This window comes from Alnus glutinosa, chromosome 1, assembly GCF_958979055.1.
Source record: "Alnus glutinosa chromosome 1, dhAlnGlut1.1, whole genome shotgun sequence".
In the NCBI taxonomy this organism is placed as follows: domain Eukaryota; kingdom Viridiplantae; phylum Streptophyta; class Magnoliopsida; order Fagales; family Betulaceae; genus Alnus; species Alnus glutinosa.
This window is the reverse complement of record NC_084886.1, coordinates 21,030,197-21,174,375: the sequence shown is the minus strand read 5'-3', so window position 1 is coordinate 21,174,375 and position 144,179 is coordinate 21,030,197. Positions and strand designations below refer to the sequence as shown.

At 36.2% G+C, this 144,179-nt stretch overlaps 5 protein-coding genes and 1 pseudogene across 9 annotated transcripts; 3 read left to right on the top strand and 3 right to left on the bottom strand.

Annotated features, from left to right (window-relative positions):
• Positions 1 to 33,250: 33,250 nt before the first annotated feature.
• LOC133876793 (uncharacterized) lies at positions 33,251 to 70,116 on the top strand. 3 transcript variants are annotated; one of them, XM_062315044.1, is made up of 26 exons: positions 33,251 to 33,691; positions 34,295 to 34,407; positions 34,543 to 34,669; positions 35,224 to 35,322; positions 35,398 to 35,463; positions 35,580 to 35,714; positions 35,787 to 35,855; positions 36,605 to 36,660; positions 36,787 to 36,946; positions 44,152 to 44,316; positions 51,964 to 52,048; positions 52,991 to 53,221; positions 53,345 to 53,439; positions 53,566 to 53,608; positions 54,914 to 55,071; positions 59,929 to 60,039; positions 60,896 to 60,964; positions 61,092 to 61,235; positions 63,859 to 63,933; positions 64,028 to 64,204; positions 64,312 to 64,397; positions 66,480 to 66,534; positions 68,686 to 68,811; positions 68,957 to 69,070; positions 69,472 to 69,588; positions 69,711 to 70,116. In XM_062315044.1, exons 1-26 carry the CDS (start codon positions 33,569 to 33,571, stop codon positions 69,774 to 69,776), a joined length of 2,865 nt encoding a protein of 954 aa, XP_062171028.1. In that variant the 5' UTR covers positions 33,251 to 33,568; the 3' UTR covers positions 69,777 to 70,116. The 3 variants fall into 3 exon arrangements, with proteins under 3 accessions (XP_062171028.1, XP_062171024.1, XP_062171033.1); XM_062315040.1 differs by having other exon boundaries at positions 35,398 to 35,466; XM_062315049.1 differs by having other exon boundaries at positions 33,675 to 33,691; positions 34,551 to 34,669; positions 35,398 to 35,466.
• A 1,353-nt stretch (positions 70,117 to 71,469) lies between these two features.
• Positions 71,470 to 79,488, bottom strand: LOC133876785 (SEC12-like protein 2). The gene is made up of 10 exons (XM_062315034.1): positions 79,033 to 79,488; positions 78,547 to 78,641; positions 75,177 to 75,327; positions 74,446 to 74,537; positions 74,211 to 74,310; positions 73,772 to 73,847; positions 73,549 to 73,669; positions 72,728 to 72,844; positions 72,551 to 72,618; positions 71,470 to 71,736 (listed from the first exon to the last, which is right to left on the bottom strand). The coding sequence occupies exons 1-10, from the start codon at positions 79,321 to 79,323 to the stop codon at positions 71,651 to 71,653; spliced, it is 1,197 nt and encodes a 398-aa protein (XP_062171018.1). The 5' UTR covers positions 79,324 to 79,488; the 3' UTR covers positions 71,470 to 71,650.
• Positions 79,489 to 84,869: 5,381 nt separating this feature from the next.
• On the top strand, positions 84,870 to 91,235 carry LOC133876774 (mitogen-activated protein kinase 9). Of its 3 annotated transcripts, XR_009901619.1 has the most exons (12): positions 84,870 to 85,394; positions 87,328 to 87,736; positions 87,836 to 87,963; positions 88,090 to 88,149; positions 88,650 to 88,799; positions 88,951 to 89,106; positions 89,224 to 89,361; positions 89,468 to 89,541; positions 90,171 to 90,272; positions 90,376 to 90,419; positions 90,536 to 90,634; positions 91,014 to 91,112. XR_009901619.1 is itself a non-coding variant. In XM_062315029.1 (11 exons), exons 1-11 carry the CDS (start codon positions 85,098 to 85,100, stop codon positions 90,544 to 90,546), a joined length of 1,569 nt encoding a protein of 522 aa, XP_062171013.1. In that variant the 5' UTR covers positions 84,870 to 85,097; the 3' UTR covers positions 90,547 to 90,635. The 3 variants fall into 3 exon arrangements, 2 of the variants coding, with proteins under 2 accessions (XP_062171013.1, XP_062171005.1); XM_062315029.1 differs by lacking the exon at positions 91,014 to 91,112 and having other exon boundaries at positions 90,536 to 90,635; XM_062315021.1 differs by having other exon boundaries at positions 84,873 to 85,394; positions 90,376 to 90,634; positions 91,014 to 91,235.
• Positions 91,236 to 96,980: 5,745 nt separating this feature from the next.
• On the bottom strand, positions 96,981 to 99,921 carry LOC133858803 (uncharacterized). Its single transcript, XM_062294262.1, has 4 exons — positions 99,704 to 99,921; positions 99,488 to 99,569; positions 99,249 to 99,365; positions 96,981 to 97,111 (listed from the first exon to the last, which is right to left on the bottom strand). Exons 1-4 carry the CDS (start codon positions 99,913 to 99,915, stop codon positions 97,061 to 97,063), a joined length of 462 nt encoding a protein of 153 aa, XP_062150246.1. The 5' UTR covers positions 99,916 to 99,921; the 3' UTR covers positions 96,981 to 97,060.
• A 12,903-nt stretch (positions 99,922 to 112,824) lies between these two features.
• Positions 112,825 to 113,708, top strand: LOC133852774 (serine carboxypeptidase-like 50; annotated as a pseudogene).
• A 13,271-nt stretch (positions 113,709 to 126,979) lies between these two features.
• On the bottom strand, positions 126,980 to 129,594 carry LOC133852685 (uncharacterized). The gene is made up of 7 exons (XM_062289465.1): positions 129,401 to 129,594; positions 128,710 to 129,295; positions 128,307 to 128,364; positions 128,041 to 128,147; positions 127,610 to 127,857; positions 127,185 to 127,494; positions 126,980 to 127,095 (listed from the first exon to the last, which is right to left on the bottom strand). Exons 1-7 carry the CDS (start codon positions 129,428 to 129,430, stop codon positions 126,980 to 126,982), a joined length of 1,455 nt encoding a protein of 484 aa, XP_062145449.1. The 5' UTR covers positions 129,431 to 129,594.
• Between the last annotated feature and the right edge of the window lie 14,585 nt (positions 129,595 to 144,179).

Here is a 144,179-nt window from a genome sequence, read left to right as displayed (position 1 = left end):
TGTATTGTGGGAGACTTTCTAATCCTAGAATCCTCATCAAACTCCCATATACCACTCTAAAACTCTCTAACAACAAACGCACACACAAACACACACACAAAAAAAAAAAAAACAAGTTTGGGTGTAGGTTTACCTCTCTCAAAGGTAGAGACCCCTAAACCTTCATTCTCCTCCTTCTCTCTCTCTCTCTCTCTCTCTCTCTCTCTAGGGTTTGGCGGCTAAAGGGAGAACACAATGGGGTCCAGGGTTCAACCTAGACCATTAAATTGACTCACTCCTACAAGTCCATGTTGAAATGGCCAATTTTTATTCGCATGCCGCATTATCACCGATCAATCATTAAAAGCACTGATCAATAGTTCTTCTCAGTGTCGTACTGATCGATCATTCAAAAGCAACAATCAATCCTTAGGGTCTAAGCAGCACCGTTCAATTATTCCAAGAGGCCGATCAATCGTTTTGCATATGAATTCTTTTTAATTGTCCAAAAATATCATTTTCTCCCAATTTGGGACCTAGGACAACTCCAAACATACTTAAGCCAAAATAGAGCACCCTTAACTCTAATATTAGAACAAGGTGTTATATGTTAGAACAATATCGTTCAGTCGATTTTCAAGTATCGTTTTGATGGTGTTGACCTATCAAACTTTGTTCAGGTACCATCATAACGGTGCCTACCGTTCAAATGGTACATAGGTACTTTTAGAACAGTATTAGACATATTGGAGAAAAACTAAAGTTTAAGTGCTATATTAAGGTTACGATCTAGAAAACCTAACTAATGATAGGATATCTTGCAGACAAAGGTGCCTGAATGTTTGGGGAGGAGTTTGTGGAGGACTTTTTCTACCAAGGACAGTAAACTCATGTGAAACTATAATTGTAATTCTTAAGCATGTCTATTTTAATATAAAATGTGCATTTCTGTATTGTCACTAAATACTTTGCTATTTAATGTTATGAACTCTAAGTTTTAGTAAAGATGAAATTATTTGCAAAATGAATACTTGTGTAGGTCATATTTACATACATAATTAACGGAATAAATGATTGTATGACATGGCCACCATGGGAAAAAAAAAAAAGTGAAGAACATGGGGCATGTACATACTAGTTTATGCAGATTTGATCCTATGGCCCAATTGTGTGATGAAAGAGTTTTCCCTCGATCCAAGGACTATTGTGACTGGTGCAATCACACACGGTGGGGTCACCACAGTAGGTGTATCACTAGTTGGGTGGATCACCTAGGGTTGGACCCAGTCGGGCAACTAGTGATAGCTCACTATGTGTAACGCTCGGGGCACTAGAGTTGTACTACATGTCCTTCGGGACACGCAGACGTCACCATAAGAGGGTTATGGGGTACAAATAGGCCATATGGAGGTTGTAACTATAGAACACATGTAATATTTTATGTTTATGTAATGCATCAACATGATTTTATGTCTTATTTACCTAATGGAAACTTTTGTTGCATGATGATGTGTGTTATTGTCATATGTTTAATAAAAGATTGAGTTCGTTGCATACTAACATGTTTCACGCGTGACTACTCACAATGTTCTGGACTTCCATTATATTTTTCTACTTGTAAAACTAGCCCATTTTTAGATAATGGTGCGGAAGGACCTGAACCTGAGGATGACATTCATGGGGCTCATGGAGTCGTTACCCCTAGAGATAGTGACCCTTGACACGCATATCACGGAGATAGACAACCTTTTTTTTTTTTACTTTTCCTAGTGTTATGCTACAAGATCCGCGAATAGTCCTAGATGATTTACCTTGGATGATTTTATGTTATCTGCAAATAATTATGTATTTGATGATGAGTTAATTCAACATTGACATGTGATTATGCTATCATAATAATTTTGTGGTAAATCTATATTTCAATGATCCACTACTTTGCTCTGGTTTATTATTATGATGTTTATGATGGTTTTCCCTTGAGGAAAAAAAAATACTTAAGAATTTTCTGCTGCTCTACTGACCCATGAGGACCATTAGTAGCTCCAGACTTAATTACCAATTAATTAAGGTCGAAGGCGCTACACAATCTAACACTTGATGTTAAAATGCGCGTCCCATCAGTCATTTCGGCATGTGACCAAATCGTGATTGTTGACTTCTGCTACCACTTGATCGAGGGTTGACACGTGAAGATGCTTTTCCGTTCGAACGACACATTCTTCCGTTTGAACGCGAGCAACTCATATTTGATCTCGATTTTTTGTTTTCTCATGCTCGCCTCTAGTTGCTATGTGGCATTGTGCTCTGTTCGAATGGGACCACCTTCCATCCTAATGGGACGTTTTGTTCTTCTAAAATGTTTCTACGTTTCGAGCCTAAGTTCTAACTTCAATCAATTTGAAACCTTTAGATCTAACCTCATGTCATTTTAACATGAATGAGACTAGGGTCGTACAAGTGGTTACGGTTAACAGTTATGCTTTAATCGCAACCGATTTAGGCGGTTATCAAATTTTAGTAACCGCAAATGCACCACCTTAGGCGATTAGCGGTTTTGAAATAACTGTTGGTTAATGGTTATTAAAACCCAAAACTGTACCACATAACCACTTTTTAAGTATGAGCATTTTGGGCCTACCTTGAGCCTCTTTTGAGGGCTTTAGGCCTACCTTTACCCTTGTTAGTTTGTGTTGGCTGCATTTTGTTTGACAAAATCACTATTATGTAATGTTGCTACATAATTAGGGATGCCGTTTATTTCAGAGTCTTCATTTCAGAAAAGTGGTTCAAGATGTTCAAAGAATGTTCTGTGCAAATTCCAACTCAGAGAAGTCGGATCCCAAGATTCCGTCCGGATGCCCATCAGTGTCTAGAAGATTCAAACAGTTCAAGGTTGCATCCGTTCGAATGTCATGGCAACACGTCTGGACGCTCATCAGAGTTCGACAAGTAATCAAATTTCCTTCATAGACACGTATATGGGAAGATAGCTGCATCCGTCCAGACGGTGTTGCCTTGTTGTCTGGACGAGATCCTTGATAAGGCAAGATATGAAGAAGAATTGCAACCGTTCGGACGTCAGGGCAACACCATCCAGACACAGTCTTGATATGGAAAGCTGGTTGTACAGTTCACCGTCTAGACGCCGCTTAGAGAAATCCGTTTCAGACTTGTTTTAGGTTTGCTGAGTCTACAAATAGAGGCCTCTAGGTATGTATTATTTACAGAATTCGGTATTGAATTCTTTATAGCTTAGATAGTATATTTTAGGGAGAAATTGTGAAGATCCGCTAGCTCTCAAGCTGTTGCCGTTATGCTGCTGTTGTGCTCTTAATTGAAGTCTATCTTAGGAAGAGGCCCTAAGATAAAGAAATCCATAGAAGACCCCTTCAAGTAGGAGACTTAGTTGGGAGACATTCACATTGGGCTACGTGTCAGAGTGCAAGATATGAGCACTGCATCAGGTATGTGAGTGTTACTATCTTTGTACTAGCTTTGTCTTTTAATAGTGGATTTCTTGGATTTGGCTGCCTCGAAGTGGTTTTTCTTTTAATTGAGTTTTCACTTCTTTAACAAAATATTTATGTTCTTTAAATTCCTCATTTACAATATTTTGTTACACATTGAGCACACACACAGTAAATTAGAAGTAATTTATTTTTTTAATTGGTATGAGAGCTTGGTACACTCTGTTTAGATTAATTTCTGAAGTGTATTTCTTTTTACTTATATTTTTATTACTATGTCTCAAAATCTTAATATTGTTCTTGCTTTTAATGGCTCGAACTACGACTATTGGAAAGCTCGCATGCGTTTCTTTTTAAAATCCATTGATGTTTGGCAGATTGTTGAATCTGGTTGGACTAAGCCAAAGGATACAATTATCGAACTAGTTCATCAAAACAATGCACGACTTGCTAACGATAAAGCCCTCCATGCTCTATGTAAAGCTCTTTCACCATCTGAATTCGCAAGAATTTCAAACTGTGAAACCGCTCTAGAAGCATGGCAAATCTTAGAAACAACATATGAGGGCACAAAACTTGTTAAATTTGCCAAGCTCCAAATGTTGATTTCTAGATTTGAAGAAATTAAGATGCTTGAAAAAGAGACATTTGGGGAGTTTTACACTAAGATTAGCGACCTGAGAAACTCGATGGTGAGTCTTGGGAAGTCAATCTCTGATGTAAAACTCATCCAAAAAATTCTAAGATCTTTGCCTGAGCGTTTCAGAATAAAGGTGACCACCATTGAAGAAAGCAAGAATCTAGAAGATTGAAGAGTTGGTGGGATCTCTTCAAACCTATGAGTATTCCCTGCCTCTAGTCAAGAAGGCAAAGACTATTACCCTCAAGGCATCAAAGAAGAAGACCAGAGTCTCATCTGAGGAAGACTCTAATAACGAAGAAGATGCAGTGGCAATGGTGGCCAAGAACTTCGGGAGACTAATGAAGAATGATGTTTGTTTGTGATTGGTTGTATTCTATTGGACAAAATCACTTCTTTGTAATGATGCTTTTTGAAAGTAAATAATGACTTCTAAATTAACCAAGTGTGTGTTCGTGTGTAACAAAATATCTTAAATGCGGATAATAAAAAAGACAAGATATTTGTTGACGAAGTGAAAACTCTGTGAAGAGAAAAACCACTTCGGGGCAGCCAAACCCAGGAATTCCACTATCCAAAGACAGAGCAAGTTACAAAGCACTCGTACTCACAAAACCTATTGCAGTAGTCATACCTTTAACTGTAACACGAAGCCAATCGTCAACGCTTCCCAACCAAGTCTCCTACTTGAAGGGATCTTTCATGGATTCCTTTACCTTAGGGCCGACCCCTAAGATAGACTTCACACGAACTGTTAAGCACACACAGCAATGGCCTAAGAGTTAGAGAATCTTCAATTCTCCCTAAACACCCTCTCTAAGCACTATGGAATTCTATGTTGAATTCTTACAATTAACAATCCTAGAGCCCTCTGTATATAGGCTTAAAGAAAACCTAATTTTGCTCAGAATCGGACTCTGGCTATGTAGCGTCCGGACAAAAGATTGCCCCGTCCGGACGGTCTTCTGTGACCGCCTTCTAGATTAGCGCAATTTCTTCCCATATCAGGTCCACATCCAGATAGCTTGGCCGAGCATCTGGACGTTCTTCGCTGTAACTCCTTTCCACGCTTGTAAAGGAAACATGGAATATTTTAGAATGCTGGACAGCGTCCGGACGTGTTGCCACGTCATCCGGATGTATTGCAGAAACTTCCCAAATAGTGTCAACTGAAATCCAACTCCGTGTAGAAATTGGAGAAGCTTGACCTAGTGTCCAAACAGTGTTGCCCTGACGTCTGGACGTATTCAATGCTGAAGCTTCTAGACACTACGGGGCGTCCGGACGCCTTCAAAGGCCCATTCGGACGATTGCACAAGAACCGGCTTCAACAGACTTAAAAAATGCAAGGGATCTTCATGGACATCTTCTAGAAATTTATGACATGGCTCGAATTAAAAACTTGTCTATAATACATGAAGATTTTTTATAAGACCGATAATCATGTTTAAATAGCAACCTTAAATAAAGTGTTTTTGTCATCCAAAATGTAGCCAACATAAAATACTAACACTTTTTATCAAGGATTCAGTTATTTTCAGAGTCTTCATTTCAGAACTATGTTTCTAGAAGATTCTGCACAGATTCCAAGTCAGAAAAATCGGATCCCTTGCATCTGTCCAGACGTTCAACTATCAAAGCATCATCAGTCCAAACGACGAGAACTTTCTGTCCGGACCTTCCTCTGTGTCCAGAAGCTTCGAACTGATCCAGGTTGCATCCGTCTGGACGTCTCAGCAACACGGCCGGACGCCCTTCAGTGTTCGACAAGTAAACGAATTTCTTTTCAAAACACAGATATGGGAAGACAGTTGCACCCGTCCGGACGACGTGGCCATTTTACTTGGATGCTATCCTTGATAAGGCAAGTCGTGCAGAAGATGTTCAACCGTTCGGACAACATACTCCATGGTCCAGACGCTCAAGCCTTAATATGGAAATTGTGTGTAGCTAAAGTGCAACTATCCAGACGCTAGGGCAACACCGTCCAGACGCGGCTCTATTCAGGAAAGAATTTCAAGCGAATTTAGAAAGCCGATTGCACAGTTGTCCGTCTGGGTGCCCTCAGCTACCGTCTGGACGCCGTTTAGAAAAATCGCATCAAAAGCGATTTAGGTTTATGTAGCCTATAAATAGAGACCCCTAAGCATGTATTTTGTAAGAATTCAGTAGTGAATTCCATAGTGCTTAGAGAAAATATTTTAGGAGTTATTGTGCTAATCCGCTTTCTCAAGCCGTTGTCAAGTGTTGTGGCTGTGCTGAAACTGAAGTCTATCTTAGGAGTTGGCCCTAACGTAAAGGATTCCATTGATGACCCCTTCAAGTAGGTGACTTGGTTGGGAAATGTTCGTGTTGGGTTGCACGTCAGAGTTCAAGGTTCTACCACTGCATAAGGGTATGTGAGTGCTACTGCTTTGTAACTAGTTTTGTCTTTTGAATATTGGATATCCTGGGTTTCGCTGTCCCAGAGTGGTTTTTCTCTAAATTGAGTTTCCACTTCGTTAAAAAAATATTTATTTTTTTAATTTCTGCATTTTGATATTTTGTTGCACATTATTGCACACACTTGGTAAATTAGAAGTCATTTTTAATTTTCAAATGACAAATTCAAGAAAAAGTTCATCGAAAGACTCAATAAGGCCCCTAGAGAATCTGAGCCAGAAAAAGCTGAGAAGAAGGACCCGAGAGGTCCTAGATGTTTTGAATGCTTAGGCTTTGGGCATATTCGGGCTGACTATGGGAATCTCAAGCAAGGAAAAGGGATGGCCTATAATGCGACTCTCAGTGACGAGTCAGAAGAAGAAGAAGAAGAAGAAACTCGGGTATGTAGCTTCTTCCTCTGATATCCCATCTACTTCTAAGACTGTATTTGTCAAGCCCACAGTTTCCGAGCCTCCATCCGTCTACTTGGATAAAGGAAAGGAAGTTATTGGAGAAAATATTCCGGCAAGTGCTAAGGCCACTCAGAAGCCTCCTATCCGAAGGCCTCCTATATGCCACCACTGTGAGTTAAGTGGTCACATCCGACTCTAGTGCTCCCTTCTCAAAGCTCAGAGATCAAAGGTAAAGAAAGAGTTGCCAAGACAAGCTACATTCGGCATTAGACCTCTGGCCTGGCATCAAGCTCCACCGCATCAGCGGCAACAACAAGGCTTTGTTACTGCCAATCATAATGACAAATTCAAGACAAACAAATTAAGGCACTACATGAAGAAGCCACAGAAGCTTGAGAGCGACCAATTCTATAAAGGGCTGCCCATATAGATGCAAAGCATGTTAAAATGGATGGACGACCAGATGAAGGCCTGTCAACCACCACCACCAAGAAGGCAGGTATGGGTCAGAAAGGCTGAAAACATTCACCTCTTGAAGGGAAATGGACTCACGTAGATGGTGAAGGTACACATGTCTAGGATTCGGTTCCTCATCCTAGAGCACCAGGTTTGATTGTATTGCATTATTATTTTCTCCCTAACATATTTCTGTTTGCTTTGCAATCTAGGAACCAGTATTGTTTTACTCCCTTTGTACTCTCGTGCTTTCTTGAGAAACTTCTGCAGGTACTACTTGGGGTTGACATAAAAGCACGTCGGGTGGCTGCTTTTCTGTCTTGGTAATTTGGAACCTCTTTCCTTGAGGACAGGTTTGATTTTACCACATATGATAGATTTAGTTTTTGTTTCTTTACCGTTGAAGCATTTTTTTAAAAAAAAATAAAAAATAAAAAATGAGGGAGAAGATGCAGATTTTTTATTTTATTTTATTTTTTTTATAGCTTTTCAGATATTGCATGTATTTTTGCCTGATATCTCAGCTCATTATGCATTGACTGACTATACCTATATATGATTGAGAGTTTATGCCTGATATCTACTATGTTTTCCTGTGCATCTTAATGCTAGATGGTTACTTTTCTTATGTGATGGTAATTTGTGCACTATCCAAGGCTCCCATAAGGTGCATTTTTTTTTTCTCTCTGACTTTTAGCTTCTGGAAATTCTTATAAAAGACAATTTGTTTTGCTAAGATGGTCAAATTGACCAACTTGTTAGTTGAACCTAGAACCTATAAATTCTGACATTCTTTCAAGATTGCAGCACCAAGTGATAAAAAGCATTTAAATTTCAGTTGTCTAGATAATAAAAAGATCCACTGCTTATTGTGCTATAAATCTGTTCTTAAACATCCCTAAAGAAACAGTCAGTGACCAAATCATTGTGAAAATATACGATCACTAAAGGACTAAGTAAAAGAAAAGTGTTGCAGGTCAAGGGGAGTGTATTAGATGAGGGTGGATAGGCCCTAGTAAAATACGGTTTGACTTTTGACTGATCTATCTTTGATTTTCTCTCTTGCTTAGAAAATTTAGTTGCTTTAAGTCATATCAATGAACTTCATACCTTATTGAGAAAGCTTTCACATACACACGCATTGTATAAGTTGAGTAATCTATTTAAAATTTCTATCTGCAGGGAAATTTGTACTGATCAATTAATTATACATGTGTGTTCTGAAGCTAACTTTAGGGAACAATATTTTTCTGCAAATTTTCCTTCAATTTCATATTTCAGTGTGAAGCGTCTGGACGGACCTCCTTTTGGATCCGTATGCGTGTGGCTCAGTAGTCCAGACGATTAAGTGACACATCTGGACGCATGCAGTTCTACCGAGTACTAATATGGCAATGGCCATTTGGACGGGTAAGTTGCTATTCCGGATGAATACCCTACAGGTTTTAAAGCCGCATTCTTTTCCCTATACCGCATAGTCCACTTCTTTCTCTTGCGATTTTGCTTGTTTTTCTCACGTCTTCTCACGAGTTCTCATCCTCTTTTGTCTTTTTTTTTGTTGCATATTATCTCCATTCTAGGTATTTTACTCTATCTTTTATATTCTTTTCAATTTATTTGAACTGTTAGAATTTTTGGACTCTTTTTGGAATATTTTGTTGAGATAAACAATGTATGGATTTGCTTATATTTTCTGTTGCTGGGGTTGGTTTAATTTTATTTATGTTGTGGGACTGCTATTTTTCATGTGTAAATTTTTTGGGCATCCAGTTTACTACCGTTATAATGCCAAAAAATTTCTGGGACTAATAAAATTTCATTGGTGTTATTTTCTTTGGCAACTTTTTGGATTTTTTTTTTTCTTCAGAACTATGTCTGCTAGCAGTTCTCAGCGCAGTGTCCGTCAAAGGACAGAAGAAGGCATAGCAGCTACCAAGGTCAGAATTGAGAATAGACAAGCTATCCCAGAGAGGAATGTAGTCCAAGCAGATGTCATGGTGGCACCTCTAGACATTATTGCTAATATTATCCAGACATATCACTGGGGATATCTCTACAATTGTGCATGCATAATGCTTCCCAGGTTGGTAAGAGAATTTTATGGGATTCTAGAGATGTTACAGGATGATGACAGTGGCATTATTCTTCAGTATACTATTCAAGGGCATGTTTTTCAGGTTGATCCACAGGCTATTAGCAGGATTATTGGTGTACCTGTGCTTTCTATATCACCAAATCCCTTCAATGAGATTTTGGAGCCTCCTAGTGATCTGGTCTTTTGTTTTCCAAAATATATCAATAATAAATAATCACTCACAATAGAACGAATCCTTGTAAGATATGACTATATTGAAGGTGTCGAACCTCAAGGACTGCGTAGGTATTGTTATCAAGTTTTTCAAGATTAAATATAACTTAATTTAAAAGATGTTTGAGTTTTGTTTTCTAAAGATAAATACAAAAAAGTAAAAGACATAAATGTAAATAGAGTAGGGATGAGAGAAAGAATAGGGGATTGATTTCACCACTCACCGCATAACAATGGTCAATCATAAATTAATAAGGAAAATTCATACTATATGCATGATATAGGGATCGTCTCACTCGAGTAGTCAAGAAATTACCTCTAAAGAATAAGGGGTAATTACCTTTTCCCCCCATGAACAACAAAAAAATGCGCAATGCCCCCATGAACTACCAACTCGACCAAAATAGAGCATTCAACGACCAAAGACAACAATTTTCCTCCCTTCCATCAGTTAGAGGGGTTAAAAGAAATAGTCAATGGGTCATGTGTCGTTTTACATGGGGGCATGTTGGGAGATGGTGGTAGTTCATGGGGGGAAAAGAGGAAGATGGTGGTAGTTCATGGGGGGGAAAGGAGAAGAAAATGAGGGTAAAACAACGTGTGACGGTCACGTGACCCGTTGACCGTTTGTTTTAACCCCTTTGACTGACGGAATGGGGGAAAAGGGTTGTCTTTGGTAGTTGAATGCTCTATTTTGGTCGAGTTGGTAGTTCATGGGGGCATCGCGCATTTTTTGGTAGTTCATGGGAGAAAAAGGTAATTACCCCAAAGAATAAGTATAATCCATCTTCTGTTGGCACAGACCGTCCACCTAACCACTAAAATGCGGTACGACCCGTCTTTCCTATGTAAAGATTAGCTACGTCTTTAATAGGATACATACAATCAATGGAATAGTATAACCCATCTTCGGTTGGTTCGGACTGTCTACCTAAATTACATTAAACTAGGGTGTAGTACAATCCGTCTTCCCTAGGCATGGCCTATCTAACCCTCTTGTTCATATATCAATTAAAACCGTTGTATAATAATCATTCACATAATCACAAAAAATATGAATGATTGAGTTCAATCAATATAAAAGACTTTCTAAGACAAGATAAGAAATTCATAATGATTGAATATACACATTAAGATCAATTCTCACAGTTATACAACCACCATGCATATAGAAAATCCCAAATTAAAATACAATTAAACCATTGTTACTTGGAAAGGGTTACATCAATACCCTATTAGGAATTTAGCTGCTCATCGTGGTGCTGGGATGGCCTCCTGCCATGTTCTTCTCTTCTTCAACTTGTCAAGCCTCCAAGAAGAATTTTCTGTCTAAAGCTAAGTACAACTACACATTCTCTTGAAGCTTAGAGGTCTATTTATAGAGACTAGGAGAGGCTTAGAAGCTCTTGGAATTCCAGAAAAATCGTCTCTTGAGTCTTCTTGTCAAAGTAGGAGATTGAAACTTCAATCCAAGTAGGAAAATGATTCCAAATTCGTCCAAAATTGCGATCTTTTATTATGGGGCGATTTTGGCATAGTAAAATTTCGAATTAGGAAAAATCTATTTCTGACATATTTGTTTTATGTTTTATTAGCTTTCCAACGCCACTAATTTCATTATAATCCAATACTTGAGCCAAAAGTTATGATCAAAACACTGAGACATGTGCAAAATCCAAATTTGAATCCAATCCGATTTTGACTCTTAGTGGAGAAATTCCGATTTAATCCTTCACTTGATTTGATTAAACTTAATCACATCATGTAGGTCTTCTATTATGATTGGTTAAGCTTAAACATATCTTCTAGGTCTTCTCAAAGTGTGCTTTAAGCCTAAAATTAATAGAATTAATTGCATCTTTATTTAAAACCTGAAAACAATAAAACAACATAAATCAAACAAATAACAATGCTAAGGAATTAACATATATAAGTTAAGGAGCTTGAATGTGCAACATTCAACACTTATCCCACCCCAAAACTTACATATTGCTAGTCCCTTAGCAATACAAAATAAGAAATAAAACTAAAAAACAACAAGATAAATCCTTCTTTCGTAGGCTGTACGATTGCATTTAGCGTATGCAACAAGCCTTTTAAACGTCTAGGACTCCCTAGTGGACGAGTAAAGTTTCGTGAGGGTTTGCCAGGAATGATACCCACAAACATTGTTCCTACCATGTTATCCCCAAGAATGCAGCATCATAAAAATAATGGTTCTCATTGGCAACCGTAACAAAATAAACTCCATCTTCACAATTTCAGGGAATTAAAAATTAGGCTACTAACATGGCATTATGAGATATCACAAGATTCAATTAGTGTAAAATGAACTTAACACATGGTCATAGGGTTTGAAAAATTAATCTCGATCATGAATGGTTCAACACTCAAAATTCGTTGGACTCCTCTTTAGATAAAACAACCAAGGCATATATATTTATTATTATTATTATTTTTATATATGCAGGCTGTGCAATGCTTAGCTCCCTTAAACTTTCTAATTGACCCATGTAACAAGTGTTAGGTAAATAACTCCCAAACCAGATGGTTTCAGGGCACTAGGTGTAAAATACCCTACAGATTTACTAATTCGAGTCAAAAAGGATACGAAGCTAAACTTAGCCATTTTATCAATCAAAGAAAACTTCCACTTTTTGACGTGAATACTCAATGCTTAATGAGGCAAGCGATCCAATTACTCAGTGAAAAGCTCAAAGTGATTAATATTATTCACTTTTTTTTTCTTTTTTTTTCAATTTTTTTTCTTTATGCCAAAGTTATTCCTCTAATAAGTTACCTAGTTGCATCCAAGATATTGATAACTGATATAACTGATTTCAAATTTCATAGCCCACAGACTACGTGCTAGTGTGCTTGTGAGAATCAAATTAAAACAAGTAATATCTCATACTGTCAAAGAAATAACAAAACTTCTTAATTCCCTAGTCAAGTGATCACGTGTTCATCATGTTAAACTCACCAATGAAATACGAATCAGAATTCAAAATCAACAGCATGCTCAAGAATAACATAGCAAAATATTGGAAAGTGCTTCGTTCTTCCATACCCCTAAACTTGAATCACATATTGTCCCCAATGTGTGTATAGAACTGGACATAACAATAAGAGGATAGGAATACCTGAATGAGCATATGCGGGGCATATCATACCCCTAAACTTGATTGCAAAAACACATGTCCTGAAAAAGAGAGTGATACTCCAACCAAATACTAGTCAAGTGCAACACATTGTTGTAAAAATATAAACTAAGAATAAAGCAACAATGGAGAAGATAAACCTGGAAGGAGATCATGTACCCTGGCTTGATAGAGGACTCGAGCGTACAGGGTTTGTGCTCAAACCAATGAAGCTGACTCATTTAGTCAAAATATGTGGGATCCGCCAAGCCAACAGAATCTACATCCTTGATGTGCTTAATGCTCTCTGACCCTTAAATTTAAATTTGAAGTACCAATCTTTTCTTCTCTTGGACCAAAGAGAATAAATTTTACCTACAGAAAGGTAATTTCGAATGGCCGCATATCGAGGTAGATTCTTCTGAGTATTCTCAAACAGTTTTTCATCCGGAAGGGAATCATGAACTGGAATAAAATGAGGAGAATACAAAAGGAAGTTTGTTACCTTGATGGTCTCTTTTTGCTCTTTTAATGCCTTAACAAACTACTCTCCTGACCTCTTGGTAAGTCATAAGCAATAGAGGCTCGGGGTTTATATGGTGGCTCGAGAATAAGAGTGGATGATGAAGGAGCCTCAGTGCTTATTTCCTCGCCTTTTGCCTGATGTAGAGCTTGTGGGGCCTCAATTTGCTCCTCATTCATCTCTTCCACTTGATTTTCAACCACTTTTTCATTCTTCATTGTGGTGATGGCTTTCTCATGATAAGAAGTACTCTCATCCACCATGTAGTGTCCATCAAGATTGGCCACCGACTGTCTTTGAAGCTCTTCTTCTTCTCTATTGAGGTGGTTCATGATTTGTTCAAAGTGAGCATCCATCATGTCTTCCATCTCGGGGAAGAATTGAAGGGTATATTTTTCCTGGTGAGATTGTTGTTGTGGAGGCCAGTAGATGGGAGATGGCTCCTCTTCTTGAGCTTCTATCTTGGCAATGGATTCAGAGTGAAAGTTCAATGTCTGGCTGAGAGAGGTCACTGTCTGAGTGAGTTTCTAATTGATCTCACCCATAAGTTTCAATATCTGAGCTTGAACGTCAAAATCTGACTGAGGAGATGGTGTAGCCTGAGAAGAAGACTGCCAGTTATCCTCAAAGTCAACACAATATGGAGATGATTGCCATTGCTGGTGGGGAGGATGGAAGTTAGATGGTGGATAGACCGCTTGATCATTGAATTGCGGATATGTCTGATGGTATAGTTCATTAAATTGTGGAGTATAATTTTCAGGAGCTTGAGCTTGCCACGAGATATTAGACTGGTTGCTCCATCCCAGGTTATAGGAATCACAGTAAGGCTCATTCCTCGATCTAGAGAACCGTGTGTTCATATGCTCATAAGAATAGTTAGAAATTGTCCTGCATTAGGACAATCTTTAACATGGTGATAAGGACTATGGTAATATGAACATGGTCCATGGGGTGTTAGAATGCCTCCCCATATAAACTAAATTAACAAAAATAAAATAAAATAAAGGAAAATAAAAACAAAAATTGAAAAAATAAAATAAAATTAAAGAAACCAAAATAAAAAATAAATAAAAACAGAAAAGAATCAAGTTAAATTCAATCTTTAAAACTTAATAACATAACCGTTTGTAGTCCCCGGCAACGGCACCAAAAATTGATGTGGTCTTTTGTTTACCCAAATATATCAATAATAAATAATCACTCGCAATAGAACGAATCCTTATAGGATATGGCTATATTGAGGGTGTCGAACCTCAAGGACTGCGTAGGTATTGCTATCAAGTTTTTCAAGATTAAATATAACTTAATTTAAAAGATGTTTGGGTTTTGTTTTCTAAAGATAAATACATAAAAGTAAAAGACATAAATGTAAATAGAGTAGGGATGAGAGAAAGAATAGGGTATTGATTTCACTACTCACCGCATAACAATGGTCAATCATAAATTAACAAGGAAAATTTATACTATGCATGATATAAGGCTTGTCTCACTCAAGTAGTCAAGAAATTACCTCTAAAGAATAGTATAATCCATTTTCGGTTGGCACGGACCGTCCACCTAACCACTAAGATGCGGTACAATCCGTTTTTCCTATGTATGGATTAGCAAAGTCTTTAATAGAATACATACAATCAATGGAATAGTATAACCCATCTTCGGTTGGTACAGACTATCTACCTAAATTACACTAAACTAGGGTGTAGTACAATCCGTCTTCCCTAGGCATGGCCTATCTAACCCTCTTGATCATATATCAATTAAAACTGTTGTATAACAATTATTCACATAATCACAGAAAATATGAAGGATTGAGTCCAATCAATATAAAAGACTTTTTAAGACAAGATAAGAAATTCATAATGATTGAATATAAAAATTAAGATCAATTCTCACAGTTATACAATCATCATACATATAGAAAATCCCAAATTAAAATACAATTAAACCATAGTAACTTGGAAAGGGCTACATCAACACCCTATTAAGAATTTAGCCGCTCATCGTGGTGCTGGGATGGCCTCCTACCATGTTCTTCTCCTCTTCAACTTGTCAAGCATCCAAGAAGAATTTTCTATATAAAGCTAAGCACAAGCACACCTTTCTCTTGAAGCTTAGGGGTCTATTTATAGAGACTAGGAGAGGCCAAGAAGCTCTTGGAATTTCAGAAAAATCAGCTCTTAAGTCTTCTTGTCCAAGTAGGAGATTGAAACTTCAATCCAAGTAGGAAAAGGATTCCAAATTCATCCAGGATTGCGGTCTTTTATTTCGGGGCGATTTTGGCATAGTAAATTTCCGAATTGGGAAAAATATACTTTTGACATATTTGTTTTGTTTTTTATTAGCTTTCCAACTCCACCAATTTCATTGCAATCCAATATCTGAGCCAAAAGTTATGATCAAAACACTGAGACATATGCAAAATCCAAATTTGAATACAATCCGGTTTTGACTCTTAGTGGAGAAATTCCGATTTAATCCTTCACTTGATTTGATTAAACTTAACCACATCATGTAGGTCTTCTATTATGATTTGTTAAGCTTAAACATATCTTCTAGGTCTTCTCAAAGTGTGCTTTAAGCCTAAAATTGATGGAATTAATTGCATCTTTATTTAAAACCTGAAAACAATAAAACAACATAAAATCAAACGAATAACAATGCTAAGGAATTAACATATATAAGTTAAGGAGCTTGAATGTGCAACATTCAACACTTATCACCTACCTTGGAGCAACTTAGGGATTTCTTTCATGTTGATCCACAGGGCGAGGAGCAAGCACATGCTCACATCAGAATCGGTTTCTTTTTTTCCCCTCACCGCCTACTCATGAAGATTGTTCTACACAATCTTTGGCCCACTGTTCACAGGAGTGAACTTATATTGAAGAAGGCTTAGTTTTTATATGCCATAGTTTTAAGGATGCCTTTTTGTTTATGCAAGCACATCATCAATCGTATGTTGGAGATGAGAGATGATCACTCTATAGGGCTTCCTTTTGAGTGCTTGGTCACGAAGATTATTCTTCAGTCTGAGCTAGATGTCTTTGTAGAGCCCAAGATGAGAGTACAGGACCCTCTTGGCAATCAGACTCTCATGAAGTCAAATGCCCAACTGAGGCATGAAGGTCAAGATGAAGCTTCTCAGCCTCCTCTTGTTCAGTTTAAGCTGCCTACTAGAGCTTCCTCTTCTTAGACTGCTCATTTGCCTTCACAGTATGATGCAGGATTTGCTCAGATTCTGGTTGCTTTGGATTCTATTCAAAGGGATATGAGTTCTATTCAGCGGGATGTCTGCTCTATTAACCTCTGAGTAGAGCAGTGCCAACTTGACATCTAGGAGTATCTTAAGCACCATCATCCATCCCTTGATGATGATGATTGTTTTTTTCTTTTTGGTGTTTTGTTGATTTATTTTGAGACAATATATATATATATTTCTGTAATTCCTGTTTTGGATATTTGTAAACTTTTATATCTCTGGATTTTATTTACTCTATTTAACTCTGTCCTGCTTAGACATTAATGGGGAGTAATTTTTGTTTTGGACCGAGAATGTATTTTTAAACCGGTCAAGTGATTTTTGTCTCATAATGGCCAAATGGAGAGTTTGTTAGTTTGTGTTGGCTGCATTCTGTTTGAAAAAATCACTATCATGTAATGTTGGTACATAATCAGGGATGCTGTTTATTTCAGAGTCTTCATTTCAGAAGAGTGGTTCAAGATGTTCAAAGAAGATTTTGTGCAGATTCCAACTCAGAGAAGTCGAATCCCAAGATTCCGTCTGGACGGCCCAGTCATGCGTCCGGGCACCCATCAGTGTCTAGAAGATTTGAACAGTTCAAGGTTGCATCCGTCCAGATGTCATGGCAACACGTTCGGACACTCATCAGAGTTCGACAAGTAATCAGATTTCCTTCACAGACACACGTATATGGGAAGACAACTGCATATGTCCAGACGAAATGGCAACACCATCCGAACGAGGTCATTGATAAGGCAAGACTTGGAGAAGAATTGCAACTGTCCGGATGTCAGGGCAACACCGTCCGAATGCGGTCCTTATTATGAAAGTTACTATAGTAGAAGTGCAACCATCCGGACACTAGGGCAACACCGTCAGGACGTGGCCCTGATATGGAATTGCGTGGAGAGCGTTATGGAAAGCCGGTTGCACAGTTCACCGTCTGGACACTCTCAGCTACCGTCTGGACGCCGCCTAGAGAAATCCTTTTCAGACTTGTTTTAGGTCTGCTGAACCTATAAATAAAGGCTTCTAGGCATGTATTATTTACAGAATTCGGTATTAAATTCTTTATAGCTTAGAGAGTATATTTTAGGGAGAAATTGTGAAGATCTGCTAGCTCTCAAGCCATTTCCGTTGTGCTGCTGTTGTGTTCTTAATTGAAATCTATATTAGGGAAGAATCCTAAGGTAAAGGAATCCATAGAAGACCCCTTCAAGTAGGAGACTTGGTTGGGAGGCGTTCACGTTGGGTTATGTGGAAGAGTGTAAGATATGATCGCTGCATCGGGTATGTGAGTGTTACTATCTTTGTACTAGCTTTGTCTTCTGATAGTGGATTTCCTGGGTTTGGCTGCCCCGGAGTGGCTTTTCTCTTAATTGAGTTTCCACTTCGTTAACAAAATATTTGTGTTCTTTAAATTCCGCATTTACAATATTTTGTTACACATTGAGCACACACACGGTAAATTATAAGTCATTTATTTTTCAACCCTTTTTTTAGGGCCTAATTTTAAGGATTTTGAGCCTTTTTTGAATATTTTTTATTATTTTGTAGAAAACCCAAAGCCTGCGTTGTTTTTTCAATGAAAATTAATGGAGTGTAGGAAATTAACAGAAAATGAAAATTAACAAAGTGCACTCAATGCAAAAAACGTAAAGCATGCGTCGTTTTTTAGCAAACATACCACTCCTGCTCTTTACCACGAATTGCTGGATGTTTTCTAATGAGCAAAATCTTCATTGGCCGAAAGGTTGTAGCAAAATCCTCATTTCAATTTCCTTCTGAACTACACAGTCACACACGATTGTGGTCATGTTGAAAGGTTCTAGCACTGTGTTGCCTCTAATTGCAATAAATAGCAGTAGCAAGCGGATTTGGATCGACAATCAACAAACAACACCCCAACACCCAAAAATATCAGTTTCGCCAAAACACCACAATCGACCTCCACATAGAAAGTCAATCTAACACCCCAACACAACCATTCGGCCATAGCTCATCCAAGATCATCCCAACATCTAGGGATGTACAACCGGTTGTGGTTGTAGCTATTCTCTCATAACCGCAACCGTTTTAGGCAATTATTCGTTTTTCAATAATCGCAACCGCTAGACCGGTTAGCGAGTTACTGCAACCAGCAATTATATGGTTATTAACTGGTACCACTTTTCATAAATTGTTTATTTCTAAAAAAAATCCATAAATTGTTGATTTTTGATTATGCGAATGCATTTCATGATAACCGGGAATGCAAGGGAACTCAAAAAAAAAAAAAAAACAAAAAAATGAAAAGAAAGATCACTAATTCACTGGTAGTGGATTTCTAGAGTCTCTAGAGTGAAGTCTCTATTATGGACGTCTAGAGTCTTTGCATAACCATAGTCTGGACCACTCAATATTCGCAAGGGAGAAAAAGTCACATTCAACCATTCAATATGTCTAGACCACTACATGATAGGTTTAATAAATTAAATCAACCACTAATACTTCAACATAAAAGCATTGCATGAGCTGCCAAGAAAATGAAAAGTCATTCAAAAAGCATTATAAAAAGTAATAAACCAATCACATCAACCACTACTAAATGGTTGAATGTGACTAGAAATCAAAAGTCATTCAACAAGCATTATACTAAATGGTTGAATGCGGCGTGAAGGAGAAAGAAAAGAAACCTAGATGTAGGTTTTAATTATTATTGTTTTTAATTTATTTTTAATATATATATATATATATATAATAAACCAGTTACCGGTTATCCGGTTATTAACCGGATTTCTAAATCCTATAACCGGTAACCACAACCGGCCTAGGCAGTTATGCAGTTATCCGGTTGCGGTTAATAATGATTTTGAAATAGATTTATTATTAAATCAAAAAGAAAATATTAAAAAACAATATAGGTATGATCTTTTTCGTATAAATCGATTAATTATGAGGATAATACCGATAACAAAAATCGATGCCTTACCACTTGGCTATAATTGCCCCACTTGTACACCCTTACCAACTTCAACCCATAAAAGTCGCAAATCATGTGAAATAACTAAAACCCCAAAAAAGAAAAAGGGAATCACAAAATAAAAGAAAAAGGATATGAGAGGAAACACACCTCCAGCCACGACGTCGTGCAGCGTGAGAGTTGAGAATGAAAGGCTGAGTGTGAGAGGCTTTCTGCTGTGGCGTGAATGAAAGTTGCGAAATGAGAAGAGATAAGAAAAGGGAGGGTGAAGACTGAGTAAACCCTATACTATTCATTAAAAAAAAAGACCATATACCAAAACGACATTGCCTTGGTGTTAAACACTCAATTATTTTCTATATATATATATATATAATATATCATTTATATTATATATAAGGGTAGGCGGTTAACAGTTATTAAACGCATCTGCCTACCCCTAAAATCACTAACCGTAACGCTACAGGCGGTTAGCGGTTATTTCCAACTGCCCAACCAAAGCGGTTATGCGGTTAGTGGTTAGTGGGAGGTTAATACCCGCCCTTGTACATCCTAATTGGGATATAACTTTTATTAATCTAGGGTTGTAATTGAGCCAAGCTTTTGGATTTTGAGATTGACTCGTTTATGAGGACTCTTATTCTAGCCAAGCTCGAGCTCGAGCCTTGTTAAGAAATGTGTGTCTAAACTCAGCTCGCTAGAAGCTTAGCCTAGCTCCAACTCATTGAAAACGCCATTTGGGCGAGTCAGGTACTCGACAGGCTCGGCTCGTCTCAAGCTCAAGTATTAATTCAAGCTTGAGTTCGGTTTAAAAAGCCCATTCGAGCTGTTATTGGGTAGCTCATCTTGACTCAGGCTCGGAAACAACGCACAACTTTTAACTACCACCACCGCACGACAACAGCTTCTCCTTGCCACTCCATTGCACAACACCGAGTATATAGCACCTTCCTCTATATGGCCACTATTTTAGGTCTAAAGGCGGAACGGTGGTGCACGGTGGTGAAAAAGGTGAAGAAGAACAACTATGAGAATTGTTGCTAGCAAGAGGAAATTGAAAATGGTGAGGAAGGAAGAGTCTAGAGTTATCAAAAAGTAAGCGTGAATTTAGGTGAATTTTGAGAAGCGTAAGGAAGTAACATCAAGAAGAAGAGGCAGTAGGATACAACTGGCAGTAGTATTGGGATACAATTGGCAGTAATGGGACGTGATTTTATATAATCAAGTTACTTTGTATGTAAAATGCAATGTAAAAGATTGTCGTAGAAAAAAAAGTTGTAAAAGTTCACGTGGGGTGTCAGTGTTACGTGACAACTGAGGTAATTTTGACAACTGATTCAACCTTTTATCTTTTATCTCTCTTCTTTTTTCTTTTTTTTTTTAAGAAAATTAACTTTCACATTTTATCTTTAAAAACAATTAGCATTAGACTTCTACTTGTTGACAAAATTGCCCCCAAGACAATTTCGACAACTGACGTGACGGGTTGACACCCCAGCACTTCACATTTTGTTTATTTTTTATTTTTTAAAAAAATAAGAATAAAAAAAAAAAAAAGATTAACTCCAGACTTTGAGCTCCCCCGGGCTCCACATATGATGTCTTGCATATCTTACCAAGAATATTATATATCAAATCTAGTAATTCTTTTGCTGGTTCATAAACTTACCAAGTATATTATACATCAGATGTTGAATAGATAAGATGGTCTTACACTAATATGATTACATTTTATATCTTAACTAACACTAATATAATTACATATTATATTTTAACTAACTTTTTAACTACTTATGTAATTTATGTTAATTAATTTACTTATTAACTTAATAATACTAAGGAACCGTTTAAGTTTACGATTTCAAAAAATACAATTTTAAAATTTGCAATTTAAATACTTGATTTTTAAAAACACAGTGAGACATTTGGCAAAATCATAGTTTGACCTTTAAAATCAAAGTGAAACGTTTTTAAAAATGCAGTGAGACATTTGGCAAAATCATAATTTGGCCTTTAAAATTATGTGTTTTTAAAAACACACCATTTGTTTGCAATTTGAAAACGTGAATTTTCTACTATTTCAAATCGCAATTTTTTTAAAACGCAATTTCAAACGATTCATTATTTACAATTTGGTTTAAAATCTAACATTGTATCTGCGAAATCACAATGTCAAACACACTCTAAGTTTGTATGTATTAAATAAATAGTCAATATACATATATACATATGAATAACAACTAACATATATAACATATTAATGTTAGTTATGATAACATATATTAAGTTTGTAACACTAACGATGTTAGTAAATATATTCTAACTAGTTAGTATGGTATTAGTTATTATTAACATATAGTATACATGTATACTTTATAGTATACATTGTAACTAAGTATCTAGATACTTAATCATTGTATTAATATAAATTTGTATACTTATGTGACATTATGTGGCTATAATATTATACTTATGAATTATGAATCATATCACACAATATAAGATTATCTATAATAAATAATAAGTATAATAATTATGAATCATATCTATCCTAACTCATAAGTATCTATAATATGATACTTATGAATTATGAATCATATCACACAATATGAGATTATCTATGATAAATAATAAGTATAATAATTATGAATCATAGTTATCCTAACTCATAAGTATCTAATGATCATATGATCATATTCATTGATATAATGATTAAATGGCATAAAGCTATATCCTATTATTATATAACTGCAATGTTAGACCAAATGATCATGTGATCTAAATTCAAATGATAATTCATTTGATCATATAATCATATGATCTAAATTCTAATGACAATACTTAATTTGTGATTATAACCAACACATTGTTAATTTTAATGATAATTACTTAGTTTAAGATTATATGAATCACATTGTCATTGTTACATACATTCATAAATACATTAATGACCTAATTAATAACTTAATATATTAGTTTATGAACTAACAAGTTAGTATGTTAATAATATATTATATTTATCAAAGTAACCTATAGTTAACCATGCTTAGTTTTTTTTTTTTTTTTTTTTTTTTTTTTTTTTTAAATAAAAATAAAAATTATCTTACTTAGTTAGTTAGTTACTTAGTAATAGTAAGTTAGTGTATATTAACCACCTAGTTAATAACTTAATATGTTAGTTAATACTAAGTTTGTAATATATAGTTAACTATGTTTGCTTAGTTAATTAGTTAATAATACTAAGTTAATATATATGATATACATACCACTATTAAGTAACCTATAATTTCTTTTTATTTTTATTTTTATCAAATTAACTTATAGTTAACTATAGAGTCTGCTCTCTCTTTTTCCTTTTTTTAAAAAAAAATAAAAATAAAAATTGTTATGTCTTTTCAGTATACTTAACTTACTTTAGTAACTTAATACATATTAACTTAGTTAATATGTTGCTTTACTAGCTAACCAATTACTAGTTAGTACGTTAATATAACCTCCCTCCCCCCTCCCCCCCCTCCTCACACACACAAAGTAACCTATATATATATAAATAAAAGATATATGAACGAGCTAACAAGTTAAGTGAGCGGGTCATGTCGAGTATTAAATGAGCTAGGCTCGCAAGCCTCTATAGAGTCCCGTTGAGCGAGTTAGGTATGTATTACTTACTAATTGAGTGGTTTCTACAGTAATAAGCGGGTTTGTACATTACCGAATTCGAGTTCAAGTTCGAGTCAGGTTTAATCGAGTGAGTTATTGAAGAGACTGGTTTATTTACAGCTTTAATTAATATTTTATTATCCATACTATTTTATTATTATTTGTAACTTCTAATTTTCCCAGGTGTTACACTAATCCTCTGTTTACAATGCAAATAATCGTATTATACTCCTTAATTAACATCTCATCATAACTATGATTGATTACAAGCCTATTTAAACTAGTATGCCTTGGTTCAATTGATTGTTCTGTTTCTAGTTCGATCAATTGGATTGTGATCAAACCTTTCTGTCTCTTGTTTGATTGATCGAACTAGCCCTAAACTAGGTTTTCCCCTTCTTCCTTGCATGATTTCTTTCCTTTCACACCATTTTCTTCCATTTACCCTCTTTCTTAAACACAACAACAAAATCACTACCATACTCAAACTCCCTTTGTCCAAGCAACCCAACAACTCATACTCAACACATATCCAAAAACAACATATCAAAACTAAGCTTAGAGAAAAGCTCACCTGGGAGCAGATCTGCTCATGCTCCCTCCTCCTCTCCTTTTCCCTTTCTACTCCCCACTCCTACCCCCTTCCCATTCTAGTTTTTTCTTTTGTTTGCAGGTGTTCTTCGACCAGATCAACAATTTTGACCTCTTCTTTATCCATCCGTCCAACTACCTCTGTGTTGTGCCATTCATTTCATCCATGGCCACTGCTGTTATTTGCTGGTTGTGCTTTTACTTTGAATAGTGGTTTTCTTCTCCATAGATTTGCCCTCATGGACAATCTATGGGATGAAGGTTAGTCAAGAGTGAGGGGTTATCCCTCACGGCCTGAATAGTTCGGTGTGAGGGGTTATCTTTCATGGCCAGTTTAAATAAATTTTTCTAGGATATTTGGCTACTCTTGTTTTAGATCTAGTCTGCTCAGAGTAGATATGCTCTTTAACTATTTTTGTATGTGGGTTAGTGGAAGATGAAAGTCATAGATAACACTTTATTGTAAGAATTTTGTTTGTATCTATGACTTTGTAACCTCATAGCATGTGGCTATGATTTTGCAGAGATGCTTTGTGATGTAAGACCTTTATGCTCGTGATCTTTGATCAATGAAATACTCAGATCTTTCGTTAAAAAAAAACGAAAAAAGAAAAGAAAAGAAAAGCTCACCTTGCTTAGATTTGGACCAAACACTTTCTCTCTCCTCAAGCTCCTCCTTATTTTTGCTCTCTCTCTCTCTCTATCTCTCTCTCTCTACGTATTTGAAGAGGGGGGAGGATGAAAAACTGAACTCTCCCTTCTTTTGATTTCTTTTGAAGCTTCTCTTTTAATCTTAGCTTGATTGATCAAAGTTTGTCAAACTTGTTTAATACGTGTTTTATCTCATCTAATCGCACACTTATTTTATAGTTTGATCAATCAAAAAGTCCTTCGATTGATCAAAATTTATCAAATCTTTTAATACCCTTCTGATCTTATATAATTGCGTCACATCACTCTAATCATTACAGTTTCGATCGATCGAACCCTACTTCAATTGATCGAGATGGGCTAGGCCAGCCAATCAAATGCCTATCTATTCTCACCCTTCAACATCACTTTCTTATTTGTGTGTCACAAGTTTGATCAACCGAAACTGACTTTGATCTACCAAAGTCTGCTAGTCATGTGATATTCTACTAGCCACCTCATTTTCTTTACCTCAAAATCAAACACTTATAATCCAATTTTATCTCTTAATCATCCAAAATCCAAAAAAGCTCTCAAAAACTTCTCTTAGTCCACAACATCTTTCAATACTCTTATACCCTTCCTAATAAAATTAAAAGCCTAGAATGGAATCCTCTATCAATCGTCCCATCAACTTGATGATTTGACTAAAATTTCTCGATATTCAAAAATTAAACCTATAAAATATTTTCCATCTTAATAAGCTTCTAAAAGCTCTCCTTAGTCTGAATAAAGTCCTTTAACACTTTTAAAATTAAAAGTCTCTATAAGTAAATCCTTTATCGATCATTCCAACCACTCCCACAATTTTAAATCGAGAATCCTTAATGATTAGAACTAAAGCTTATTAAATATTTTTCATTCAATCAAAGTACCACCATGATATTAAAGTCTCCAATATAAATTATATAATCCTTTTAAAACTTTTAAATCTTTCTTGATAGAATTAAAGCCTATAAAATAAAATTCACTAGTCAAAATCATCATAGTCATTTTCAAAATGTTTCCCTTTCTCCTATAGGATAATAAAATCCTACTTGCCCCAACAAAATATACCCTTCCGACTTTACCAAAATAATTCCTTACTCTAAAGACTAAATCATTAAAATTCCTCAAAATCATTATTCCACCTATAAAATACAGCAATCCGTCTTATGTTCAATTTTAAGATTCCTTTATTTCAGGAAGTAAAATTCGAGGTGCTACAATTCTTATCTTGTAATATGAGTGTAAATCCAGCCAGTTATAACTGGTCGGTAACCAAAAAACCAGTTTTGCAGCCCCCCGGTCCCATATTGGAAAAAGATGAATAGCTCACATAGAGTGAGTGGTTTATAAAGATACTCATGAGTGTTAAATCTCACACTGCCTAATTACTAGGTGAAACTAGGTTTTATAAGGGATTCTAGAAAAGCTCCAAATTTGACTAATCCTTTTGGAGTGATAGCGCAGATGTGTCTAGCGCTTTTCCTTGGGTTGTTACAAATGGTATTAGAGCCCCCTAGTAACGCCAAGTCATGTGGTACTAGAACACCGCATGACATGGCCTTGACGAGGATGTCAAGGATTTAAGGAAGGGAGTTTGTAACACCCCGGTCCTATATTGAAAAAAGATGAATAGCTCACATAGAGTGAATGGTTTATAAAGATACTCATGGGTGCTAAGTCCCACATTGCCTAGTTACTAGGTGAAACAAAACTTTATAAGGGATTCTAGGAAAGTTCCAAATTGACTAGTTCTTTTGGGGTGATCGCTCAGATGTGGCTAGCGCTTTTCCTTGGGTCGTTACAGGTTTGATTCCCGGTTGAAAATAATCGGTAACTAGCTACCAGGGTGGTTACTAGTTTTAGCAATTATATATACCTGGTTATAACCGGTAACCGGGTATATATATGTGTGTGTATATGTATGATAACCAGGTATATATATGTGTGTGTGGTAACCAGGTATATAGATGTGTGTGTGTGTGTGTGTGTGTGTGTTCTCTGGAACCCTTCTATTCAAAAAGCCATTTCCCTTCCAGAGCCTAATCTTCCATTTCCCAGTTCTTTGAACCAATTTGTTGGCTTTGGGTATGAGCCCATGATCGATGATTTCAATAAGAAGTGAGGCCGAAGAGTGGCAGCACCGATGACACACGAGTCGCTGGGTAGAACAGAAATGCTAGACATATGTTCCCAACCAGGCCTAGAATTAGAGCTGCAGAGCCCAATTTATATTCCCATCTGCCACATAGACACAACCCAGCTATAACATTTAATAGGCCCAATACCCAAAATAGGCCCAAAGTCGTGTGACATGCCTAAGCACAATTGGGCTTTGGACATAAAGTGCAAGATCTCACACATAGGGTCTAGAAGACCCTATAGCTTCGCCTTCCTGACGCACGAACCCGCCTCCATCATTTGTATTCCCTTGCGTATCTCCAAAATTACAACCTCCTACTCTACGATGCAATCCCGGTTTGTTTCCATGACTCTATAATACCAATCGATAAAAATCCAGTCTTCGTTTAGGGTAGGAGAAAGCTTTAAACTTCGTTTAGGGCAAGAGAAAACCTAATTTATTTATTTATTTTTTTTAAAAAAAAATTAAATTAAATTCTTACACTTAGAGAATATAACCTACCTCCCCATTTTATAGGCTATTCTTATTTAGATAAAGACAAAACATGGCTTATTAAGCCAAATTAATAAATGATAAATAGATGACTTCTCTTGTAACGGCGTGTGTGTACACAATGTGTTAACAAAATAATATAAATGCAAAATTTAAAAGACACAAGTGTTTTGTTAACGAAGTGGAAACTCAATTAAGAGAAAAAGCACTCCGGAGCAGCCTAACCCAAGATATCTACTATTCAGAAGACAAAGCTAGTTACAAAGCAGTAGCACTCACATACCCTTATGCAGTGGTCGTACCTTGAACTCTGACGTGTAACCCAACACGAACGCTTCCCAACCAAGTCTCCTACCTGAATGGGTCTTCAATGGAATCCTTTACCTTAGGGCCAACCCCTAAGATAGACTTCAATTCAGCACAGCAATAGCACTTGGCAACGGCTTTAGAGAACACTTTAACACAATAATCGTCACAATAAACTCTCTAAACTCTACGGAATTCAATACCGAATTCTTACAATTCTCAAGCATAGGGGCCTCTATTTATAGGCTACAAAAGACCAAAATCGCGTTTGATTAGGTTTTCCTAGGCACAGTTTGGACGGTAGACATAAGGCGTCCGGACGGACAATTGTGTGATCGGCTTTCCAAATTTCGCTAAAATTCTTTCCTAAATTGAGCCGCGTCCGGAAGGTGTTGCCCTAGCGTCCGGACATTTGATCTGATGCATGCAATTTTCATATATGAAGCTTGAGCGTCTAGACCACGAAGACTAACGTCCGTATATCTGGATTTTGAATGCACGACTTGCCTTATGAATGAGCGCGTCTGGACAGGAACACACATCATCCAAGCGGTTGCAGTTGTCTTCCCATATCTGTGTTTTGGAAAGAAATCCCATAGCTCATCGAACACTGGACGACGTCCGGAAGTGCTGCTGAGACGTCCGAACAGATGTAAGCTAGAGCATTTCGAAGCTTCTCGACACAAAGGAAGGTCCGGACATAAAGTTCTCGTCATCCGGACGGATGATGCTTAGACAGTTGAGCGTCCGGATGGTTGCAAGGGAACTGTACTAACTGCTTTGAATTCTGCACATAGTCTTCTTTGAAGGACAAAACTAAAGTGTAGACTCCGAAAAACATAGCATGCATGTATAACAAGTATCATTACATAGAAATGATTTTATCCAACAGAATGTAGCCAATCACAAACTAACAAACTCCCCATTTGGCCATTCTGGGACAAAAATCATTTGACCGGGTTAAAAATACATTTTCCGGTCCAAAACTAACATATACTCCCCCTTTTTGTCATAAAGGGACAAATGGTAAACAGAGTATAGAAAGACCATAGTAATAAAATACTTCCCCTTAATGTTTCAACAGGACAGGGTAAACAGAGTATATAAAATCCACAGACAAAAAATGTTATAAAATCCTAAACAATAGGAAAATAGAGAAGAGCCTGCAAGTGGCCCAAAAGAGAGGAACAAAAATCCTCCAAGTAGCAAATCCTGCTAATCCATTGAAATCCAGTAACATAGAGAAAACCGTATAAAAAGCTAGATTTGTACTACTTCGGCTTCTAGCTCCGGAAGCTGAGAACCATGGACTGAAAAACCTTCAGTCGCTTGATTTTGCAAAGCCTGAAACTGGTTATCTGTAGATTGACATCCTCTAAGCAACTAGTCTACAAGATAAATGAGGAGATTCACCACTGAACCTTTAACTGATACAGATCTGAAGGAGATGCTACGAAAGGCTTTTCATGAGCGGGGGGGGGGGGGGGGGGGGGGGAAGAGTTCATCTAAAACTTGAGACCTTTGGAAATATAAACATATGACTTCAACAGCAGTCTGTTTTCCAAAAGATCTATCTCTCAAACACTGTGCTGGGAACCGTTGGATGACATATTCCTGAACCAAGATTAAACAGAAATATCTCCAAAAATACCATTATCAAGAAACATCAGATTCTATTAATTCCAAAAACAATGTGGTATTTATGACGGCTGTCCAATGAATGCCAAAGAAAAATATAAGCAATGCAGCAATTCTTAAGGCATAAATATATCAAGATCAACCCAACACACAGACAAAATAGGTTTTTCATGCACAATATCTCAAGAAAATATCCCAATCACCAAATATTTCAATATTCTAAAAGCACAAAAACTTAAAAAGAACAAATGAAGACACAAAGAAGATCGTGGAATGAGAAGAAATGTGCAGAGAATACCAAAATCTCGAGAGAAATCCGTACATAACATGATAAATCAATAAAAATGCAGAGATAAGTGTATGGCAGAGAAAGAGACGCAAGTCTTAAACCCGTAGAGATCCTGTCCGGACGTGTCACTTAACCGTCCGGACGGCTACTGCTAGGACAGCGTACGACAAGACTACTCTGGTCTAGACGTAAGAATAGGTCCGTCCGGACGCTTCACACTGAAAATCTGAAACTGAAGAAAAATTTGCAGAAAAATATTTTTTCTTAAAGTTAGCTTCAGAACACGCATATAAAATCAACTGATAAAACAGTTAAATAACATTGCAAAAATATGTAAAGATATAAATAAGAGTTAAGTATTCAATAAGCACAAAATTCCCTATAGATAGAAATTTTAGATAGATTACTCAACTCATGAAATACGTGTGTGTGTGTGTGTGTGAAGACTTTCTCAATAAGGTATGAAGTTCACTGATATGACTTAAAGCAACCGATTTTTCTAAACAAGAAAGAAAATCAATGAAAAATCAGTCAAAAGTCAAACCTTATTATTTACTAGGGCCTAGCCACCCTCATCTGATACACTCCCCTTAAGATGCAGCACCTAATTGTTTTACTTGTACAATGAAGGACAACATAAAATTTTACTTGCACTATGAAGGACAAGATATAGAACTAACTCAGCACAGAAGCAGTGAATATATGCATATAATAAGGAATTTAGAAGAATAACTGCTTGTTTATTTTTTGTGCTATAACCTAGAGAGAATGCTAGAATTTTTAGGTTCTAGGTTCATCTAGCATATTGGTCAATTTGACCATCTTATCAAAGACATCTTTCTCATTAGAATTTCCAGAAGCAAGAAGTCAAAGAAGAAAATGATGTACCTTAGGGGAGCCTTGGATAGTGCACATTTTTATCGCATGAGGAAAGTAACTATCTAGCATTAAGATGCAACAGGAAAACTTAGCAGATATCAGGCATAAACTCTCAATCATATATAAGCATATTTAATCAATGCACAATGAACTGAGATATCAGGCAAAAACACATGCAATATCTGAAAAGCTATCAAAAGAAAAAATAAAATTCTGCATCTTCTCCCCCATTTTTTTTTTTTTTGGTTGAAAAATAAGACAGAAAAACAAGGACATGCTTATGGAAAAGGAAATAACATCTAGTTCTAGCATGTAAGGTAAAATCAAACCTGTCCTCAGGAAGAGAGGTTTAGAAATACCAAGACAGAAAAGCAGTCGCCTGACGTGCTTTTAACTGGCATCCCCAAAAAAATATCTACAAAAGTTTCTCAAGATAACAAGAGAAAATATGGGGGATAAAATAAACGGTTCCTTAAACAGAATGTAAGGCACGAATAGGATATGACATGATAAACTATGCAATGCAAACATACCTAACATGCACTATGATTTAGGAACCAAACTTCTAGGCATGGTAAGACTTCACCTTTACTAGGTGAGTCCACTCCCCCTCAAGGGATGAATGGTCTCATCATTTTTGACCCATACCTTCTTGACCCGTGGAGATGGTTTGCTGGTCACGTCCATGTTGTCTATACTCCTTAGCATACCTTGTATTAGGCTCAGCAATCCTTCATAGCCATGATTGTTGTTGGGCTTTTGTGGCTTTTTCTTGTAGCGCATTGATTTGTTCTTCTTTGGTTTGCCATTCTGATTGGCAGGAACAAACTTCTGTTGATGCCGTGGAGCCTGATGTGCCATCAGAGGTGGAGTGCCTGATGTAGCTTTTGTTGGCAGCTCCTTCTAAACCTTCGACTTCTGAGCTTGGAGCTGTGGATATTTGGGTCGGATGTGACCGGTGATGCTGCAGTGATGATAGGTGGGCATGCTTCTTTTGTTTGAATGTTTTTGACAGTCTCTGCAGTTTTTAGGTTAGCATTCTTACAAATAATACTGTCCTCACGTTTTATATGTCTCCTATGCGGAGGGACATATTTGGATGAGGAAGATTCTTCAACTTTTCCTTTCCTCGGAGCATCCTGCTTAATCCAAGATATGTGAGTTTTTAACAGAAAATAATTTGATCTAATATGAACAACATTCCCACAATTATGACAAGTAGGGACAAACTTACCATGAGCTTGTGTACCTGTATCTTTGGATTTTGGCTTCACACAATTATTTAAACAAGAATTTTCAGAAATATCCAAGCAAGCAGTGTCTACTATCACAAGCTTAATAACAATAGAATCTAATTCAGAATCACAAGCATGTGAAGTAGAAGCACTCAAATCATCAACAATTAAATCAGGCTTGTTAGAAATATCTGAATGAATATAAAACATGCTCTTTAAATTATTACTAGAGAATTTTTTCAAGAGATCTTCAGATTCTTTTAATTTATTCTCAAGTGTATCAATAATGTCAAATAGCATGGTATTCTCAGATTTCAAAGAGTCAATCAAAACATGTGATTCAGATAACTGAACAATCAAAGACTTTTTTTCTTGCTTCACCTTTTTGAGCTCTTTATTGGAGTTTTTAGAAGTTTTACTCAATTTATCAAAAACTTTAGAGAGCTCAATATCAGAATTCTTTTCAAATAATTGAAAGAAATCCATGATAAAATGTGTAATAAAAAAATATAAGTCATAAAGAGATAAGGATAACATTCAGGAATTAAATCCTTTAAATGGAGTGTACCTACTCTGATACCAATTGATAAATAAATGACTTCTATTTTAACCGTGTGTGTGTGTGCACAATGTATTAACAAAATAATATAAATGCAGAATTTAAAAGACACAAGTATTTTGTTAACGAAGTGGAAACTCAATTAAGAGAAAAACTACTCCGGGGCAGCCAAACCCCGAAATCCATTTGGCTTCAAGCCACCCCCGACCCCTGGGGTGGACGCGAGCCACCCCATTTTCCTATTTTTCTTTAAAAAAAAAAAAAAATTAATTTTTTTAGTTTTTAGTTTTTAGTTTAGTTTAGTTTTTTTGTTTTTTTTTTTGTTTTTTTGTTTTTTTTAAAAATATGCTACTGAACAACCGGTTTCAGAGTAGCATTTAACGCTACAAAACTCAAAAGTCACACCTCTGTTATTTGATAGCATAGAAAGAACAAAATTCACGCCTCTATCATTTTACCTCAAAATTCAAACTATATTCAAACAGCTGCTGGGTTTTATTAAGCTTGATTGCAAGTTGCGGGTTTTCGAATAAAAACCCGATTTAAATATTGAATACTATTCGAACCAAACATACCACTAACCTACCTAAATAACTCATCACAATTACACAATAATTAATCCATCCCACATGTTATGCAAATTGACAGCTTCTTAAAAATTGTGCTCACTCGGTACTACGAGACCATTTCCCCACCTTGAAAAACATTCATCATTATTTTACTATCCACATTTGTTTCCTTCCTATTTTTTAAATACGGGAAGTCTTTGATGCGACTAATCCCATGGGGGGGGGGGGGGTTCACCGTCGGTGGCCATTTCGACCTCCCTAGCTCCGCCTTGCCGAGTCGGTGTTTATAGGACACATATTTTCTTTCCAAATAATTTTTTCTTAAACAAGAAGTCAATACAACTAGAAAAATTTATTTTCGAATAATGCATTATTTATTCAATTAGGCAATCAAACTTGCCTAAATGGTTCTAATAGATGCATCGCGGACCATAATACTAATATGTTAATGTCTTAATAAATTACCCCTTCGATTTTATATGTTAGTTGGAAGAATACTAACAACTTGTTCAATTTAATTGCATATTTAAAAATTATAACTCCATGCTTCACGCACAAATAATAAAATAAGTTTTTTTTTTTTTTTTAAAAGAAAATAATAAAATAAGTTGATATGCTGCTGAATAAACACTTCGTCACTTATTTTCCCAAAAGTAGCGAACACATAAAAGAAAGGAAGACAGGCAACGAAGAAGAAAGCGGGAGCTTACGAGGCAAGGCAAGGACAGCTTAGGAAATTGCAAAAAAAAAATGAAGGCAAGAAAGGAGCGGAACCAAACTCCCCCCATCCATATCATTTCTGATTCTCTCTCGCTTTCTCTTTAATAGACCGCGAGATTCCTCTCACAAGCAAGCAATCAAGCAAGCAATCAAACAAGCAAGTGATAAGCAGAAAGGGAGAGACAAAGATGCGTGCTGTGATGGTATTGCGGGGAAGGATTTGATTCCAGCTATCTGTCTGCCTCCGAAAGAAAGAAACATGGACGATGAAGTTGTTCAGCGGGTCTTCCAAGATGGAGGCCGAGACTACTTCCAACAACAGCCCTCGACTTCCGCTTCCTCCTCCTCCTCTTCCATCCTCCAATCCCTCCCTCTCCATGTGGTACGCAAACACGCACAAACACACCCAAAAAGTACACGAACATGTTGTTCTTGAAATTGGGTTTCTTGGATAGATTATATACGTGGGTAGTTTCGTTGTGGATGCTTCCTGCGTGTTAATGTTCTCATTTTGCTGCCTCTAATTTCCATTTATATGTCATGGAAAATAATATTATGTGCATGTGTGTGCGTCTGTTATTTAACATTTTTTCAAGAAGCCTGGGGTATAGCTATTTGTGGAGATGGGATTTGCAGAGTATTGATCATTGTTTTCACTATTTAGGTAACTTCAAGAATTTTATTATCTGCTTTTGTCACTTCAAGAGCATAGCTGATTGTGGAAATGGTATTTTGCAGTCATCAATGTGTTTTGTGGTTGTGGGTGCTTGACAAATTGTGTTGTTGGCGCTGCATTGTGTTTTGACTTCATATTTTTATGTCCATAAGTCTGAGCTTTATGTACAGGAAAGTAGTGTTAGCTTGCTTTGGAATTGGGATCGAAATATATATTTTCTTGATGATGTTGTTTTAGTCAGCATTTTGATAATTTGCTCTATTATTTTCATTAATAGCCCTAGCTAATAGGTGGGTTGATTTGGTGCAGTCTTTCGACCATGGGTATTATTTGTTAGTAAAATCTATCCAAGAACTGCGAGAGAAAAAAGAGGGTCTTGTTACAGTTGGCATCGGTGGTCCAAGCGGTTCTGGTAAAACAAGGTATTTATGCTGTGTAATGTTTTACTTTGTTCTTATCATTTTTTTTTGTCATAAATTTCAAGAGGAAAGGCATTTTCTGCTTGCTTTTATTGAATTGTTCTAATTTGTTTTGTAAATTTAATGGTGTCCCTGAAGCTTAGCAGAAAAGGTGGCTTCTGTTATTGGTTGTACTGTTGTATCCATGGAGAACTATCGTGTTGGAGTTGATGAAGGGAATGATCTGGATTCAATAGATTTTCATACACTAGTCCAAAATCTTGAGGTTTGCATGTGCTTCTCTTTTCTTTATTTTGGAATTCTATTTTTTAACATCACATTGGATTGAATCATGTGAGAACTATTGGTATTTTTAGATGGTTTTAAATGAGTATGCAAGGTTGCCTTTAGCTAAAATCTTTGAATTGCCTATTTTCTTGTTGATTGGTAAATTATACACACATGTGGTGGATCTTGGACCCATAAGCATACCCTCCGCTCCATTCTTATAGGGGAGGAGGTATCATTTGAGCTGAGATCATTGACAAACTGCCTATGTTCTTCATGGCTTTCAAAAGAGCAGAGTTTCATTGCCACACCCCCCCCCCCCCCCCCCCCCCCCCCACAAAAAAAAGAAAAAAACTTTAGATATTGTTTTTCCAAGTGAACTCTGGGCTGATATGTTGTGGTAAACCTGATTTGATCATGTGTCACCAACTTGTGTTCTGAGAAAGTATATCATTACAGTTATAACTTATGAGAATGAGCAATGCATCTGAATCTGTGTAATGTTTATCTTGTCCCTTTGCATTAAGAAACAGAATTTTGTGTTGACACTAGGATTTGACAAAAGGCAAAGATATATTGATCCCGGTTTTTGATTATCAACAAAAGAGACGGATTGGTTCAAAAGCAATAAAGAGTGCTTCATCTGGGGTGGTAAGCATGTAGTTAACAGTTTTGATTGACAAAATTTACTATTTGGCTCATTAGTCTCTTCACATTTTTATCTAGGTAATAGTTGATGGGACGTACGCTCTGCACGCAAAATTGCGCTCTTTGCTAGATATTCGGGTCGCCGTGGTAATATTATTCTTTGTGAGGATTTATAGTTCATTTTGGTGAGGCTTTGTAGTATTACCAGTTGTTAGTGAAAGAATTGATAAAATATTTCGAATATATTTTTGGTGTATCAGGTCGGTGGTGTTCATTTTAGCCTTCTTTCTAAAGTCCGGTATGATATTGGAGATTCATGTTCGCTGGATTACCTTATTGACAGCATTTTCCCATTATTTAGAAAGCACATTGAGCCAGACCTTCATCATGCACAGGTTGGTGTTCTATAGTTTTCTCACCTCTGAAATTTTAATGCTAATTCTCTTTATATTGTTTCTATTTTGCAGATTAGAATTAACAACAGTTTTGTCTCATCATTTAGAGAGGCAATCTACAAGTTGAAATGCAGAAGTGAGGTCTGTATATATTTTGTAGGTATTATCAATGGATGTTTGTCGTCCTATCTGTGTAAAAAGGAATTCCACCTGTCCTCATTTATGCTATTCTTTCAATTTGATGATTGGGGTACTCAAGTGGTTTCTTTGAAATTTTCACCATTTACAACTTATTAATCAGTTTCACTATGGTATGAAATCGGAAATCAAAAACAGAAAAAACACAAGAAAACTGATTTACGGTTCGTTATGTAGGCATATATATGAAAGAAGGCATTCTTCTTCTTTAGCCTTTAATGGGGACTCTCTTTGTATACATCCTGTGTATTAGGGTTGCGCCCCTTTGCGCTTATCAATGATATGAATTACTTATCAAAAAAATATATGAAAGAAGGCACGTATGTGTCAGGTGCATGTTATACTTCTTGCATCCAGTATTCTGATTTATAGCTTTTCCAGGTGCATGCCTATTTTATCTGCTTCCCAACCTTTTCATGATTATATAATTGGTAAACAACTTATGTGGCTTGAGGTGTGCCTAATAAAATTTATATTCCTATGCTTATGTGCTATGATCACTATTGTGTGCTCCACCCCCGTCTCCTTTTATGCATAATTTAGGCTTCTCGAAAGTTATCTTCCTTAACTCTCCCTTTTTATCTTATGCCTCCTTTAACAATCGATCTTGTTCTGTGTATAACATTTTTACTTCATTATAAGGTAATATTTATCAGCCAAATGCTTTCACTACATGCTATGTTTTGTGGCAGTCGCCAGATGGACATTCTGCTTATGCATTTCAGGGAAATGAACCACAAACAGACAAGTGAGTATATCAGCGGATTGTTATTTCTACCTCTTGGCCATCATCAATCTAAAAGACAGTTTCTTTTCTTTTTCGTTTTTTAGCTATGGTTGCAACTGAGTGTGCAAGAAACTTTATTTTGTGCAGTTTTATTGAGATGTACCTTAGACCTCCTTCAGCAAGTGAGGAAGCACGGATAAATGATTGGATTAAGGTGCGGCAATCTGGTATTAGATATTATCTATCTCTTGGCGATCAACGGATTGTTGACAAAATATACATCATCAGGCCTAAAGCTGAATTTGAGGTAAAGCAATTTCTTCCCTTTGATGAGATCTAGTATAAACGTAGTGAGAATCAAGTCCCCATTCCTTCTCAGAATAAACATAAGGCTTTTGTTCCTTGCTTATTGGCATTGCGTTTTGTATGTATTTATCTACATACTTGAGGAATGGGATCTAACATAGTATTTTCACGATAAATGTGAACAGTGTACAGAACATTGTTAGTGGTGGTAGCACAATATTCATCTTTAAACATGAATATAAATACATAAAGTTCAACAACAGTGTATATAAGCTTCATGGTTGAAAAGTTAGATTAGTTGATTTAATCGCTGTTTGAGCCAAAGTATCTCTAATAACATTGTGCCTAGTACTCTTTTACATGCATGTTTCTAGTCTAGCAATTTAGGCTTCTTGTCGGTGCATGTAGGCGCATCCCGATGGTCATTTCAATTTGAATGCTTTTTCGGCAAAGACATTGGTACTAGTTGCTAGTGAACTTTGTCAATCCTATGGGGAATTCAAGGTGGTGTTTTATTGAATCTAAAGCTTTTGATCTTCAGTGGAGGGCAGGTCTACAGTGTTACAAATTCTTGGAAGGAGTCAGGGTATTGTTTGTTCTATTCGTTTGGGTAAAGTAAGAGTTGCTTAATGGTTAATCACTGTGCAGGTCTTGATTCAAGAGGAAGGGACGAAGGATTTTAAGAGAACCTCTAGAGTTGGGGTCACAACCTTCCTCGCCCAGTGGTCCTCTAATAAGGACAAGTGTTATCTGGTTGTGGTAGAGTACGGTGGGGGTGGTTGGAAGGGCTTTATTGTTGTGCCGGAAGAAAGAGGTGGAAAGGGGTGGAGTTCCTTCTTCCTCGAGTTACGCTCGGTTTTGCATTTTTTCCATGCAATATACGATGGTGGGAGTAGACCTCAATCAGTTGCGGTTCAAAGAGGTGGCTGTTTGTCGCATGGCTTGGGTGGAAGTGTGTTGGTGCAGGCTTTGAAATTGCCGGAGGAGGTGGTTGGGTATAGGTCTTATGCAAAGGTCCTAAAGGAGCGGCCAACAAAATCCTCTTCGATGAGGGGTATTTTTGGGAATTTGTTTCAACATCGTTGAAACGACAGTTGACTGGGACAGCTGTGCCCAACTTTTCGTCTGGGAGTTCAGAGGATACTCGATCCCCCGCTAGTGGAGTCTGCTGTAGGAAGGACAGGGAACTTTTGATTATTGGACCCTTATGGTGCGTTTGGTTCGTAATTATTCAATATTCGAATCGGGTTTTTATTCAAAAACCCATACCCGGATCCAAGTTGAATAAAACCCATGGGTCACTTGAATAAAGTTTGAATAGTTTGAATAAACCCATCATATATTTATTATTATTATTCTTTACCATACCAATCATTATACACAACTTTTCATACAATCCAATCATTTCCAATCATTTTATACTATTATAAAACACTTTTTTAAAACCCATCATATATTTTTTATTATTATTTTTTACCATACCAATCATTAGAGAGACATTGGTATGCTTAAAAACAGAAGTCTCTCATAGTATTGAGTGGGTTGATTTGTGCTTGAGCCCAGCTAGTGTAGAAAAGTAGAGAAGGAGAAATATTATGATTACTCGATTACTTCATATTGTGCCATAAGGCTACATTGATTAAATAGGAAAAACCTAGAACCTACTATGGAAATAAATAATAAAATATTCCAATCAAATCATAATCTAATTAGGGAGAGAATCTTTCCATCTTCAACATTTAGGATCTAGGCCAGGCCCAGAGAAGGTTGCGTTAGGATAGGCTTGTCTTCTTGTTTGGGCTCAAATGTGATGAAGGGCCCCTGTGCTTGTTATGCTCAACAACCTGGAGGACGTATAGTGGGCTGCCCACGTATGTTGTTGTCTCTACCGCTGATCTACAAGCCACACTGGACAAGGATTTGGGAAACTCATATGACGACGATTCTATGGTTCTAGATCCCTATTGGTGGCTACTGCCACATGTGGAGCGAAGCTCGGTGAGGAGTTCAAAACTTGTCGTAACTCAGCACCCTTGGTTATCCTTGAACATAATGTCATTAGGGTCGAAGTTTCAATGGGCTACCTCACTAGTGGTTCTTCTCAGGTGTTGTCAATCCCGCTCTTCAAACACCGTCGAGGAGCTAGAGGTAGCGTTGGTTGCTTGGGTTTGGGCTCCCTGGTACTGGTGATGTTGGCGTTGTGCGTGTGTGCAGTTTGCTTCGGGGGATGAAGACATTACGTCTGTGCTAGAGGCTCTTCCCTCCATGGTAGAGCCTTAGCCGCGAAACAGTCGTAGCTCTTGGCTCTCTCCCCCCTCTATAATTTGCCGGTGAGAAAGCTAAGTTGGGTCCCCTACCTCCTGGGCTCTTTTTTTTGAATTCTAGCAGCAACATAGGTAGTTTTGTTCCATCAGAAAAGATTGCATAGATTGTGCCCAAGCCACTTCCATTCTCCTTGATTATGGTGGTATTCAGGGGAGCAAGAGATCTTTTAAGTTTGAGAGTATGGTTAGAGGTTGAAGTCTTTTGTGGACAGGGTGAGGCAATGGTGGTCTTCTTATTGAATTCAAGGCTCCCTGAAGCTTAATTTTGGCTCGTAAACCTAAGGCCTTGCAAGCTATTAAGAGTTTCGAATGAGCAGGTGGTAACGTGCAGACCCAAAAAAAAAAAAAAAAAAAAAAACTCTTTTGGAGGAGATAAGTTGGAGGCAAAAGTCAAGGACTTTATGGTTAAAAAATGGCGATAAATGCACAAAGTTTTTCCATCGGGTGGCCAACTCAAATAGGAGAAACAACTCTATTGAGTAGTTGTCAGTAAATGGCTCAGTTTCTTTTGATCAACCTACAATCAAGGATTACATATTTTCAGAACAGTTTAGTTGGGGGCCCAAACTAGATGGCCTTGCTTTTGATTCCATTGACTCAAAGGAAGCCTCTTGGTTAGAGAGAACGTTTGAGGAGTGAGGTCCTTGAGGTGGTAAAATGTATGAACAGTGAAAAAGAGCCAAGTCTTGATGGCTTTACTATGGGGATGTTCTATGATTTTCATGCTAGTAGTAGTTTAAAAAAAGTCTCAATGCCACTTTCATAGCTCATTCCAAAGAAATTCGGGGCTATTGATCTTAAGAACTTTTGTCCTATTAGTCTTGTGAGTGGAGTTTACATGATTATTGCTAAATTCCTAACCAATAGATTGAGAAGAGTTGTAGAGAAGATTATTTCGAAGCCCCATAATGCTTTTGTTAGAGGTGAGCAAATCCTTGACTCCGTGCTCATATCAAATAAATGCTTAAATAGTAGGATCAGATCTGGTTAGCCAGGAGTGCTTTGCAAATTGGATATTGAGAAGGCCTATGATCATGTCAATTGGGAGTTCTTACTATATTTGTTGTGGAGGTGCGGTTTCAAGGAGAAATGGCGCTCTTGGATAACACATTGTATTTCTTTAGTGCGCTTTTTCATTTTGGTGAATGGCAACCCGTTCGGATTTTTCACTAGCTCCCATGGTTTGAGACATTGATATCCTTCGTCACCTTTTATGTTATCGTTATGGAGGCCTTAAGTAAAACGCTTTTTGCAACTATTCATGGGGGATTCCTTTCATGCTTTTCTATTGGGTCTAGGCACTCTGGTGTGGTTAACATATTACACCTGTTGTTTGCAAATGACACTTTGGTTTTTTGTGGGGCCAATCCTGACCATCTATGCTATATGTGTGCCTTATTTTTATGGTTTGAAGTTGTTTCCAGTTTGAAGATTAATCTGACTAAGTCGGAATTGATTCTTGTGGGTAATGTCAATAATATGGATGGGATGGCATCCTAGGCTGCGGGTTTTTCCTTTGGCTTTGAATTATCTTGGTATTCTGTTGGGAGCCTCTTATAAGGCCAAGTCTATTTGAGACAGTGTTATTGAGAAGATAGAGTGTCGGTGGCTAGTTGGAAAAAGATGTATTTGTCTAAGGGTAGTAGGATTACCTTAATCAAGAGCACCCTTTCCAATTGGCCTACCTATTTCATGTCTCTTTTCCCTTTCCCTACTGGTGTTGCAAACCGCATAGAGAAGTTACAACTAGATTTCTTATGGGGTGTACTAGGTGAAGAGTTCAAATCTTGGAGGGTTAGGGGCCCAAAACTTCTTGATGTTCAATCATGCTCTTTTAGGAAAATGACTATGACGCTATATGCATAAGAGAGAGGTTTGGTGGAGAGTTGTGGTGGATTCTAAATATATTAGCTCGTGGGGTGGGTAGTGTTCTAATGAGTTTCTTCGGTCATAGGAGGTGGTGTTATAAAAGAATATCAGGAGGGTTTGGAGGATGTTTTCTAGTCATACCAAATTTAAGTTGGGAGATGGCTCAAAGATTAGATTCTGGCATGACCTGTGGTGTGAGGATAAGGCCCTTAATGAATACTTTTCGGATTTATATAGTATTGCTTGCATTAAGGATGCTTCTGTAACGGTTCATTTGGAGCTTTCTAGTGGCTCTCATCAGTAGAATGTAAGCTTTATCAGAGCAACTTATGATCGGGAGATGGATGTCTTTGCTTCGTTTTTCAATTTGTCGTACTCCTTTAGAGTGAGACGGGGAAGTGAAGACCAAAAAAGGGTTGTTCAATGTTAAATCTTTCTACATTGTCATTGTTCATAATGATGGCATTTCCTTCCTTTGGAGGAGTATTTGACAAATTAAGGTTCCTTTGAGAGCTACTTTCTTTGCTTGGTCGGCTGCTCTAGGGAAGATCTTTACCATTGATAACCTTAGGAAGCTGCATGTCATTGTGGTTTATTGGTGTTATATGTGTAAGAGGAATGAGAAGTATATGGATTATCTTATTCTCTATTGTGATGTTGATTGTGCTTTATGGAATGCTATCTTCAATCTTGTTGGGCTGTCTTGGGTCATGCCTAGATGGGTAGTAAACTTGTTTGCTTGTTTGGGGGGGGAAGGGAAGGGGGGGAGGGGGGGTTATTTGGTAGCCCTCAGAGTGCAACTGTGTGGAAGATGGTGCCTTCATACATTTTGTGGTGTCTTTGGAGGGAAAGAAATGATAGAAGCTTCGAGGACCGCGAGAAAGTGGTGGAGCTTAAGTCTTTGTTCTTTAATGCTCTTTACCTTTGGACAGTTGCGTTTGTCTTTACTAATTTGCTTAGTTTTCATGATTTTCTTATTCTAGGTAGGTGTTTCTCTTATATACGTCTCGCGAGAAAGTGGTGGAGCTTAAGTCTTTGTTCTTTAATACTCTTTACCTTTGGACAGTTGCGTTTGTCTTTACTAAGCTTAGTTTTCATGATTTTCTCATTCTAGGTAGGTGTTTCTCTTGTATACGGCTTGTGTACATGGGTTGTGGTTTTTGCTTTTTAATGATATTTCAATTACTTATAAAATAAAAAAGATTAGATCATTTTCTCATTAAAAGGAATCCAAAGTTGACTTGACCCACCTTGACCCAAACTTTAATCTTTTTTGTTTTTATTTTTTAAGTAATTTCATATCATTAAATAAAGTGCAGATGGACGCAACCCTAATACACATGAAGTATACAAAGAAAACCCTTAATAGGAAGAAATAGAAGAACATAAATTCAAAAAATCTGTAGAAGTATACAAAATTTAATCTTGAATACCCGTGGATCTGGAGTTGAAATTATGTCGAACTTTGGATGGTCTTAACCCAGATATGAGCCAATTTGTGCCTGTAACCAAATACCTCATTCTCTTCCAATTCAATGCAGGGAACTAGGGTTTCTACAACCAGCTTTTATTGACAGCAGCCACAACAGTGAGATTTGGATTCACACATGCCAACGCCAACATAAACACACTGATATCATGTGCGAATGACAACCACCACAATAACCGAACAGCCTACCAAGCAAACCCACAAAAATCGCCAACCACACGTAGAGCAACCAATACCCTTGCCTTGAACCAGTAAACTTCTCAGAGTAAAACAACTACTACAACAGCCACAATACAAATGCAAGGCACATTGGCTGCAATGGCTGCACCTACGAGAACGATGGCAATCGAATCCCAACTTTCATGGCGATGACGGTGTTATCCACCTCCATCCACGGGCATCGGGTAAACCCTAAACCCACAATGGATGTACTATTTTGGAAAAGGTCAAAACAAAAGAAAAGAAATAGAGGGGCTCAAAAGAAAAAAAATATTAAAGAATGCTAAACCCTAAGAGCTTGCTTTGGTACCATGTTAATACTAGGGTATGCACAAAATGAGAGGAAAAGCATACTTTGTAACGACTTAGGGAAAAGCGCTAGCCACATTTGCGCTATCACCTTAAAAGGATTAGTCAATTTGGAGCTTTCCTAGCGCTAGTCACATCTGCGCTATTACTTCTAAATGATTAGTCATTTTGGAGCTTTCCTAGAATTTCTTAAAAAGCTCAGTTTTATCTAATAACTAGGCAATGTGAAATTTAGCATTTATGACTATATTTATAAATCACCCATTCTATCTTGGACAGGGTGGCTACAAACTCTCTCTCCCCCCCCCCCCCCTCCTCTATAAACCCCTGACGTTCTAGTTAGGGTCACATCATGCAGTGCTTCAGTTCGGCTTGACGTTACTAGGTGGCTCTGATACCATTTGTAACGACTTAGGAAAAAAACGTTAGCCACATCTACACTATCACCCCAAAAAGTTTAGTCAATTTAGAGCTTCCCTAGAATTCATTTTTTTTTTTTATAAGTAAGAATTCATTAAAAAGCGCAGAGGGGCGCAACCCTAGTACACAGGAAGTATACAGAAGAGCCCCTAAACAGAGGAAAGAAAAGAATAAGAAAGTAAAAAGTAAGCGAACAACATACTATCTGGGCTATGCGTCGACACCCAAAGATATAACATATTAAGCACATTTCTACAAAGAGCCCCAACCGAAACCTCCACATCCTCAAAAAGCTTAGAATTTCTCTCACGCCACAAGCCCCACAAAACACATAAAGGAACCTGCTCATTTTAAGAATTCATTTTAAATCTCCCACTCTATGTGGGTTACTGATGTTCCCAATGTAGGACAAGGGTGTTATATACTTCCTACCTCTTACTTTTATTATTTGTATTAGTGGAAGTAATACAATTGATAAGTAGTATACTTTATTACAGGAACATCCTTTAACCTTTACTATAATAATACCTTTTCTAATAGTTTTCATGGCTTTTCTCCTCTTCAATGCTGGAACAGGTTGGCCGGATGACTTTAGGCGGGTTGCTGGCTTTGGGATACACTGTAGTAGTTAGTTATAAACGAGCATCTACATCAGTCAATAATGGCAATGGCTCCCTGTCACTTGAAAACATTGATAGTCTTGGTGAGACATTCATGGTGCTAAGAGGCACAGATAGGAAAGTATGAACTTCTTCTTTATAGACTTATTCTGTCATTTGTTTCTTGATCCCCTCCTCCCAAAGCTTTCCTAATAATCTAGTAGTAGCTATAGTGTTATCATCTTATGTACATGGATTGTTGTTTATATACAGTGATGTGTATAGAATTTTGGTAAATTTCTTCATTTTAGAAAGTCATTTTGTCGCCTTGTTTTTCTTACCAACAAAAAGGAATTATTTTGTCCAATTCTTGGAATCTGTTATTCAGAGAAGAGAGAGGTATTGTAAGACACTTGGAGTCTGTTTTGTGGCTGAAACAAAAAAGGAAGGATGAAAGCTATGCAGAAATGCATCTGGCAGCAAATTTTTTAAAATAATTTTTGGAGTGTGGAAATTTTATAAACACTTTGGAAAGGGTAACTTTCATAGACACTCTTGTACATCGGGTTAAAAGCACAGCCTCTTCCAGTTCAATTAAAAATTAAACCCATAAGATTTATCAAAATAGACCAAGTGAGTATGGGGGCACATGCTCTTTGGTAAATACAGGGGAAAAAGTCCAAAGAATAAAGAAAGGGCGTGTCAAAGTTACCTAGAAAAATAAAATAAAAAGAAACAGGTAGATGTTTTTCTTCATTTTTTGTTCGGTCTCTCACTCTCTAAATCTAAACAGGGTTAGTATTTTCAGAAAACTCTTTCTTTCTCTGCAACTAAAAGAAAAGGTTTAGGATTTTTTGTCTTTCTTCTTTGTTAATAATCAAATGGCATTTACAAAAATCTAGGTTAAAGGTTTGACACTCTTCTTTCTCTTATTCTGAAATTCCTGTGACATAAATTGGGACATATAAAGGTTAAAAGTTCTTTATCTAGATTGCAATTTGATAATTTGGATGCTGCCATATTTTCTATTGCCACTGGGAGGGGGGTTGGGTTAAGGAATTTGCAGGTTCTTAATCTCTTCTTAATAGGATATATATCACATGGCTGCTTTCTAATAGTGTTATTGGCAGTTGTGGGCCCCAAGCTTCAGTTGGTCTATTTTGACAAGTCTGTTGGTTTACTTTTAAAATCTATGAAAATTTATATTCTTCAACGTACGAGAGGTCTTGTATAATTAGCCCATTGGTAAGTTTCTAGAAATGAAGCCATTTCCAAAAAAAAAAATTGTTTGGCTTTGGCATAATAATTTTGGTGATTCAATCATTAAAACGACCTAAAAAAGTTATTTTCATAATCATGTCAACGGTAACATCTTGACATCTTGATACAGTTTTTGGTGTTGAATCCAGTCTTCATTATTGTTGGCAAGCTAGGGCTCAATCTTCTAACTTGCTCTTTTCTGGCTTTAGGAAAGTAATAAAGGACAAAAGGAACTTCATAGCACAATTGTACAGGAATAAGGAAGATATGTATGGTGCAGTACTGATCATAGTTCAATTTATATAAATGATGAATTTGTGATTTTCATCATGAACATTCATTAATAACAGATTAGGCAAATAGTACTAGCAAGGAACCTGCATACTGTGTGGGATATGGAGTTTCCATGTCATATACCACACTTGGTGAATCAAACATGGCTAAATCTGTCACAATCCTTTTTATGATTTTGGCTACTCTATGGCCAAAATTATTGGATGAATTACATAGTTTTTTTGGAGTTGTTTCTTTTTTTTGATAGGTAATCAGAGAAATTTTATAAAGCGTAGGTGCCCCTAAACATATAGGAAGTATACAAAAGGACACAAAAATAGAAAGGGCAAAAAAACAAGAAAAAAACCTGCAAAGACCCAACCACAATAGAAATCCCAAAAAAACCCAATAAAAATCAGCCCAAAAACCCTCAGCAATATTACATCACAGCAAAGCCCTCTTGCTTTTGCCCCTAGTAGAACCAAGACTCCGAGCATCATAATTGATATCGCACTCAAGGTTATGAAGTTCTGTATTCCCTTTAATCTTAAGAGTGGAGACAGGGACCTCAAGACGTTGCCCCAAAAACCCTTCTCGTTCCCCTCAAAGGAAATCCCCATAGCTTGAAGGCACAGCGTAACGTCGAAAATTGCCCCGGGAGAACCAACAACCTCTTTAGAATCACCTCTCCTCGAAAATCCTCCCACCTCAAATGGCGGGGAAGGAGTACGCGGAAGAAGGAACCCACGCCTAACAATGCTGACCGGAGGCTCCCTAGCGGCCACAGTCTCCATAGGAGGCGAAGAAAGAGGACCCAATGGAGGAGGAGAGGTAGTGAACGCCGCCAAAGACTCGGCAATCAAGCTCTTGTTAAGCTGCGCATCCTTCCACTTCCAAGAAAACCTCAACACCAACTTGGACTCCAACGGATAGATAGGCGCCCCAGACTTCGACATCACTGAAAGCGAAAGCCGAAGTTGTTTCAATAATGAAGCAACTGACTTAGAGAATGGAGATGGAGGCTCCTGACCCATGTTCATGATTACAACATGGCACCCCCTTCCCTTTATTTATTGTTATTGGAGTACAAGATGTTGGGTGAATGGAGAGGATCTGGATCTTTCCTTAATAATGTGGCTTCTGCAGGTAGAGTGACCAAGAGTTGTCCTAGTGATCTGTTAAGAGGTGGCGCAGTAGCAATTATTCATGGAAAGAATTGTGTTTTTTTTTTGTTTTTTTTTTTAATTTTTAAGATTTAACATTTTGTAGTGAAAGGACAAGGAGCCATTATAGGTGTCAAGGCCATCCACTATATATTACCATCGTCTTTGTTTATTTTCTTTGAGGAGCATTCATTGTATATTGCTTTGTTTTTGATATATTCATATCTTAGTTGGAAATAGATTTGTTAGTAGGAGGATGATTGTTTGCTATTTGAGCTTAAAAGTGTATGTGTGTGCTATTTGACTTGAAAAATTAAAAGTTGAGTGGTGGCTTCTCTAGTTTTTTTTTTTTTTTTTTTTTTTTTTAAAAAAAAAAAAGAAAAAAAAAAGAAAAAAAAAATCTAGGATGTGACAAATGACATTCAGACTGCAGAACCATATGTTTTTTCTTTATTTTATTTTATTATTTATGACGAGGAACCCTTTCAAGGCATGGTCCCTTTCAAACCCTTCCCTGTTGGGTAAAACCTGGATACACGACCCGCCCGCAAGAACTGTGTATTAGGTAATTGAGGAGACTCGAATAGCCGACCTCGTGGTAATAGAACCATATCTTTCTTAACGTGAATTCTCTTAATTTGAGCTCCTACAATTATACACATTTGGATGCATTCAATTCTCAATCACTATTGTGGTCCATACACATTTGGGCCTTCCGTTGGGTGCTAAATATAAAGATTCTAATATATGGAATAATGTTATTGAGAAGATGGAAGCTAGACTAGCAGGGTGGAAGAAGGTGTGTTTATCTAGAGGGGGGAGGTTAACTTTGATTAATAGCACTCTCTCTAGCTTACCTACGTACTTTCTTTCTCTTTTCCCTATTCCTGTGGGTGTGGCTAATCGGTTGGAGAAACTTCAGAGAGATTTCCTTTGGGGTGGTGTTGGAGATGAATTCAAATTTCATTTGGTTAATTGGCGTACGATTTGTTCTTCTAAAGCTTCGGGGGGGTTAGGAGTGAGAAGTTTGGTTAGATTCAATAAAGCCTTGATGGGTAAATGGTTATGGAGATTTGCTATGGAGAGAGATGCTTTTTGGAGAAAGGTGGTGGAGGTCAAATATGGTAGTTTGAGGGGTGGTTGGTGTTCTAAGGAGGTTGGGGGTCCTTATGGGTTTGGCGTGTGGAAAAGCATTAGGAGGGGATGGGATGATTTTGCTGCGCATGTGAGATATGAGATCGGGAATGGCTCAAAAGTTCTGTTTTGGCATGATGTTTGGTGTGGGGAAATTCCTTTGAAGATCCTCTTTCCTGAGTTGTTTCTTATTGCTAGAAGAAAGGATGCTTGGGTGGAGGATATTATGCAGAGACAAAATGGCATCATCTCATGGAATATTTTGTTTGCTCGTCCTGTTCATGATTGGGAGGTCGAAGCGGTTAGTAGGTTTTTTGGGATTTTGTACACCATCAAAGTTAGCAGCGAGGGAGAGGATAAGTTGTGTTGGGTGCCAGCACGTAAAAAATCGTTTGAGGTAAAGTCCTACTATTAGTTGATGTCGAGTCCTACTCAGTCTTCATTTCCATGGAGAAGTATTTGGAAAGTTAATGTTCCCTCGAGAGTGGCTTTCTTTGTTTGGACGGCTACTCTAGGGAAATCTTTAACTTTGGATAATCTTCGTAAGAGAAACATTATCGTAATGGATTGGTGCTCTATGTGTAAATCCACTGGAGAATCCATTGATCATTTATTTCTGCATTGTATGATGGCTACTGTATTATGGAGGGCGCTCTTGCAATTGTTTGGGGTGGAGTGGGTAATGCCGAAGTCGGTGAAAGACATGTTGGGGAGTTGGAGGGGCCAGAAGGGTAATCGGACCTCGTTACAGATTTGGCGCATGGCTCCGTTGTGTTTGATGTGGTGCATTTGGAGGGAACGGAATGCTCGCTGCTTTGAAGATTGTGAGACTGATTTGTCAAATCTGAAGAGAAAGATGTTTCAAATGTTGTTTATGTGGAGGGATAGAATTAAGACTATGCATGAATGTTCCTATTTTGAATTCTTAGATAGTTGTTCTCTTTCTTCCTTACTTTAGGGGTTCCTTGTATACATCCTGTGTACTTTGGGTTGCGCCCCTTTGCGCCTTTTCAATACATTTCACTTATCGAAAAAAAAAAAATATTTCTTTTTGTACAAGGGACTTGAGAATCTTGGGACATGTCGAACAAGGTTGTTCTCTTTCTTCCGTTCGGGGGTTCAAGTTAGGCTCGTCGTTGATGGGGGGTTCTTCCCCGGTGGAGACTCCGGCTTTATCCGCTCATCCGGTTTTGGCCCGGCAAGATGGGTCTAGGTCGGAGAAGATGACGATTGGCATGGATGGAGGGTTGTCGGATATTGGAGAGCTTCCTAGCGTGTGCACGGCGGTGATTGAAGATATCTCAGTGTGTGCGGCGAAGCCCAACATGCGTTTAGAAGGGTCTGTGTGTGGCTTAACCCCGGGTCTGCGTGGGGGACTGGAGTCGGGCCCTAAAGGATTTGAGTTTCCCTCTTCGGGGGCGGATGCGTTGGGAGAGAGGATTCGTTTGTCTCTTCCAGTGATGGCGGACAGTGGGGCTCCCATTTACCCGTCCGAAACAAAATCGGTCATGAGGTATCAGCGGAAATCGAAGGCCAAAGCGAGTAAGCTGGATATTTCCCTGATTGATGAGGCAGTGACAGCTTTGAGTTCGCCGATGACACAGTGTTCGGGTGCTTCCCAGGCTTTGGACGGGTCTGTGGTTCAGAATCTGCCGATGCCAAGTGGGGGAGTGGGTCTTCGGCGCGGGTTCCTTCTCCCGAGAGTTCCCTCCCCTTTGAGCGAGACCGGTGACAAGGGCGAGAATCCTAACTCGAATGGATTGATCCAATCTCAGGAGTGGCCGGTAGGGTTTAGCCCATCTGGGGAGATTGTTTTGTGGGATCAGGGAGAGAAAGGTGACTCTCCTCACCCCTTGGGCGTAATTCCTTCAGACTTACTCTTGGAGTGGGAGTCCGATGGTGCTGAGGATGAAGTTTCGGCCCTGGCTTTGTTGGATGCCATTGAGGAAGATTTTCATCGGGATAGTATGGGGAAGCGGCATAAGATCATAGGGAATTCTTCGCGGGGAAGTGGTGTTGAGGCGATTGGTGATTCTCCTGGGGTTGCGGTTGATCTTAGCTTCTGTGTTAACACTCTAGGATTATCCCACGAGGGGAATGTGGAGTGCTTTTTAGATTTCATGACTAGTATTGATGCGGAGCATCGCATTGAGGCTTAAGTTTCCTCTTCTAAGTTTAAAGGGAGTCGTGAAGTGAAAAACTTAGAGTGCTCGATTAATTATGATGCTAGAGGGTTAGGTTCTAGTAGGGGCAAGGCTAAGCGGACTATTGCGATGTATTAGTATCGGGGTTTTGTGGGCTGTTTTGTAGGGGTCTTTCGGGTTTTTTCTTTTGGGTTTTTCGGGTGTTTTTTCCCTTTCCCCTCTTTTGCTTTTTGGTGTCCTTTTGTATACTTCCTGTATGCTTAGGGGCGCCTTTACGCTTTTAATAAAATTCTCTACTTATCAAAAAAAAAAAAAAAAGAGTCTTGATTTGATTCTTCTTGTATGGGAGGGGGCTTTGGAAGAATATCAGGAGGGGTTGGAGGGGGTTTTTCTAGTCACACTAAATTTGAGGTTAGTGATGGATCTAAGATTAGATTCTGGTATGACGTGTAGTGTGGGGATTAGGCCCTCAAGATAGCTTTTTCGGACTTGTTCAGTTTGGCCCATTGTAAGGATGCTTCAATGGCAAATCTTTTGTAGTTTTCTAGTGACTTTCATCAGTGGAATGTTAGCTTTCTTAGAGCGGCTCAAGATTGGGAGGTGGATATCTTTACCTCGTTTTTCACTTTGTTATACTTCCTCAGATTGAGACGAGGTGACGAAGACAAGCTTTGTTGGGTACTTTCTAAGAGACGGTTGTTTGATGTTAAATCATATTACAATATCCTTGTTTATCACGATAGCATTCATTTCCGTTGGAGGAGTATTTGGTAGAATAAGGCTCCATTGAGAGTGGTTTTCTTTTTCTTGATCGGTTGCCTTAGGGAAGATTTTAACCATGGATAATCTTAGAAAACGACATGTCATCGTGATTGATTGGTGATGTTTGTGTAAAAATACTAGGGAGTCAGTGGATCACCTTTTATTACATTGTGAGATGGCTAATGCCCTGTGGAATACCATCTTTAGCCTTGTAGGGTTGCCGTGAATTATGCCTCATCGAGTGGTAGATATTTTCGCTTGCTAGAAAGGGTTTTTTGGTAGAAGTTGGAACATTATTATATGGAAGATGGTTCCATCTTGCCTTATGTGGTGTATTTGGAGAGAGATAAATGATTAGAGCTTTGAAGACCGTGAACGGACAATAGAGGAACTTAAGGAATATTTTTAAAGATTCTCTTTCACTGATCAGCTGCCGCGAACTTAAACATTTTTAGCTTTCATGTTTTTCTTGATCTTTTTTCTTCTACTAGCTAGGGGTTTCTCTTGTATACTTCCTATGTACTTGGGTTGTACCTTTTGCGCTTTATAATGAATTGCATTTACTTATAAAAAAAGAAAAGAAAGAAGATATGGTTCTTCTTGTAATATGTGAACTCAATTTATGCATCTGAGCTTTAATAGTTGTTTTTTTTTACTGTATTATGTAGTTTACTGATTAAATTGTGTAGTTGAATAGAAGTTTGATTAATCTGCGTTCCTTATCTTGTCCTATTAGATAACACGCATCATGATTTAGCTTGAGTTTCCCTACCTACATGATATATTTCCTATTTATTGAGTTCTTGTTCATACGTCTTTTGTTTTCTAAAAGTCTAGCAGAAGCATATCTATATCTTTGAGTGCTTGGTGCATGCCATTTTGGTTCTGCTATCTGCATGGTGTTCTGTTTGTCGTACAACAATGTTTTGTCTATTGAATGATGGTGTTTTGTGTATGTGTTGCATGCCATTTGTGGAGTCTGAAGGCTTTTCTTTAGTACCTTTTTACTGTACAAGATAATTTATACTGTCTTGGTTTTCTTCTTTTGCATAGACGGTTGGAGAGGAAGCATTGAGAATGGGTATCAATGGACCTTGGATCACTAAATCATATTTGGAATTGATTCTTGAGAGAAAAGGTTGGGAGCTAGACTTTTCTTTTTCTTTTTCTTTTTGTTTTTCTTCCCATGTTTTTTTTGAGGGTTCACATCTATTTTTTATTTGTTTTTAATGGTTCATGTGAAGTGTCACATGGACCAAAGGGCTACACGGCAAGAGGTAGTGATGGGGACACCAAACACAAGCCACAAATCACGTGTGTATAAATGTCAACATCAGAGGATGCCCAGCCCATGACCTTGTGGTTGGGTGATTGAGAGCATAATAATTATTGGGCTTTTTCTTAGTTTGCATTTTTATTTTATTGTTTATTTTTCAGACTGGTTTTATTATTTTATTTTGGGCTCTATGTTATTTTAGCGGGTCATTAGCCCAAGTACGATTAGGATGAGGGTTAGGGTTTAATCCCTAATCTATTTAAACCTAGTTTTCTATTGTATTCAGTAGCCTATGATGAATTAAATTTTGGATTGACTGTTGTTGTCTATCTTCTCCCTTGTTTCTCCCCTCTCCCGAGCTTCTTCTTCTTTCTCTTTGGCTTATTTTCTCCCTCTTCTCGGCTTCTTCCTCTCACTTTTCAAACTTTCTTCCCAAGTGTTTTTGTTCTGCATCAGGTTGCCTCCCATATCCCTTAAAAACCACATAAATAGAATTCACTTCTAGTTCTTGTGGTATCGATGCCAGGAGATTTTACTAGTTAAGGTAGTTGACACCTTAATCCTCATCTTTTTTCTCTTTTTGAGATTTGTTAGTTTGTAGCATCTGATGTGCCATTAGAGGTTTTCGTTTCTTGATTACATGTTGTGCACTTGGGTTAAGCCCTTCTTGACACTTTCATATGTTGTCTTATTTATCAAGAGAAAAAAGCATTTGTTGTTCGTATCATCTTTTTCGTTTTTTTTTTTTTTTTGTCTGATAATGTCATTGTTTTTACTGTTTCCAAAAATTAACTTCACTTGCAGGTGTACCTCGCCTTAATTCACCCCCACCTTTGTTTAATACATCAACTAGTAATCAAGAAAGGCTGATTGTTACACCCAGGCCAATTCGTGTTACTCCAAACCTTGTTACTCACCTTGAGGATCTGTCTCAACCATGGACTCGGTCACCAACTAAATCTAAAATGGAACCCATAGTAGCGACATGGCATTTCATCTCATCAGATCCTCTCCATGCTGATAGCTCAGTTGTAGGTATGTGTCCTTGGTTTAGGAAATGTAGTCTTTCACTTTTTTATATTTTTGTTCAGTGTTTCTTTCCTAGGTGTGCTGTTATTAAATGTTATGCTATAGAATTCTCTCATGAAGCAACCACAGATCCTGCCTCTTTCAGGGATACAATAAAGCTTGCTCCAATGCCTGATTCATATGACTTGGATAGAGGATTGCTTCTTGCTGTTCAAGCAATACAGGTATGGAGTTTGATATAAGTCGCTAGAAAATTGTTTTCATGACACCAATTGCTTCTTGTCTAAAAAGCTTGTCAGAATATTTAGTTGGATCCAAACCTTACTCTTGCTTTTTAAAAACCTTTTCAGGCTTTGTTGGAGAATAAAGGTCTCCCAGTTATTGTTGGAATTGGTAATACTGGCTTTAATTGATGCTTTCTCTCTCCCCTCGTGTTTTTGTGCCTGCCACATCTAATGCACTTACAAGAGTAGCTTTGTTGCCAGTTTCGATTTGGTTAGTTGAAGTCTGTGAACTGATATGCTCGAGTGCTCAGTTGAGTCTTAATTAATAAAAAGTCTCTAACCAGAGAATAAGTCTATGGATAAACTAGTTTCCAAGATGACTACTAATTAAAGATCCATGGAACCAAGTTATAATATAATTTTGCTAATTTATGTAAGTGGTAATAACTCTTCTACTCTTGTTTGCTTTAATTAGTTTTGGGTGGGATTGGCGTGCTAGTAATGGGCCCTCATTTCTAATATATGTAAATGGTAATACCTCTTTGGAGAACTTGCGTTGGGGTAGGTAGATAGAAAATACTTGCAGTGACATACAGAGCGACTCCAATATATACAATGGACAATGGCTGAGGGAAATACTTAAACATCTGTATAAGTATTTCTGGATGCATTGTTCCATTTCTTCCCAGTACGCATGGGGAAGATAGCTGGTTGGTGGCCAAGTGAATTGTAAATTTACAGTTAAGAGCGTACATGATCCTTAGGAGATATTTTTTATTAATTCAATATTCCATGGACTAGGAAATTGATCAGCAATCATATTCTTTTTCAACAAATGAAGTGATAATTCAGCGGATTGTTACTTCCTCCATCCCTAAATATTAGTTCATATTTCCTCTTGTCATCGTCTCAAAACATTTGTCCATTGCCAAAAAAGATAAGGATAACTTCTCAGAATAGGCTTTGTGAATTGGTAACTCGCTAATTACTTTTATGCTTAAAGCCTGTGCATTTGTAAGTGGGACAAGAAGGTAGGGACAGGGAGCATGTCTTTTTATGGATTTATTTGCAATAGGAGATGACATAAGACTGGAGAGGGCAAAGTGAATGATAAGTTTGAAACTAAAGGTGGCGTCAAAAACGTTTTGACCCCAAGATCTTAATGAGGTGTAGCTTGAAAGCATTTTACAATTTTATTTTTATTTTTTTATGGTTTTTTAGTTTGGAAAAGGGTTGCAAGGTGAAACAAGGTGACAGAAGGGCTTTTTGTCCTATATAGCAATGGCAGTTCAATTTACCTGTAATTTGTGTTTAAATATGCATGTGCACTCTGCGTCCGTAATTTTCTTTTTCTTTTTTTTTTTTTTTTGGGGGGGGGGGGGGGGGGGGGGGGTATGTTATGATTCTTGTGTCCCACATTGTTGAAGCTCTCAGATGGTTTCTTACTTTGTCTTTGCTGTTGTCAATGTTGCAGGGGGTCCAAGTGGGTCTGGAAAGACTAGTTTGGCTCATAAAATGGCAAACATCGTTGGTTGTGAAGTAGTTTCCCTTGAAAGCTATTATAAATCTGAACAAGTGAAGGATTTTAAGTATGATGACTTCAGCTCTCTTGATCTGTCTTTGCTTTCAAAGGTAAACACCTCAGTCATTCATCAAGCTGTTAAAACTTGGGCTAAATGAGATTGTAAGTCAGTCAAGCTCACTTGAGGTCTGGTGGGTAAAAATATGTTAAAAAACATTAGATAAAGTAGCAGGTTATTATGGTCAAGGATGTGACTGTCAAACTAATCTATTAGTGGTGTTACTTTATCATCAATACATAGTAGTGCAAGAATCTTTCTTATTTCTAGTCCCTGAAGTCAGATTGTACCATTGCTTATGCTTTCTTCACTCACCCTGATGTGCCAGCATTCCATTTTATACTCCAAATTGTTCTGTTTTATAATTAAAAGTTGTCTGGTCATGTTAAAAATCTTTGAAGATGTCAATTTTATTTTATTTTTAAATTTAAATGGTCTAAAATAGGGAAGCATTGATAAAGTTGAATTTTTTGGGGGGTTTTGCTTTAGGGGAGACTATAGCTTTATGTGGAAGACTACAAGCCCATTTTGTGGGGGCTTTTCGTTTGGGTAGAACTCACCCATGAAAATCGGCTTAGAAGGGGAGGGTGTCCAAGAACTTTTAGACACATGGTTAAGATTAAACTTAACCCATGTGGGACACAAGGATCGTAACATACTACCACGCTTCTGCATTCAACGTCCACAGCGGTTCACTCTATTGACACTGACCCGATAGTAGCCCTTTCTCTTTTAGCGGCTCCACTTGCCTATCAGTATTTTAATCCAGCCCATAGGTCGCCCCCTTTTTTACTCGAATTCGTAACGTGATGTTTTTCCTTTGATACCAAATGATATAAACTTTTGGGTAGAACTCACTCTTGAAAACCGGCTTACAAGGGGAGGGTGCTCAAGAGCTTATATACACATAGTTAAAATTAAACTTAACCCATGTGGGACACAAGGATCATAACATACCACCACACTTCCGCTGCATGTGGGCACCCTTCCCTTGTAAGTCGGTTTTTAAGGGTTAGTTCTACTAAAAAGTTTTTATCATATGGTATCAAGGCTAAAACACCACGTTACAGGTTTGAGTCACGAAGGAGGTGATCTATGAGCTAGATTAAAATGCTGATTGATGAGTGGAGCCGCCAAAAAAGAAAGATCTACAATTGGGTCAGTGTCAATAGAGTGAGTCGCTGTAAACGTCGGTTGCGGAAGTGTGGTGGTATATTACGGCTCTTGTAACCCACATGGGTTAACTTTAATTTTAATCATGTGTATATAAGCTTTTGGGCACCTCCTTTGTAAACTGGTTTTTAAGGGTGAGTTCTATCCAAAAGTTTGTATCATTTGGTATTAGAGTTAAAACACTACGTTATGGGTTTGAGTCATGCAGGGGGTGACCTATAGGCTGGATTAAAATACTAATAGCAAATTGGATCTGGAGAAGGCCTATGATCATGTCAATTGGGAATTTCTGCTTTATGTTCTAAAAAGATGTGGTTTTGGGGATAAATGGGTTGGCTGGATTGCTCATGCTATTTCTACTGTTTCTTTTTCCATCAATATAAATGGGTCGCCTTCAGGGTTTTTTCGTAGTTCTCGGGGTCTTCGACAAGGGGATCCCTTGTCTCCGCTCTTGTTCGTGATGGTGATGGAGGTATTCAGTCGGATGACATATGCTGCAGTGGGGAATGGGCGGCTATCGGGTTTCTCAGTGGGATCATGTTCCCAGGTTGCCATGAAGGTTTCCCATTTATTATTTGCGGATGATACGTTGATTTTCTGTGATCCTGTTGTTGATCAGGTTCGTGACCTGAGATGTTTGTTGCTTTGTTTTGAAGCAGTTTCGGGCTTGAGAATCAATTTATCCAAATCTGAGATGGTTCCGGTGGGTGAGGTAGGGGATGTCGAGGAGTTGGCTTGTATCCTAGGGTGTGGTGTGGCATCGCTTCCGATTAAGTATTTGGGCCTTCCGTTGGGTGCTAAATATAAAGATACTAATATTTGGAACAATGTTATTGAGAAGATGGAAGCTAGACTAGCAGGGTGGAAGAAGGTGTGTTTATCGAGAGGGGGGAGGTTAACTTTGATTAATAGCACTCTCTCTAGCCTTCCTACGTACTTTCTTTCTCTTTTCCCTATTCCTGTGGGTAGGGCTAAGCGGATGGAGAAACTTCAGAGAGATTTTCTTTGGGGTGGTGTTGGTGATGAATTCAAAATTCATTTGGTTAATTGGCGTATGATTTGCTCTTCTAAAGCTTCGGGAGGGTTAGGAGTGAGAAGTTTGGTTAGATTCAACAAAGCCTTGATGGGTAAATGGTTATGGAGATTTGCTATGGAAAGAGATGCTTTTTGGAGAAAGGTGGTGGAGGTCAAGTATGGTTGCCTGAGGGGTGGTTGGTGTTCTAAGGAGGTTGGGGGTTCTTATGGGGTTGGTTTGTGGAAAAGCATTAGGAGGGGATGGGATGACTTTGCTGCACATGTGAGATATGAGATCGGGAATGGCTCGAAAGTCTTGTTTTGGCATGATGTTTGGTGTGGGGATATTCCTTTGAAGATCCTTTTTCCTGAGTTGTTTCTTATTGCTAGAAGAAAGGATGCTTGGGTGGAGGATATTATGCAGAGACAAAATGGCATCATCTCATGGAATATATTGTTTGCTCGCCCTGTTCATGATTGGGAGGTCGAAGCGGTTAGTAGGTTTTTTGGGATTTTGTACAACTTCAAACTTAGCAGCGAGGGAGAGGATAAGTTGTGTTGGGTGCCAGCCAGTAAGAAATCTTTCGAGGTAAAGTCCTACTATCAATTGATGTCGAGTCCTTCTCAGTTCTTTTTTCCCTGGAAAAGTATTTGGAAAGTCAATGCTCCCCCGAGAGTGGCTTTCTTTGTTTGGACGGCTACTCTAGGGAAATCTTTAACTTTGGATAATCTTCGTAAGAGAAACTTTATCATATTGGATTGGTGCTATATGTGTAAATCTGCTGGAGAATCCATTGATCATTTATTTCTGCATTGTATGATGGCTTCTGAATTATGGAGGGCACTCTTGCAATTGTTTGGGGTGGAGTGGGTGATGCCGAAGTCGGTGAAAGTCATGTTGGGGGTTTGGAGGGGCCAGAAGGGTAATAGGACTTCGTTACAGTTTTGGCGCATGGCTCCGTTGTGTTTGATGTGGTGCATCTGGAGAGAACGGAATGCTCGCTGCTTTGAAGATTGTGAGATGGATGCCTCGAATCTGAAGAGAAAGATGTTCCAAATGTTGTATATGTGGAGGGATAGATTTAATTCTATGCAGGAATGTTCCTATTTTGAATTTTTAGATAGTTGTTCTCTTTCCCCCTTACCTTAGGGGTCCCTTGTATACTTCCTGTGTACTTTGGGTTGCGCCCCTTTGCGCATTTTCTATAAATTTTACTTATCAAAAAAAAAATAGGTGAGTGGAACCGCCGAAAGAGAAATGGCTACCATCGGGTCAGTGTCAATAAAGTGAGCCGCCGTGGACACCGGCTGCGGAAGCATGGATGCTTTTTAAAAATGGAAGCTACCTAAACCCTATTTGGTCACATGCTTTTCACCACTTTTGCAAAGTGGCTTGGATTTTTTGTTTCAGCTTTTGACAACTGGCTTGAGGGGTTGCTTCTAAGAGTAGCCATAGCTTCTCATATTAATGAAAATTTTGAAGTGTTGAATTGCCCTTAGCCCCAGTAAAATCCAGATAATGCCTATTCACGAGCCCTTAGATCTTCCATTTCTCTTTCTTTCTTTTTTCAAACAAAATTTCCCTTTCCAACAAGCAATTATTTTACCACACACTCTACACTATAATCAATCAGTTTTCAAGTAGCTTCCTCACTGCTTTTCTGGCTTCTTGCAGCAACTTCTCACAGCACCTTTTAAAAGATATTACAACAGCTTTCAAGATGCCACATCTCTTTTTAAGATTGTTTCCCTCTGTACCGTCAGTATCTATCCATGATGTTCTAGTCCTAAAGCTTTATCTGCTGTTGCATGTGCTTGTTGCTGCATTCTTTATCTCATAAATCCACTGTCCTTTCATTTATTCATTTTTTAAATAATTGGTAGCTCCAAAATAATGTGTTTCATAATTGTCTGAATTGTTGAAGATTTATTTGTTAGAGCACTAGTAGCAGACACCCTATCATTTTCTCTAATTTAGGGAATCAAACCAATTTTTCTTTCTCTGTACAAATATACTAAACAATAGCTTCCCTTTATCTTTTCCTATATCATTAAAATAATATTTTATTTTTCTTTATTTTTTATTTTTTACTTTATTCTAGAAGCATCTTTTATTTTCTGATTTCTCTCTCTCTCTCTCTCTCTCTCTCTCTCTCTCTCTCTCTCTCTCTCTCTCGGGAAGGGAAGAAGAAAGGGAATGAGCTGGTGCTATAGCCGTTGTTCGATTGAGGTGATTAATACCATGCTCTTCCTAGGCAACCTCCATTTGAAACGAGCTTCGTTTGCTTCCGAAGCCAGGTCGACTATTGCTAATCCTAACAGAGAGACAAAAAAGAGCAAGGAAATCTAATTGGCACAACCAAGATCAATAATCACCATAATCAGATAAACAAAGAGGAAACCCCAAATCAACACAATTTATCCACAATCCCAGAAATTTCAACAAAAGGCAAAATCAACCCAGTCATAGGCATGCACCTTGTGGGTCTTGAACCCAAAATCCCACCCTCCATTCCACTCTTAGTTAGAGCTAATTGGTTATATGATTTTGTTTGTCTCAAATGCTGAAAATGTTTTATCTAGAGTAAAATGTAATTTTTAAAGCCTTTGGAAGTGAAAATTGCAGCATACTCAAACATCAATTATTTTATATTTTGGTACCTGTCAGAAATTTCACTCATGGTTTTATTAGCATTCTTATTTTTATGATTCACTGGCACAGAATATTGGTGACATAAGAAATGGTCGAAGAACAAAAGTACCCATATTTGACTTGGAGAACGGTGCTCGGAGTGGCTTCAAAGAACTTGAAGTTTCTGAAGATTGTGGAGTGGTATCTTATCAAACTCATTGTGGATTGCTCACGTAAATCCATTTCTTCTCCAGTTTATGTTTTATCTTTCCCATTACTCTGTGTGTGTGTGTTTGAGTTGGCATCAGCTTATTGGGAGCCTAAGGCTACCTGTCTAATCTACCTTTTCTGGCTCAAAGGCTAATGCTTTTTAAGATAAAGATAAGAACAAATATTTTTTACTCCTAGTAGAAAAAGATAGAGATGACAAGAAAGAAGAAAAGAAAGGAACGGCACAAGTTTCTCTTCCAAGCTTTTTGACATTAGGAGAAGAGGAGATAGAAGAGAAACTGAGGGTAGTGGAGCACCTACTGGTAGATAGTGATAAGAGTGCAGAAGTAACTCGGGTAGGTTATTTCAGGGGTAATTCGTGAACCTTCTAGAAAACAAAGTTACCAAATTAAACAAGCGAGACCACCCCAACCCCCCCACAGCCAAAGGGAGAGGTAAAATCTAAATGTAATGTAATTAACTTGTGGTCCTGTATCGGATAGCTTGTCTATATGGTTGTTGCCAATTTTTTGTGCTTTTGATAAATTGCATGTATGAGGAAGCTTTCTGAGAACATGAAGAATGGATGAGATGTCTATTGGAAAGATTGTTGGCTTTGTACTTTTCAGACATACTCAATATTGCTGGTCAAACAATTTAGCTGGAGGAGGATCTTTGTCTAATACCCTTCACGGTTTTCAATGTTGGTCTGGATATTTGATATTGTTTAAAAGGAAATCCATACAAAAGAGAGTGTTATTGAGGAGCTATGCTAGTTGATCTTTTTTTCATTTTTCCCCTAATTTTCCTTCTAACTCAAAAATATCTTATTTGTTTCATTTAACAGATAATTTTTGAAGGGGTTTATGCTTTGCATCCTGATATCCGAAAATCACTTGACTTTTGGATTGCTGTTGTAAGGATTACTTTCTACTCCATCTTCAAGGCTCTAATTCCCATGTATTCTTAATCTATTTTCTTGTTTCTGAAAGAAATTTTGATGAGCAAACTAGCTTAAATAACTCTTCTTTGTGCAAAAACAGGTTGGAGGTGTTCATTCACATTTGATTTCTCGTGTTCAAAGAGATAAAAGTAGGGTTGGGAGTTTTTTGTCCCAAAATGACATCATGATGACAGTGTTTCCAATGTTCCAGCAGTACATTGAACCACATCTTGTTCATGCACATGTTAGTAGACTTGGAACCATCTAATCCTTTCTTTTTTTCTTTTTTTTTTTTAATTTATTTTGTAAGTAATCAAAATATCGTTGAAAAAGGCGCAACTCAAGTACATAAGGAGTATACAGAAGATACACCTACCTAGAAAGAGATAATAAGTCAAGAAAATTATGAAAACTAAGCAAATTAAGATCTAAAGCAGTTGCCAGTGAACAATAGTTTTGAGAAAGAAAGACTTTAGTTGCATGACCGTCCTCTCATAGTCTTCAAACCTTCTATCATTTCTTTCCTTCCAAAGACACCAAAAGGTAGGACATAACCGTCTTCCACATTGTTGCACTCTAAGGACTGCCATCCAACCCTCTCCAACTAGAAAAAAGGTCTACTACTCTTCTAGGCATGACCCAAGCTAACCCAACATAACTAAAAATAGCAGTCCACAAGGCACTAGCGATCTCACAATGGAGAAGAAGATGATCCATAGACTCCACCAGTCAACCACAACGACATGCCATTTCCTTAGGTTATCCATGGTGAGCATCTTCGCTAGGGCAGCTGTCAAGCAAAAAACGCCACTCTCAAAGGGATCTTATTCAGCCAAATACTCTTCCAAGGGAGATGGGGGGCTATCATGAGGTACAAGGATGTTGTAAAGATCTAACGCCAGACATTTCTCTCTTGGAAGGGTCCCATCGAAGCTGGTCTTCACCTTCGTGCCTCAATCTAAAGGAACACAACAAGTTAAAAAACGAAGCAAAGATATACACCTTCTAATCGTGAGCATCTTTGATAAAGCTTACATTCTGCTACTGGTTATCACTGGATAACTCCAAGTAATTTGTCATAGAAGCATCCTTTATGCAAGCAATACTATACAAATCCAGGAAAATTTCCTTAAGGACATGATGATCCCCACACCACTTGTCATGCTAGAATTTAATTTTGTAGCCATCTCTCACCTCAAATCTGGTATGATTAGAAAACTCCCCCCATCCACTCTTAATATTTTTTCACAACCCCACCCCATACAACCCATGAACCTCATTAGAACGCCACCCACCCCATGAGCTGTCATATTTGGTGTCCATTACAACTCCTCAAGGCCTCTCTATCATGCAAATAGCACCAAAGCCACTTCCCCAAAAGAGCATGATTGATCAAAAGTAAGTTTTGAACCCCCAACCCTCCCCCAGAAATCAGAGAACAAATCTTGGAGCAGTTTTCCAAGTGAAATAATCCTCATCTAGCACACCCCAAAGAAGTCATGCCGTAACTTTTCTATGCAATTGGCAACACTAGCAGGAAGGGGAAAATATGACATGAAATACGTAGGCAAATTGGAAAGGGTGCTTTTCGTTAAGGTAATCCTTCCACCCTTAGACAAGTACATTCTCTTCCAACTAGCTAAATGACGCTCAATCTTCTCAATAACACCATCCCAAATAGATTTGGCCTTAAAAGGAAATCCTAACGGAAGACCAAGATACTTCAAAGGCAAAGATACCCCTCATTCCAAAAGGCTGGCAAGGCCATCAACATTATTGACATTATCCACAAGAACCAGTTCTAGCTTAGTAACGTTAATTTTCAAACCAAAAACAGCTTCATAGCATAAGAATAAGGCACACATAGCTGCTATAGGTTTGCCTCGCACAGTATCAAGGTGTTGGAGTGAGGCCTGTAGACACCCACAAAAGCCCAAGAGAAGCCATTTTCAACGTATCTAAAAGAGCAAGCCACAATAAACTCCCCCACACACTCAATTTTCTCCACCACCGTCCTATCCCACATAATCAAGATTCCATCGGAGGCCCCTCTCGAAGCTAAGTAACACTAATCCACGTGTTGACATCCCCACAACCTACGCACGACACTACTGGAAATGAACTCCAGTTTTGATTCCTGCAAACAAATAGTATCTGACTTCCACTCTTGAGCAAGTTTCTGACTTTAAGGTGTTTGTCAGTTTCACTCAACCCTCACATTTCAAGATAACTTTTATTAGAAATGGAAGAAAGTGAAATAGAATAGCCTTCGTATTAGAGTATATGATAAGGATCTAACACTTGAAATAGGCATTCTCTCATGTGTAATGAGAATGAATATTCCAAGACTATTTCATTCCACCTTCCATTTTCAATGAAAGCTATTCATTTTCTTAATGGAATAGTCATTCCTCGTACCAAATATAACCTTAGACTTCAAAAAAAGCAAGCATTGCCCTCCCCTTATTATTCTAGTCTTAAGTTGTGTAAGCATAAGGAGTATTTCAATGGTCAGATGATTTTAGATTTGGCCATTTTCAAGAGCTTTTAGCATTTATTTTCAATCTGATTATTTGTATTTGGAGCTTTTCTACATTCATTCCACTACTTTTATTTGGAAGATCTCATTTTGTAATCTGTAAGATATTGACAAGGACAATGTTCATAGTAAAGTCTCAATATTTTACTTTAGAAATTGTAGTGCAAACTGCTCACATACTCTTTTTGTGGAAACTTTTTTGAGAAAAAAGTTTTCGTGTTAGTTTTGGACCAATCTTTGACAGTAAACTGACATCAAATTACTCTTCACTTTATATTACTACTTTGTGACTTGTGAGAGCTAACTCTGCTTGTACATTGTGTTGCAGCTCAAAATTCGAAATGACTTTGATCCTGTGCTTTCACCTGAGAGCTCATTGTTTGTATTGAAGAGTAACAAGCACGTAAGAGTGTGGTCGTGTAATGCTGTTCATGGTTGCTTGACCTTATTTAATGTAGTTTCCCTAACAGGTTTTTACTGTTTCCAATCAATAACAGGTAGCTTATGAAGATATTTTAATAATTCTTGATCCAGAAAAGTTATGCAGTTCTGCTCAGAATTTTATTGACATATATTTGAGGCTTCCTGGAATTCCCACTAATGGGCAATTGACAGAGAGCGACTGCATACGGGTCAGAATATGTGAGGGTAGATTTGCATTGCTGATTCGTGAGGTCTGTGGTCAAATTAATTTGTAATTGCTAATGAGATGGTGTACTTCCTTTCTCTGAAACTATTGTGAATTCTCAAATCTCATTTTCTTGTGAATTACATTTGTTAGCCTATAAGAGAAGGGAACTTCATCATTCAACCCAAAGTGGATTTCGATATCAGCATTAGTACGGTTGCTGGTCTTCTTAACCTTGGGTAAGCCACATATATAAGTTTATGCATTCTTGTTTTTTTCACCTAATTATTTAGTGAAAAATGATCATATGTGGGATATACTTAATTCACCATTAGAATTATTGAGTTCTTCCATGACTCAATAGAAATTTTAAGACTTTATAAGATAGTTGTCATTTTAACCAAGCCTATGATAATTTCTCATTACCAAAGCCAAGAATTGGGCTATGTGTGGTCGATGATGTTATTAGTTTCTTAGTGTTTCGAAAATAGGAGAGTAAAATTAATAGGGATGAATAATTTCACTGGATGATCCTTTCAGTAACCAAGGTATATTGGGACAGGATCAATGGTGCATAGACACTTGCTAAGCTAAAAGAGAAGTAAAATTTCAAGCTAGCACAACAAGAGTGAATATTAGCTCAAGAGAAGATAAGGAAATTAAAGAATGTGAAAGATCTACTTTTATTTAAGAGTTTAGGTTTAAACCAATCTTGATTAGATGAAAGACAACCTTCTCAGAATTAGGGTGTTTGAAGCTTCACATGCTTTAAAAAATAAAAAGAATTAGGGTGTTTGAGCTACACATGCTGGAAAGCATGTGATGGAGTTTTTCCCGATGTTTGGAGAGCATGGACTACCATGTGGGACCAAAGTCTTAGTGCTCAACAGTTTTAGTTCAAATTCGAAAAGGAGTTAGAATAAGCTTTAGCTACATATTTAGCCTTTGCATCGGAAATCATTATCCATTGTTATTTTTTGAATTATTAGTTAGGACCTTGAGGACAAGGTCTATTTAAGGGGGATGGAGTGTTACGTGTCTAGTATGAGGTATCTTAGGATTAGAATAACTTAGAGATAATAAGTTATCATTATTGATAACATTAGAATTAGGATTTAAATATTAGAGATAATATGTTATTGTTATTATCAATTATTGATAACATTAAAAGTAGTTTATTCAAGTTAGTCTTTTAATTTTACTATGCATTGTAAGTGTCTATTTAAAGACACCAGAAAGCTAATAAAAGTATCAAAGAAGTTAATTATTCAACTCTAGTAGTTGTTTTGGGATGTTTAAGGTTCCTGAACTACCCTAAAAGTACCATTACGTGCTTGAGAAATTAGGCACGTAATACTAGACACGTAACTAGGGGTGAGCATGGGGCAGGAGGGGGGGGTTTCCCCCTTTTTGGCCCCGCCCCGCACATCACCCCTGTGGGTTGTGCAAACTCAACCCGTGGCCACAGGGGTAAAGAGTGTATCCGCATGGTTGCGGTTTGTGCAGTGCAGGTATTGCTGGTATCTCCGATTCAGGCCAAGTGAAGAAGACTCCGTCAGCGACGAACTGTAACTAAAAACCAAAGCTTTAGAAAACATTAGTCCAGCTAAAGAGGGAGTGACATTCTGTTTTATTTGTGCTTTTCTTGCGAATTATTTTCTCGGGAAACAAACGGAGAGTGAAAGAAAGAGCTGACCTTTCGCCACTTTTTGCTCATTTGGGCTGCCATTTTCAGGGATCTAAAGCGTGGGTGAGATCTGAGAGCAAGGCGGTAGGTAGCTCTACAATTTGTAAACCCTAGTTATGGAGGAAGAGAGAAGAAGAGAAGAGAAGGGAAGACGATAATGGAAGATAGAAGAAGAGAAGAAGAAGAGAAATGGAGGCTGGAGGCGCTAGGTTAGAAAAGTAGAAAATGAAGTATTTAGAAGACAAGTCATTAGGTTTCATCTTGTTTTTTTTTTTTTTTTCACACTGGGCGGAGCGGGTCTCTGGGGTTTTTTAAAACCTACAACCCGGCCCGCCCTGCACGGGTTGGACAAAATCCAACCCCTACCCGCACATTTAAGCTTAAAAACCGTTGAAATTGGGGTGGGGCGGGGCGGGGCGGGTGGGCGAGTTTTTGCCCACCCCTACACATAACATTAAATCTATAGTCCATGACATGATTTTCTGATTAACTTTTACTATTTTTAACACTTTCTTCTTTTCTATGCCTTACAGCTGATAGATTTTTATACTTTTGTGTTTGTATGTGTCCTTTTTTTTTCCCTATTTAATGTACACTTGTAGTTGAACTATATTATATCCTGTTGTGATGTCAGGTATCAAGCTGTAGCTTATATAGAAGCATCTGCATTCATTTACCAAGACGGAAAGGTCAGATTAAGTTCTAGGAGGTTACTTTGTGCTGAAATACATGTTTCTTGTGAAATTTCACTTGTGCTGAAGCAATGAGCTTGAATTTATTATTATTGTTATTTTTGTTGTTATTATTATTTTACTTTTGCTCCCTGATTTCACTGGTGGGTTTGGCTCACTCCATATTTTCGTTTTCAATTTGAGTCATCTTAGTTTCTTATTGTTTTTAAACTGTTTTTCAAGTAGCTTAATTATCTATGAAAGAAAAGGCCAATTTTCATGTCCTTAACGTTCTGGATAGCTATTGATCCGTGGTACACAGGAAATTATGTGATACCAATATAAAATCCTTGTTTGCTCCCTTACTCCTTTCTGGTGCAAGTGAAAATTTTTGTTCTTGTTTTTTTTTTTTTTTTTTTTTGCACATATGGTGTGTGCATTCATTATGCTGTGTATAGACTGGCACCTATATTGCTATATTGTAAAATTTCACAAGGAAAATTTTGTGATATCTTTAATTGAGAATTGAGCTTGCAGCAGCTGATAAATAGAACTTTAAACTCTGAAGGCTGTGGAGCCTGACATAGGCAAAGCTTTAACCTTCTTTCTCTACCTTTTTCATTGCTAACATAATTAACTATTTGCAATTTGTGCAAATATGAAATTGATTTATCGGGTTGAAAATATTCTGTTCCTTTCTTTGTTTTAAACACAATAGGGATTGTTTCCTATTGAAGAAGGGATATTGTTCATGTGGGCAAACGGTTACCTAATTGACGGAGCACAAAGAGCTTTGACACCATATCTGATGTAAGACAGCAGATAATGGATGTTATAGGTTTATTTATGAATCGGGTGCAGAAAGTTTGAGCTTTATAGGGCTTTAATGGGCTGGAAATAGGAAGCAAAGTTGCTGGAGTTTCTAGCCAGGGACTCGTTTTAGGGTTTGGGGATAGCTAGACTTGGGCTTTTGTGGTGGAAAAGATTAGGGAATTTGGGGCTTTCAAATAGGGTAAGGGAAAGGGATTTGGCTTTTGGATGGCAGTTCTGGGCTGTGAACAGTAATTCAGGAGCTGGCAGATCTGGGTCTGTGGGTGGGGAGGCTAATAAAAGGCGGTTTGTGCTATGGTCTCTATCCTATAAATTTTTGGGTTCTAAGGGTGAGAAGTCAAGGTCAGATTATAGCGTTTGAAGGTTGGATGAATTGCTGGAGATTAGAAAGGTAAGAATAAGATAGATTTAGGCATCACACTTAATTTTATAAATACCTAAGGTTTCCTCAGCATTACACTTGGATTGAGGTTGCATCACACAAACCTCAAACAAAGTTTCATAGCTTTTGAAATTTTAGCAGAACGTATTCTCCATGGACTAGAAAGCATTGCATCCATATAAATAGACTAGTAATAATTACTAATCTTATTAGGACTTGGATTTAATGGGTTTTCCTTACTAAGCACAACTAAATAACTAGTAAAACCCTAAAAATAAAAGCCTAGTAGCATGAGACACCCATAAAATAACCCAATGCACCAAAACTAATTCCTATTTCTAAAAATCTGAAGTTAAAATAATACCCCTGATTCCTAAAATAGAATAAAATTAAAATAAACAAAATGAGCTTCTGAGTGCTAGCATCACTAATATCTGAGCGAGGGGAGAAATTTTAGTTATTGATTTCATTTACCATGAAGAGAAGAATCTCCAGAATCTTTGAGATGGTGGTGGTATGAAACATCTCTTTTTGTCTTTAAAATTCTATTACATAATAAATCCCAGAGTTTGATCTCAGCTTCCAATTAAATCCTTGGAAGTTTCAATTGCATCAAGTCAACCATATAATAAAAGGTTGCAATCTGAACTCAAAATGAATATTTGTTAAAAATTCTTGATGCTTTACCATTTTCCTAACTTGTCATTGCAATGGATGTCATTCTTCATCATTCAATGCTCAAATTGGGAGTCTTTGTTTTGGATATATAATGTAACTTTTTTAAATCTGATTCGTAGCTCCTGCTCTTGATGAACTGATTATGGTAAAGCACGATGTTTTCTGATATTATAAGAATTTTTTCCCTTTAGATGTTTTTGTTAGTCATTCATTATCCCATTCTCTCTTTTTTGGGGCTCTATATTGGCTTTAAAATCTATCTTCCTTGCCTCTTCTAGATCCTAATTGAGGTTGATCATCTACAAAATGCCCCTAGTCCTTACCTACAAATCAAAGGTGTTAATAAAGAGGCTGTGGCAGCTGCTGGTTCAATGCTTAAACTGGATGGATCATATACTACAAAGGTTTTGCCTTTACTACTTGAATACAGTATAGTATAATGATTTTGTGCTTGCATGCCACCAGCCTGTCATTTTATAAATTATCACGTGAACCCACTTGCATCCTTTATGTTGTCAGACTTTATTGACATTTTTGTTTTACATGTAGAGTTATCTTCAAATAATTTTGGAGAGATTACCAGCAATGGAAAGAAGTTCAAGTGGAATTAACCCTCAGCAAGCTGCAAGGCTGCAGGAACTTGTGGAATTTATTCAATCTCAGGTATTGTACTGCTGAGTGAATGGGGATGACAGACATTTACTTCTGAAGCCTACATAAAAGATAACATTCTTGGTTTAAATTTTAGGACTGTCAGATTCTATTTTTTTTTTGATAAGTAACTCTTGTCAGATTCTATTTGCATAGCTTTGTCTCACATTGCAGATTATTATCACAAGACATTGCAGAATTCTCTAAAACGAAGGGAATTAGAGAAACCCCCATTCTTTTTCCACAAATGGCCCAACCTACACTGAGCCTTAACCCACCCCCCACCCACCCACACTAACTCATCCCTTTTCTAAATCTTGAAAAAGGTGCATCTATTTTAATTCTGGAAGCACGAATATTGTACTTACTACAATCTCTAATGGTTACTTCAAATACCACGGTGGACACAACAGGGCAGCAGTTCAGCTTCAGAATCCTCACCATGTAGGGAGGTATCTCCAATAGAAGGGATTATTGAAGACATGCAGTCGAGGATTAAAAGGCTTGAGCGGTGGCACACCATCAATACAGTAAGTCCAATACCTTTTCGCATATTGTCTATGTAAACTGCACCAAGTAATTCTATTGCTTTTCCCCACTTTTAGCATTCTTACTTTGCCTGTTACATTCCCATCTTTTATATTTGTGACAGGTGCTTTGGACTTTCCTGATGTCTGCCCTAGTTGGTTATTCACTCTACCAAAGGAAGCGCCAGTAATGCTGCTTTTGACTTGCCTAGTCTCGAAAGAGCCTTGATCTCCTTCCATAGGTGAAAAATCATTTCTTGGAATTGTTGAGTCTTAAATTATCATCCCAACTATAGTGACATCTAGGATCAATTTAAAGGAAATGAGAATTAGTTTAGGAATATAGAGAAAATAATCGTTTTTTTATTTTTTTTTTTTTTATTTTTTTATTTTTATTTTTATTCTTGCTCTCATTTTCATGGTTGTACATGAGCACAAGGAAACGGTACTAGAATATGGTTCAAATTTATTATATGCTTCAACTGAAATTGGAAGAATGTAAATTTGAATGTAAGAAATCTCTCTTGCTAATCATATGATCAACGGAAGTTCATGTAAAATTGATCACTGTGACCATCGAGACAAACATCTTGTGTAATTCTCAAGAAGATTATGAGATCATAAAAGTGGTCCACGTCTTCCACATTACGTTCAGAGGATTTTTATGTGACCATTAAAACGTTAACAGTGGTCATTAACCCAGTTGTGCCACCGTGATAAGCGTGTATGGTACAAGGCGAAGAATACTTACCAGGCGACGTGTGCTCTATTCCAGAGGCATACGGTACTCTGTATAAAAGGGAGTCAGGTAAAGAGAAAAATGAAGAATGATATTACTGGAAATACCAAATCTGTCGTCTGGGGTCTGTGTTACAAGAATAGGGTCTTAAAAGAGTAGTCCCCAAATGGTAGCTTAATCGGATGGGGATCAAGCCTCATGAAGCGGAGGTCACTAGTTCGAATCCCTCTTCTTTGGGTGGACATGTCAAAAAAAAAAAAAAAAAAAGAATAATAGCTTATTATAGTTTATTTTTTATTCCAATAAGGAAAGTTATACTCCATTGCTGTATTAGACAATTAGCCAATGAGGGAGATTTTCTTTTATTTTCCTAGTTTAGGGAATATTAGTATTTACAGGTCCTATGGGATTTGATCTGATTTGATTTTATAACCCTATTTAAACCAATGTTTGGTTGAAGAAATATTATGCAAAAAATTAATCTCAAGCCTTATGTTTGAAAAGGTTTAAGCTCCCTTTAACGAATATTAAAGGTTTAGATTTTCTCAAAATTTAACAAATTATTTCGTGATGAATTTGTGAAATCATTCAGAATGAGAGCATCTTTCATGCCGTTGCCAACAGATTTCCATGTGATTAATAATTTTTTTTTTTAAGAAAAAATACTAGTTGGGATGGGGAGATTTAACTTGAAATCGGGAGAGTACTAACAATTCCAGGATCCAAGAATTATGACACGTAATTATTTGTAATTTTGGAGAGTTCATGGGTAATGATGATGGAAGCATTTTGTTGATGTAACAAATTTGTAGAGTTCACCACTCTTGTGGTTAGGACCCATCGAGTATAAAAGGCGTTTAGATACATAGGATTAGTGGAAGCCCATGTTTGAGACGATTCAACCTGATACAAACCCGGTTACCCTTAAAAATCAGCCCTCAAATAGAAGGCGGGTCCAAAAGCTAATATACACAAAATAAAAAAAAAAAAATACTAGAGATACCAAGATGAGTACCAAAATGAAGATTAAGAACTTATGCATTGATACCCGTAGCATTTTTTTTTTATTAATTGTTTTAACCTCTAATGAATAAACTCTACAACATCTTAGTACCCATCTTTTAGTAAAAAAAATTGGCACCATATGCTTAAAATTAGACAACAAATTTTGCTTGAACAGAATATCAAAACAAGATTCAAATTAAAAATAATGTGGACACTGGACAGTAGACTATGACAAGCTCCAAGGCTGTCTTATGCAAATTTAAAAAGCTTTTGACAGTTCTACTGGTACAATTTTCACATTCAGAGTATAAACTGCAACCTCTAGTTAAGGATTCCTTCATTCTTCATAAAATATACAGCAATGGCAAGTAAAATGATGAACACAATCACCCATAAGCTCAATCCTCCTGGAAAAGAACAAAGAAATGAGAGATAATCCCAATAACCACTTGATAATTTAACATGTAGTAGAAAGAATTACAAATCCATTTCCCTAAAAACCATTCTGGAAAATTGTCATTTAATATCAGGTTCACGGGTTGGATTTCAATCCTGTGCAATGAGGCTTGCAATTTATTAGATCAAGCCAGTCATACTGGCCCAACTGTTGGCTGAAGAGGATAGGTAATTAGGTATCTATCCGTTAACACCAAATAATTACTAGATGAAAGCACATTTGGCTTGAGTACCAATAGGTCTCAGAAAACTTGTCGAGGAACCAGACACAGTGCTTTTCTTTCAAATGAGAATTACGTTAATATTCAAAAAGAGAGAGAGAGAGAGAGAGAAAGAAAGAAAGAAAGAGGAAATGATTAACACAACACCAAGGGAAACTCCAGATGACTCTCTCCCGTCTTGTTTTACTGTAGTCTTACCTTTAGCACTTACCTCTCACTGTTGCTTCTTCCTATATATCTAAATGCCTCCCCTTCCCTTTTTCAGGTTTCTGTTAAACACCCATTTTATATCTGCTAACAAGCTTTTAAATCCACGCTTTCTAAATTCAGTCATTTCCATTAGACAACTATCTTTCAACTGAAGCAATGACTGGCCAAAGACGATCCTAATGCTTACAGATCTATGTTTGCATTTTGAGCCCAAGTCAGGTATTATCATGCGACTGGTTTACTAGGCTATAGAGGGCAGTTCGACCATTACCAGCCCAACAGCAGAGGGATACCTAATTCAATAATCACATCATAAAATAGGGGAGGCATTTACCCGTGTTCTTCTTGTCCTCAATAAGTGTCACCCTTGCACTTGAGTCCAGGGATACAGAAGCCAAACCCCTGTACACAAAGTTACATGCTTCATTGTCAATAATTATTTACTCTTGGAAGGGAAATGCTGCAGCATAATTGTTATTAAGAACTAAAATGCAGATATGTGTATTACAACCTTGAGTCATATGAAAATGCAAGTGCAGTTACAAAGCCAAGGTGTGCTTTCCTAACAATTGTCTGAACCCGCATACTGGTTGAATTTAAAATCAGAATGTCTCCTTGAGTCGTCCCACTGCATGCCAACCAATCAAATGGAGGAAAAGTTAAGAGCTCATGAATGCATGGTAAGAGTTGGATAGTTGTACAAGAAGTATTCTTACGGGTAGAAAATGTTAGTTATGTCTTTTTCAGAACCCACAAAGCATTCAACCAAGAAAGTAAGTTTTAGCCATTTCAAGACTACAAACAGATGGTAATTATTGTAAAGAAAGGATGATCTTGAGGACTAAAAATGTCTGCTGTCATGATAAATCAACTGCCTTGAGCAAATGGTCTTGGAAACCATTGACTTTCCCTTGCAGGATTTCTTCAAAAGCATCTAAATTATATTCATTTCCACCATAATATTTTACCACTAGTCACTGAGATTCTCTATTGTAGATAGAGAATCATTGATGATATAAGGCACAATCACATCTATCAAATTATTTTTTTATTAGTAATCAAAATATTAACATATTATAAAAAGCATAAAGCGCCCCAGGTACACAGAAAGTATACAAGAGAAGCCACCTAACTAGTAGGAGCAAAAAGAACAAAAAATTCATGAAAACTAATCACCAAAGAAAAAGAAAAAAAGCTGTTGTCCAAAGATACAGGGTATTGAAAAATAAAGACTTAAGCATCTATCAATTACCAAAACTTGAAAAGTATAACCACGAGGAAGGTGACAATTCATGTTCTCAAGCACTTCAAAATAGGCAAAGTGAATTTTACCAGGCAAGGAGCTTTCCATCTGGTGAAACGTTGAAGGCAGAAATTGTGTCGCGAACTACAGGCTTCGTTCTGATCCTCTTCCATGTGTTTGTATTCCATGTTACAATGCTTCCACCTTTATCTATGTAGAATAAGAATCACATTGGTCAGCTCATTAAACAGTAATGTAGAAGGCAAAAACTTCTACCAGAAACTGAGGATGGCATCTAATCTGAATGTTCACCTGTCACTGCAGCAATATATAGAACCTGATTCTTATCATTGCTCTCAGAAAATCTACAGGAGCTAAAAATCTCATCCTGTACGTAAACAAATCTAATCAGTTTGACCCAGATGTTTGAAATATCAACTCAAATCAGAGGAAAAGTGTGAATATTCTCTAAAAGTCAAATTTCTTATTTCTATAATACATTTAGACGGCATGTGAGATCATGCTTAGGTCGTCCCACTAATAACTTGGGTTAACTGACTCACTGAACAATTGAGATGTTTGTGGTTTTTATAATGTAATCTGCTTTCTGTTTGTGGGTATTAAAACATCAACCAAATCAAATTGACTGGAAGTAGCTGTCAACTTTAGAAAGCCAAGTATCATTCTAGTTTAACTGAAGTTGAAATTTAATTGATTTTCCCTCATGGCAAAATTTTATGGAATCTCTTACATTTTCCTTTGAAAGAGAAGCTACAACTGTTGAGGAAGTCATATCCCAAACCCTAGCAGGGCCCCGATTTCCCAAGGAGACAAGATATTTCCCATCAAGGCTGCAAGACAAGCAAGCCAAAGTGTCAGCATAACTTCATTACTAATAGAAGAAAAACATATAAATTCCTTTTTCACTTTTTTTCCCCTTGATCTCGCAAGTTCAAAACTGAAATTTCAAATGCATGCCAGTGAACCTGAAATCTAAGTCCTTAACAGTAGTATGAGCACTGGCCTCATTGAGAATAATTTCCATGCTAGGCCACATGAAGACCCTCAAATTTCCATCCTGTACTGCAAAAAATTCAGATCATCACAAGGCATCTTATATCTGCATGAACCAAGACACAAATTTTGGAAAAGAAAAATCCAGCCACGCAAGTTTGGCTTTCAGTCTAGAGATGAAGCCACTTAACTCCATTGAACTATATACTAAAATCAGCCCTTGAATATATGCTATCTTTAAAAAGAAAACCAGAGCATTGTCCCCATTGGGGGCAAAATATTACAAAGAAGAAAAGAATCAAGTTGTACAAAGCAAACTTACATGACTTACATTCTGACCTGAACATTTAGGCAACTACAATATAGAATCCCATACTATTCAAAACATAAAAACATTATATTATGCTCAATTCAGTAAGCTTTACATTAAAAACAGAAAAGTATATAATATAACCTTTCCAAAGAATTATATCAAGTCGGTTCAGGAGTGTTGCAAAAGCAGAGTTAGGTAACATCCGGAACACCCCATAGAGGGCATACAAGAAACATCCGTGTTTAACTAATAGGTGACCATCTCTCTAATGAAGAATTGGAAGCTTAGAAGATAATGATCTTGAAATGTATTCTCTCTCTCTCTCTCTCTCTCTCTCTCTCTCAAAGACAGTTATTCATTAAAAAAAAAAAGTTGAAAGACAGTTCCTACATCACCACCAGCAGCAAGTGCAGAACCCTCATTATTAAATGCCAAAGCTAATTGCTGTCCAACATCTTTCAACTTGGTGAGCACTTTATCAGACGACTTTAGACCCAATTCATGAGCTTCCTCGCTCTTTTCTCCATCCCATTCAAACCATCTGCATGGCAAAAGCTCAATTATTAACAACTCTCCATTAACCGGAAAGAACAAATTTTTTTTTTATTTTATAAATAATGTAAATTCATTAAAAGTGCAGAGGGACGCAATCCTAGTTCACAAAAGGATACAAGAGAATCCCTAAAATATAGAAAAATAAGAACAAAATTCCAAAAACCTTAGAAACATGTAAACTATTCCATGCCTCTCTCTATATGTATAAAAGGATTATAACATTATCTTCTTCAGCTTTAACAATCTATTCTCACGATCTTCAAAGCTCCTCGCGTTCCACTCTCTTCAAAGACACCAAATTAAACACAAAGGAGCCAACCTCCACAGTTTCAAGGCATTACACTTTACCAAATGTTCCCTCCAGCTCACCAACAACTTGTTCACCCTTCAAGGCATAACCCAAGCAATACCAAACAACTGAAAAAGCACAATCCACCCATTTCCCAATTTTTCTTTTTAATGAATAAAACTGGAAAGAATAATGCCGAGGGTTTAATTTATGCAGCCACATTAATATGGAACCCTAATTGTGTGAACGGACACATTTTTTGAAAAATGAATTCTTCACATTGAAACTGATAAAGTTTCTTGATGGCGTAGAGGAATAATAACTTTAATTACCCTAATAATCTGTCTCATCTCCCTCTTCTCTGTAACTAATGTTCCATTCACAATTAAACATTTTAGGCCTCTTGACTTAGTTTTTTCATTAGGACTGTAATGTTAACGGTTACCTTACCATCCCCAACAACACTCATTTTTTATCCGCCTTAGTGGTTCTCAATCGAGTTTCTTCTATAGGATCTTGAAGAGAAAGAATGTATATTCAGGACAAAATGGTATCAGGGAACTCTTAATATACTTTGATAGACAAGCCCATTTATTGCCGTACTTAATTAGCTAGAGTCACTGATTTTATTTGCAAAATATGCAATTCATTGTATTACTTATTGTTACAAGCATTGTACTGTAATATACTTTGATAGACATGTCCATTTATTGCAGTACTTATCATTGTCATTGCAACCAATACACTCTGCATATCACTCACTCAATATGCTGACATGATTTCAAAACAAATTGATCCAGCACTACCTGCTGATTGTAGTTATCATAGTCTGCACGCAATACTTTTTACCAGGCCAGTTCTTAGCATCTTTCTCCTGCATTGCTTACTTATGGTACCTTTCCCATGATTAAATCTATCTGGTCACTAGTTACTTTAAAGCCTTAAAACAGTCCTAGTTCGCTAACCTTCTCAAAGCCACACTCATATTCCATGGTCTCCACTCCTCCGCAGGCATTGCTTAATCATCTGCCTTTGAATCTTCACTTATAATTTGGTAGCACATTTTTATTGATTAAAAGCACCCTCTCTAATTGCCTACTTATTTTTTGTCCCTTTTTCCACTCCCTTAGGGCGTTGACAATTGTATAGAGAAGCTTCAGCAGGATTTCTTGTGGGGTGGTATCGGCAAAGAGTTCAAATTTCATTGGTAGGTTGGACCAAGATTTGTTCTCCGATTTCTAAGGGGGGTTTGGGGTCCAAAATTTACTCCTGTTTAAATGAGCTCTCTTGGGGAAGTGGTTAATGGCACTATGCTTTTGAGAGAGAGGCTTTGTAGAAAATGGCAGTAGATTCTATATATGGGAACTTTGATTCTAAATATAGCTTGTGGGCTGGGTGGAGTTCTAATAAAGTTAGTGGATCGTATGGGGTTGGTCTCTCAAAAAATATCAAGAGGGATTGAGGGGAGTTTTCTAGATATACTAGTTTTGTGGTGGGAGATGGTTCTCATGTTATATTTTGGCATAATGTGTGGTGTGGGGACATGACCTTAAGGTAGCTTATCTGGAATTATTCGGTATTTTGCTATACTTCCATGCCCTTTGTCCTTTGCCTTCAACAACACTCGAAATCCCTGTCTTTCAAAGTACCCAAAAGGCCAAAACCCCCATCCCCCTTCATCAAACTTGCTCAGCCTTTTCCTTTAGCAGCTTTTGATCTCGAGTAAGAAAGCAAGGAAAAAAGCAAGAGCAAGAAAGGAGGACAAATTGGCTAGAAAACAGTTTAAAATAACTCAGTTAGAGAACTTGAGTTTTTAATTAAAAAAGAGAAATAGAAGACCAAGAAGGAAATAAGGGATGAGTGGCTACAGGAATTTGAAAGAGAGCAGGAGAATTATGGTCAGTTAATATGAGAGAGAGAGAGAGAGAGAGAGAGAGAGAGAGAGAATCGGTGTACAAGTAAAATATGAAATGCCCTTAATCACTCATATTTCATAGAAAGAGGGCTTTGGTGAATGAAATTAAAGGCAAATCTTCTGTTTTGATTATAGTTTTTTTGTAATATAAATATTTTATGAAGTTTGAATTTGTTTCTTTACTATCTGTTATTGTTTTAAAATTATTTTTAGATATGTTTATAAGCATGTTGATACTTTGTATTTACTTTCATAAACCTAATATCAACATAAAATACACATAAAAATATCTAAGTTTTTCAAGATTTGTTGTACAAGCATCAATATTGGTGCTTCGTAATCTCTAAGCCAAAAGCTACTGCACATATACATAAATATATAGGAACCGGTCTTTACCTTATCAACATTAGTAGGATCATCTAAATTTCAAAGAAAAAGGACAAAAGCAATCAAATACGTTTATAATGTTTTCCAGCTCATATTTATAAATTTGACATTTAAAATTTTTCAACACATGCACAGCTCTCTGTTTTTCCCTTCTATCATTTGTCATTTCATTTTTTTTCTTTTAAAAAGAAAAATTAAAATATATAATATTATTTTGAGATAAATGGATAGGGACTTCTCAAATAAAAGTTGGTGGGTGGAGAGAGAACAAGAGTTGAACTAATCTTTTTCTTTTACGTTTCTTAATCTATGCCTGTTCATAACTTATAAGCCGTATTAAAAAAAAAAAATCCGTATCCTAAAACCCCTACTGAGATTTGGTTCCAAATCATGAATTCGATCTGCATTAGTTAATCTTAATTAAAGACATATCATGGTGCTCATCAACCAAGCGAGTAGACTGAAACACACATCCTTAAAATGATTATAAAAAAATTACAGGCTCTGAAGTTTCCTGCTATACATAATCTTTGCTGTATTCAGTACTCTATAAATATTACCTTTCAAATTAATCATTATCAATTTGCCAAAGAAAAGACGGAAAGAATGAATACCTGCAACTTTTAGGAAATGAACAAACGAGGCCATCACCACCCGGGTGAACCGCCATTCTATAAGGCAAATGAGAGCCAGTTCCAAGCTTAGCCACCTGAAATAAAAGACGATTTATGCATCAACAAAAATGTTATCTCAAACCATAAAATAAAGGAAAGTACATTCACAGTGCTGTTCTTCTTTTCCATGAATACAAAGAAATCCTGAACATTAAATGTATGACTGCATTGGCACCATTCATAAAGAATAACATTCATTGATTTCATGAAATCTTTGATTTAAAGCTAAGCTAACTGTTAAAAAGAAAAGAAAAAATGGACCTTTTACATGAGACATCCAAGGAATCACACATAAATTTGATACCAAAAATTGACCGACACACAAAACACTTGCAGTGATCCAAAATTCCACAAAGCCCCCAACTTTACTCCACTTACACAACTCACAAAAAAAAAAAAATTCAAATCAGAATATGAAATTCTTACAGGCTGATCGGAGAGGGCGTAGGAAGCGGAATCGAATCGGGAGAGAACGACGGCGTTTGGGATCCCACTCCCCCCCTCGCCGCCGCCGCCGGCGAAAACGACGTAGTCCTGGGCGGCAGAGGATTCCGGAGCCGTCGAAGATTTGTGGCCTCCGGAAACTTCATCGGTGGATTGTTCCCGATCTTCCTTCTGGTCGAATTTGATGCTCTTGTACGGCACCCAAGCGGCCGAGTAGAACGGCACGCCGTATTTCTGGAAGTTGGGAGGGTCTGGGCCCTTGTTCTTTCCCATTTTCTCTGTTTTTGAGTGAGATCTGCTTCTCCGTGGCCTCAAAAAGGACAAAAATTCCCTCAGCTTACCGGAAACGCATGTAAAAACCAAATACTGAGAAGACAACAAAGTCTTTGATTACATGTGCTCACAAAATCAAAGACATAATGGCCGTTATATCCTTCTTAATAAGTCTTTTAATTTTCGAGGGATATTGTCCCTCTGTCATGTTGTATAGCCTTCAGAGTAATTTTGGATTTTTTTTCCATATCAATATTTTATGGCATGGGATGCAATAAATTACAAAAAAAAAAAAAAAAAAAAAAAAAAAAAAAAAAAGAAAGATTAAAAAGTTTTTTTCTATATCAATATATATATATTTTTTTTTTCTTTTGGTTTTGTCTGACTCAATATCATTAAAGGGTATGGCTCGGCTTGGGGGAATAGCCAAGCCAGAATAGAAAAAAAGATTAGATTAAAATGATAAATGAGTTGAAAATGAAAAGAAATGAATATTTTTTAAATATGACCTAATCCGCCCCACCCAATCCCAATATGTATAATGAAATCAAATCGATTCATAGTTTAAGGAGAGTATGTGTTGTTTACTCATATTTATTGTTATCCTAACAAAAAGGTTATATTTTTAATTTATTTGTTTTCTTAGAAACACAACTTGGCTTTGATTGTTGTAGTGTTTTTTCCTGCCACCAAATATTGGTATAAGAGATCAAGTTTTTAAAAGCTATTGATATTTTTGAACTACTTGAAGAATCATTTTAGAAATCGAAATCTCTTACTATATATTATGGCTCTTTTGTTGCAGGTCATTGATGTTCATCATGCAGGATAACCCATTGTTTTTAAGGTAAATCCCAATTCAATTACAACTGTTTCTAGTTTCTTTTTTCGAATTTTAACCTTGGTGTTTGTCGTCATGAGCTCGGCTTTGTGTTTTTGTATAAACTTGGGTCTAAGGAAAAAGTAGAAACTTTGATTTTGTGTTGATTATTCTGATTGCAAGCATGTTAATTTGAAATTCACACCTTCTGTTATACCAAAAAGTGATAATAATGTTACTCTTCACGTTTATTTATTACACATATTATATAAATTGATATAACGTATTTTAAATAATTACAATATCAATCACTTAGAAGAAAAAAAACATAAGTGTAAGAATTTCCTCGAATAGCCGAATAGTCCTCCTATCCTCATATGCCGATAAGAATCTTGCTCTCAATCAATGGACCTCATGGTTTCGATCAAACCCATATCAGATTTTCCGTCGACGATCCAAACTTTCTTTGGAAATAAACAGTCATTAGCTCGTCTATGTACCAAAGAGTTTTTATTGAACTCAAAGAATGTTGATCAATTTGTAAAAAAAAAAAAAAAAAAAAAAAGAGCGTTGACCAATTTGAGATTGTCCAACAATAGAAGGAAAGAGAAAGGGAGAGAGAAGACAAAAGATGAATAATAAAATAATTTGACATTGTCCTAAGGGATAATTACACTTAACCCCCCTGATTTATTCACGGTGTGGCGATTTACCCTCCAATGTACCAAAATTGGTACATGACCCCCCCGAACTTGCCAACGTGTGGCAAAATCAACCTTCCGTCCAATCGACCGTTCGTTTGGACGAAAAATCGGTCACGTGCAAGTCACGTGACCGTTTAAGACAGAGACGCTTCCCAAGTCACGTGACTTGCACGTGACCGACTTTCCGTTCAAACAAACGGTCGATTGGACGAAAGGTTGATTTTGCCACACGTTGGCAAGTTCGGGGGGGTCATGTACCAATTTTGGTACATTGAGGGGTAAATCGCCACACCGTGGATAAATCAGGGGGGTTAAGTGTAATTATCTCTTGTCCTAAATTGCTATTTATTGTATTAAAAATTGTATTTTACTTCTTTTGAATTTAATTTCTTGGAGACGAAAATAGGGTAATATTAGCTAAAAATAATTATTATAATAGATTTACCTAATCTGTTAGAGATGCCTCAAATCCTTTAAAATATGTGTTGTGATAAATAAGTGTACTAAAAGCAGTAATTCAAGCTATACCTTCCTATAGCATGTGTTTGTTCCAACTTTCGGTGTTATTTTGTAAAGAACTCAATGGAATGATGAAGAAATTTTGATGGAGGCACCCAGGGGCGGAGCCAGCCCCCCCAAGTTGGTGGGGCCAAATTGAAAAAAAAAAATTTGGGGGGCCAAAATTTGAAAAAATAATAAATTTTGGGATAAAATTTTAATTTTTTTTAAATTTTTTTAAATTTTTTTTTTTTTTTTGGGGTGAGAACCTTGAGGCTTGGGGGGGCCCCCAAGCCTCAACGTGGCTCCGCCCCTGGAGGCACCAAGAGCAAACATCCAAGATTTATTGGATGAGTTGAGAGGAGATAGGTTCAGTTAAAATTCGAAGAGATCTAGTTATTTTCAATAAAGCACTATTAGCAAAACAGTGCTCGCGTTTATTGCAGAATCCACAATCACTGGCTGCAAGCATCCTATAGGCGAAGTATTATCCAAATCGCTCTTTCCTGAAATCTACTTTGGGTAATAGGCCTTTTTTTGTATGGCGAAGTGTTTTGGGTGCACATTCAGTTTTGGAGCATGGGCCGGTTTGGAGAATTGGGGATGGGTAGAAAATCAAAATATGGGGAGATCGGTGGATCCCAACTCCTAGGCCTCGTTTGGTTTGCGGATTAGACCCATGGAAAGGAATAGCTATTCCTTTGTTTGGTTGTATATTATTTAAGGGAATAGTTATTCCCACGGAATAGCTATTCCCTTACGAAGAGGAATAGGTATTCCACTCAAAAAGGAGTGGAATACCTATTCCTTTCCTGTGGGAATAAATAAAATTCGTCTTTTGCCCCAAAACCCCAACCCTCTCAACACCCAAGTCTCTTATCCCTCTCTCTCTCTGTTTCTCAACTCATGGTGTGTTTGGATACGAAATTTTGACAATAAAATATAATTTATAAATCATATTTTATTCAACTTTTTAAAAAAACAAATTATATTTTATTCAACTTTTTATAAACAAATCATATTTTATTTAATTTTTTCTAAAAAGTCAAATCTCAAAATTCGCAAACAGAATAAGAATTTAATTCTGATTTCAAAAATTCATCACTCAAATGCACCATCAGTATCTCTCTCCATCTCTGCAATTATATTCTCATCCTCCTCTTTCTGTTTTTCAACCAACTTAATTTGTTGTGGGGTAATCATTTTTTTTTTTTCCTCCTCCTATGATTTAGCCTACAGAATGCACTTAGACGTAGCAAAACGAATACCTCTTAATATTGGGGGGACTCCAATTGTCTTGTGGAGGTTTGAGAAAAACTTTGTAAGCAAAGAACGAATGTTTGTTGCTGAAAAACAAATAAAAAATAATAAAATAAAAAGGGCTTTGTAGATGATTTATTTTTTTTATGATGATTATGTTTTTTTTTTTTTTTTTCTTATAAATTATTTTACTTTGTAAGCAAAGAATGAATGTTTGTTGCTGGAAAACAAATAAAAAAGAATAAAATAAAAAGGGCTTTGCAGATGATCTATTTTATTTTATTTTATTTTATTTATTTATTTTTATGATGGTGATATGATGATTATGTCTGTGTGTGTGTGTGTGTTTTTTTTTTTTTTTTTTTTCCCTTATAAATCATTTTGTAGCGTAATTATATATGAAAAAAAAAAAAAAAAAAGCCATGAACTCTATGAAATTAAAAAAAAAAAAAAAAAAAAAAAGGTCATAGTATGATTGTTTATGTTTCTTAAATAAAGAAAAAAAAAATGTCCTTAAGAATATAAATTATATTTGTATTATAAGGGCGTTTTAGGAAATTTGATTATAATATGATTCCATTCACCAATGTATTGCACTGTACCAAACAAAAGAATACATATGTAATGTTCTATTCCACCGTTACAACCAAACAAAAGAATAGGAATAGTTATTCCATTCCACCTTCATCTATTCCCATGAATAGTTATTCCTTTTCCTAATGGAATAGACATTCCGCAAACCAAACGAGGCCCTAGTTCTTATGCAGTGCAAAGTCCCAGAAGGATATTGTTGGAAGATGCCATGGTTGTTGAACTTATTGATCCCATAACAAAGGGCTGGAAACATCAACTAATTGCAGAAGATTTTCGTGAAGAAGAAGCTAGGGTTATATCTTCTATTCCACTTAGCCCTCTCATGCCTCAAGACCTACTGATATGGCGATGTACTACAAATGGGCTCTTTTCGATTAGAAGTGCTTGTCACATGGAGGAGGACTTTCAAACACTCAGCAAGGGAGAAGGATCGTGTAGCAGAGATGATGAGTATTTTGGAAGGTAACATGGAAACTCAAAGTCCCAAACTCTGTTAAGATATTTCTGTGGAGGGCATGCCAAAATATTCTTCCAACAAAAGATAATTTATTCCACAGGAAGGTAGTGGATGATACACGATGCCCTATATGTGAGAGGGAAACCGAGATTGTCCTTCATATTCTATGAAATTGTCCTTCGGCGCAAGATGTATGGGGTTATAGCATAATGAAATTTCAAAAAGGATGTTGCATGGGGGATAATTTTTCTCAAGTGTTTATAAAGATGATGGAACGGTGTGTGCCGGATGAGCTAGACTTGTGGGCGATAACAGCACGATGTATTTGGTTTAGGAGGAATAAGTTTGTGCACGGTGAGGATTTTCTTCATCCTAGTCAAGTTTGTAGGGAAGCCTTCACACTGATCATTGACTTTAACAGAAACAATGATTAGGGAAGGGGAGAGACCACCAAACACTACCAATATACAAGCTGTTCTTTGGCAACCCCCATCGCCATGGCGCCATGGATAATCAAAATCAATTGGAATGCTGGTTTGGACAAATCAAATGGGCGGGTAGGTCTTGGGATGATTGCAGGAGATTACAAGGGTTTTGTGTTGGCTGCTCGTAGCATCACTCTTCAGCATGTTATGGAACCTATAGCCTCGAAGGCAATGACTACTTTATACGCCACAATATTCAATGGGGGAGATGGGCTTCTTTGATATTATATTGGAAGGGGAAGCGTTACGGATCGTGAAGAAAGTCAATTTTGCTACACCATGCTTCAGCAGTTTTGGACATTTTATAAAATATATCAAATTGGGTTTAGGCCTATGAGGACATCCAGCGTTGAACATGTCAAAAGGAAAGCCAATCTAGCTATACATAGTTTAGCCCAAAAGGCTACCACTCAAGTCGTTGTTGATATTTCATAGATGGAAGAGATTTCTGGGTGGAATCCATGTGATGGTCCCATCACATGAATCCTACCCATGTCTCTAAAAACATGCAGCATAGTCTTTTTTCTTTTCTTTTTGATATGTTCACACAAGAGGGAGAGGGCGGATTCGAACTAGTGACCTCCGTTTCATAAAGCGTGATCTCCAGCCGATTGAACTATCTCTCGAAGACCGAAGAGTCTTTTTCCTATTTATATAGATGAGAATATGTTAATAATAAAATAAAATAAAATAAGTGTGAAGTGAAAGGAGCTATACGGAATATATTTCCCCTTGTAACGGCGAGATTGTGGGTTCCACGCGGACCACGTTTTTTTGGGGCAGACCCGGAATGAACTTATCGGTTGCTACACAGCACCGGAGAATTGCCAAACGGCCCAAACAGCAACCGATTTCATATTGAGACGCTTTCGAAATCGGAGTGAGAGTTCAACGGAACTGAGATATATGAAAACTGAGCTGAGGCACGTGGTGGTGGAAATGATAGGGTGCGGCGCATGATAGATTTGAGGATGGAAGGATTTCTTCGCTGGTGTCAGCGACTCTCTACCTCTTCCTCTTCTTCTTCTTCTTCTGCTGTCGTGGACGCCATTGACTATAACAGCCATCATGAACACTCACCTAACGACGCCGTACAACCATCATCGTCGTCTTCAATAGCTGACCATTGCAAACAAGAGAAAGAAGATCAGAAGGAGCTGGCGATCATCGTGGACCTCGATATCTCAGGCTTGAAGCGGATCAAGGTCCCCGAGCGAACCAATCACAGACTCGCCCCCACGGACCCTCATAAGGTCACTCTCTCTCTCTCTCTCTCTCTCTCTCTCTCTCTCTCTGTCTCTCTGTCTCTCTGCTTTTGTACGATTGCGATAAACTGATAAGATAAGGCCCGCATATTGAGGAGTTGTTGCTGCAATTAGTTCTGTCCTTTTCTAAACCGAATATTTGATTCAAATTTTTTCGCGTTGTATCATTCTATTCTCTCTCTCTTTATTTGACTCTAAATAAAATAATTCCTCATTCCTGATCTCTTGTCCAACTTGTGATTCATTTATAGTTGCACTTAAATTGACGAGTTCAAATTTCTGTGTTTTCTTTGTTTGTGTGCGTGTGTGGATATATATATATATATATATATATATATATATATATATATATATATATATATATATATATATATATATATGGTGTTTAAGCAATTCATATCCTTTGTGTGCTTCTTTGAAGAACACCGAGAGCGCTGAGCAACTTCGTGCTCTCGGTCGATTTGTTAACCGAGAATCAACAAGGTTTCTCCGTTTTCTGTTTTTTTTTTTTTCCTTTCTAAATGTGATTTGGAATTTCTTTGTTAATCAATTTCGTGCGCCTATAATCCGTATGAAATGGTATTATCGGCTTTAGAAGTTATATGAGCGTATTTGATATCTTTTACTCTCGGATAATTTTGGTTGTGAAAATCGCATACATGGAATTTTTCAAAGCTTTATCAAGGACTCTGAAATTTACTAAGACTGCAGAGTTAAGTTATCGTTTTCTTGTGCTACTTTTGGCATTTGCCATTATAGAATATACTGAAGAACATGGTTTTAGTGTATGCAAGTGTGTAGTTTCTGTTTCTGTTTTCCTTGTTATGTATCTGTTTCTTATTGTCCTTCCCTGTACTTGGCCATAAAGGTAGTTTATTTATGATCTTTGATAAGTCAAAGTTGCCAATCCAAGGTAGAAGTCAAGTTATGTTTAATACATGAATCTAATTGATGAAAGTAAGACTGTGGTTAGTCCTTGAATTTACTATCAGATATGGTGTTCTGGTTGAATTGATGCACATAATCAGTTCTTTTTGCCTGTTGATGTTTACTTTAGAGTATGCTAATCTTTGCTGTACTTCTGATGTTGATGGCGATTTACCTATTGATAGTTAAAAATTTAGAAGACAAACAAGCCACCCGTAAGAAAAACTTATTAGGACGGATTTGATTTCTTCTTTGGGATGTGACACTGTCTTGTCTTTGTAAAAGCATTTTCCACATCGTGCTTCCAAATCAGAGGGAAAAGAAATTCGTAGAATGCATTCAGATATGAATTTACAGATGTGAGATATTGACACTGACACATAGATGGATATTAAGGTTGAGTCAATGTGGTCAAGAGTGATGAAACTCGGGTGACTTTGATACGGGTAAAAACTATGATGTATGTTCATGTTTTGTTGGTCGTCCAACAATATTTAAGGTTTGCTGACATGTTACAATTTGTTTCAAATTGAATAATCTTTTGATCAATATAATTTTTGTTTGGCATGTCTGTGGGTAAACATGCCATAGAAAAAAAGGAATATTAGTTTTAAATGGTTACTTTTATTAATTGAAAAGATAATAGAATCTGTAAATGGTTCTTGAGATTTTCTTTGGAATTGTCCATTCCTTTGCTCAAGCATCCTTTCACATGCATGGAACTTGTATCGGGTACTCAGGAGATATCCGTTGCTATGGAATATGTTTGGTGAAAAGCTATGCCGGGTCTTCAACACATCAAAATATTATATTTACTGTGTAGCTATAGAATAATTAGTTCTTCTCTTTTCCTTTTGAGGACATAAACTGTATATAATTATATCTGTTTAGATATGCCCTAACACTTCAATCTTTCTTTTTCTCCCACTTATGCTTTCAATTATTATTTGTACTTGCTTTTGAAGAGTTGCTAACTAAAATTTGATTTAACCAGAGCATGCTTGACAAAGAATTTTTCACAGAATACGGTGAGGCAAGTCAATATGAAATTCAAGAAGTAATTGGCAAAGGAAGCTATGGTGTTGTTGCCTCTGCAATTGATACTCACACTGGAGAGAGGGTAGCTATAAAGAAAATCAATGATGTCTTTGAGCATGTTTCTGATGCCACACGCATTCTAAGAGAAGTCAAGCTCCTTCGGCTGCTTCGACACCCAGATATTGTACAGATAAAACATATAATGCTTCCTCCATCTCGAAGAGAATTTCAAGATATTTATGTTGTGTTTGAGCTGATGGAATCTGACCTTCACCAAGTAATTAAGGCAAATGATGATCTTACACCTGAACATTATCAATTTTTCTTATACCAGCTTCTTCGAGCTTTAAAGTATATGCATTCAGGTTGACCTCAATTTTCAATGTGCTGTCCTATAATTTTCATTAGTTTTTACAATTCAATGGCTCTGATATTGTTTTTTTTTCTTTTTTGTTTCTTGGCAGCAAATGTTTTCCATCGAGATTTAAAGCCGAAAAATATACTTGCTAATGCAGATTGCAAGCTGAAGATATGTGACTTTGGGCTTGCTCGTGCATCATTTAATGATGCCCCCTCTACAATTTTTTGGACTGTATGTGTCGCGTTCATTTTAAAACTCATGAAAGTGCCATTCTCTCTTCTCTTTTTTTTTTTTGTCTTTTCCCTCTTAATACTTTATAAAGCCTATGCATCTGCTGATTAAGTTTAATTTTCTAAGGATTATGTGGCAACTCGATGGTACCGTGCTCCCGAACTCTGTGGTTCATTTTTCTCCAAGGTGAGTATTACAGATTATGTTTCCTATGATTTCAAGTTCAAATGATTTGTCTTATTGAGATACATTCATATATGCATATATACTAAAACATGATCTTTACTTCAATGAGAGCTTTGAAATGATTTTCTCTGGATTTGTGCTTAAGCTCTAGGAGACTGTTTACTTCAGTGTGCTTAGAACCTTTAATTGCACTGGAAATTGATAAGCCCTTACTAATGAAGTCCATTGAAATTTAAAGATGCTATATAACCTAGTATGTCAATAAAACTTTGAGTCATAAGATCATGTCTCTAATTCACCTGGTTATAGTTTCTCTGGCCTATGTTTGATTGTCTATAATGATGCATTTCTTTTGTTTTATGATGTTGACTAATCTGGTTTCTTCAGTGGGGGAGTTTTGCATTATGTTTTCTTTGATTCTCATGTTTTCTGTAGAATTAAAAATAGAACTAATCCCTCTCAGATTTTGGTAATGCATTTTCATGAATTGTCTTTTGCAGTACACCCCTGCTATTGATATATGGAGCATTGGATGCATATTTGCAGAAATGCTAACAGGAAAAGCCTTCTTTCCTGGAAAAAATGTGGCACATCAATTGGATCTCATAACTGATTTACTTGGCACTCCTCCTGCTGAATCCATAGCAAGGGTTTGTTATCCTTTTCTGTCTCTTTTGCCATTACATTGCTCTTAAAATAATTGTTTCACAATGTTTAAGTGGTTGATTCTACTCACATCTATGTTAAACTAAACTTATGCTCTTGATTGCTCACCAATTGAGTTGTTTGTATTACCTGCAGATTCGGAATGAAAAGGCTAGGAGATATTTAAATAGCATGAGTAAAAAGCCTCCAATGCCTTTCTCACAAAAAATCCCCAATGCAGATCCATTGGCTCTTCATTTACTAGAGCGTATGCTTGCATTTGATCCCAAAGAGCGCCCATCTGCTGAAGAGATATGATTTTACTGAACTGATTGTTTTTAGTTGCATTTTAAAATTCTCCTATTTTTAAATCTGGTTTGGCATGGTATATATCTATTTTTGCTGACACTCGCGCTTGTTTCTTTTCAGGCATTAGCTGATCCATATTTCCACGGGTTGGCAAATGCAGACCACGAACCATCTAGGCAACCCGTTTCGAAACTCGAATTTGAGTTTGAAAGGAGGAAATTAATAAAAGATGATGTAAGAGAGTTAATTTATAGAGAGGTATGGCTACAGTGATGGTAGGGCTTGAGTTGTGATTTATATCTTGATTTGGTGGTGTTCTCATACCCTTGCGATCTACTTATGGTGTAAATCTCTAAGCATACAGATTTTAGAGTATCATCCACAAATGCTGCATGAGTACCTTGAAGGTGGAGATCAAACTAGCTTCATGTATCCTAGGTACTATAGTCATCATTACTACTACTGCTACTTTTAATGTTGATGATGATGGGTGTGTGCACGCATGCATGTATATGAGTGAGTGAGTGAATCCATCAGAAAATAAGGATCCCCCTAGATATCATGGTGGTTGTGAGGGACCAGGTCTCAGCTTCCAATAATATAATGTTCTGTGTTCCCATATATGCACTATGGGTTATCTTGTGATTCATCGTAAGGAGTGCAAAACACCTGTGGAAAGTTCCCATAAAAGGCTTTGAAAAGGACTATTATCACAATTAAAAAATCAAAACACTTTCTGATTTATTATGGATCTCGGTACCTTACCAGTTTTCTTCAATCTTGGTTGTAATAAGTACGAGTTGCTGTGTTCTTCCCCAACTTCAGGAAGAAGGAAATATTGTAGCATGTCCACTTGATATTGCTGCAAAATTTGCATGACACAAAATCCTGTTTCTTCTTGAGAGAACTTCTATTTTTACGTATAGAGGAATTCTTTTACACGATCTAATTTGATAAAATCATGATAAACTTCTCATATTGGTGACGTTTGTTTGTTTGTTTGTTTGTTTGTTTGTTTGTTTGTTTTACTCCTTGTTTTGTCCTAAATGAGTTTTATGTCAACCCAGTGGACTTGATCGATTCAAGCGACTATTTGCCCATCTCGAGGAACAGTATGGTAAAGGTGAAAGAAGCACTGCACTCCAAAGGAAGCATGCCTCCTTGCCTAGGTCAAGTGTTTGAACAAAATATGGTTATCTTTCTGATTGCTATGCAATTTGTTTTGATTCTATTATCTTTTCCCCACTGATTGTTACCCTTTCTATCAACCAGGGAAAGGGTTTCTGCACCCAAAGATGAGACTACTGACCAAAATGGTAATTCTAAAAAGTGTAATGCCGCTTCAGCTTCTCGTGCAACCCTTCAGAGTCCTCCAAGGTCAGAAGGGGTTGTGACAGCTGAATATACTTATCAAAATGCATCGGCTGTGCAGAATGGCTCTAGCAAACCAAGTGATAGTCCTCACAGCCTGTGGAAGAGTGCTAGCATTAGTGCTTCTAAATGTGTCGGCGTAAAAGGAAAGAATTGTGAGGTAAGCATTCTCTGAATACATATTAAATTTTGATTTGTTGATAACTCGCACATCATAGAACACTGTCCTTTTGGATCTCCAACACCTTCCACCTCACCCCCTTCCGCCCCCAAACAAAAAGACCCCTCTTCTCCTTTCGTGAAGGTACTCAACTGTTTCCCCTTATGAAGAGCATATTAGAGAATGAGGTACTATTGTTTGTGTGTGTGTGTGTGTATACAGATACGCATACTCTTTTTAGAACGTTTTGTTGCCTTTGCTCTGTTTTTTGACATGATGAAGATCACTGGCTACGTGAAAAGGAAGCTTGAATTGTGTGGGAGACATAAATGTAACTCTGCATCCTCTGTTACATGATCTCCGCTGTATTTCATTGCAGGAAGAAACAATCCTGGAACAAGATGAAGCGGTGGTTAATTGTTTGTCGTAGAAACTCACAACACTAAACCCCTAGTATTATACTTCCGATCTGCGCATGGGATAGCTTTGTTTTTACACGCTAGGCCCATAAACTCCCCCTGTTCGTGGGTGGTTGTAGTTTTTATGGTGATACTAATTGTGGAAGTTTTTATTTTTTATTTATTTATTGCCCTTTTTTTCATTTTCTGGCTGTTGGTGTCTTTTATTAACAACACTGAACTGTTGAATTATCCTTTAGCTCTTATATGATATGAAAACATAATATCTATAGGGAAAAATGGTGTTGATGACATAGCTTTGCCCGGTCATTGTGATACTTCTTGGAACTTCATTTTACTCTGCTTATTTTGAAAGGTATTAAAATTTAGTCATATTTGCTATGACTAGTAAGGCCGAAGATTTGTGCTTTTAACCTATATAGAGGCGTGGAAGGAGAGGAATAGTTATTCTCCTAGATGGAATAGGCCTAATTTTCCCAAAAATCTCCGTGAGGGGTGGTTGGCCACCCCACCTTGATGCACAATTGGAGGTGGTTGCGGCCACCCCTATGGCACATGGGACTCAGAAATAGAAAAACCCTAACATATTTTTTTCCAAATTACGAGTTTTTTTTTTTTTTTTTTGGGAAACAAAAAAAACCTCTATGAGGGGGTGATCAACCACTCTAAGAAAAGCACCCTACCTCTTTTTGCAATTGAGGGTGGTTTCATGGATAGGAGGTGGGCTCGACCATTCTTGAAGCTTTTGTTAGGGTGGCCGACCACCCCTAAGGGGGTGGTTAGACCTATGGGGGGACTTTTTTTTTTTTTTTTCCTAAAAGAAAAAATCCTTTTGGGGAAAATAATTTTTAGAATTAGGGTATTTTAATAAATTTGGGTATAATATGATAATTCCAGTTAAAAAAAAAATTGGTCATTTATATGTTATCATCAAACAAAAGAATAAGAATAGTCATTCTATTATACTCAAACTCCTTGTATTCTGAGCAATACTTATTTCTATTCCTGATGAATTATCATTCTAATGTACCAAAAGTAACATAATAGACCGCTCTCAAATGAAATGTTTGGGAAAATACAACTTAGGTAGCAATACTCTCATCCAACAAAAAAGAAAAAAGAAAATGAAAAACATACAAATGAAAGAGGGAATTGGTCCATGAGCCATGAAGCAATATGCAGCTGCATCTGCCAAAACAAGATATTAGTGCTTCATTTAATTTAAGAGTAATGATACATCCACACAAACATCCCATAAATATTTCACAAAGCTGATGTGACAAAGTTTAGTAGCCATTAAAATATATATTTTTTTAGGATTAATTACCTTTATTTCTCATGAACTATTAGTTGTTTTCAATATATCTTCATGAATTGACACTCTCACTACCCAACGACCGCATTGAACTACCATTTACTTACCAAAAACCCCCGTCATTTGGGAATCTCGTTAAATTGGATGGAATACTCTCTTTTTATACATTAAATTTCATTTAAAGACAGAAATACCTTAAAGAAATAATTTAATAAAAAATAGCAATATTAGAAACTTCAAAAAAAAAAAAAAAAAAAAAACTTAAACTAAAAAAAAATTAGTCCATATGTTTGACATAAATTACAAATCGCTTACTGTAGTATAAAAAAATAATTCAAAGGTCCTTGAGGTAGGCCAAAATAATAATTTAGTCCATACAGTCAAATTCAGTCAAAACACTTGACGAATTCATTAATGTGCCACGCCAGTACTAATAATATGATGAAACATGTCACTCTTAATAATAAAAAATAATAATCTATTAAAAATTTAAATATATAAAACCTAAAAATTATAAAATAATAATAAAAATAAAAAGAAAAGAAAAAGAAAAAGCGACAGTTACCCCCTACTCTGAGGTTGATCGCGAGCCATCCCAGATGGGGTCAAGGGGGCCGCGTGGCCACCCCATAGGCGGGGGGTGGCTCGCAAGCCACCCCCCCTCCCCCAAGGGACTGGCAGTCACCCTTTTTATTTTATTTTTTAATTTGTATAATTTTAAGGGTATTATATGTAAATTTTGTTTATAAAGTTAAGGTATTTATGTCATTTCAGTTTTTTAACGAGATTGACTGACAAAATGGAAGTTTTGGTAAGTAAATGGTAGTTCAATGCGGTCGGGTGGTGAAGGTGTCAGTCCATGAGGGTGTATTGACAATGGTTAATAATTCATGGGGAAAACATGTAATCAACCCTATTTTTTAATAATGGTTGGTCCAAAGGCTACTAAATCTTGTCACATTAGCTTTGTAGGATGTTTGTGTGGTATGTAACATTACTCTTAATTTCAATATTCCAGCCTACTCAAGCGATTTTTTCAACCAAATAGCTTGTTGATACAGAAATCACAATTAATGTAAGTCTGGAAAATCAATTTCGATCATCATTAGCATACATATATTATAAACTATTGGCGTACCAGAGTGAAAACAACATTTTCTAAGGCTACATGTTAGTCAATTGTTGCTTAACTTGTTTGTTGAGACAGTTTCCGGTTGGTAACTTGGCTACTCTTAAAATGAACACACATGAATTGATTCCTGCAAAAGAGAAAGAGATGAGGCAAAAAAGCTTGTCAGGATGTGTTGGCGGGAAATAGCTTTGATGCCTAACTTAGTTATCACCTTAAAGGTGGATAATTACTAGACTTAGAATAATTTTATGTTTTGAGGTGGGAAGAGTCAAGATTGAAAGATCAAATATGCCAAAAGATCTTTCGTACTTGGTCCTCGTGCGGTTTATGTAGGAGCTAAGCATTGAATGCAGCCACGATGACTAATTCTCATACCCCTAGATCTTTAGGTAAAGAAAGAATGTTGGCTGGGCAGGCGATCTGTGTCAATAAGTTATAGTGTCTTATTCCTCGATTTGAGGAATTGAAAGGACATTGATCATGTCTAGATGCTGTAAATCGGGGCGTTCGTTATAATCATACTCTGGAATCACCAATTTAGAGAGATAATCCAAAGATTCCCTTTTTTAATGTAGGTCTAATCAACCTCTAACAGAATCTCATAATTCAGACTAGTGGAGGCTTTTGATGGCGATCGAAGTGGATGTCTGGATCCAATCCTCAATCGATAGTGAGCCTAGATGACAAAGGAATGATGGTGGACCCCGATCGGCACTCGGGCCTTAAGTTGGCAAATGCGGCTAATAAATTCTGATTGTTGGTGGGCTTTACCCGACTAGCTCCTCCAATTGCAACTGGGCTTAAAGCATATGGCCTAACTCCCAACAATTAGCATATATATATATATATTATCTATATAAGATTCAACCATAGCTTCGTAACTATTGACGTACCATAGTGAAAACAACATTTTAAGGCTTCCTGTAAGCTAGTTACGCGCGTAACTTACTTCTGGAGAGAGCACGTAAAAGATACTGTTGACACAATTTTCAATATGGCTTGAGCTGGTGATCGCCAATATTCTTCACCTCCCAGGAATTTCCGTTCCACTGCAAAGAGAACCAATACCATCAAGAGAAAGTACTGGGGTTGCCAGTAGATCTCACTTTGATGCCTAAGTAAGTTTCTAAAAGAAAATAATGCCAAAGCACAATAATTTTGTCTTAGGTTTATACTTAGTGTAAGGGCATATTTATAAGATGAGTGATGAGGGCTTAACTGCATTAGAGTTCTGTGCTCATTTCTTGACCTAGGAGTGCCGTCAAAGTTTGGCCTAGAGTCGGAATCCTCTACCTCCCCAAACTAAAATTATTTCCTTACCTATCTCAAAACAAGATTCTAGGCGGTAAATCTGAGATTAATTTTAGTCCTGGATTTCCAGGAACTGGGTGCAATCCTAAAAAATCTAAGATCACATATTGCCACCCCTAGTTCGCTATGTTATTTCTCGAGGTAGTACCTTCCCAGAGCCCTAGGGTATCCAAATTCATACTCGCAAGTTCGTACCTGATGGATTACGGGCCCGCAATCACCAGTGAGTCAATGTAGACTCAGAAGCTCGTAATCTTCGAAATGGGACAGGCCAAGTGGGATTATTCCCAATAGATACCAACAATTGAAAGTCGACCAAAAAGATGAATGTTGATTGATTTTAAATGTCTGGTGTAAAAATATGATGTGAATATATGAAACAAAGTGGTCCAATTTTTAATATTTTTTTTTGGTACTGCTAAAATCGTAGGGTATAACGTTACGTGAATAATTGTTAAACGTAACATGATAGATTATTAGGTTCTAAAGGAACTTAAACCTTAAATTCTAAGAGAACGTACACTTTTTAGTTTCTAAAGATATTTAGACCTTTTACAATCACAAAGTTTTGGATTAAATCCTGCTTACTTCTTTATTCATGATCACTCTTTAAATAAGAAAATTACAGTAACTTGAATTGGAGTAGGACTCCTACCCCTTGGAGATAAAACCCCTACGAAGATAACTGAAACAACACAGACTCTATGACTTAGAGCAGTAGCAGCAGCTTCCCAACCATTTTCCCTATTTTAGAAAAAATTTAGGGAACAAAACCACTTTTTTTTCCCTATACAAAAACACCTCACAACAGCTTCCCTTTATCTTTCCCTATATGTTACAATAATATTTTTTTTTTTTTATCTTTTACTCTTTTTTTTTTCTTTTTTCTTTTTAACTTTATTCTAGAAGCGTCTTGATTTCTCCCGATCTCTTCCCTTTATCTTTTAATTTTTACCTTGAAAACCCATTGACTGATTCCCATGAATCCCTTCTCTCTTCCTCGTTGAATCTGATCACATGCCCTCAGAAAACTACTCTCAGAGTCTCCATGCCCAAGGCTTTGATATCTCTGTTTGAAGAGAAGCCATGTCTTCAATTTCAAAGGTATTCACAGAATCACAGTTCAATCTTTTATTTATCCAAAGAAATAAGCAAGAAGAGGAATCAGATACCCACCTGCAAATCCGAAGCCGATTAAACCACCATTTGCAACGAAGCTGAAGCCACCGCCGATTCAACCACCACCTACAAATCCCCTCTTTTTCTACGCCCAACCTCACCGGATTCCGGCCCTTGCGAGATTAAAAGTGAGTTCTAGAAAATTTCAGTTTTTTGCTTCTCTGTTTGTTTCGATTGGTAACATTTTCGCATAAAGAATTTTTCCGAGAAAATCCCGTGATCCGAACCTGCTGCAGAAACCTCTCCCACACGAGATCAGAACCTGCGGTTGATTCGAATACCCGGGAGACTAGTCAATCCCTGCAAGCATCCCGTGTTTGTGTATAAAAGATTGTGCTGGGTTTCCGTCGGTCAGGTTTCATTGTTCCAGTTTGTAGGAGTTCGGAGTAATTTTTTCGAGAAAATTAATTCACTGACTATTATCTGTTTTTGTTGTTTTGTGAGAAATTTGAATAAGATTTGAGAATTTGTGTTTGCAACTTTGTTTGGTTCATGAGAAAATGGAGGAGGAGAAGATTGTGCAGAGACTGTTATGATTCGCGGGAAGAAAGAGAAGGAAAGAAAGATAAAAAGGAAGAAAATGAGTGAATCAACGTGAAAGAGAGAGGAGCTATTTTTTTTTTTTATTAAAATAATCTGTTGGGAAGCACTGTAGCTTCCCAAGCAAGTCCATGAAAAATGAGGAAGCTGTTGTGGCATGGATTTTGCAACTTTTTTTCAAATTTTTCCTATTTTAGGGAATAGAACTACATATAGGGCATCTGTTACTAGTGCTCTTAGAGATGAACTCCCACTAAAACAAAGATAACTACTATAATACTGACCCTAAAAAAGATAACTACTGCATGCTATATCCCTTATAATTTATTTTCATAACATATAATGAGATAAAACTGCAGCAGTTAAGAAGCAATTCTTATTATATAACAAAAACGGGATAAATTGAAGTTCATCAGACAATAATCCACTAAACTAATTTTATTTTTTTTTGTTTTGTTTTTTACTTGATTGCCATCAGACAATTTTGAACTTATGACATTTCCACTCGTCTGGCAGAGTGGTATTCCCTTTTAGCCACTTCCGTCAAGCTGTCCATGAGAGAGAAGGTGTGCCATATATTGCTGCAAACACGGAGGGAAAAAGCGAAAGTCAGAGAACACTATAGTTATGGAGTTACCTGGAAAAGGATCCATGAACATTCTTTCTTCTTCTTTTTTGATGAATAAGTAAGCAATATTATTAACAACTACGAAGCACCAAAAGTGAGCAAAGAAACAACAATACAACCAGAGCCACTATATCACAATAGCAGCAAAAACCAACAAAGCAAAAGAAACAACAAATAGAAACAACAAAGAAACAAATCTGGAACTAATACAAAACAGAACAAGCTAAATTCCAGATTTGACAAATTCTAATATTCTCCCTAGTTTTCTTAAATTTGCTTGAGCCAGACATTCTAATACGAACTTCCCAAAATATCAACTTCAGAATCTGTTCTTCAGATTTGGGGTGCCCATGAAACTTAATTTCATTCCTAGCACGCCAAATGTTATACACTGCAGAACTGAAAACAAGCCTACACAGAATCCCAGCCAAAGTCTTCTTCTTCCAGTGATTACAACCATCATCCAACAAACACTGCCAATCAGTATGAGTAGCAATAAAAGGACAACGTTGCATACAAGTACGCCATATACGAGAACTGAAACTACAATCGAAAAACAAATGATCTCTACTCTCAACACCATGCCTACAAAAAACACAATTAATATCTCCTTGAAATCCCCACACCAAAAGACGATCTCCCGTAGTAAGGCGATTCTGAACAGCCAACCAGAGGATAAACACTTGTTTTGGAATAGCTAAAGGAAACCATATTAAATGCCACCAAAGAACATCAGGTTTCTTTCCCCTCAAAAACTCCCAAGTGTCAGAACAAACATAAGAACCTTTACGAGCAATATGCCACACTGGCTTATCAACAAGACCTAAAGAAACTTCCGGAAGACGACATTGAATCTCCACAAGAGCCTCAAACCTAGTAGGCTTCCAACACCAATTTCTATTATTCAAGACAGAAATAAGTTTGGCATCTAACCGGCTACTAGCATCATAAACAATCCGAGGGCCATACTTCTCAATCAACACACCAGAAGGGTGCCACTAATCATACCACATATGAATATTGCTACCATCCCCAACTTCAAACTTAATACAGTTCCTAGCAAACTCCCAAAGTTTAAGCAATTTTCTCCAGCACCAAGAACAATTTGAAGGAATTTTAACCCTCCAGAAACTCCTTCCTTTCAGCAAATAAGTTTGAATCCAAGCAACCCAAATAGAGCCAGCACAAGCAAATAAAATTCCAAATATGCCTAAGCATTGAAGATCCATGAACATTCTCTTTTGGTCTTTACATTTCCTTAAGGCTCATATTTCACTTGGGGCCAGTTGCGGTCAAACATTAACCACTATACATGTACAACCTTATGCTCAAGAACTTCATTACTTAACAAATCAGTTTTCCCCTTGCTAGAAGGGGAACAAATAAACTTTTAATTTTTAACCCAAAGCTTGATGTAAAGAAGCTAGCAAGCGGCAGGCGATTGTACTTGAGATGTACCTTTGGTGGAAATGGGGAATAGAGTACCAGGAAGACACAAAATCAGCTTATAAAAGGGAATTTGCACCAACATTGCATCCCCACCTATAAATATGCACCTGAAATCTTTCAGTTAGTCCTCTTTCCGGACCAACTTACCCAAATAGAATTTTAGGATCACCAGATGATATTCTAGAAGAACCCACAATTTACCTTTTCAAAAATTTATTTACTCGAGCCAATCTGGGAAACCTTAGAAACTCTATTTCAACAACAATCCACCCCCCATTTGACTGTAATAAAAAGAAGATCAATGACTAGGTTAAAGTTTATACTTAGCAATTGAAGGTGCAAAACAATTTTCACCAAAACAGGATCATTACAGAAAATGAGGACCAGCTTACAAGTAAATTACATAACAAAAATTTCAAGATTTCATGCATCTAATCTTTAAGCATCAATTTTTTACTTCAATGGTCCGAATATATACAATAGCAACATGTACAAGGAAAAAGGCAATGAATTCGTACATGTAAAAAAGTTACTAGATGTAATTGATCAATCAGCTTTCACCAGCAAACAAAACTGAGTGTAATCATATCATACAGATGCAAAAACTGAGTATACTCAATAAGTAGCATTGCAGCACTTACTGCATGATATTGGTATGGCGATTTCCCTTGACGTTCAAAGTGTTTTGCCATGATGCAGAACTCAAGTGGACCCCACTCTTCCACTTCGAAACAATTGCCAAGTGCAGCTTTATATAACTAGCAACAAATCAAAAACTCAAATTTCAATCCAAAGTGAAAGACCAATATTATATCAAAAAGAGACATTAGTCACATCCAAAACTGCAAAGTGAAACTCTGAAATCATATTTCTCATAAACCTTAGTTGTGTCGGTCAAGAGCTCGGTTCCAGCAGGATAAGACGCATAGTATTGGTCAGCTCTAGAATACCCAGCTCTCGTTCTGCAACACCAAAAACCCAAAACAAAAAAGGCCACAAAATAGAGAAGGCCATAAAAACATAAGCACCAAGACCAAGACATTTTTTATTAGTTTTTAGCATTATACAGGAGCTTGTGAAGTGGTACTAGACTCACGTGTTACTCGTGTAAGCATAGCTCACGACCGCAGCGAAGCAGTAGAATCCGGTATAGGACACAATTCTCCAAAATTTCTGAATGTTCAGAATCTCTTTGAAACCATTGTACACTCTCATCGTTGACGTCTTGACGATATACAAATTGTCCCTGAAAGCCAAAATGCCCAAGCAGTCATCAGTGAGACATTTAATCAAGCACTTATCGATCATGTACAAACTGCCATCCAGGGTCGGCTCTTCCCCAGTGGAAAAAGGCCCCCAAAAATAGGCCCCCAGTGGAAAAAGGTCCCCAAAAATAGTATTATGCTCTATAGATATGAAAAAATTAAGACAGTTTTTTTATAAAAAAAAAAAAAAAAAAAAAAAAAGAGCCCAATTATAGTGCACAACGATTTTGCTAAAGAAAAGAAGAAAAAAAATGCATCAACCCTCCTTTCAGAGACTCTAAATCCCACGGAAAATCAACCGTAAGGCCCAGAAACACAAGATTTTGCCAAAGAAAAATAAATACAGTGATTTATCTTTTCCTTTGATAGATTAAAGAACACTCACATAGAAAAACCAACCGTCAGATGCCTAGATACACAAATTTTAACATTGCATTATCTCTCCATTTGAGACTCTATAACTCCCGTATAGAAAAATCAATAGAAGAAGCAAATAGCACTTTTTCTTTGTTTTGAAAAAAAAAATAATAATAAATAAAAATAACAAAACAATCTCTCTCAGCAAATTACCTAAAGCTTCCTCCGGCAGCCAAGAAGTAGGAGCCTAGGAGGCGCAGGACCACTGCTTCAAGCTCGCCCGCTTAACCAACAGCCAACTCTAACCTCCGGCCTCTCTCCTCGACTCCACTCCATTCGGCAATCTCGCACCTAGTTAAAGTGAGGTATTGAACACCGTCAAGCTCTGCTTTTTTTTTTTTTTTTCTCTTTTTTTAAGATCTCTTCACTTTGTTTTCGATCCTGTGGAGAGCTTGACCTTTTTTGATAGTCATAATGGCTATAGTCATTTCAAACAAAACGTGTTGTCATTTCTTTGTTTTTTTTTTTTTTTTTTTTGAATTCATCTTTTCTTTGTTTTTCAGCCATTTTCCAATGCAACTTCAGTATTTTTTTATTTTTTTATTTTCAAGAAAATAAGGGAAAGCCGGAAAGGAACTTATATTAATAAACTAATATTAGGCATATAGAACTACGAAAGGATGCCAATTTATTATTTTGTCTGTATAAATTAGTTACTAATTATTAAAAAAAAAATTATTATGAAGGTTAAAAGTGTTACATAATTTTATTATAAAGTGAAGCTTAATTGATAATCCAGGTTCTATTCTATTATTCTTTTATGTGACCTTTTTATTTATAATATTTTTAATTATAAATATATGTTAGAAATATGCATTAGTTATGAAAAGCTTTAAACATAGAAGAATAAAAAAAATAATTAAATCTAAAAAAAATATGCAAACAAATTTATTACTAGCAATAAAATGTTAAATCTTAAAAGCAAGGAAAATAATTATTAAAAAAATATAATATGTATATAATATATATATATGCCTCGTTTAAAATTATTGTCTTAGACCTCACAATATATCGAGCCGCTGCCATCTTAATCCTACCTGTGTACCTTCTTGGATCCTTTTGTACGAATCTTGGTGTTGGTCTGGGATTCAAGGTAGAAGAAGATCAGATTAGAGGGTACAGTAGTTAGGGAAGTTTGGCGACTCACTGTGATGTAATTTGGTGGGTTTTATAAGTACCTTTGGAGCTTCCCAATTGTGATTTCGAAGGTTTCACAATCCACAATTTTTTTGTTTGTTTCTTGTTCAAATCTCCCAACACACACCGGCATCGACAATTAATCTACATGGAAACAAATACGAATGTGAGTACATAATGTCTTCAAGGATGTAGGGTGTCAGAGCAGTAGCAGCAGATTCCCTATCATTTTTCTTAATTTAGAAAAAATTTAAGGAATCAAACTACCCTTTTTTTTTCCCTATACAAAAACACCCCACAACAACTTCCATTTATCTTCCCATATATATTAAAATAATATTTTTTTTATCTTTTACCATTATCAATGGCCGATGCAGTTCCAACAGACCGACACTGCTTGGGAGGTGGCCACCTCCATCCTCACCTCCCCCTATCCCTCCCCTTCCCTCCCCTTCGAGGTCGAGTTCTTCTCCACCCAGATTCTCAAACAAAAGGTGCTACAATAGTTTTTGCCTATTGAATAATCGTGTTGTTCGCATAATCGCAAAGAATTGTTTGTAATTTAGTCAAAGCTTCCTCATTTTTTCAAGTTATTCTTGGCATTGCAGATCCAAAATGAAGGCCATTATTTGCAATTCGGAGCTAAGGACTCTTTGCTGAATGCTCTTCTTCTGGCCGCCAAGAGATTCATTATGGGCCCTCCTCCAGCGAGTACTACAACAGCCAGAGATCCGGCGACAGCGAATCGGTTCGAAACGGCACCATTCACAGCCGGTCCAGGTGCTTCAACTGGTGGCGTGGAGATCGATGAGGGAGAGTTCACTAGAGCCCCGGAGAACGCCAGAGGCGGAGAAGGAGGAGAGTTCACGGTGGGAAAGGAAGGAGAATGGGGGCTAGTTTAGCTACTCGTTCTGGTTGGGAAAAGAAGGAGAATGGAAAGAAAGGAGGAGGAGTGAAAAGGACACATGAAGGATTGAAGGGAGAGGAGAGAGAGATATACTTTTTTTATTAAAATAATCTATTGGGTAGGTACAGTGCTACCCAATGTATTGGATAGCACTGTAACTACCCAAGCATGAAGCCCTAAAATAGGGCAACTGTTGTGGCTTATTTTTTTTGTAATTTTTTTCAAATTTTTCCTATTTTAAGGAATAAAACCTTATAGGTCATCTGCTACTAGTGCTCTTAAGACTCGAGCAACGACAGACGAAAAGAGCAAAGAAGGTGATCACTAGTTAGCTAAAGCCAGACCCAAGCGATTGTTGCCAATGGTGACAAACTACGAGAGTGTCGTATAAAGGACGAAGGCAAGAGTCACATATAGAGGTCAAGAGAGAAAATTTAGAAACCAAACCGCCAAATGGAACTGTTGGAAAGATACCAATGTCAAAGCATCTCCCGCAATAAAAGTTATCATATCATATCATATATATATATATATATAAAAGCCAAGTTCTTCCTTAGAATGACATAGAATAGTGACACGTGGCATGAACCCATATTTTTTAGTGACTAAACTGGTCATTTAAGTACTGAACCGGTCTTTTAAATAATATTGAACCGGTCTATTTAATCTACTTCTCTCTCTCTCTCTCTCTCTCTATTAATGGTACAAGTAGCATCTCTCTCTCTCAATTAATGATTTAAGTAGAACTCTTTGATATTTTTATATTTTTGGTTGAAATATAAATATGTTTCCATTTTGTTTGTGAAATTTGTGGTTGAGCAATTCTTTATTTGAATGTTTATGAGATTTTTTTTTTTTTTTTTTGTTCATTTGCTTTTTCGAATGTTCAGAATTATATAGGATTGAAATATAATAAGTATCACATCGACATTAAAAAAAATTCCTGCTAATTTTATATTTTATATTTTGATAATCAAAATCGTGGTTTTCTTCTTACTTTTTTTCTTCTTCATACTTATTTTCATTCTAAACTATACCTATGAGAACAAAGATTTTAACATGTTTTAATTTATATGAATTAAACTAAAAATAAGGGTCTTATGTTTTAATTCATTTAAATGTTTTATGAGATATTTGTTTTTCTTTTATGTGATTTTTACAATTTTCACTTATTTTTTGTAAGTATTATTCTGCTTTTTAAAGCCAAAAAAGGGAAAAATTTTATTTGATTATTGTGCACAAAAGGAATATAAATGTTTTAAAAACACTAAAGAGTTAATTAAGCATTAAATTTGAAATGCTTTTTTTTTTTTTTTTTTTAATGTTCAAAATCATATGGATTTTATTTTTATTGAAAGATATATATATATATATATATATATATATATATATATATATATATATATATATATATATATATAAGCCAAGTTTCAACTTACAGTTGGCCTAGAATTAGGACACGTGCATGAATCCATAATTTTTGAACATTGAACCAGTCATTTGAGTAAAAAATTAATAATTTAAGAAAAACTAAACCAGTCTGTGTTTTTCAAGTAAAATAAACTGTGCATTTAATATGACTAATTAACTCTCTTATATTGAATAAAAAATGAATAGAAATGTCAAATTTTTTTGGTCATTAAATTCTCACTATTTTCTACCTCTTTCTATTTGATTATTGTGCACAAAAGGAATGTAAATGTTTTTAAAACACTAAAGAGTTAATTAAGCATTAAATTTGAAATGCTTTTTTTTTTTTTTTTTTTTTTTTTTTTTTAATGTTCAAAATTATAAGGATTTTATTTTTATTGAAACATATCATATATCATATATATATATAAGCCAAGTTCCAACTTAAAGTTGGTCTAGAATTAGGAATCATACTTTTTAAACATTGAACCGGTCATTTGAGTAAAAAATTGATAATTTAAGTAAAACTAAACCAGTCTGTGTATTTCAAGTAAAATAAACGGTGCATTTAATATGACTAATTAACTCTCTTATATTGAATAAAAAATGAATAGAAACGTCAAATTTTTTTTGTCATTAAACTCTCACTAATTTCTACCTCTTTCTCTTCCTTTAAGTAAAACTGGAAAAAATATTCCTAATCAAATCTCTTCCATTGAATAGAAAATGAATAGAAACATCTAATTTTGTTGTCATTAAATTCTCACTAATTTCTACCTCTCTCTTTCTTCCTTTAAGTAAAATCTTTTACTCAAACACCGCTTCCCCTCCCACTAAATTTTCGTTACAAACTAAACTTCAAAGAGTCAAACATCAGTTTTTTTTTCTTTGGAAAATGTCAAAAGTCACTCCAATATCTCTCGCTTTCTCAAATAAATAATGGAAAAGTAATGGTTTGTGGCTATGCAAAACTGCAATGTTGTTTACTTTACCGGAGAGTGGTGCTCAAAGTAAAGAGAGCAAAGTTTTTGCTATTGTTAGAACCTTTTTGTTTGTAATACTGCTATAACCTTTGTTTTTTTAGTTTGCCCTTTTAGTTTGTTGGGGTTGTGTTCGTTAGAATTGAAAATAATATATTTGTATTTATTTTATGTGGTTCTGTCTTTCTGATTTGATTTTCTATCCTTATTTTTACATTGATAATTTATATTATTTTTTTATTTATGTTGAAAAAGTAGTTTCTTTTACGCTATATATAAGAATGATGGTCAAATTAAAAAAATATCGATTTAACTGTAGTTTCTTTTATACCTATAAATTTCTTTGGAACTGGAAAAAGTATATAGAAAAATAATTATTTTCTATTATATTAGTGGTTATCATTTTACATTTTTTTTTTTTTTACTTTATTTTCTATGATTTTGTTCTTTCTTTGCATTTTTTTTGTCCCTATTTCCTAATTTATATTAATTTTTTTTTTGTTCAAATTGCTTCTTTTTTTTCTTTTTTTTTTTCTTTTCTTTCTAAATTTTACATTGAATTCAAGGAAACCATAGAGAGAGAGAGAGAGAGAGAGAGAGTTTACATTAATTGTTGTTTTAGTACAAGGTATGACGATTTTTTAATTTACATTGTTCATTGAATTTTTTTTTTTCCGGTATAATGCACATCGTTAACGTGCTTAATTGATAGACAATATTGATTTTCAAGGTTTCATATGAACCGAAAAAGTATATGAAAAAGAAAACTCTATTCTATTCTATTAGTATTTTTCATTTTTCATTTTTTGTCTATATTTTCTATGGTTCTCTTATTTCGTTTAATTCTTTTTCTTTTTTTTCTTTTTTCCCCTTATTTTTTACGTAATTAATATATTATTTTTATTCAAATTGCTTATTTTCTCTTTTGTAAATTTTACACTAAATTCAAGAAAATAATGGTGAGAGAGAGTTTCCTATGTTTGCTTTTTGTACGGGATATGATGATTTCTTAGTATATTATGTTTATTGAGTAGTTTTTTATTACTTTGTGTAATACAGAAAAGATAACACTATTATATTATATTAGTATTTTTCAGTTTTCATTTTTTATCTATATTTTCTATACTTCTCTTCTTCCATTTTTATTTTTTATTTTTTATTATGAAACTAAATTATAAGGAAGAATCTCGCGCATAGCACGGGTTACGAGCTTGTAATTGTAACACTCTAGTCCTATATTGGGAAGAGATAAATAATTCACATAGAGTAAGTGATTTATAAAGTATAGATGAGTGTTAAGTCCCACATTGCTTACTTACTAGGTGAAACTGAGCTTTATAAGTGATTTTAGGGAAAGTTTCAAATCGATTAGTCCTTTTGGGGTGATAGCGCAGATCTAATTAACGTTTTTTCCTGGATTGTTACAATAATAGCCGTTGAAAAAATATAACTTTTTACTTTAGCTACTGCTTTTTCTATATTCTCTTCAACAGATATTCTATTCTACTCTCTACTTTCATTTAAATATTATTTTTCATTCTTTTTTTATTATTTTTTCCCCTCATTCTCTGCCAGAAAACCCACAGAACTGCTGGAAATCACAAAAACTATCGTAAAACACCACAAACCCACCGGAAACTTGCCGAAGACGATCACCCAGTGCCAAAAAACACCACAAAGTCGCCGGAAAGCCACGAAACCCACCGTTAATGGCCAAACGTCGCCATTAATGGCCAGAAAACAAAAACCACCAGTAATGACCAGACCTTGCCGGAAACAAGTAGATAGCGCCAGAAAACAAAACAAAAGGATGTCGTAGACTCAAAAATCACCGATAATTTCCAGATTTCAATGAAAAACCACCGAGCACCATTACCTTCCACTGTTGTCGTTCATAGAGGGAAGTAGAGGGAGAGATGGAGAGAGAGAAAATATTAATAAAAAAAAAAGCTTTAACTGATGAACGGTGAGTAGGCAACATTGCCTATTCAATGTTTATGTGTTAGGAAAAAAATACTAAACTGGCTATTTTGCTGGAGAAGAAAAAATGCCAATAATAGTGAAATTTAACTATTTTGACTAAAGTAGCAAGTTTGTTGGAGATGCTCTTAACTGGTGCAATAGGTCAATCGATCTAGAGGACTTGATCCTTATTCCTATGAGCAAATCTCGTGATTTTCACCCTAGGGAGCGTGGATAGTTTGATCAAAGGCAACCCTTTCCAGGTAAGAACACTTACAATAGAATCTTTGTATTTATTTTTTTTCTATATTTATAGAGAAAAATATAATTTAGCCCCTCAAACTACTATAATTTCTTCGGATGGCCCCTCAAACTACCAAGACTTGCACTCTGCTTCCCAAACTAGCAAAACCTTTGAAAAATGTCCATTTTGGCGAAATATTCTCATAATACCCTTGCCACGTGTCATTTTTCAATTAAAAATAAATAAAAAATTAAGAAATAAATAAATAAACTAAAATGTTATTTCTTATTTCTTATTTATTTTTTTATTTTTTAAAAAAGATAAGTGTTTGGGTGGTTTTATTTTCCAACCGCGACCTAATCTTCCCGCACCCCTCCGGTCATCGTCCATTTGCAATGCCGTAAAGACCAATTTTATAGCCCGGCTAGACGAGTTCTGATTCACAATCATCAGCTCACTGATCTCAGTTGAACTCAAGCTCGCCCCGCTCTAGAAAATATCCTCCACCTGAGAGAAAAACTTGTAATCCTTAAGCCCCAGGTAGCTATTAGCCAACGTTTTGAATGCCAAAAAATCATAGTAAGGAAAATGGATATGAACATCAACGAACAAGCTCATGGCCGTTGATTTCTCCTTTAGAAACCAATCGAGGTCTTCTACAATGATGATAGACTTACTCATCGCTTGTAACAAAATAAGATTCAGATTGGAATCATTCATAACCTTCGAAAGATCAATATCATAAATATCGAATAATAGAAAATTAGCCATGTTCGTGTTCGAAGAGGCGGGGATGAGTTCGCCGAGTTGCAAGCGTGCATTGTGCCCAACGAAGATGCTGAAAAGAAGGACTATGTCCTCCAATCGGTTGCAATATTTTTAAATTTTTTTTCATTTTAATTTTTTCTTTTTTAATTTTTAATTTTTTTAATTTTTTTTAATTTTTTTAATCTTTAAACTAAAAAATGACACGTGATAGGGGTATTATGGGGATATTTCGCCAAAATTTGTCTTTTCCAAAGGTTTTGGTAGTTTAGGGGGGGCAGAGTGCAAGCCATGGCAATTTGGGGGTCATCCAGAGAAAGGGTGGTAGTTTGGAGGGTTCAATTGTATTTTTCCCATATTTCTGATAGAAACTGTAAAAATATCTAAATAACAGACTCTTTAACAAATGTTAAACTTTTTTCTCTTCAGATTTAAAAAACCAAAAAGACAATGTTATAACTTTTTTAATAATACATTTTGCAAACCATGCCAATGTTCTACCTTTTCAAAGAAATAAAAATTGCTCCATTATATGTGAGTTATTGTGAACGATTAAAAAATAGTATTTATTTAAAGTGAAGAAACATTTAGAGAATTTGTTGTTTGATAGTTTAAAAAAAAATGACTAGTTAAAACTTTTAAAGTAGATTTTGAGAGTTAAATTGAGAGAAATTATCAAGATGCCATTGTGAATGCTCAAAGATCGAGTTTGGTCTCTCACGACACTATGCGGCGGTAAACTATATATATATATATATATAAAACCTTTTAGAGTTTTTTTTTTTTTTTTTTTTTTTTTTTTTTTTTTATAGATTTAATTTTATTGTATTTTTCTTTTCAACAACTTAAAATTAAATCTAGATAGTTAAAAACATCGAAGCCAACGATTAAATTCATACCAAAATTAGGCATAGACTTTGAGTATTCAGAGTTTACTCATTTACCTTATATTGGATGAAAGATTGTGAAGTTGGACCTTCCAAGTTTTTTTGTCACAAAAAAGAAAAAATTTCATAATTTCAAAAATCCAACTGTTGTTTTGAGTTTCAAACATTTCGTATTTAGTCTTTAAGTTTTTGTCTTATTACAATTTAGTTCTTCAATTTCCAATTTGACAATTAAATCTTTAGATTTTGCTCAAATTTTAAATAAGTTCTTCTATCACTTTATTGTCAAAATTAACATTTTGTTAGGCACCCAATTTCAACGCCACATCAATCAAGTATCCCGTCATCCACAATTAAAAAAAAAAAAAAAAAAAACCAGCGTTAATGTAATACCCCAAATCATAATCCTCAAAATTAAGAAGTTTTAATTTTGGGATAAAGTGAATTTGTGATATCGTGCGGGGGAAAGGAGAAAATTTTGAGATTTTAAGGAACTAAATTTTATAAAGATTATACTGTTTGAATGAAAGGAATCTTTGGGGTTATTGATGTGGTATTTGACTTGAATAATGATTCAATGCCACCTAAATATACAACTTTTCACCACCTTGCCTATGTGGCAAAGTGGTCCCCCACTACTTTTTGAGTTTTTTTATTTTTTAAAAATAAATTAAAGTGGGGGACCACCTTGCCACATAGACAAGGTGGTGAAAAGTTGTATATTTAGGTGGTAGTGAATCACTACTCATTTGACTTAGGTGCTGGGCAAAAACTATAATGCTATAATTTTTTAAACGCTTTAAATTTAACTTCACTCTCTCTCCTTCTCATTAAAAATTTGAAATTTAATATGACCATTCAAAAATTACAGCACATATGTTGAATTTTATTTTTATTTTATTTTATTTTATTTTTTTTATTTTTTTTTTTGTACAGCATCTAATCCAAAAACATCGAGGTGTATTTCATATAGACATATAATGCTTTGCAAGCTTTAACTTTGATTATCTAGAGTTGTAGCCAAATCATGAAAATGCTTAGGATAATCAATAAATGATGTTGTGTTCGGCTTTGATGGTCAGGAAGGATTTAAGAGGTCAATGTTGGGTTATAGATGTTTGATTGGATTAAGAAAAATACTAAAAAGTGAATAAGATTTAGAGAGGAAAAAAAAATGATGTGATGAGAATAAAGATGATTTATGGTGTAAATAGAGCGCAATTAGGCTTGTAGGTGTTTGATCATTAGTGTTAAAATTGGGAATTCGTTTAAAGTAATTGAAATTTGTGTGAGTTCGTTTGAATGAAATCAGATCTCCACATGGCAAAACAATGTGCGTGGGTAGGAGAAAAGTAACCCGCATTTAAATGGTTTTGGCATACTTGGTTCGAACGAAATGGCATCTCCTCGTGGCATTATAGTGTGACTGGATGACCGAGATTGAATATGTTAGGCCCATTTGAACGAAGTGTAGATTGCTCAAACGAACAGATTTTTACACATACGAGTTGGTAAGATTTAACATTCAATTTAATGCAGTAGCCACATGTTCGTTCGAACAAAACTAAGTTCATTCCAATGAACCCAAAATTCAAACGTACGTACCTATGAAACTTAAGAGAGAGAGAGGGACGGCTTAAAGATGAGGTGAAGAGCTAGAAGGAGCATTATGAAAGGAACTCTAAGAGATAAAAGTCTAAAACCTTTACATTTGATTTTTTTTTTTTTTGTATAATGGTGTTTGGTTTGATGGATTGTTAAAGTGAAAGTGCATATGATAATTCTGAATTCTAGTTGTAAATAGCCCTAGACTGTGGAACAAAGGATTATCTCAGACCTACACAAAGGTATTGACTTTTCTGCTTATTTTGTTGGTGCTTTCATGTTGTGGTGAAGTTTATATATGAGTGTTGTTATTGATGAAAGATCGTGTTGTTGAGGTTATAGTGTAAAGCTTGTATGGAAGTTGGACGATATATTGTGTTTGGTGTTGTGTTATACAATGTTTTGTGTTTTTGTTGAAGAAAGAATGAGTTTTGATGGTGTAAGTGGAATGTTTTTGTTGTTGAAAGTTTGGAAGTGTAAGGTGAGGTGTGGAAGATGAGAGTGGTAGTGAGAAAATTAGGGTTGGAGTGTGTGTCGTGCATGAAAAACGTAAGATGGTGTGTTTCGTACGAAAGAAATTGGATTTCGTTCGAAAAAACCTATCACAAAATGGTTTATTCGATGAATCGATTATAGTTTGTTTGAATGAGCCAATGACAGTGTTGAAACGTGTCACATATGTGTGTAGAATGGTGAGTTTTGTGTTTGTTCGAACAGACTAAGGACAAAGAGGGTGGGTTGATCAATACTTTGATGGCAGTTTGTTCAATCGAACTAAAACAGAAAGGTCTAAATAGGTTTCTAATCAATTTTAGATATGAGAAGATAGTAATTAAAGAGTTAAATGCAATTGGTTGCATTGTAAAATGGGAATTAGTCAATGGGAACATTATAGTAAAAAACCAAAAATTTAAGAACCAATTGTATGAAAAACAGCCACTAAATAGCCGCCCATCAGTCAATACCAATATTTAATGTGCGGCAAGCAATGATCAGCCATCTATTTGCATCCTTGCTCAAAAATGTTCTTGTAGGAAACCAAATTGTTATATATAAGCTTTTTCCTGAGCTTTAGATTTCATCTACTTGCAACATAACTCTATATCTCCATCTCTTAGCATCATTGCTTCCTTTTCAAAATTGTAATGAGTAAAAGGGAACATGCAAAATCAACAAGAACATGCAACAATATGGACAATATAAGCAACATCATGATTTGATAAGAACATATCCCTCTAAAATACATTGCTCTCACAAAGAATACTGGGGAATACTTGATATTTCAAATAAAAGATAGCAAAAATTTAAAGAGCAACTAGTTCTTTCTTAGCAGGACAATTCGTCTTATCTTCTGTAGAACAATAAAAGATAAATTGTCGTGCTATGAAGAAAGAATTAGCCATTCTTTCAGACATGCAGGAAATATATAACTAAACAATTTGAAACATGTTATACCCACAATTATCATCTGAATCTTTCAAACTTAACACAAATCTTAAGTTTCATATTACCCAAAAAAAAAAAAAATAGCCCCAGCAAAGCAACGGAATTGAGTACTCCCTACCCTGACTATGATCACACACACACACACACATATATACCGTAAACAAAATATATATATTTCACGACAGACGAACATGCAGCACCTAGAAACCAGAAAAATAAATCAACAAAGTTGATTCTGAGCAACAGCCTGGTATAACTCATCCTTATCGGATAGAGCTCGATTAAGAGGCAAAGATTCACATAGGGGCTGATCAGAGAAATTGATACGAGAATATGTAGCTGACGACCATGCCTTGGTGTTGGTGGGTTGGGGTATGTGGGCTTGGTTTTTGATTTTTTTTTTTTTAACTAATCAATGGTTTTTTACTCGATGTTCTTCACACAATTGATTTTTGTTTTTGTTGTTTTTTCATGCTTTTTTTTTTTTTTTCTTACTTTGGATGACATGGCATTTGACTGGCGTGGCTTTGACATTTCAAAATGTGGCACACATGGCAGACGGAAAAATGTGTCTCCATTTGTTAAACCCCAACCACACCCCCCCCCCCCCCCCCCCCCCCACCCCCTTTTTTTTCTTGAAAGTTTGAATTGGTGTTTTCTTACAATGGTTGTAAACCTAGTAACGTATAGACAACCAAGTCATCCATTCCCCAACTAGCTTAGCGCCTTGTCACCTTCTTAGTTACCCAACCATTTTTTCCCCACCAGAAAACGCAAACACTTCCAACGGAACCACATCATCATGATTCAATAATGAGAAGTGCTACATATTCTCACTTCCACACTTTCAAGTCCACACTTCATTGTAATAAAAATTATCATTAAATCCAAAATCTAATAGTAATTTTTACTGTCAGATTAGAAAATATGCACTTGAAAGTGTGGAAGTGTGATTGTATAGCATTTCTCTTTAATAATACACACACCTTCAACCAGACTAATGCCTTTCCCAATTCCTCAACCAAATGTAAGCACACCCATTCGATATTACCCATTATCTTCACCATTTCTCTCCCCCTCGATCTCTCGCTCATTCCATTTGTTAGTTTCTCCTTTTGGTGTTTTTTTGGCATTTGGGTTTGGAGGGTTTGCCGGCTTTGTCAGCAGCATCTCAACACATCATCTTTAAAGCCAAACCCAATTCCCTTCCACTTCCATCCATATTTGATGGGTGAGGCTATTGGGTACCACATCTTGAAGGCGAATGCTTACTTGCCGGCGTCATGGTGGGTGAACTTGAGCGGTGTAGCAATAGGGAACGGGTTGACGGATCTGGTGAATTAGGTTTCTACTCATGCTGCGAATGCTTACTATTCTGGTTTGATCAACGAGAGGCAGAAAAATGAGTTGTAGAAATCGCAACAGGAGGCGATTAAGCTGACCAAAATGAGCAAGTGGAGAGAGGCAACAAATGCAAGAAGCCACGTTTTGCATATGCTGAAGAGAATGACAGGGCTGGCAACTTTGCATGATTTTAGCAAGAAAGATCACCCGTACGAAACGGAAATGGTTTTGCGTTTTTAAGGAAAGAAGAGGTGAAGAAGGCTTTGGGAGTGAAGGAATCCTTGGCTCAAGATGTGTGCAGCGATGATGTGGCAAGTGCTGTGCATGACGATTTCATGAAGAGTGTGAAGTTCATGGTGGAATTTTTGGTGAAGAGGAGCAAGGTTTTGTTGTATCAAAGGCATCTTGATTTGAGGGATAGTGTGGTTTCAACGGAGGCTTGTGTGAAGACAATGAAGTGGGAGGGGCTTAAGGATATCTTAATGGCGGAGAGGAAGGTTTGGAGAGTGAAGGAAGGGTTCGCTGGTATGTGCAGAAATGGGGGAATTTGAGTCATGTTGTGGTTTTAGGAGGTAGGCATCTTGTGCCTAGTGATCAGGCATTGAGTTCTCAGGCAATGATAGAAGACTGGTTTTGGAGAGGGGTTCTTTCGGCTATGAGGAGGACAAGCATGCTGAGTTATTAGTTTCATTTTCTCTTTTTGATAACAAGGATTTGTCATCACATTTATGAGCCTCCATATATATGTTCTTCCTCTGATCATGTTGTACTGACATCAATTTATTAAAGCTTAACTTATTTTAGATGAATATTGAATAGCAGTCTTCTTTTTTCTTTTTCTTCTCGTCGGCAAGATTTCTGCAAATTGTCATCTAAAACATATCTTTCTTGAGACTATGTAAATTTGGAAGCTGTAGTAGTTATTTCACGCAGGTTTCTTTACCGATCCTCACCAGCTACATTTACTAATTTTTTTTTTTTCCCTTAAAAGTTAATTCCTAAATGATGTGTTAATTATGGATGAGATCTACCATTTTGAAAAATGTGTTACTTAGGAACTACTTTTAGAGAACAAATTTGAGAAGTAGAGCATTTCGTTTTTGCTAGCTCAACATATAATTAAGTGAAATACAAGAGTTAAAACATGATAAATACTAAAACTACAAAGTCTATGATCAGCGTACAATTATGATGGTAATCCTAATCAAGTTTGTGATCGTTTTCAAATGAGCTTTTTATCTAGTGTACACGAAATGATAATGTCTTCAAGAATAAAAATGGCTATTCCTATTTTTAATTAGGTGATAATTCATAATTCTCTCCCATAATTGAATCAAAATTTTAAAAATACTCCAAATTTATAAAATAATAATAATTTAAATAAGAGATATGTTACACGTCTATCTCTTACCCATCTTCTACTCATCTTTTTTGTAAATCTATCATTAAATTTATGGAACCACACGTTGGTTCCATGTAGTCACACATATTCAATAATGATTTTGCATATTTCTTATATAGAAATGGACAAAATATGCAAGGCAAACATTTTCTTTTAAAAAACCAAAAAAATAATTCAAACATTACATAAGTAATTAACCACCTAAGAAAAACACTAGTCAGTCATGACAACCCTCCGAAACCCCTCACCAAAGGGCTCCTGGGTGGTGCGGTCACACCCAATATTCTTTTAGAGTGGCTAACCACCTGTATCATGTTTTGAATTTTTTTTTTTTTTTAAAAAAAGAAAATAAATAAATAAATAAAAATCAGAGCATTTTCTTTTTTTTAACTCTTTTTTTTTTTGTTTTTATTATTTATTTATGTTTAGAAGAGAGAGACTCCGACTCCTCTAGAGAGAGAAAGCCTTTGTTTTTAGTTTGCTTGCTGGGGGAGGGAGACTCCATGCCTTCCTCGTCCTGGTCCTGGTCCTTGGTCCTCCTAATCTCTAGGAGGTTTTGTTCCTCCATTGCTAGTTCCATTGGAGGCTAGGCTTTTCCCTGCCCTAGTTTTGTTCCTCCTGGACATGTTTTGGTGGAGGTTTTATTCTCCTAGCCCTTATGGGTTGAGGAGTTTCTGTTGTTGTTTCTCTTTCTTTTCTTTTCTTTTTTTTGGTTTTTGGCTGAAAGGCCTTCATGCAGCGTTGGTTTCACGGATCGGCCGCTCTCCATCGTGTCTCCAGTGGATCTCTAGCCGTGCTTCAACATATCATTCCTCTGTGTGCTAGATCTGTAATTTTCTATTAGGTTTCTCATGACATGTGCTTTCCAACCGTGTTCATTGTCGTCAATTGGTCCAGCCGTCTCAAGCTGGTGGTCTTGCCGCTCGTTCCTGCCGGCGTGTGGTCTGCACGTGAGGGGGATCTCTCTCCTTGGACAGGCGCGTGTGGGTCACGCCATATTTTTCAACCCATAGCTGGTGGTGGTTGGTAGTTGGTGGTGGATGTTTGCTGTTTGGGGAGCTTCAGGGGACGGCGCATGTTCTGAATGCACCACCTCAGTAGGCGATGATCTTCTTCTTTGATGCTGGCAGTGTTGATTTTTTGGTTGTTTGCTTATTCTCTTGTATCTTTTTGTTTCACAGTGTCTTTGTAATGCACAAATTTTACTAAACTATTTGTTGGCTGTGGTAACTAGATCAGCCCTCTTTCTTTTTGCAAGTGTGCTTAATTGTAAAGAATAGCTCAAACAGGTGTTCTTATAATTTTTGTGTATTGTTTAGGCAGCTGCTTTAAGTCAGACTTGGTTCTGGCTTAGGATGTAGAAGTCTCTTTGTACCTTTTGTCTGTCTCTGTAATGCTTTATGGCTTTGTTTAGCAATAGATGTAGCATGTGCTACACATTCCGACAAAAAAAAAAACCTATTTTTTTCAATCCAACTCAAAAACCAAAATTTCTTTTTTTAAAAAAAGAAAAAAAAAATTCAAAGATGGTTAAACCACGTCGAACACCTAGGGTGGTGGCCAAACCACTCCTAAGATGTAGGGAGTCACCAAGCCACCCCCTAGAGAGTGGATCGGCCAACCTCTATTAAATTTTGGGTGGCCAAACAACCCTCAAACAACGGCTGCGAGTGGCCAAGCTATCTCCAAGCATTCCTTAAGATGGCTCAATCACCCCTTATAAGTTATAAAGGTAGCAGAACCAACATTGATGTTGTGGTTTCCATATTTTATTTTTTTTTATTTTCAGTTTTCAAGTTTTCAAGTTTTTAGATTTTAGATTTTTATCTTTATTTTTTATATTTTTATATATTTTAATTTTACTTTTTCCAATTATATTCAATTTTATTTACATTCCTAATTTTGTTTTCTATTATATACACCATCCAAATATAATTTTTTTTCTCTTTATTCACAGCTTTAAAAAGAACACAAAAATCGAATACCAAAAAAGAACCCGACGTTTGCAGGGAAAAAAATATATATTTGAAAACCCCATTTAGCTACTAGCAGGATAGCCATTCCTACATTCATCAGACTTCGGCATATGCCCAACGTAAACACTTCAATTTCTGAGCACACTTTTTACAGCTTTGGCAGTGGAAAACATACTTCAAATTGATGCTGCAATTATGTATTGTACTGAAAACCCATTCAAAAACCCCCTTTCATTAAGCCCAAAATGAAAATCTATAACTATTTCACAAGCAACGAAACAAAATATTTGGAAGATCCGGGGCTCTAATGTAATGGCAATTGGAGGCGGATTTGTGGAAAGATTCAGATGGGAATGGGGGAAGAAACTTAGGGCAGGAACTAAAGGAAGTTACCTGAACACCAAAGATTCGATCCCCGAGATACCCACCAAGCACAAAACCCGTACTATGATGCCATTTTTTGAATTTGATGTATAGGGCCGGAAAGGCAGGGCACCCTGTAGAAAACCTACAAGTTTTTCAGAGCCATTTCTTTTGTGTTGCTCTCCCCTATTTGCCCAGGCCCTTGCTTACTTGTATGTAAGCTCCATGGTATGTAACCCTAACAAGAACAGAAATTTCGCATAAAAGAAGAAGAAGCGAGACGCAGGGTGGCGCTGTGTAAACCCTAGGTAAGTCACGCGGATTATTTATAGAGCAGCCAAATGAGAAGACTGCTCATCATTCGTGCTTTAAGGCGACACGCGTCCTTTCAATGCCTCATAGATGCTGTGAAAACTTTGTGTGGCTTAGATTTAACCAAACATTTTTTTTAACTTAAAATAATAAAAAGAAATGAAATGTATTTTGAGAAAAGAATAAGGTATGCAGTTTTCAGATGTCATTATTTAAAAAATAAATAAAATAAATAAAATAGAAGAAAAAGTACACATGCTTCTGATCAATTTAGCACACAATTTGTGACGTTCTCTCCTCCAAACTAAAGTAGGGGCGTAAATCTGGACTAGTTATAATCAGTTCGGAATCGAATTTGGGCACTAACTGGACTTGAAAAACCAAAAAATCGATCGGTATCCCGGTTATTTACAACTGGGTAACTGGAGTACCTGGACTCGGTTCCGAATATTGATTTTGAAAAACTCGGTTATCCTCGGGTACTTAGAACCGAGTCTGTTAATTTATTAAAAAAAAAAAAAATTTAACCCTACCCTTTTAACTTAAAGATACACCCGGCCTAGAATCTCATTTCTATCTTTCCTAATCACTGATTTTACGCCGCTGCCTTCTTCATTTCTTCTTGTCTTCACTGCTCAGTGTGTGCCTTCTTCCTCTTCTTCACTTCTTCTTTTTATTTATTCTGCAATTAAATGCTCTGTCAAAGTCTGGATGCACCATCTTTTGATTATTTTTTATGAGAAATGATTCCTGCACTCATATAACACAACACCCGCACAACACACTGACGTGGAAAGTGGTTTTTTATTATTTTTTGTTTTTTCTTTTCTTTTCTTTTGGGATTGAAAACTGGTTGGAGGGGATTGAAATTTTCATTTCCCCTCCAACACAGCTCTCTCTCTCTCTCTCTCTCTCTCTCTCTCTCTCTCTCTCTCTCTCTCTCTCTCTCTCTCTCTCTCTCTCTCTCTCTCTCTCTCTCTCTCTCTCTCTCTCTCTCTCTCTCTCTCTCCCGTTTCTCCAACTTCCGTACAAAACTGCCGTTGCTGCCGCTCGCCTGCCGGTCTTCCCCTTCCCAGCGCTGCTTTCACCGACTTTCGATCTCCTCCATCCGAAACCACCGCCCTCTCTCTCTCTCTCTCCAACTTCCGTACAAAACTGCCGTTGCCGCCGCTCGCCCGCCGGTCTTCCCCTTCCCGGCGCAGCTTCACCGACATTCGGTCTCCTCCATCCAAAACCACCACCCTCTCTCTCTCTCTCTCTCTCTCTCTTTGTTTCCTCGTTGAGCTAACATTTTTATTTTATGGGTATAATGTTTCTCCATGCTTACAGATCTCACTACCGTCCTCTATCTCTCTCCGTCGTTGCTCTTCTCTATCGGTGCCGTCCCCACCGCCGGTGACTCTTTCTCTCTCTGAAACTATTGTTTGAAATAATTGAATCATATTGTTTGAATTTTTTGGTGGGTTCTGTTTCGGTTTGAGGGGGAAAAAAATTTGGTCTTTATAACCATACGTGTCAATAGGTTTAAGAACCCAAATCTGCGAATGGATGGGCTAAATCTTTGAAATGGGGACGCATTTACAGAATTGGTTTTCGAATTTTGAACCACAAAATCAAACTATAATTCCTCTATTTTAGTCCCCGACATTGGTGGCATACACTCTAGTGATGTAATTATTATGATTTTCATCTATGGAAAGCATTGGGCATTCACAGAGCTCTTATAGGTTTTGCTTTGCTTTCTAGTGCCAAAAATAGGACAATTGCACGCTTAGACAGATATAGGAGTACTGAAACAAACATGGACACATGCACGCATACAAAAATATGCATATACATATACTGATATGTCTCTATGTGTGTATGTGTGTGCGAGTGAATTTTAATTTAAGGACCCATCATATTATCTACCCCTGTCATGTAACATGAGTGTAGGTAGGTGATCCAAGTGGCAAGGGAGAAGGCTTTAATATTTTCAATAACATAGGAGATCTCCAATTTTGCAATTGAAATAATCACTTCTTTTCAATCTATGGTGAAACATATGGCAGGCGTTATTTTTAACATGAAGTAAATAATATCTAATGTCAACCCCCCCCCCCCCCAAAAAAAAAAAAAATCAAGTTTTGTAGTAAAACATATACTCAAATGGCTAATACAAAGTACAGAAAAGAACAACATGCCTGAGCTTTGGCACATAAACTGGGTAGCTATAACTAAATCCCTGATATTCGCTAGTGCTTCCATTATGTCTCTAAATGTTTGTATATTATGACCGGGAAAAAAATTTAAGAAATACACAATAGACTGGAAGCATCAAAACTAAGTTGAACAATAGAAAATAATCTTTTACCTGACACTTCCCCTGAAATTGGAGAAAATAATAACCCTCGAGTTTCGTGGATCCTTTGTTTCTGCAACTAGATTTATAGTTGTCACATTAACCAACAGATATCAAAACGTTCAAGTTTCAAGCTCACTCAAATTTGAGATTTAAGCCTGCACCTAACTATATCTCAGAAACTTCTGTGTGAATTATTAGTGGCATATATAGTTCACAAATTGAAAAGAGATCGTCTCAACCGGGTGAAGTTCCACACTGCCAATAATGAAGATCTCTTCAAACCTAAGACAGTACAAAGGATTAGAAAACTTATTATGGTGAATGAAATTTTAAAGTAACGATTTAGAATACAACCAGAGTCAAATAAAACCATTTAAAGATAAACCAAGTACAACGAATTAGAATAAGCCTTGAATTACTGAATTTTCTCATTTTACTGCATGCAGGTTGGTCCAGCAATTAGTTCACTGAGCTAAACGATTTTGACATAGCATTCACTGAGGACCCTAAGTAATGACAAGGGGGAATCTATTGGTTTAAAAGGTCCAGCTACAATCCCAATTGTTCCGGCAATTGAAATACATGTGCGGCCCATCTTCAATGAAGTCTATGCCACACTCAACCATCTAAGTGTCCTGCCCACAATTACCGATTTTGTGCGGTCAATTATTTCGTCTTTTGATGAAGTCATTACTTCCACAATGAGACCAATGTAATAGTTATTGGTATTTGATGTACATTTTGGTTGTCGTTGAAGATGGGTGTATATTAATGTATATTTGATGTACATTTTGATGGGCATTTTGATATATATTTGATGCAGAATGTATGTATATTTGTACAGTTTTGGTGCACATGTATAATTGATGTACTTCTTGATGGGCATTTTGATGTATATTTGCCTTTCGGGAAGGTATTTTCTTAACCCTTTTAATGTTTGCAGTTTTTTGTGATTTGCATTTTGTTTGAATAAAGTTTTTGTCCGTTATGAAGAGGGTGCTTTTGGAGGTGTATAAATGTCAGTAGTTGGATGGCCATCACTCAGGGAAGCAAAATCAAATATACACTGAGGCTTAAGAGACTCATGTTGAAGGCATGATTGTGACATTGTACTTCATGAGAGATTCTCAAATATACTTCATGTTGAAGGCCATCATCACTTAGTGACATAATTCTCCACCGAGGCTTAATTTTCATTTGCCTCAGAGATTGAAAGTCATATTCCACCTTGAAGAGCCCGCATGACCAACAAGAGAAAAAAAAAGTGTAAGAGCTTTGCAGAAAAGACACTCACGTTGAAGGCATGATTGTGGTATCTCTTATTGGTCGTGCGGGCAGGGGTTCAAGAAAATGAGCAAAAGTTTACTAGAATTCTAATACTTGTCGGGATAAATTTCCGTACTTTCAGTTTTCAGTTCGAAGAATAAATTACTCTCTGAGGCGCAAGTTACTCTCTGCATATCATATTCAACGGGGAAAAAAAAGAAGAAGAAGAAGAAGAAGAGCAAATATGACCCATTAAAGAGGAAATTCGAAGGAAACTGGTTCTAAAAGTTATATGATTCAAACAAAATGCAGGTTAAATAGCATATAACTTTGTTTCAACATTGTCCTTTTCACAATGAGATTCAACAACAACAACAACAACAACAACAAAAAAAAAAAAAAAAAAAAAAACACCACAAATACCACCAATTAATTTTAACATCAACTTACTACCACTAGATTCAATATAACCATTAACATAAAATAATAAAATCAAAATGATAAAAACTAAGGCAGCCGGATAATCTTTTCTCGATTTTCTAATTTGAGCCGAAGTGACTTGAAGATGTTCCATCATTTTTTTTTTGTATGTGGACATCTCATTATCAGCCACACAAAGAAGTCACAATCACCAACTTTCTGCAAGAAAAAAAATAGTATGAAATGTCATAAACTACCAAAGAAAGAGACTGCTGATCAATCACCAAAAAAAATAGTCTAAAATGTCATGGTTATGTCCCTTAATAACTATCAATCACCTCCATCCTATGGGATGTTAGAAGTCCACAAGGTAAGGTTGTCCCTTAGAAGTTGCAAGGTGGCAAGCCCTGGAAAACAAAACCAAAGCCAGTTCCTGTAAGATATTATCTCCATATATGGCCTATATGCCACCTATATGGTGTTTATTATATTTATTATAAATATAATATACGGTATTATGGTTATGGTAATTTCTATTAATTTAGATTACCGTAATGGAATCGTTTAATTGATTTAAAATCAATTAATAATATTGTTTCCTTGATGGGAGGAACAATACGGTATTTACCATATTTGAGGGTCCCTGATCTAGCCTATAAATTAATAGCCTGTGTACACCATCAGTATGGCAATACAGTCATAGGCATAGGTTAGAAGATCCCTCAAATAATCTTTTTTTGTTCTTCAGATGGATCGTGGAAAAGCTTGAGCAAATATGGCTAGAGGTAAGCCTGAATCCTGTCTTATTTGTTTTCCGCTGCGCATGTTAGTTTAAGTAATATGTTGAATATTTCTAACATGTGGTATCAAAGCAACTTCTATGCTATTTTGCACAGCATTAAGTGTTTTGTTGAATCCAATAATTTCCTTTGTGAACATAATTTGTTTATAATATAATTTGTTGTTCACGTACCGTTGGAAAGCGTAAGGGTTTAAGGATATTTTCATTTGTTTATACTGTCTGTTTTGTGAAGAACTACATCTATACCTAAACAGATTTTGTTTTGCATCTGTTCGTGTTCATATACGGTCATATGGTTGAAACCCATGTATTTACCCTTTTGCCCCTGCCTGGAAACCAAGCTGAGGCTCCCCCCCCTATTTCGACGTTCAGGTTCTCCAAGCAGCGGCCTTTTGGCCGCTACTTCTGCAGTAAACGGCGACCCGTTCCAGTACCCCAAGCAGCGGCTTCTTGGCCGCTGCTTCTACAGTTAACGGCGACCCTTGGGTCGCCGTTCCAGCACCCCAAGCAGCAGCCCCTTGGCCGCTGCTTCTGCGGTAAACGGCGACCCAAAGGTCGCTGTTCCAGCACTCCAAGCAGCAGTCGAAAGGCCGCTGCTTCTGCAGTGAACGGCGACCTTTGGGTCGCCGTTCCCGTCGTCTCAGTCAGCAGCGGCCAAAAGGCCGCTGCTTCTCCAGTACACGGCGACCCACAAGGGTCGCCGTGGTTGTTAGAGCGACGGCCTCTCTTGGCCGCCGCATAAGGGGCGGCATTGGGTGGCGGCAGCAGGGGTGGAGGAGGGGTGGCGGCTAGGGTTTTGTTTTTCAGATTTTAGGGTTTTCAACCCATTGAGAAAATACGGGTCGGGTCGAGTTTTTCGGGCTGGAGCTTAATTTTCGGGCCTGGGCCACCGGGTAGGGTTGTTAACCCAAGCCCAATCCAGCATCTTCCAAAAAAAAAAAAACCATTTAAGTGGGCTGACCCGGTTTGGGCCAGTCCCATACATGGACCCATTAGCCCGATCCGATTGGACTAGCCCAATATAGTAGCCCATTACAGTAGCCTTTAAATAAAAATAAAAGGTTGGGCTTATATAGGGTTAGAACTTGGGACCTTCATGTCCATAAAGTAACAAGTTTCAAACCATTAAGCTATTCTTGGATTTATGTTTTCTTATTGAGATTTTATTCCTTTTATTATTTACAGTACTGTATATTAAAATTATTGTTTCTTTAATACATGAATTGAGGAATATATTTTAATTGTTAAATTTATATTGTTTAAATATAAATTGCTTGATGCCTAGACCTAAGAATAATTAACAATACCATATATACTGGTTTGTTTACAGTAATGCCAAGAATGCAATGTCTAGAAAAGTTCTGGCAAGGAAAGTCTTGGGATTTAAGTGTGTCCAAGTGACCCCCTCACTTTCCTGGGAACTCACTTGGTTGCACCTTGGAAAATGCTGTTTACCCTATTTAGGTATTGGTTTGTTATATTCCTGGGGCTATTTAGTGAGCATCTATAAAGTTGTTAGATGTTAATAAAGTCGCAATTATCATTATAATTTTGGGAGAGCCACAACATCCCAATTTTTAATGATAACTGCATCAAGATTATACACACGTAATTATCATAATGATTTTGGGGAGCCACAGCATCCCAAATTTTAATGATAATTACATCAAGATTACACATATGAACATCATAAAGAATTTTTATTAGATGTTCATAAACTGCAGAATGATTATTATGATTTTGGGAGAGCCACAGCATTTCGATTTTATAATAATTGCATAAAGATCATACACATGAACTTCATATAGAAAAATTAACATCGTCTTGTAATTGTTCTCACATCCATTTGATGTAGCTCTAAGTCAAAAAATGAGCTACTAATGCTATGATTATCTTGGTGAACCATTCTTAGACACTGGAGAGAATGTTTCATGATAATCAATGCCTTCTTTATGAGTAAAACCATTGGCTACAAGTCTAACTTGAATTTTGAGCCATAGTTTTATCTCTTACTTCATGGCATTGAATCACTATGTGGAGTTTTCTCCACTCATAGCATGTGAAAATAATTTTGGATCATCTTTATGTCCAATGTCAACATCAGACTCTGAGAGATATACAACATGATCACTAAGAATTGTTGATCTCCTTATTCTATAGGATTTTTCTTAATTCTACTTCCTCTGCATTTTGCAATGGGAGAATAGATTTTGAACCTGTTCTGTATGAGTTGGTTGTTCTAGAAGTGATTGTGGCTCGGGATAATCAATCTGATTTTCCCTGAATACAATCAATCATCCTCTATGAGGAGGAGATTTGGCCAACTCTAGTGCTTCCTCAAATTCCAATTTATGTGAATGAGCATTCCTACTAGGTTCCGCATTCTCTAGAAATTTTACAATCAACAACTCTAGGATTATATGAAGGATAATAAAACATTAAAACCCTTTAAAGTTTACTAGATAGCTTATAAAAGATCCGCTGGTTGTCCTTGAATCTAATTTCCTTAGCCGAGGATAGGGTTGGCAAATCGTGCATTCGGGTCGGGTTCGGGTCAACCCGACTGACCCGAATATTTTAACGTGTCAACCCGAACCCGACCCGATTATTAATCGGGTTGTGACACGCGACCCGAACACGACCCGATTAATAATCGGGTGACCCGAACACGACCCGACTAACCCGACTATTAACCGTGTCACCCGTTTACCCGACACGACCCGACACGAGAATTCCTAATATTTAACTTAAGCAAAATTAAAGTATTAAACCGAACAGATTAGAACTAAATTAACTAATGTATCGAAAATTTAAGAAAAATGAAAAACCACTTGAATTCCTAATAATATGTTTTTATTATTTACAATTTTACACTTTGTTACTTAGGGTCCTATATAATATATATTATAGTAATTCTACAAATATTTTATCTATTTCGGTTTATCTATATATTGATTATATTCTACAAATATGAGAGGATGTTAGTAAATTTGTAAATAGTAAACATAGTATAATATATATATAGTATTACATATTAATTATAATACTTTGATAACAATATTTAGTATGTTAAATTAACATATTAAGTTATTAATAGTTAGTATATATTATACTTATATTATAGTTACTTAGTTATATAGAATATATTAGACTTACTATTTGTTCACATTATACATATACCATTGTTTATACTTTGTAGTTATATATAATAACATATTATTAATTTGTTACTTATAAACTATAGTTATGTAATATATTTTATAATATGCCTTATATACTTACATATTATATATTTATGTTATTAATAAACGCATAGAGGTTGTTCATAAACTTGGGCTTGAATTCTGCTGTGATCACTCATTGAAACATAGTATAATATATTAGTAAATAGTAAACATAGTATAATATATATAGTATTACATATTAATTATAATACTTTGATAACAATATTTAGTATGTTAAATTAACATATTAAGTTATTAATAGTTAGTATATAACAATATAACAATATTAAATTAAATAGTTAGCATATATATATAAACACATATATCACATCACACATGGTTAACAATAGTTATATATTATACTTATATTATAATTACTTAGTTATATAGAATATATTAGACTTACTATTTGTTCACATTATACATATACCATTGTTTATACTTTGTAGTTATATATAATAACATATTATTAATTTGTTACTTATAAACTATAGTTATGTAATATATTTTATAATATGCCTTATATACTTACATATTATATATTTATGTTATTAATAAACGCATAGAAGTTGTTCATAAACTTGGGCTTGAATTCTGCTGTGATCACTCATTGAAACATAGTATAATATATTAGTAAATAGTAAACATAGTATAATATATATAGTATTACATATTAATTATAATACTTTAATAACAATATTTAGTATGTTAAATTAACATATTAAGTTATTAATAGTTAGTATATAACAATATAACAATATTAAATTAAATAGTTAGCATATATATATAAACACATATATCACATCACACATGGTTAACAATAGTTATATATTATACTTATATTATAATTACTTAGTTATATAGAATATATTAGACTTACTATTTGTTCACATTATACATATACCATTGTTTATACTTTGTAGTTATATCTAATAACATATTATTAATTTGTTACTTATAAACTATAGTTATGTAATATATTTTATAATATGCCTTATATACTTACATATTATATATTTATGTTATTAATAAATGCATAGAGGTTGTTCATAAACTTGGGCTTGAATTCTGCTGTGATCACTCATTGAAACATAGTATAATATATTAGTAAATAGTAAACATAGTATAATATATATAGTATTACATATTAATTATAATACTTTGATAACAATATTTAGTATGTTAAATTAACATATTAAGTTATTAATAGTTAGTATATAACAATATAACAATATTAAATAGTTAGCATATTTAATTGCAGTAAATTCATCTTGTTGGTTAAATTGCAGTAATTTTTGACAATTACATTGGCTCTTGGTAAGTGCAAATTAAATCAACATTATTTCCATTACTTCAATTGTCTAACAAATTAATCAATTTTTTTAAGCAACCCATAGTATTAGAATATTACGAGAATTGTAGTATATGGTTTATACAAAATATAACGCATAAGTTGTCATATTTATTTATCTTACCAAATTTCTGCATGCCTTGTGAAAGTGACCAACTACCAAAAAATGAAAAAAATTTGAAACCTACTCTACTTAATTGCATTTTCTTTTACTAATATTAGGTAGTGAATCTACCAACTAGGGGGGCCAATTCTGAGTTAATAATCGGTTATATCCCCATCAAGTTCATCAACCATATTTAAGCTTCTTTATCAAATATTTAATATTTAATTATCTATATTCTGTTAAAATTTAAGAGGAATACAAAAAGAAAAATGCTAAGCCATTCCTCTCAAGTTAAACTTAAGTTAACTAAACATAACTAAAATTTTTACAACTATTAACTACTAAGGGCAAGACATAAGTTACATAATTCAGTTTCAGTTCGTAAGGGCAAAACAAAACCCATAATTAAAGAAAACGCATCCACATATAAGCCAATGTCAAGGAATATTAATAGAAGCTGTTCCTGATGAACTTGGAACCAAAACATCATTGGAATTGAGATTCAAAGTCAAAATATCTTCTTCAAGCTCTTCAACATTCATTTTTGTCAATTCTACATCAAAAGATAAGAGGAATTAGTGTAATAAAAAATAATAATATAAGTTAATGAAAAAAAATAAATATACAAATAACAAATATTACCTTCCTCTTCAAATAACCAATCCCGAGTGCATATCAGTGCCTCAACAATATCAGGTTTGAGCAAACTCCTATATTGATCAATTACACGTCCACCAACACTAAATGTAGATTCTGAAGCAACCGTGGAAATAGGAATGCTCAAAATATCACGAGCCATTGCAGCTACAATAGGATAACGACATTCATTTCCTTTCCAATAGGAAAGAATGTCAAAATCTCCACCCTCAGCAATTATCAGTCTGGGTTCATCGAAATAAACTTCTAATTGACTCTTATTTGCATGAGCATTCCCGCCAGAATTAATAAACGCCTACAATAAAAAAGATAACGTGAACATAATTTACTAAGGAGTTAAAAGTATATATATTATATTCTAAGTTACTAACAATAACACATAAATCACAACATAAAACATATAATTTTACCTTCATCGTTGCGGAAGTCCGCTTGACAGCCTTGACTTGTGGTTGGGATGCTTGGGAATTAACATTTCTTGTATCAAGAGAATGAAGAGATATGGCGCTTGAAGATGTAGATGAGGAACCACCGTACTCCAAAAAAAGATAGATCATTTTGTCACGAACATGACAATACTCTCTACTATTATTAGCTCCATAAAGCCTCGTATAACAGAAATTTACAAGTTCAAGCTTGTAACGAGGATCCAACGCAACTGCAATAGCCAATACTACACTAAATTCTGACCAATATTTCTCAAATTTAGAGAGCATTTGTGCTGACATTAATCTCTTATATTCATCTTCGCTCTCAACTTCTTCCTTCAAGGTTACATAAATATCAAAGATCACAGGAAAGTAGAGATTGGCTGTGGGATACTTGGTACCAGAAAACTCACATGTAGCATGGTAAAAAGGAGCCAAAAAACTACATATATGAGTAGCTTGTTCCCACTCAAGTGCAGTAGGGCAATGCTGATAGTTTGAATCAATCATCTCTAAATAACTAAAAGCACTCCGATAATGAATAGCAGTCTCAAGCATAAGATATGTAGAATTCCATCTGGTTGGCACATCTTGTTTTAGCCCCTTTCTACTATCCAATGACATTTTATTCACAGCCAAAAGGAAATTTTGTTTTCTAATTTGTGATCCTCTAACATACTTCACACTGTCACGGATCTTTTGAAGTGCACTATTAATCTCTTTCAAACCATCTTGAACTATCAAATTAAGAATGTGTGCACAACAACGAATGTGAAAAAACCCGCCTTCACAAACAAGGGCTTTCTTTATGTTCAATTGATTTCTTAATAAACCAACACAAACATCATTAGAAGAAGCATTATCCAATGTTATACTGAAAACCTTGGTCTCAATCCCCCACTCTTCTAGCAAATTATACGTCTTTTCACACAAAGATATACCATTATGTGGTGGGGGCATGAATGAAAAGTTTAACACCCTTTTAGTTAAAACCCAATTCTTGTCAATAAAATGTGCTGTGAGACACATATATCCATCAGTAGTCAAATAAGTCCACAAATCAGATGTTAAACAAATCCTACCAGGACAACCTTTCAACATAACTTTCACTTTTTGCTTCTCCCTCATATGCAAACTTTTCAAATCAGCCTTAAGGGTATTCCTAGAGATAAGAGGTGCATCAGGATGCAAGTATTTTATCATCTCTCTCCAACCATCATACTCAACAAATCGAAAAGGCAAATCATGCTTAATAACCAAAGCAACCAACAGTTCTCTAAATTTTTTGGGACAAAATTTAGAGTTACTTACAGACAGAGATCCCTGACTTTTAGATAAGAGCATCTGCCCAACATCACGAGTGCTTCTCCTCGGACAATTTTCTATGTGGCGCTTCAAATTTCCAGTTCCATAAGTACTTGGAGCCAAGTACACAGCACCACACAACTTGCATTTTGCCTTTAACTTCTCACCCTCCTTACCATGAATGGCATCAAAATGATCCCAAACGGCTGAAGTCTTTCTACGCTTCTGGCCTTTTCTCGAATTTTTCCCTTTCTCCTTCTCCACACAAACAGAGTCGTTTTCTTCTTCTCTCGTAGTTAATTCAATCACATCATCTTCAAAGTCTCCAACAATATCATCATCACCAAGTACTTCATTACTCATCTGCAAATATCATTATTAGTAAATTAGTTCTTCAATCCAAATTAGATAGTATATAAAATCTAGCTCACAAAGACAACTTGAAACTTAAAAGACTAATAATTTTACCTGCTCAGGCTGCTCTTGATCTTGATTCATGATTGGACACAAGTCATACAATAGATGACCGTCTATAAGCTAGCGATCGAAAGAAGTACAAAGAGACTTGAAACAATGAAACCTGCCAAAAATATCATCAAATACCAAGGTAAATTTGTAAATCTTATAAAAATTTGTCAAAATCCTAACAAAGAACCCTGCCTCCATTGAAAATACCAACACGCTTGCCCCTTTAACTAAAGACATAACAAAGTTAGATTTACAGGCTACCTAGTATTCAATACTTCACATAATCCTGGGTCTAGGCAGCGTATATATGTGTTTATATTACAGTCACATAATTAGAGATCCATCAAGTACATTAAAGCTCCACTAAGTTTGCTCCAGCCTTCCTCATCACTTAAATCTCAAACCTGACAGACCAATTGACTACTAACAGGGACAACCAAAGAAGTAATTTGCATGCAAAAACATCAAATATGTAAGAAACGATTCAAGGCAGCTTGTTGGCTCATAAGTCATAATGTAGTTTTCAACATAGATGGCAGAACATGTAGCTTTCAATATGAAAAATTATTACTCATTATCTAGTATCTACACATCACTCTCAAAATGCATGGTTTCAGTCATTGATCGACACTCGTTCAATAAAAAATGTTAGGGGTGGTAAGTCATTTTTATGTATCGAATTCAGATAATAGAATATTATTATATATGTTAATCTTAATTCAATTCATATAATCAAACGGATAAAAATTATCAATTCTAACTACTAATATATTGTTAAATTCGTGCATATGTCCAGTTTGCTGGATCACATAAAAGAAATTTCAGCCCTGGAAAATATTGGACGAATTGCAAAATTTAAATCAATCAATCCAGCTACAAATATTCAGCCACCGAAATGGACCATGGAGTCATGGACCTCATTGGATACCACGGGTTAATACTTTCAGAGCTTGCCAAAGAGAAGAGTGGACATTTACAGATTTACTGGACAAAGAACATTCAATAGAGCAAAAAGAATTTGAGACAAGATAAACTGAATCAACTGATAAAGCATACTTTTTCGATCTGTAGCGCCGGTCGCCGGTCGGGCGTGCGAAGTGCGGAGTGCAGTGGCCGGTGGGCGGAGTGCGGGCCGGCTAGGGTTCAGCCGTGCGGAGTGCGGTGGCCGGTGGGCGGAGTGCGGAGTGCGGAGTGCGGGCCGGCTAAATTCGTGCGGAATGCGGTGGCCGGTGGGCGGGCGTGCGAAGTGCGGTGGCCGGGCGTGCGAAGTGCGGTGGCCGGTGGGCGGGCGGGCGGAGTGCGGGCCGGCTAGGGTTCAGCCGTTCAGTCTTCAGAAATCAGAAATCAGAATAATGAGAAATGAGAATATCATCTGATTTCAGATTTTTGTCATTTTGAGATTTTCTCGGGTTAGTCGGGTTAGTCGGGTTAGCCGGGTTAGTCGGGTTAGTCGGGTTAGCCGGGTTAGTCGGGTTAGCCGGGTTAGACAACTTACCGAGTTACCGTTAGTCTAGTTTTTTTTTTTTTTTAAAACCTAATCGGGTCACATTCGTGTCTGGCGGGTCAACCCGCGGGTTGACCCGCCAGACACGATTATAATCGGGTCATAATCGGGTTGACCCGATTATGACCTGAACCCGATTACAGTAAACCCTAACCCTATTTTCCCGTGTCGTGTTCGTGTCGGGTTCGCGGGTCGTGTCAAAAATTGCCAACCCTAGCCGAGGATTATAAATCCCCTCTTTAGCAAGGCAACCCTATATGTGTAAATAATTTAAACTTGGCTTCCATTTATTTCATAAAAGGTGTCTTAAGGACAACATTAAATGGAATCCTGTTTAACATATACACAACAGTCTTCAAAGCTTTACTTTATGAGGGTAATAACAGATTAGTATTACTAATCATTTCCCTTTTTGTGTGTACCTACCTTAATACTCTATGCCTATATTAGATCTTATGATCTTCATATTGTTTCTCTTCTTCTTCCTTATAGGTATTGAAAGCATTCAATACCCCAGCTTTAATATTTAGAAGATAGAGATACATAAACTTTATATGGTCATCACTAAAAGAGATAAAAATATCTCTGACCATTTAGGCAATGAGTATGAAAAGGTCAACACCTTTCAATGTACATGATCTCAAGAATCTCAAAAGGCTCTCTTTGGCACCTCTAATGGTCTTGTTGGTATGCTTTCCCTTATGCAGTCCACACAAGCACCAAAGTCAGTTATCATCGGTATCTTTTTAAATATGTTATTTGTTCTAAGTGAAACAAAGTTTTCCTAAAAAGTTTTATGAAAAATAGCAGTAAAGCAATTTTTGTTCTTTTCACATATTCTGGAAAGTGACCCGACACTTGAAAAATATAAAATTTACTGTTGTGCCCTTTTTGAGACCTTCTGCCTTCGCCGTGAATCCCATTGAGAATCCAACATGAAGGATCCAGCAGTGAATCACTGCATAAGGGAGGATCACTGAAGCTGCTAATGGGCGGCGCCTCCTCACCGGAAAGTGCTAGCGTCAACGCCTACTCTCCCCACCAGTGATAGCATTGCCGTGCGAGGATCCCACGGCCTTTTCCCGTCATTTTGACGGGAGGCGGCCGCCTGTCACAGCACCAGAGGCCCTTACGGGCCGCCTGGGTTTTGGGCGAACAGCGACCCAAGGGGTCGCCGTTGCTACTAAGCAGCGGTCACGAATGGCCGCTGCATAAGGTGGCAGCGGATCAGTTTGTACGGCCGGCGCATAAGGAAGGTGAAGCTGAGGCGGCAGTTAGGGCTTCAAGAGTTAAAGGTTTCGGGTCAATTTTGGGCATCCAGGTTAGGGTTTCAACCCATAAAAAAATGAGGGTCGGGTCGGGTAGGGGATTGGGTAGGGTTTAAAACCCATGACTCCAACCCTATATCAAGTGGGTTGACCCATTCGGGTTAGCCCAATCTAGGAACTGATCCATTCGGGTCAGCCCAATCCAAGTGCTGACCCATTGGGTCAGCCCAAGAGGCCCTATTCAGTTAAAAAAAAAAAAAAAAAAGGGAGGGAGGGAGCATTTAAGTGGGCTGACCCAATTCAGTTTTATTAAAATAAAATAGAGGACCCATTTAAGTGGGTTGACCCGATTTGGGCCAGCCCTATATAGAGACCCAATCCGATTAGGTGGGCCCAGTACAGCAACCCAATTCAGTAGCCCATCAAGAATTAAAAAAATAGTAGGGTCATGTGGGGTTTAGAACTTGGGTTGACCAAGTGTAAAGGGCTAAGGCCATTTACTAAACCATTGAGCCATGTATTTTATTATGTCCTCGTGTTGCAATTTTATTTCTCTTATGATTTGCATTGATCTGTATTAAAATTATTTCTTTAATACATAAATTGAGGAATATATTTTAATTGTTAAATTTATATTGTTTAAATATAAATTGCTTGATGCCTAGACCTAAGAATAATTAACAATACCATATACGCTGGTGTGTTTACAGTAATATCCAAGAATACAATGTCTAGAAAAGTTCTGGCTAGGAAAGTCTTGGGATTTAAGTGTGTCCAAGTGACCCCCCTCACTTTCCTGGGAACTCACCTGGTTGCACCTTGGAAAATGCTGTTTACCCAATTTAGGTATTGGTTTGTTATATTCTTGGGACTATTAAGGGGGCATCTATAAAGTTGTTAGATGTTAATGAAGTCGCAATTATCATAATGATTTTGGGGAGCTACAGCATCCCAAATTTGGATGATAATTGTATCAGGATTACACACACGTAATTATCATTATGATTTTGGAGAGCCACAGCATCCCGATTTTAATGATAATTACATCAGGATTACACATAAGAACATCATAAAGAATTTTGTTAGATGTTCATAAACTGCAGAGTGATTATTATAATTTTGGGAAAGCCACAGCATCTCGATTTTATAATAATTGCATAAAGATCATACACATGAACTTTATATAAAAAAATTAACATCGTCTTGTAATTAATTCATAAATTTAATTAATTATCCTCACAGGGAAGTTTTTTTATTTTTATGACTTAATTAGAATAAGATAACAAATTTAGTATTGAAAGTAAAATTTCTCTCGGTTGCCCACAGGTACGGAGAATTTTATTTATTAATATTTAAATTTGCTTTAGTCTTATTAATAAAGAGTAAATTTCATGCGTGATGCAACCTTTGCCCACAGGTAGGTTGAAATTTACTATTTAAATTGGCATTGGCTAATTTAAAATAAAGTTACTTCATAGCATTAAAGTATTTTTATTTTTATATTCTTGGTGATTGCAACTATTCCTGTTACTCTACTTTGGTAGTTTCATATTCCAATACATTATGGTAATATTTTTCTGATTGAAAAAAGATTAATATGTTTTTTCATTTAAGTGTTTCTAATTCCATTATGGGAATGAAGGATATTGTAGTTTAGCTTAAGTCCCTAAAGATTGAGATTTTTAAGTCATTATTGATCTATTTCAATTTTTGAATTCTCTCTTCTAAGTGTAGAATTTTATCTTGTAACACGCGTAAGGATAAATGGTTAGTAAATAAACTTCTAACCATGTGTGTTCAAGGATATGAGAGAATTCATAAAGGGTTCACATGGTTACTCATGTCAAGGGAATGACCGATAAATGTAATCATTTCCAATACTTAAAGCATGAGCATAAGGTGCCAATAAAGTATTATGGCAATCAAGATACCTATTTCTCATGCAATAAGGAAAATTAAGGGCATATAAAGAAAGATTGCATGAAGTATGAGAAATGACTTAAAATAAAGATAATCTCATATATATAGTATGTCGTGAATCTCTTTTAGTGACTCATTCAAATATGTTGTGGATTGATTATGGTTTAACAATCCATGTTGTCAACACAAATGCAGAGTCTTTTAAAATGAATAACAAGTGTTTATAATTTGAGGTTGTTGGGATTTATAGGTTAATTTTGAAATTCAGTTATATTTTTTACCTAAAAAATAAATGATTTATATTCTATAATCTTTTAGAAATTTATTTTCTAGTTTGGCTTGTTAAAATTTTCAGTTTTATTTTAAAACTTGAAATTTTTCTTATTTTTTGGTGGAATATTGGTTGGGGTTTAATTAAAGTCTATTTAAAATTGACCTACATCCCAATTTTTGAAACAAAATTATTTGTTTATTTCTGCATACTGATGATGACGTAAAGTAGAGTCTTTGAGAATTTAAAAAATGCTCTTATTATGGCTTTGGAGATTGAAATATATCTCCATACAGAAAATAAAAGTCGGTAATTTACTGACTTTGGTACTTGTGTGGACTGCATAAGGGAAAGCATACCAACAAGACCACTAGAGGTGCCAAAGAGAGCCTTTTGAGATTCTTGAGATCATGTACATTGAAAGGTGTTGACCTTTTCATACTCATTGCTTAAATGGTCAGAGATATTTTTATCTCTTTTAATGATGACCATATAAAGTTTATGTATCTCTATCTTCTAAATATTAAAGCTGGGATATTGAATGCTCTTAATACCTATAAGGAAGAAGAAGAGAAACAGCATGAAGATCATAAGATCTGATACAGGCATAGAGTATTAAGGTAGGTACACACAAAGGGAAATGATTAGTAATACTAATCTGCTATTACCCTTATAGAGTAAAGCTTTGAAGACCGTTGTGTATATGTTAAACAGGATTCCATCTAAAGTTGTCCTTAAGACACTTTTTAAAGTATGAAATAGATGGAAGCCAAGTTTAAATTATTTACATGAGGGTTGCCTTGCTAAAGAGGGGATTTATAATCCTCGGCTAAGGAAATTAGATTCAAGGACAACCAGCGGATCTTTTATAGGCTATCTAGTAAACTTTAAAGGGTTTTAATGTTTTATTATCCTTCATATAATCCTAGAGTTATTGATTGTAAAATTTCTAGAGGATGCGGAACCTAGTGGGAGTGCTCATTCACATAAATTGGAATTTGAGGAAGCACTAGAGTTGGCCAAATCTCCTCCTCATAGAGGATGATTGATTGTATTCAGGGAAAAACAGATTGATTATCCTGAGCCACAATCATTTCTAGAACAACCAACTCATACAGAATAGGTTCAAAAGTCTATTCTCCCATTGCAAAATGCAGAGGAAGTAGAATTAGGAAAAATCCTATAGAATAAGAAGATCAACAATTCTTAGTGATCATGTTGTATATCTCCCAGAGTCTGATGTTAACATTGGACATAAAGATGATCCAAATTTGTTTTCACATGCTATGAGTGGAGAAAACTCCACATTGAGATTCAGTGCCATGAAGTAAGAGATAAATCCATTGCTCAAAAGTCAAGCTAGACTCGTAGCCAATGGTTTTGCTCATAAGGAAGGCATTGATTATCGTGAAACATTCTCTCCAGTGTCTAAGAATGGTTCATCAAGATAATCATAGCATTAGTAGCTCATTTTTTACCTAGAGCTACATCAAATGGATGTGAGAACAACTTTCGAGAATAGGGATCTCAAGTAAGAGGTTTACATGAAACAATTAAAAGAGTTTTATAAATAACAGTTAGAAAGCTTGCAAATTAAAGAATTCTATTTATGGGCTGTGATAGATCTCTCATCGGTGATATACTTTTTACAAGGTTATTATTTTATTGTTTATTGAAAAACCTTGTTAATTAGTATATATACCTTAAGGTCAGTGGGAGTACAATAATCTTTCTAGTCCTATATGTGGATATTATTTTTGCAAGTGATGGTTTAGGTTTGCTACATAAAGTTCATTTCACAAACTTTGAAATGAAAGATTTGGGTGAAATCTCTTATGTCTTTTGACATAGAGATTCACAGAGACATAAAGAATATTAACATTGTCTCGGAAGGCCTACCTTGAAAAAGCTTTGGGAAGATTTAGAATGAAGGATTATGCACCTTCAGTAGCAATTAAGAGGGACCAATTAAATGTAGATTAATGTCCCAAAAGGTATTGGAATAAGGGCAGATGAAAAGTTTTAAACGTCTGCATTATACATAACCATATGACTGACAATAAGTATATTGAGTCAATAAAGTGCTGCAAATAAAGTCTTGCGGTATATGCAAGGAACCAAGAAGTACAACTTAACCTAAGGATACACTTTCCATTTGAAGGTGGTTAGTTGTTCAGATTTGAGTTTTGCTGATTGTGTAGATAGTAGAAAGTCTACTATAGGGTATATATATCTTTTTATTGAGAGATATATCTTAAAGATGCAGTATGCAGACTATAGTTGCTACGTCTACCAAGAAAGCTATAATTCTAGCGTGCTATGAATTTAGTACACAGGCATGATGGTTGAGACATTTTGTTGAAAGTCTCAATATTGTCGATTTTACAGTTAGACCATAAAGATACTCTACGGTAAAAGTAGAAACAGAAGTAAATCGACATCAAGAATCTCAGTACGAGAGATAACATTAAGAGACATAAAGGGTCTATTGAGCATATAAGTACTGAATTAATGATTGCGAATCCTATGACTTAAAGTTTACCGGTAAAGAAAGAACAAAGTCATGCGGAATATATGAGACTCATTAATTCATTTTTTGTTTGGTTTGTCTCTTTTGGTCTATAGACATAAAGTTATTATAATAAAGATTTTGTGCACATTTGTTATTTTATCCATGAGGATAAATATAGTTGGACCCGAATGACTTATAGGAAGTTCATTCATAAAGCTTGATTATCCATAAGGTACTCATGTAAGGAGTGTTTTACATTGTGATACATGGAAGGGACGACCTAATTTTATAATGGTTTTACCGCCATGATTCGTGTGAAACATTTCTTATCTGAGTGGGAGGATTCCATAAGTGATTGGCCAAAATAAGGAACCTAATACCATAAAGTCATGTGTCATAAAGGCCAAGTGGGAGAATGTTAGATATTGTCTCCATATATGGCCTATATGCCACATATACAGTGTTTATTATATTTATTATAAATATAATATACGGTATTACAGTTAGGTAATTTAATTAATTTAGATTACCGTAGTGGAATCGTTTAATTGATTTAAAATCAATTAATAATATTGTTTCCTTGATGGGAGGAACAATACGGTACTTACCATATTTGAGGGTCCCTGACCTAGTCTATAAATTAATAGCCTGTGTACACCATCAGTACAGCAATACAGTCATAAGCATAGGTTAGAAGATCCCTCAAATAATCTTTTCTTATTCTTCAGATGGATCGTGGAAACGCTTGAGCAAATATGGCTAGAGGTAAGCCTGAATCCTGTCTTATTCGTTTTTCGCTGCGCATGTTAGTTTAAGCAAATATGTTGAATATTTCTAACATGTGGTAACTGCATCAAGATTATACACACGTAATTATCATAATGATTTTGGGGAGCCACAGCATCCCAAATTTTAATGATAATTACATCAAGATTACACATATGAACATCATAAAGAATTTTTATTAGATGTTCATAAACTGCAGAGTGATTATTATGATTTTGGGAGAGTCACAGCATCTCGATTTTATAATAATTGCATAAAGATCATATAGAAAAATTAACATCGTCTTGTAATTAATTCATAAATTTAATTACTTATCCGCACAGGGAAGTTTTTATTTTTATGACTTAATTAGAATAAGATAACAAATTTAGTATTGAAAGTAAAATTTCTCTCGGTTGCCCACAGGTACGAAGAATTTTATTTATCAACATTTAAATTTGTTAGTCTTATTGATAAAGAGTAAATTTCATGCATGATGCAACATTTACCCACAAGTAGGTTGAAATTTACTATTTAAATTGGCATTGGCTAATTTAAAATAAAGTTACTTCATAGCATTAAAGTATAATTTTAATATTCTTGGTGATTGCAGCTATTCATGTTACTCTATCTTTTGGTAATTTTATATTCCAATACATTATGGCAATATTTTTCTGACTGGAAAAAGATTAATAAGCTTTTTCATTTGAGTGTTTCTAATTCCATTATGGGAATGAAGGATAGTGTAGTTTAGCTTAAGTCCCTAAAGATTGAGATTTTTTAAGTCATTATTGGTCTATTTCAATTTTTTGAATTCTCTCTTCTAAGTGTAGAATTTTATCTTATAACACACGTAAGGATAAATGGTGAGTAAATAAACTTCTAACCATGTGTGTTCAAGGATATGAGAGAATTCATAAAGTGTTCACATGGTTACTCATGTCAAGGGAAGGACCGATAAATGCAATCATGTCCAACACTTAAAGCATGAGAATAAGGTGCCAATAACGTATTATGGCAATCAAGATACCTATTTCTCATAAAATAAGGAAAATTAAGGGCATATAAAGAAAGATTGCATGAAGTAAAAGAAATGACTTAAAATAAAGATAATCTCATATATCTAGTATGTCGTGAATCTCTTGTAGTGACTCATTCAAATATGTTGTGGATTGATTATGGTTTAACAATCCACATTGTCAACACAAATGAAGATCTTTTTTAAAGTGAATAACACGTGTTTATAATTTGAGGTTGTTGGGATCTATAGGTTAATTTTGAGATTCAGTTATATTTTTTACCTCAAAAATTATTTATATTCCATAATCTTTTAGAAATTTATTTTCTAGTTTGGTTTGTTAAAAATTTCAATTTTGTTTTAAACTTGAAATTTTTCTTATTTTTTGGGTGGAATATTGGTTGAGGTTTATTTAAAGTCTATTTAAAATTGACCTACATCCCAATTTTGAAACAAAATTATTTGTTTGGTTCTGCATACTGATGTTGACGTAAAGTAGTCTTTGAGAATTTAAAAAATGCTCTTGTTATGGCTTTGGAGATTGAAATATATCTCCATACAGAAAAATAAAAGTCTGTAATTTACTGACTTTGGTACTTGTGCGGACTGCATAAGGGAAAGCATTCCAACAAGACCACTAGAGGTACCAAAGAGAGCATTTTGAGATTCTTGAGATCATGTACATTGAAAGGTGTTGACCTTTTCATACTCATTGCCTAAATGGTCAGAGATATTTTTATCTCTTTTAGTGATGACCGTATAAAGTTGATGTATCTCTATCTTCTAAATATTAAAGCTGGGGTATTGAATGCTTTCAATACCTATAAGGAAGAAGAAGAGAAACAATATGAAGATCATAAGATCTAATATAGGCATAGAGTATTAAGGTAGGTACACACAAAAGGGAAATGATTAGTAATACTAATCTGCTATTACCCTTATAAAGTAAAGCTTTGAAAACCGTTGTGTATATGTTAAACAAGATTCCATCTAAGATTATTCTTAAGACACCTTTTAAAGTATGAAATAGATGGAAGCCAAGTTTAAATTATTTGCACATATGGGGTTGCCTTGCTAAAGAGGGGATTTATAATCCTCGCCTAAGGAAATTAGATTCAAGGACAACCAGCGGATCTTTTATAAGCTATCTAGTAAACTTTAAGGGGTTTTAATATTTTATTATCCTTCATATAATCCTAAAGTTGTTGATTGTAAAATTTCTAGAGGATGCGGAACCTAGTGGGAGTGCTTATTCACACAAATTGGAATTTGAGGAAGCACTAGAGTTGGCCAAATCTTCTCCTCATAGAGGATGATTGATTGTATTCAGGGAAAATCAGATTGATTATCCTGAGCCACAATCAGTTCTGGAACAACCAACTCATACAGAACAGGTTCAAAAGTCTATTCTCCCATTGCAAAATGCAGAGGAAATAGAATTAAGAAAAATCCTATAGAATAAGGAGATCAACAATTCTTAGTGATCATGTTGTATATCTCTCAGAGTTTGATGTTAACATTGGACATAAAGATAATCCAAAATTGTTTTCTCATGCTATGAGTGGAGAAAACTCCACATTGTGATTCAGTCCCATGAAGTAAGAGATCAATCCATTGCTCAAAAGTCAAGCTAGACTTGTAGCCAATGATTTTACTCATAAGGAAGGCATTGATTATTGTGAAACATTTTTTCCAGTGTCTAAGAATGGTTCATCAAGATAATCATAGCATTAGTAGCTCATTTTGATCTAAAGCTACATAAAATGGATGCGAAAACAACATTTCTGAATGAGGATCTTAAAGATGAGGTTTACATGAAACAATCAAAATGTTTTATAAATAACAGTCAGAAAGCTTGCGAATTAAAGAATTCTATTTATGAGCTGTGATAGATCTCTCATCGGTTATATACTTTTTACAAGGTTATTGTTTTATTGTTTATTGAAAACCTTGTTAATTAGTATATATACCTTAAGGTTAGTGGGAGTACAATAATATTTTTAGTCCTATATGTAGATATTATTTTTTGCAAGTGGTGATTTAGGTTTGCTACATAAAGTTCATTTTACAAAACTTTGAAATGAAGGATTTGGGTGAAACCTCTTATGTCTTTTGACATAGAGATTCACAGAGACACAAAGAATATTAACATTGTCTCGGAAGGCCTACATTGAAAAAGTTTTAGAAAAAATTTAGAATGAAGGATTTGCACCTTCAGTAGCAATTAAGAGGGACTGATTAAATACAGATTAATGTCCCAAAAGGTATTGGAATAAGGGCAGATGAAAAGTTTTTCTTTAAGCATCTGCATTATGTATAACCATATGACTGACAATAAGAATACTGGGTCAATAAAGTGCTGCAAATAAAGTCTTGCGGTATATGCGAGGAACCAAGAAGTACAACTTAACCTAAGGATACACTTTCCATTTGAAGGTGGTTAGTTGTTCAGATTTGAGTTTTGCTGATCGTGTAGATAGTAGAAAGTCTACTTTAGGGTATATATCTTTTTATTGAGAGATATATCTTAAAGATGCAGTATGTAGATTATAGTTGCTACGTCTACGAAGAAAGCTAAAAGTCTAGCGTGCTATGAATTTAGTACACAAGCATGATGGATGAGACATTTTGTTGAAAGTCTCAATATTGTCGATTTTACAGTTAGACCATAAAGATACTCTGCGGTAATTCTACTATAATCTTATTTTATAAGAATAAAGAGTAGAAGCAGAAGTAAATCGACATCAAGTATCTCAGTACGAGAGATAACATTAAGAGACATAAAGGGTCTATTGAGCATATAAGTACTGAATTAATGATTGCGGATCCCATGACTTAAAGTTTACTGGTAAAGAAAGAATAAAGTCATGCGGAGTATATGAAACTCATTAATTCATTTTTTTGCTTGGTTAAATTGGTTTGTCTCTTTTTAGTCTATAGAAATAAAGTTATTATAATAAAGATTTTGTACACATTTGTTATTTTATCTATGAGGATAAATAAAGTTGGACCCGAATGACTTATAGGAAATTCATTCATAAAGCTTAATTATCCATAAGGTACTCATATAAGGAGTGTTTTACATTGTGATACATGGAAGTGACGACCTAATTTTATAATGGTTTTACCGCCATGATTCGTGTGAAACATTTCTTATTTGAGTTGGAGGATTCCATAAGTGATTGGCCAAACTAAAGAACCTAATACCATAAGGTCACGTGTCATAAAGGCCAAGTGGGAGAATGTAAGATATTATCTCCATATATGGCCTATATGCCACATATATGGTGTTTATTATATTTATTATAAATATAATATACGGTATTATGGTTATGGTAATTTCTATTAATTTAGATTACTGTAATGGAATCGTTTAATTGATTTAAAATCAATTAATAATATTGTTTCCTTGATGGGAGGAACAATATTGTTTCCTTGATGGGAGGAACAATACGGTATTTACCATATTTGAGGGTCTCTGACTTAGCCTATAAATTAATAGCTTGTGTACACCATCAGTACGGCAATACAATTATAGGCATAGGTTAGAAGATCCCTCAAATAATCTTTTCTTGTTCTTCAGATGGATCGTGGAAAAGCTTGAGCAAATATGGCTAGAGGTAAGCCTGAATCCTGTCTTATTTGTTTTCCGCTGCGCATGTTAGTTTAAGTAATATGTTGAATATTTCTAACAGTTCCCCCATCAAACTGAAAACAATAATTATTTCTACAGTTCAAGCTGAAAGTAGAAATTTAAATCTTTTAGGCGAATTCAGGATCTCATAATAGAAGACTGAGAAATCCAAAGCCAAACACAATCGGATGGGATGCGTAGAGGGCAAATCAGCCTCAGCTGCAGTGGTAGCAGTATGCAAAGAGAGAAAATTAGAATTAAATTCGGAAAATTTGTCAGAGAAATCTGTGAGAACATTCCTAACCCAAAGAAAAAAAAAGATCAGCAAACTACAAACATGCAAACTATCAATATAGAAGTAACGTAATTTTTTTAAAAGCAAGCAAACCCAAATGTAAAGCATGAGACCAAATAATTTTTGCCAATTCAATTTTTCCAAAAGCAAAGAATTTATGCCATAACAACTTGGCCAAGCAACAGAGAACATCAAACAATAGAAAAATAGATAGCCATTCTTCTTATGTAAAACATACATATAAAGAAGTAATATAACAGAACAATTATCAAAAGTCTTTCTTCATGAACAATCTGACACTTGAAATAACTTTGGACAAAAGATAATATAATATTGTTCAACAATCAGGGAATAGAAAACTACTAGAAAATAAGTGACCACTTGGCTCAAGGGACCAGCACTTTGAGTTAGACCTTGAGTATTCTTTTAATCAGTCATTGAAATTTGAATCAGAAACGAAATAATCCAACTGATCTTCTAGTCATTTAAACATACCAATAAATATAGAATTAAGCAACTTTGTTTACAATAGAATTTTGCTATTAAACATAAATGTTAGAGTTCTGCTATTAACAAAATATGTCCTAACCATCATATCTAGCCACAGATGAAATGTTGTATACAATATCAAAATGACTAATTTTTTAGTTTTCTTTTAACTTTTTTTAGGTAAGTCATAGCTAAAAGCACAAATCAGATTAGCAAAGCTGAAAGCATCTTTCTCTTTTTCTTTTTTTCTTTTTTATTATTATTATAAGTAAATAAAGTTTTATCGAAAGCTTAAAGCATCGTTCCACGAATAACCTTAAAAGTAAGAACATCAAACATCTGCATATCTCAGAATCAACCAAAATGAAACAAACAGCTCACAAAAAGTACAGCCAGGAATGCACAAAATCAAAAAAGTAATTACCTTTTACAAAAACATTTTCCAAATTTTAAACCAATGATTTACCAGGCCAACAAACCATAAAGAAAAGTTCACAAATTTCTTCTTCTTATGTCAAACGCGACAAGGATAAAATTCAACTCGTCAACTGGAAACCAACGAGAGCCACTGGAAATTGCCGCATCTCGCGGCCAAACTCCACCACAAAAAAAGAAAAAGAAAAAAAACAGAGTGCAGAGTGCATGTGTGAAGGTGAATCTGTACATCCACAGTCATAAATAAGCAACAAGCAATGCAGAAATAAACCATATGAGGGTGGATTACGACTGTATTAAGTAGTGAAAACACCATCCAACAGATCCGGCTGGAGAGAGAGGGAGAGACGAAGAGTACCTTTTTTAGCGTCGCCGGAGATAGATTCGGCCGCCAAATCTGTTGGAGACAGAACACCGGTGAAGTATGGCCTGGTGGAGGGTGGCCGATTGCCAAGAGGGTCGGTCACGACCGTGAGCGAGCGAGTGGGAGAGAGAGAGAGAGAGAGATAGGGGGCGGCAGTTTCGAACGGAGGAAACCGAACGCTGGTGAAGCAGCGCCGGGAAGGGGACGATTGGCAAGCGAATGAGCAGCGACGGTGGTTTCATACGGAAGTTGGAGAGAGAGAGAGAGAGAGAGAGAGAGAGAGAGCTGCGTTGGAGGGGAAATG

Coding starts and splice junctions, on each gene's coding strand:
- LOC133858803 (XM_062294262.1), bottom strand. CDS start 99,915: ATGATCGATAAGTGCTTGATTAAATGTCTCACTGATGACTGCTTGGGC. Junction 99,570..99,703: donor TATGCTTACACGAGTAACAC/GTGAGTCTAGTA, acceptor TTGGTGTTGCAG/AACGAGAGCTGGGTATTCTA. Junction 97,112..99,248: donor CGCCATACCAATATCATGCA/GTAAGTGCTGCA, acceptor CCGTGTTTGCAG/CAATATATGGCACACCTTCT.
- LOC133876774 (XM_062315021.1), top strand. CDS start 85,098: ATGATAGATTTGAGGATGGAAGGATTTCTTCGCTGGTGTCAGCGACTC. Junction 88,150..88,649: donor GTGGTTCATTTTTCTCCAAG/GTGAGTATTACA, acceptor TGTCTTTTGCAG/TACACCCCTGCTATTGATAT. Junction 89,107..89,223: donor AGCGCCCATCTGCTGAAGAG/ATATGATTTTAC, acceptor GTTTCTTTTCAG/GCATTAGCTGATCCATATTT.
- LOC133876793 (XM_062315040.1), top strand. CDS start 33,569: ATGGACGATGAAGTTGTTCAGCGGGTCTTCCAAGATGGAGGCCGAGAC. Junction 61,236..63,858: donor CACATCTTGTTCATGCACAT/GTTAGTAGACTT, acceptor ATTGTGTTGCAG/CTCAAAATTCGAAATGACTT. Junction 64,398..66,479: donor GCTGGTCTTCTTAACCTTGG/GTAAGCCACATA, acceptor TTGTGATGTCAG/GTATCAAGCTGTAGCTTATA.
- LOC133852685 (XM_062289465.1), bottom strand. CDS start 129,430: ATGAATCAAGATCAAGAGCAGCCTGAGCAG. Junction 129,296..129,400: donor ATCAAGAGCAGCCTGAGCAG/GTAAAATTATTA, acceptor TGATATTTGCAG/ATGAGTAATGAAGTACTTGG. Junction 127,495..127,609: donor GGACTTCCGCAACGATGAAG/GTAAAATTATAT, acceptor TTTTTATTGTAG/GCGTTTATTAATTCTGGCGG.
- LOC133876785 (XM_062315034.1), bottom strand. CDS start 79,323: ATGGGAAAGAACAAGGGCCCAGACCCTCCCAACTTCCAGAAATACGGC. Junction 73,848..74,210: donor CTTCTCTTTCAAAGGAAAAT/GTAAGAGATTCC, acceptor GTTTACGTACAG/GATGAGATTTTTAGCTCCTG. Junction 72,845..73,548: donor GATGGAAAGCTCCTTGCCTG/GTAAAATTCACT, acceptor GTTGGCATGCAG/TGGGACGACTCAAGGAGACA.